This window comes from Thalassophryne amazonica, chromosome 11 (assembly GCF_902500255.1).
Source record: "Thalassophryne amazonica chromosome 11, fThaAma1.1, whole genome shotgun sequence".
NCBI lineage: Eukaryota > Metazoa > Chordata > Actinopteri > Batrachoidiformes > Batrachoididae > Thalassophryne > Thalassophryne amazonica.
The window spans coordinates 96,875,452-97,019,630 of record NC_047113.1 but is presented as its reverse complement, the minus strand read 5'-3'; positions in this window follow the sequence as shown (position 1 = coordinate 97,019,630).

Here is a 144,179-nt window from a genome sequence, read left to right as displayed (position 1 = left end):
ATCAGGTCTGATCAAATCAGCGGACCTGATCGGAGCAACTGGAGCTTTAAAAGTTTAAAGAGTCACTGCGCTTCATTCATCGCAGCCTTTACCACAGCCAGACTCAGCAGCATCTGTACACAATGAAAATGATCCACCAAGACAAAAAATAGAAAAAAAACTAGAGACATTCATCACGAAATGCCCCGCGCGCAGTATTATTTTCCATGCAAAGTGCAGTAATATGTACTTGTATGGGGTGGGTATTTGGTTGAAGCCTTATGTGTTTGATGTAAACCGGGATATACAATGAAAAGATTGGAGATTGGCATAATATTTATTTAGAGGATGTGACAAACATTGATCATAAAAAGTCATCACGGTCGCCAGCCTTTAAAATAAATGCAACCACTGGTGACCTTGAAACAGAGGTCAAGGTCACCAGCCTTTGAACCCATGTGAAATACTCCTCCAAGGCATTTACCCATCAAGTATGAAGTTTTTGCAAGCAATAGGTGCCAAGCTACGTTGCGGCAAATGAATTCCGGTTGGACAGACGGACGGACAGAAGGACAGATGGATGGGCGGACAGACAGACAGACGAACTGACGAAAGGACGGACGGACGGACAATCCAGATGCTATATGGCCCGCCTTATGGCACATAAAAATTAAATTAAATACTGTTAAATTGACCCACACCACACCATAGAGAATAGAGAACAGAGCGCACGTCCACAGAGGCAGAAAATAGCAGCTATGACTACATACGTGGCAGTAAGCAACTGTAAAAACCTCATAATACAGTCCACTGTTTTCCAAGTGCCACGACGTGTTCCACACAGCCAGCAGGAATGAACTGAAAAAGGGTTGAATTGGTTTTAAATAGCGGCAAGGGCTACACGGGACTGTGCGCACACATTAAAATGCAAGCACACGCAGCTGTAAGCAAATCTACGAACACGGAAAAAGGCTGAGTAGGTGCGCATTTTGGGCGTACTTAAATGAAACAACGCCGCAATACGCAGCTCTATGTTTGCACCAGTGTGAAAGGGGTTTAATTCAGAGAACAAAAGGTTCTGTGCAACGCATCCTAAGGGCTGACTTGTTCAGTCTCAGAGTGAACCAACTCGCCAGCAAACGCCAAGGAGACTTGAATTTGCTTTGTGGTTTTTCTGGAAAACTGGAGACGGGTGATTTGTTTCTTCGGAAACTTCAGACGAGGAGGTTACATTGATCATGTGGTGTAAAAGATAAAGGGTTAAAACATCAAAAGGGAAAGACTGAACTAAAAACTGTGCATTGGGGAGAAAAATGACATGCTTCAGCCACATGGTCATGCAGAAAATGTCTGAGAAAACTGACTGTTTTTTCTGTGCTGCCAAAATACTTTTGGGTACATTTTTTTAAGACACCCTATAGATCTATTTAATTATGATGGAAAAGTTATTTAATTTCTCAGTGCCTCAGGTTGATCAGCTACTAACAGCATGTGCAAAGTGCCCAGAGGAATGTCAGCATTTTCAAAGAGCAATTTCATGCACAGTGGAGATATTTAACCCAATAAACAGCACCAGACCCATCTGTGTTCCATTACTGTTGCCTGAGTAACAGTGCAACAGAGGAAATGTGTAGACACCACTGTAGTCAGTGCTGACTACAACACATCAAGCCTATTTTTTTCAGGAATGTTGTCACTAATTCTAAGTATTTAAAGGTGTTCAGTTATTCAGAAAAGTCTTCTTATCACTGACTACATTTACATGCCGTTAATATTCGGGTTAAGGTCAATATTCCAGTTTCTGAATCATTAGGAATGACCTGTTTGGGAACTGAGGAAACTAATTGTGAGTGTCATGATTGGGTATAAAAGGAGCATCCCCAAAAGGCTCAGCCGTTCACAAGCAAAGATGGGGCAAGGATTACCACTTTGTAAACAACTGTGTGAAAAAAAATAGTCCAACAGTTTAAGAACAATGTTTCTCAATGTTCAATTGCAAGGAATTTAGGAATTCCATCATCTACAGTCCATAATATAAGAAAATTCAGAGAATCTTGAGAACTTTCTACACATAAGCGGCAAGGCTGAAAACCAACATTGAATGCCCGTGACCTTTGATCCCTCAGGTGGCACTGCATTAAAAATCAACATCATTATGTTAAGGATCTTATCGCATGGACTCAGGAACATTTCAGAAAACCATTGTCAGTTAACACAGTTCGTCGCTACATCTACAAGTGCAAGTTAAAACTCTACCATGCAAAGCGAAAGCCATACATCAACAACATCCAGAAATGCCGCTGCCTTCTCTTGGCCCGAACTCATTTGAAATTGACAGAAGCAAAGTGGAAAAGTGTGCTGTGGTCTGATGAGTCCACATTTCAAATTGTTTTTGGAAATCATGGAGGAAAAAGATCATCCAGATTGTTACCAGTGCAAAGTTCAAAAGCCAGCATCTCTGATGGTATCGGGGTGTGTTAGTGCCCACGGCATGGCATGGGCAACTTATACATCTGTGATGGCACCATCAATGCTGAAAGGTACACAGCAACACATGCTGCCATCCAAGCAACGTCTTTTTCGGGGCCATCCCTGCTTATTGCAGTAAGAGAATGCCAAGCCACATTCTGCACATGTTACAACAGCGTGGCTTCGTAGTAGACTGGCCTGCCTGCAGTCCAGACCTGTTGCCCATTGAAAATGTGTGGCGCATTATGAAACAACAGAGACCCCGGACTGTTGAACAAATGAAGTCGTACATCAAGCAAGAATGGGAAAGAATTCCACCTACAAAGCTTCAACAATTAGTGGCCTCAGTTCCCAAACACTTATTGAGTGTTGTTTGAAGGAAAGGTGATATAACACAGTGGTAAACATACCACTGTCCCAGATTTTTGGAAATATGTTGCAGGCATCCACTTCAAAATGAGCAAATATTTGTGCAAAAACAATAAGGTTTATCAGTTTGAACATTAAATATCTTGTCTCTGTGGTGTATTCAACTGAATATAAGTTGAAGAGGATTTGCAAATCGTATTCTGTTTTTATTTACATTTTACACAGCGTCCCAACTTCATTGGAATTGGGGCTGTATATATTTCATTACCCATACATCTGGTGCATTTGCATGCAAAATTCAAAACTTGCACTATGCATAATTTCTCCAGTCACATTAGGCTGTAACTTGTTCAGGGTTGCCTGGGTGTGTTGGTGGCTTTCCTCACTCGTCTCCTTCTTGTACACTCAGTTTTTGAAAACTGTCTGCTCCACACAGATTTACCATAGGGTACCATACCGTTTGCATTTCTACATATTATAGGGATGAGCAGGTACACCACTGTCTGTATCTGTATCTGTTCAACCATCTAAAGTGTCTGTTAACGTATCTGTACTTGTAGTGGGTGTGGCCTGAACAGGAAGTGAGTGTGGTTTAACCTGAAATGGCTAGGGCATAAATCAGTACATTATTTTAAGTCTGAAATTGATATGGATTGATCAGAAGTTGCTATATTTATTGTTTATTTGAAAATTATTTACAGAACAGCCTTAAAATTGAGATTCACATCAATGTTTTTGATCACAAAAGTAAGAGAAGTATTTACAGAACAAGTTTTTATGAACTCAGAACATGAATATTTTTACGTCTATGAATGAATATTTACAGAACAGCCTCAGAATTGAGACTGAATGTTTTTGATCACAATAGTAAAGGAACCATTTATAGAACAAGTTTTTTTTTTTTTAATAAACACAGAACATGAATATGTTTTTGATCACAATAGTAAAGGAACTATTTTACAGAACAAGTTTTTTTTGTTTTATAAACTCAGAACATGAAAGTTTTTGATCACAAGAGTAAAGGAACTATTTTATAGTTTTTTAAATAAACTCAGAATATGAATATTCTTCAGTGTATGAATGAATAACAGAACAGCCTCAGAATTGACATTCATTGTAGTAGGAAATTATGAACTACTAAGTATGCATGAAGAAGAGTTGTCATACACACAACTTCCTTTTTTTTTAATTTTATGATCAAACTGTGATTTTTTTCAATTATTATTTATTTTTACTACCTAACGTTCTTGGCATTTTTTTCCACACAAAGTTAAACAATATTGATTAAGGTGTGTCTGTGTCTGTGTGTGCATGTGTGTGTGACTGAGTGACTGTGTGAGGGGGAGAGAGAGAGGTTGTTCAACTGACCAATTTATTTTTATGAACTGCAGTGAGAAAGTGTCAGATACTGCATGCAGCCATATATAATAAAAATATGAATATAGGCTACTTGTGTGTTCAGCTATATGTGTATGTGTTTCAGTGGTCTGTAAGACAGTTTATTTTTAATGATCTGTGTGAACTTGGTGACTCATGCAAACATCCAGTGATGGCAAACAGGGAAATAATATGTCTGTTGTGTGGGCCGCCAAAAGAGGAGGTACTGCTGGCCCACCACCAGAGGTCGCCCTGTCTGGAGTGCGGGCTCCAGGCACCAGAGGGCGCTGCCGCCTCACAGGAGCAGCCAGGGTGACAGCTGTCACGCATCACCTGCAACAGCTGTTACCAATCATCGGATCGGCAGGAGTATATCAGCAGGACGACGTCTCCACCTCTTTGCCGAGATATCGTTTCTACCTGAAAGGTAACGTATCACAGCTGACGGAGTGTATCCTTTTGGATTTTGTGCGTGGTTTTGTGGATTACTTTTCCAACGAGAGGTGGAGGTAACTTTCCTGCCGTTCGGATTCCTGGGTGCAAACGCGCCCCCATTTAATTGTTCTTTGTTCCTCGCCAGCAGTACCAGGTCCGACACGCGGAGGCAGTGGCCACCTGGGAGTTCGGGACTTGGCGGCTCCAGTATTCCCGGGGTCCTGTGGCGGAGGAAACCGTGTGGTTCCGGTTCTACTTTGGAGAGGCGTCTCCTATCTTCGAGCCTGCCCACACGACACCTTTGTGAATTGACTTTTGTCCATTTCTGTAATCTGTTGTATTTGTTGTGCACATTCACAACAGTAAAGTGTTGTTATTTGACCTATTCCATTGTCCGTTCATTTGCGCCCCCTGTTGTGGGTCCGTGTACTGACACTTTCCCAACAGGATATCTCGGCCAACGTCATGGATCCCGAGGGGCGTCAACCGGCTGTTGAACGGCCAATGGAAGAACAGGGCGCACAGGCGCCCGCAGGAGGAATGATCGGTGAGTTGCAGCGGATCCTCACCGTTTTCTCGGCTCGGTTGGATTTAATGACCGAGCAGAACGTCCTCCTTAACCGCAGGGTGGAGGCTCTCGCCGCGCAGGTAGAGGCGCTGCTGCGGCTCTCCCTCCTGTCGACCCTGTGCGTAACAGTGACGTTCCACTGGTCGTTCAACGACCCCTCCCACCTTCCCCGGAAGCATACATAAGCCCTCCAGAGCCGTACGGAGGTTGTGTGGAGACGTGCGCGGACTTCCTTATGCAGTGTTCGCTCGTCTTCGCACAACGTCCTGTCATGTACGCGACTGATTCTAGCAAGATAGCTTATGTAATAAACCTGCTTCACGGTGAGGCACGCGCTTGGGCTACAGCACTCTGGGAGCAGAATTCACGGCTCCTTCAGACATACGATGGGTTTGTGAGGGAGTTCAGAACAGTGTTCGATCACCCAAATAGAGGAGAGACCGCTTCAGCCGTGCTGCTGTCAATGAGACAGGGGCGCCGGAGCGCAGCTGCCTATGCAGTCGACTTCCGCATCGCGGCTGCGAGGTCCGGCTGGAATAGCACCGCCCTCCGCGCCGCCTTTGTAAACGGACTGTCATTGGTCCTAAAGGAGCACCTGGTGGCTAAGGACGAACCGCGGGATTTAGACGGGCTTATTGATCTCGTTATACGATTAGACAATCGGTTAGAAGAACGCCGTCGGGAACGAGACGAAGGGCGTGGCCGGGGCACGGGCCGTCCCTCTCCCTTCCGGTTCTGACCTAGCTCCGCCCTCCCCACGCTCCACGGCCCCTACGCTCCGTGTGGTTACAGCTCCCCCTGCTGACGAAGCTATGGACACGAGCAGGGCCACATTTAGGGTACCAGATAGACAGAGGAGGCTGGCCCGCGGAGCATGTTTTGTTTGTGGCTCGATAGAGCATCAGGTAAGAGACTGCCCCGAGCGGTTAAACACCAATGCCCGCCCCTAGAAACTGGGCTAGGGGTGGGCCGAGACATTCACGTGGGACACACCCATATTGCCACACGACTCCCAGTTACAATCCTTTATGAGGATTTAACCCTGAAGGCCCCAGCACTGGTGGACACGGGCTCTGAAGGGAATCTGTTAGACAGCAGATGGGCCAGGGAGATAGGGCTCCCTCTGGTGGCGCTTACCTTGCCTGTGCAGGTGCGAGCACTAGATGGCTCCCTACTCCCTCCAATCACACATAAAACACCACCAGTAACTCTGGTGGTGTCAGGAAATCACCGGGAGGAGATCGAGTTTTTTGTGACACCTGCTACCTCCCGTGTGATCTTAGGGTTCCCCTGGATGTTGAAACACAATCCCCGGATCGATTGGCCGTCCGGGGTAGTGGTTCAGTGGAGCGAGACCTGCCATCGGGTATGTTTAGGTTCCTCGGTTCCTCCCGGTTCCCAGGCTAAGGAGGAGGTCAGAGTCCCGCCCAATCTAGGGACGGTGCCGGTGGAGTACCACGACCTTGTAGATGTGTTCAGTAAGGATCTGGCGCTCACCCTTCCCCCCCCCACCGTCCGTACGATTGTGCCATTGATTTGGTTCCAGGCGGTGAGTACCCGTCCAGTAGGCTGTACAACCTCTCCCGTCCTGAGCGCGAATCAATGTAGACCTACATCCGGGACTCTTTAGCCGCCGGGTTGATCCGGAATTCCACCTCACCGATGGGTGCAGGTTTCTTTTTTGTGGGTAAAAAAGACGGCGGACTTCGTCCATGCATTGATTACAGGGGACTGAACAAAATCACGGTTCGCAATCGATACCCGTTACCCCTGTTGGATTCAGTGTTCACGCCCCTGCATGGAGCCCGAATATTCACTAAGTTGGATCTTAGAAATGCGTATCACCTGGTTCGGATCCGGAAGGGAGACGAGTGAAAGACGGCATTTAACACCCCCTTAGGTCACTTTGAGTACCTGGTCATGCCGTTCGGCCTCACAAACGCCCCCGCGACGTTCCAAGCTTTGGTTAATGATGTCTTGCGGGATTTCCTGCACCGATTCGTCTTCGTATATCTAGATGATATACTCATCTTTTCTCCGGATCCTGAGACTCATGTCCGGCATGTACGTCAGGTCCTGCAGCGGTTGTTGGAGAACCGGCTGTTTGTGAAGGGCGAGAAGTGTGAGTTCCACCGCACCTCTTTGTCCTTCCTGGGGTTTATCATCTCCCCCAACTCCGTCGCTCCTGATCCGGCCAAGGTTGCGGCGGTGAGAGACTGGCCCCAACCCACTAGCCGTAGGAAGCTGCAACAGTTCCTCGGCTTTGCTAATTTCTACAGGAGGTTCATTAAGGGCTACAGTCAGGTAGTTAGCCCCCTGACAGCCCTGACCTCACCAAAAGTCCCCTTCACCTGGTCGGATCGTTGCGATGCCGCATTCAAGGAGTTGAAACGGCGCTTCTCGTCTGGACCCGTTCTGGTGCAGCCCGATCCTAGTCGCCAGTTGGTGGTTGAAGTGGATGCCTCGGACTCAGGGACAGGAGCTGTGCTTTCCCAGAGCGGGAGGACCGATACGGTCCTTCACCCGTGTGCCTATTTTTCCCGCAGGTTGACCCCGGCCGAACGGAATTATGACGTCGGCAATCGAGAACTCCTTGCGGTGAAAGAGGCTCTTGAAGAGTGGAGACATCTGTTGGAGGGAACGTCCGTGCCATTCACGGTTTTCACTGACCACCGGAACCTGGAGTATATCAGGACCGCCAAGCGGCTGAATCCCAGGCAAGCCCGCTGGTCACTGTTCTTCGGCCGTTTTGACTTCCGGATCACCTACCGTCCCGGGACCAAGAACCAGAGATCGGATGCCTTGTCCCAGGTACATGAAGATGAAGTCAAAACGGAGTTGTCGGATCCACCGGAACCCATCATCCCGGAGTCCACTATCGTGGCCACCCTCACCTGGGATGTAGAGAGAACCGTCCGGGAGGCCCTGGCACGAAGCCCGGACCCCGGAACTGGGCCGAAGAACCGACTTTACGTCCCACCAGAAGCTAGGGCTGCAGTCCTGGACTTCTGTCACGGCTCTAAGCTCTCCTGTCATCCAGGGGTGCGAAGAACCATGGCAGTTGTCCGGCAGCGCTTCTGGTGGGCATCCCTAGAGGCCGACGTCCGGGATTATATCCAGGCCTGCACCACCTGCGCCAGGGGCAAGGCTGACCATCGTAGGGCTTCGGGTCTGCTCCAGCCGCTGCCCGTGCCCCATCGCCCCTGGTCCCACATCGGCCTGGATTTTGTCACGGGTCTCCCGCCGTCCCAGGGCAACACCACCATCCTCACGATAGTGGACCGATTCTCCATGTCGGCCCACTTCGTGGCCCTCCTGAAGCTCCCGACGGCCCAGGAGACAGCGAACCTCCTGGTTCACCACGTCGTCCGGCTGCATGGGATCCCAACAGACATCGTCTCCGATCGCGGTCCCCAGTTCTCCTCGCATGTCTGGAGGAGCTTCTGCCGGGAACTGGGGGCCACGGTGAGTCTCTCATCCGGGTACCATCCCCAGACCAACGGGCAAGCAGAACGGGCCAATCAGGAGATGGAGCAGGCCCTGCGTTGCATGACAGCCGCGCACCCGGCGGCCTGGAGTACCCATCTGGCCTGGATCGAGTATGCCCATAACAGCCAGGTGTCGTCAGCCACCGGCCTCTCCCCTTTCGAGGTATGTCTGGGGTACCAACCGCCTTTGTTTCCAGTGGTTGAGGGAGAGGTCGGTGTGCCCTCGGTCCAGGTCCACCTACGGAAGTGCCGTCGGGTGTGGCGTGCCGCCCGTTCTGCCTTGCTGAGGGCCCGGATGAGGTCAAAGGCCCATGCAGACCGTCGGCGGACCCCGGCCCCTGCGTATCGGCCAGGGCAGGAGGTGTGGTTGTCGACAAAGGACATCCCCCTCAAAGTGGACTCCCCCAAGTTACAGGACCGTTACATCGGCCCCTTCAAAATCCAGAAGGTCATCAGTCCAGCCGCAGTGAGGCCGGCAGCTGAAGCCTCACTGCGGATCCATCCCGTATTTCACGTGTCCCGAATCAAACCACATCACACCTCACCCCTCTGTACTCCGGGTCCGGCACCGCCTCCTGCCCTGATCATCGATGGCGAGCCGGCTTGGACTGTGCGCCGGCTTTTGGATGTCCGTAGGATGGTCCGGGGCTTCCAGTATTTGGTGGACTGGGAGGGGTACGGACCTGAAGAACGCTCCTGGGTGAAGAGGAGCTTCATCCTGGACCCGGCCCTCCTGGCTGAATTCTACCGCCGCCACCCGGACAAGCCTGGTCGGGCGCCAGGAGGCGCCTGTTGAGGGGGGGGTCCTGTTGTGTGGGCCGCCAGAAGAGGAGGTACTGCTGGCCCACCACCAGAGGTCGCCCTGTCTGGAGTGCGGGCTCCAGGCACCAGAGGGCGCTGCCGCCTCACAGGAGCAGCCAGGGTGACAGCTGTCACGCATCACCTGCAACAGCTGTTACCAATCATCGGATCGGCAGGAGTATATCAGCAGGACGACGTCTCCACCTCTTTGCCGAGATATCGTTTCTACCTGAAAGGTAACGTATCACAGCTGACGGAGTGTATCCTTTTGGATTTTGTGCGTGGTTTTGTGGATTACTTTTCCAACGAGAGGTGGAGGTAACTTTCCTGCCGTTCGGATTCCTGGGTGCAAACGCGCCCCCATTTAATTGTTCTTTGTTCCTCGCCAGCAGTACCAGGTCCGACACGCGGAGGCAGTGGCCACCTGGGAGTTCGGGACTTGGCGGCTCCAGTATTCCCGGGGTCCTGTGGCGGAGGAAACCGTGTGGTTCCGGTTCTACTTTGGAGAGGCGTCTCCTATCTTCGAGCCTGCCCACACGACACCTTTGTGAATTGACTTTTGTCCATTTCTGTAATCTGTTGTATTTGTTGTGCACATTCACAACAGTAAAGTGTTGTTATTTGACCTATTCCATTGTCCGTTCATTTGCGCCCCCTGTTGTGGGTCCGTGTACTGATACTTTCCCAACAATGTCAGCCTTGTTCACTGTATTCTTCTCAAAAGCACCGCATTCAGTACAAGCAAAGTTTTTCAACTTACTTTATATCACCAACAAAATGAAGAGCAATCAGAGGGCTAAAAAATAAAAAAATAAATAACCCGACCGGAGTGGAGGCAGTGACTGATGCGACACGAGCCATTTTCAGCTCTGTCTTGTCAAAAGCACTTCATAAGATACAAAAGTTCACCCAGTAACTTTAAATATCAGACAAACCGAAAAAGAGGGGAGTTGAAGAAAACTTAGAGTACTGACAGAGCAACGTGAGGCAGAATCAAGCTAAGCACAGAGAGGGATCCTGTCTGTGTACGTGTGAGAAGCTGTGTAGGGAGGGGTGGGCGCTGTGTGTGACTGGCCAATCACAGAGCGTGAAGACATTCAGTTAGCCAATGAGACGTTTCCTTCAGCACGAGCACAGATATTGGTGAGTTTTATTCGGATCATGCTCATGCTCATCAAAAACGCTTTATCTGTACCGGATACTCATCTGAAACGAGTATCCGGCTCAACACTACTACACAATTGATGTAAATAAAGACCAAGACATAATCAGTGTCTTGTAAATGTTCATGTATCCATCCTCTGACCTCTGTGAAGAAGACTGGATGTAAAAGTAATGGTTTGCATGTGTTATACTAAAGGGTGCACTTACTTATTCACACCATCATCAGATTTTTTCTTTTAATTCATGATGTAAAGATTACATTTCAATGTGAGTTTAAAGGGCAGAATTTTAGAAATTTTAATATAAAAAGCCTGGATTTTTGTTTTGTTTTTTGGTGTCCTAAAAAATTTAAAACATGTAAAAGCTCAAGGGTGCAATAACTTTTTCACAGCACTGTATTTCATGCAGTGACAGGTTACTATTAACTATTTTCATCTTATCACTTAATAGGTACTGACAATGTTACTTCACACAACATAATCATATGTGCATTGCTCATATATTTTTTCAGCACATCGCCTGCCTTATTGAAAATTTATACTACAAATGTTGTATCTGGTACGCCTCTGACCGGCCAATCAGGTTATACTTTCCACACATACTTTTTTCCCCCCTGTCTGCATATATAGTAATGGTAAATGCCACACTGACAGAACCATTTATGAACATTAATACCCATATATACAATTTATTCTTGCAAGACAGAAGATATGTAGTGCATGAGTGAATGTGGTGTGTGTGTGACCCCCATCCGCCCTTCCCGATCAGCCTACAACATCCTAGTCAAAGCCAACCGACAACTTCTATCAGGAAGGGCCGACCACCAAAACAACACAAAGACAGACAAGAACGATAATAACTGTGACGTGAGACACCGAGGGGACGGGCCCCAACCATACGACATACCATGACAAACAACCACACATGAACAAACAGTGACAGCAACAGTCTGTTGTCTAATTAGTGACCATCCATACCCTAATCTAGAACACTGTAGTGTTAATCCTCTTAAGAGCACCCAAAAACTGAATTGTGGTGACGGCCACAAACACGCGACCATCCACACACAGAGACCCAGATCAAAGCTAAATATCCGGTCACTACTGTGGCTGGTGTGTTGGGCCCAGACAAGAGTACAGAACCTTACCATATGACATGGACCACTCCGGCAAGTCAGAAGCCACGCAGCCGACCGCGAGCACTGATGAAAGTGGGTCCAGGATGCAGGGCCCCGGGGGAACCAGGAGAAAAGGGGCAGTGGAAGGGCACGGGGGCCAGGAAAGGCAGCCCCCAGAGCCACCAGGCAGCACAGCAAACCAACAGGGGAGCGGCCCAACAGCGCCGGAACCCCCCCCCCCACAGAGGCACGGGGAGCCACCGCAAACCCAAGGGAAGCACATAGAGCAACGGCATAGGCCCACCAACAGGGGGAGCCCCAGAACCACGCCACCAGGGCCCGCAGGCCCAGAGGACCACATCAGAACCGGTGAGGCAGACCCCCTACACCAGAGCACCAGACATCCACAGCCACCCGGGGCCAACTCCACGTGCCACACTCACCCTACCTACCAACCCCACCATAGTTGTTACAATTAATCTCCCTTGCTGTGTATGACCTCCTAAGTGTGCAAAGATAAAGTGTTGCATTAAAAGCAGGGCAAGCGATGGCAGGTGGCAGACTGCTGTGGGTTGCCACACCACACCGCTGTGCCACAGCCTGCCCTGCAAACCCACCACTGCCTAGTGACCCCGACTCTAAATTGGTGAAGGTGTTTACTAAATGTGTAGAAGTAAGGTGTGTGCATTAAAATTGCAAGGCAGGAGTGGCGGATGGAGATCGCAGTGGAAGGCTGCAGCGCACAGCTGCACCACAGACTGCCCTGCAAACCCATCCCCAACATCCTACCGCAAATCATGTGAACCCTACAATGTGCTATTTACAACCCAATATGATGTGCGTTCAGGTGCTAACCTGGTGAAGTGCATTAAAAGGGTGTGACATGTGAGGCCCAATCCCAAGCAGCAGGTGGAAGGAAGGAAGTATCATCGATTTTGACCAGTATCATCGATTTTGACCAGTTAATAGAGTAATCTGATAGTTGTGAGAAAGTAGTGATCAGTTTAAATACTTCTTGTAGTGATTTTGAGGGTTCTTGGAGATATAGTATGATATCATCAGCATATAAATTGATTTTGTGGTCAGACATTGAAGAGTTGATACCTTTGATGTTGACGTTCTGACGTATTGCAGCTGCAAGTGGTTCTATAAATATTGCAAATAATAGCGGTGAGAGTGGGCAGCCTTGTCTAGTCCCTCTTTGAAAAGTGAAACTTTGAGAGGTAATCTTATTAGTTGTGACTGTGGCCTTTGGTGAGTTATATAGAGTTGTGATCCAGTGAATAAATGATTAGCCAAAGCCAAACTTCTGAAGTACTCTAATAAGAAAACTCCAACTGACTCTATCAAAGGCTATTTCTGCATCCAATGACACCACTATTGCCTTTGTATTGCTACGCTGTGATTTGTCAATGAGATTGAGAAGCCTTCTGACATTATTGGTAGAATGTCGACCCTTAATAAACCCAGTTTGGTCCTTATGTATTATCAATCAATCAATCAATCAATTTTATTTATATAGCGCCAAATCACAACAAACAGTTGCCCCAAGGCGCTTTATATTGTAAGGCAAGGCCATACAATAATTAGGTAAAAACCCCAACGGTCAAAACGACCCCCTGTGAGCAAGCACTTGGCTACAGTGGGAAGGAAAAACTCCCTTTTAACAGGAAGAAACCTCCAGCAGAACCAGGCTCAGGGAGGGGCAGTCTTCTGCTGGGACTGGTTGGGGCTGAGGGAGAGAACAAGGAAAAAGACATGCTGTGGAGGGGAGCAGAGATCAATCACTAATTATTAAATGCAGAGTGGTGCATACAGAGCAAAAAGAGAAAGAAACACTCAGTGCATCATGGGAACCCCCAGCAGTCTAAGTGTATAGCAGCATAACTAAGGGATGGTTCAGGGTCACCTGATCCAGCCCTAACTATAAGCTTTAGCAAAAAGGAAAGTTTTAAGCCTAATGATAAAAGTAGAGAGGGTGTCTGTCTCCCTGATCTGAATTGGGAGCTGGTTCCACAGGAGAGGAGCCTGAAAGCTGAAGGCTCTGCCTCCCATTCTACTCTTACAAACCCTAGGAACTACAAGTAAGCCTGCAGTCTGAGAGCGAAGCGCTCTATTGGGGTGATATGGTACTATGAGGTCCCTAAGATAAGATGGGACCTGATTATTCAAAACCTTATAAGTAAGAAGAAGAATTTTAAATTCTATTCTAGAATTAACAGGAAGCCAATGAAGAGAGGCCAATATGGGTGAGATATGCTCTCTCCTTCTAGTCCCCGTTAGTACTCTAGCTGCAGCATTTTGAATTAACTGAAGGCTTTTCAGGGAACGTTTAGGACAACCTGATAATAATGAATTACAATAGTCCAGCCTAGAGGAAATAAATGCATGAATTAGTTTTTCTGCATCACTCTGAGACAAGACCTTTCTAATTTTAGAGATATTGCGTAAATGCAAAAAAAGCAGTCCTACATATTTGTTTAATATGCGCTTTGAATGACATATCCTGATCAAAAATGACTCCGAGATTTCTCACAGTATTACTAGAGGTCAGGGTAATGCCATCCAGAGTAAGGATCTGGTTAGACACCATGTTTCTAAGATTTGTGGGGCCAAGTACAATAACTTCAGTTTTATCTGAGTTTAAAAGCAGGAAATTAGAGGTCATCCATGTCTTTATGTCTGTAAGACAATCCTGCAGTTTAGCTAATTGGTGTGTGTCCTCTGGCTTCATGGATAGATAAAGCTGGGTATCATCTGCGTAACAATGAAAATTTAAGCAATGCCGTCTAATAATACTGCCTAAGGGAAGCATGTATAAAGTGAATAAAATTGGTCCTAGCACAGAACCTTGTGGAACTCCATAATTAACCTTAGTCTGTGAAGAAGATTCCCCATTTACATGAACAAATTGTAATCTATTAGATAAATATGATTCAAACCACCGCAGCGCAGTGCCTTTAATACCTATGGCATGCTCTAATCTCTGTAATAAAATTTTATGATCAACAGTATCAAAAGCAGCACTGAGGTCTAACAGAACAAGCACAGAGATGAGTCCACTGTCTGAGGCCATAAGAAGATCATTTGTAACCTTCACTAATGCTGTTTCTGTACTATGATGAATTCTAAAACCTGACTGAAACTCTTCAAATAGACCATCCCTCTGCAGATGATCAGTTAGCTGTTTTACAACTACCCTTTCAAGAACTTTTGAGAGAAAAGGAAGGTTGGAGATTGGCCTATAATTAGCTAAGATAGCTGGGTCAAGTGATGGCTTTTTAAGTAATGGTTTGATTACTGCCACCTTAAAAGCCTGTGGTACATAGCCAACTAATAAAGATAGATTGATCATATTTAAGATTGAAGCATTAAATAATGGTAGGGCTTCCTTGAGCAGCCTGGTAGGAATGGGGTCTAATAGACATGTTGATGGTTTGGATGAAGTAACTAATGAAAATAACTCAGACAGAACAATCTGAGAGAAAGAGTCTAACCAAATACCGGCATTACTGAAAGCAGCCAAAGATAACGATACGTCTTTGGGATGGTTATGAGTAATTTTTTCTCTAATAGTTAAAATTTTATTAGCAAAGAAAGTCACGAAGTCATTACTAGTTAAAGTTAAAGGAATACTCGGCTCAATAGAGCTCTGACTCTTTGTCAGCCTGGCTACAGTGCTGAAAAGAAACCTGGGGTTGTTCTTATTTTCTTCAATTAGTGATGCGTAGTAAGATGTCCTAGCTTTACGGAGGGCTTTTTTATAGAGCAACAGACTCTTTTTCCAGGCTAAGTGAAGATCTTCTAAATTAGTGAGACGCCATTTCCTCTCCAACTAAGGGTTATCTGCTTTAAGCTGCGAGTTTGTGAGTTATACCACGGAGTCAGGCACTTCTGATTTAAGGCTCTCTTTTTCAGAGGAGCTACAGCATCCAAAGTTGTCTTCAATGAGGATGTAAAACTATTGACGAGATACTCTATCTCACTCACAGAGTTTAGGTAGCTACTCTGCACTGTGTTGGTATATGGCATTGGAGAACATAAAGAAGGAATCATATCCTTAAACCTAGTTACAGCGCTTTCTGAAAGACTTCTAGTGTAATGAAACTTATTCCCCACTGCTGGGTAGTCCATCAGAGTAAATGTAAATGTTATTAAGAAATGATCAGACAGAAGGGAGTTTTCAGGGAATACTGTTAAGTCTTCAATTTCCATACCATAAGTCAGAACAAGATCTAAGATATGATTAAAGTGGTGGGTGGACTCATTTACATTTTGAGCAAAGCCAATTGAGTCTAATAATAGATTAAATGCAGTGCTGAGGCTGTCATTCTCATCTTATCGATGGCAATATTTTTTCTAAGCGAGATGCCAATGCCTTAACAATGATTTTTACATTGGTATTTATTAATGATAGCGGACGGTAATTAGAGGTCAGAGTAGGGTCTTTTTCTGGTTTCAATATAAGTTTTATTGCTGCAGTATTCATATGAGTGGGAATTTTACCTTTAATCCAAATTTCTGAAACAGTCCTAAAGAATTGTGGAGCCAGTATCTCCCAAAAATGTTTCAGGAATTCAGGAGGAAAGCCATCTGGACCCGGAGCCCTGCCATTAGGCATTTTATTCAAAGCTGCATGTAGTTCTATGATAGTTCAAAGGATTCAAGGATTCAAAGGATTCAAAAAAAATTTATTGTCATATGCACAAAGGAACATGTTCCCTGCACAATGAAATGTGTTTACTGCATTTAACCCATCCTAATTGCCAGTTAGGAGCAGAAGTCGCCTTTAGGTGCCCGGGGACCAGCTCCAGATGTATATCCTGCCTTAAGTCAACAGCAGGGCTGAGCAAACCATAACCGGCCTCATGATGACAGACGACACACACAAACAACACACATAAGTTGGCCCGGTACATGAACACATATAAAAAGTACACACAAGGTAAAACTTGGGAAAGAAAATCTTCATTGCTGCTGCACTGAATCATGCAGCAGCAATGCAGGAAAAAACCCATCAGCACAATAAACAATGATCATACACAACAACAGGACGAGAGACGACAACCGAGATTTGTAAGAGTCCAGTTATCAGACATAACACCCAGAGGCTGCCTTTAGGCGCCATCAACGGCCTTGTTCGTCCATTCTGGAGGGAGGAGGGGCCCAGCCCTGAACAGTCCACTGTCCACAGTCAACGTCAGAGCTGGAGAAGCTGAGGGCGGGGGAAGACCAGGGGGAGTGAGGCATGAGCGTTGTTCTTCTCCAGGAGGTTTTTATCACAGCGGCCTTGAAGTGCAGCTGTGTTTTGGGAAGCCGAATGAAAATCCAGATTAGCAGACGCCTGAACGATTCCACAGTCTGAGACAGAGGGGCTTTCAATACATCTGAATTAGGAGAGGAGATGTGGTCATTACTGACGATCAATGAGGTTTTCCAATGCAGCCATCCTTCCAGAGATGGTTTCCAATGCGCGGTTAACACCCGCCGACTGAGCTGACACTGCTCTTCCAATCGAATCAATCATGTGGGGCAGCCTGGACGGGCCAATTATTGCCGCTTGCACTTTCTTAATTTTCAGGTAAACCAGCGCTATGCCCGCTCCACACAGCAGGAACCCGGTCACCACCATGCCAAATATATACACATCTTCGACGTGCTCCACAGACAGTGTGTAACGGCATATGACCTGCCATTTCCTCCAACTGTCCATCACGTAACCCATCACATGTATCCTGGCAGGACAGGTCGGGTCCTCCGCTCCCGAGTGTCTTGTAGAAAAAATAGTGTCAATTGCATTCAGAGACCACTTTAACAGATCCATTTTTGCTGTTCCAGAAGAGCAAAAGCTGGCAGCCTCACAGACAACATGCCACAGAAGCAGGAAAGATAAGGAGGGAGGGAGAAGAGAAAAATGCGACCGTCTCAGCCGAGTGCAGGGAGGCAAAAAAAAGAAACAGTTACAGGAGTGTCTAATGATTCAGTGTGCTCTTTAGAAAGTTGAGGCAAGTTCAGATTATGACTGGATATCTAGTGGATTAGATGCATTCTCTGATGAATACAGATTACTATAATAGTTCTTAAATATCTGATTAATTTCCTGTGGAGACTGTGTGAGGTGGGCTTCATAGATAATTGGCAAAGCTTCTGGGGAAAACCTGGTCTTGTTAGGAGAGACGGCATCCATCCCACTTTGGATGGAGCAGCTCTTATTTCTAGAAATCTGGCCAATTTTATTAAACCCTCCAAACCGTGACTATCCAGGGTTGGGACCAGGAAGCAGAGTTGTAGTCTTACACACCTCTCTGCAGCTTCTCTCCCCCTGCCATCCCCTCATTACCCCATCCCCGTAGAGACGGTGCCTGCTCCCAGACCACCAATAACCAGTAAAAATCTATTTAAGCATAAAAATTCAAAAAGAAAAAATATAGCACCTTCAACTGCACCACAGACTAAAACAGTTAAATGTGGTTTATTAAACATTAGGTCTCTCTCTTCTAAGTCCCTGTTAGTAAATGATATAATAATTGATCAACATATTGATTTAGTCTGCCTTACAGAAACCTGGTTACAGCAGGATGAATATGTTAGTTTAAATGAGTCAACACCCCCGAGTCACACTAACTGTCAGAATGCTCGTAGCACGGGCCGAGGGGGAGGATTAGCAGCAATCTTCCACTCCAGCTTATTAATTAATCAAAAACCCAGACAGAGCTTTAATTCATTTGAAAACTTGACTCTTAGTCTTGTCCATCCAAATTGGAAGTCCCAAAAAACAGTTTTATTTGTTGTTATCTATCGTCCACCTGATCATTACTGTGCGTTTCTCTGTGAATTTTCAGACCTTTTGTCTGACTTAGTGCTTAGCTCAGATAAGATAATTATAGTGGGCAATTTTAACATCCACATAGATGCTGAGAATGACAGCCTCAACACTGCATTTAATCTATTATTAGACTCAACTGGCGTTGTTCAAAATGTAAATGAGTCCACCCACCACTTTAATCATACTTTAGATCTTGTTTTGACTTATGGTATGGAAATTGAAGTCTTAACAGTATTCCCTGAAAACCCTCTTCTGTCTGATCATTTCTTAATAACATTTACATTTACTTTAATGGACTATCCAGCAGTGGGGAATTAGTTTCATTACAGTAGAAGTCTTTCGGAAAGCGCTTTAACTAGGTTTAAGGATATGATTCCTTCTTTGTTATGTTCTCTAATGCCATATACCAACACAGTGCAGAGTAGCTACCTAAACTCTGTGAGTGAGATAGATTATCTCGTCAATAGTTTTACATCCTCATTGAGCACAACTTTGGATGCTGTAGCTCCTCTGAAAAAGAAAGCCTTAAATCAGAAGTGCCTGACTCCGTTGTATAACTCACAAACTCGCAGCTTAAAGCAGATAACCCGTAAGTTGGAGAGGAAATGGCGTCTCACTAATTTAGAAGATCTTCACTTAGCCTGGAAAAAGAGTCTGCTGCTCTATAAAAAAGCCCACCGTAAAGCTAGGACATCTTACTACTCATCACTAATTGAAGAAAATAAGAACAACCCCAGGTTTCTTTTCAGCACTGTAGCCAGGCTGACAAAGAGTCAGAGCTCTATTGAGCCGAGTATTCCTTTAACTTTAACTAGTAATGACTTCATGATTTTCTTTGCTAATACAATTTTAACTATTAGAGAAAAAATTACTCATAACCATCCCAAAGACATATCGTTATCTTTGGCGGCTTTCAGTAATGCTGGTATTTGGTTAGACTCTTTCTCTCCGATTGTTCTGTCTGAGTTATTTTCATTAGTCACTTCCTCCAAACCATCAACATGTCTACTAGACCCCATTCCTACCAGGCTGCTCAAGGAAGCCCTACCATTAATTAGTGCTTCGATCTTAAATATGATCAACCTATCTTTATTAGTTGGCTGTGTACCACAGGCATTTAAGGTGGCAGTAATTAAACCATTACTTAAAAAGCCATCAATTGATCCAGCTATCTTAGCTAATTATAGGCCAATCTCCAACCTTCCTTTTCTCTCAAAAATTCTTGAAAGGGTAGTTGTAAAACAGCTAACTGATCATCTGCAGAGGAATGGTCTATTTGAAGAGTTTCAGTCAGGTTTCAGAATTCATCATAGTACAGAAACAGCATTAGTGAAGTTTACAAATGATCTTCTTATGACCTCAGACAGTGGACTCATCTCTGTGCTTGTCCTGTTAGACCTCAGTGCTGCTTTTGATACTGTTGACCATAAAAATTTATTACAGAGATTAGAGCATGCTATAGGTATTAAAGGCACTGCGCTGCGGTGGTTTGAATCATATTTATCTAACAGATTACATTTTGTTCATGTAAATGGGGAGACTTCTTCACAGACTAAGGTTAATTATAGAGTTCCACAAGGTTCTGTGCTAGGACCAATTTTATTCACTTTATACATGCTTCCCTTAGGCAGTATTATTAGAATGCATTGCTTAAATTTTCATTGTTACGCAGATGATACCCAGCTTTATCTATCCATGAAGCCAGAGTACATGCACCAATTAGTTAAACTGCAGGAATGTCTTACAGACATAAAGACATGGATGACCTCTAATTTCCTGCTTTTAAATTCAGATAAAACTGAAGTTATTGTACTTGGCCCCACAAATCTTAGAAACATGGTGGCTAACCAGATCCTTACTCTGGATGGCATTACCCTGACCTCTAGTAATACTGTGAGAAATCTTGGAGTCATTTTTGATCAGGATATGTCCTTCAATGTGCATACAACCCCTGGTAATAATTATGGAATCACCGGCCTCGGAGGATGTTCATTCAGTTGTTTAATTTTGTATAAAAAAAGCAGATCACAGTCATGACACAAAACTAAAGTCATTAACTTTCTGGCTTTAAGAAACACTAAAAGAAATCAGGAAAAAAAATTGTGGCAGTCAGTAACGGTTAATTTTTTAGACCAAGCAGAGGGAAAAAAATATGGACTCACTCAATTCTGAGGAAAAAATTATGGAATCACCCTGTAAATTTTCATCCCCAAAACTAACACCTGCATCAAATCAGATCTACTCGTTAGTCTGCATCTAAAAAGGAGTGATCACACCTTGGAGAGCTGTTGCACCAAGTGGACTGACATGAATCATAGCTCCAACACAAGAGATGTCAATTGAAACAAAGGAGAGGATTATCAAACTTTTAAAAGAGGGTAAATCATCACGCAATGTTGCAAAAGATGTTGGTTGTTCACAGTCAGCTGTGTCTAAACTCTGGACAAATACAAACAACATGGGAAGGTTGTTAAAGGCAAACATACTGGTAGACCAAGGAAGACATCAAAGCGTCAAGACAGAAAACTTAAAGCAATATGTCTCAAAAATCGAAAATGCACAACAAAACAAATGAGGAACGAATGGGAGGAAACTGGAGTCAACGTCTGTGACTAAACTGTAAGAAACCGCCTAAAGGAAATGGGATTTACACACAGAAAAGCTAAATGAAAGCCATCATTAACACCTAAACAGAAAAAAACAAGGTTACAATGGGCTAAGGAAAAGCAATCGTGGACTGTGGATGACTGGATGAAAGTCATATTCAGTGATGAATCTCGAATCTGCATTGGGCAAGGTGATGATGCTGGATCTTTTGTTTGGTGCTGTTCCAATGAGATTCATAAAGATGACTGCCTGAAGAGAACATGTAAATTTCCACAGTCATTGATGATATGGGGCTACATGTCAGGTAAAGGCACTGGGGAGATGGCTGTCATTACATCATCAATAAATGCACAAGTTTACGTTGATATTTTGGACACTTTTCTTATCCCATGAATTGAAAAGATGCTTGGGGATGATGAAATCATTTTTCAAGATGATAATGCATCTTGCCATAGAGCAAAAACTGTGAAAACATTCCTTGCAAAAAGACACATAGGGTCAATGTCATGGCCTGCAAATAGTCCGGATCTTAATCCAATTGAAAATCTTTGGTGGAAGTTGAAGAAAATGGTCCATGACAAGGCTCCAACCTGCAAAGCTGATCTGGCAACAGCAATCAGAGAAAGTTGGAGCCAGATTGATGAAGAGTACTGTTTGTCACTCATTAAGTCCATGCCTCAGAGACTGCAAGCTGTTATAAAAGCCAGAGGTGGTGCAACAAAATACTAGTGATGTGTTCGAGCGTTCTTTTGTTTTTCATGATTCCATAATTTTTTCCTCAGAATTGAGTGAGTCCATATTTTTTCCCTCTGCTTGGTCTAAAAAAGTAACCGTTACTGACTGCCACAATTTTTTTCCTGATTTCTCATAGTGTTTCTTAAAGCCAGAAAGTTGCCATTTGAAATGACTTTAGTTTTGTGTCATGTCTGTGATTTGCTTTTTTCCTACAAAATTAAACAACTGAATGAACATCCTCCGAGGCCGGTGATTCCATAAATTTTGCCAGGGGTTGTATTAAACAAATATGTAGGACTGCTTTTTTACATTTGCGCAATATCTCTAAAATTAGAAAGGTCTTGTCTCAGAGTGATGCTGAAAAACTAATTCATGCATTTATTTTCTCTAGGCTGACTATTGTAATTCATTATTATCAGGTTGTCCTAAAAGTTCCCTGAAAAGCCTTCAGTTAATTCAAAATGCTGCAGCTAGAGTACTGACGGGGACTAGAAGGAGAGAGCATATCTCACCCATATTGGCCTCTCTTCATTGGCTTCCTGTTAATTCTAGAATTTAAAATTCTTCTTCTTACTTATAAGGTTTTAAATAATCAGGTCCCATCTTATCTTAGGGACCTCTTAGTACCATATCACCCCAATAGAGCGCTTCGCTCTCAGACTGCAGGCTTACTTGTAGTTCCTAGGGTTTGTAAGAGTAGAATGGGGAGGCAGAGCCTTCAGCTTTCAGGCTCCTCTCCTGTGGAACCAGCTCCCAATTCGGATCAGGGAGACAGACACCCTCTCTACTTTTAAGATTAGGCTTAAAACTTTCCTTTTGCTAAAGCTTATAGTTAGGGCTGGATCAGGTGACCCTGAACCATCCCTTAGTTATGCTGCTATAGACTTAGACTGCTGGGGGGGTTCCCATGATGCACTGAGTGTTTCTTTCTCTTTTTGCTCTGTATGCACCACTCTGCATTTAATCATTAGTGATTGATCTCTGCTCTCTTCCACAGCATGTCTTTTTCCTGGTTCTCTCCCCTCAGCCCCAACCAGTCCCAGCAGAAGACTGCCCCTCCCTGAGCCTGGTTCTGCTGGAGGTTTCTTCCTGTTAAAAAGGAGTTTTTCCTTCCCACTGTTGCCAAGTGCTTGCTCATAGGGGGTCGTTTTGACCTTTGGAGTTTTTCTGTAATTATTGTTTGGCTTTTGCCTTACAATATAAAGCGCCTTGGGGCAACTGTTGTTGTGATTTGGCGCTATATAAATAAAATTGATTTGATTTGATTTAGTTTCCAGCTTGATCCCGGATAGATGTTATCCTTGATTTTTCCTTATTGCGTTGTAGTTGATTTGCCAGATATTTACCTGATTTATTATTATGTTCGAAATTATTATATCTAAGTCGTTGGATGAGGAACTCTGTTTTTTTTTTATATAATATTGTCACGTTGGAACTTTGCCTTATTTAATTCAGACAGAGTTTGATCACTTGCATCTGCCACATATTTGTTAAATGTTGTGGTCACACATTCAGACTCATGATGTGGTGTCTGTTTGTTGGACATGGAGGATGAAACACGATAATTACAATTAAAACAGACACAAAAGAAATGCATTTAGCCTTGTACAATGCTTACCCATAACCTACTAAACAAGACCCGTTTACTTTGCTAATACATTTTCTTTGCAAAAGGCTGTGGGTCAATTCCCATTCACAGTATTTTCCTTTAGATAACTATTTTGATAATCAATAAACCATTTTGAGTCATTTTTTATATTTTAAACATCTAAATTGTATGATTTCAGCGTCTTAAATGTTTGTTTATTTTAACAGCTACTTAACGCCAATCAGACACTGCGTCCTTGATTAAAAATCTTCATCAGACCAGAGTAAATGCCCTTGGGCAAGGTCCTTAATTCTCAAATTGCTCCTGGTGTGTAGTGAGTGCCTTGTGTGACAGCACCCTGACATGAGTGTGTGTGGATGAATGTGAGGCATCAATGCAAAGCTCTTTAGCAATAAAAGCACTATATAAATGCAATCCATTCACATTTACTACAAACTGAGTTTCTGTGAGTTGTAGACAAAACAAGGCATTTGAAGGCATCATCTTTGGCTGCCCATCTCCGAGCTTGACATGGACCAAGCTGTCTAAGCCAGTGACGGTGTCACTAGGGTATCTGCTGCCCAGTATCCTGACACCAGCACGGAGGTGCTGGCCATCTGTCCAGCACCACCTCTGAGGATGTCTGTGGGGGTCCGTCTGTTCCCACAGCCAAAGACATCAGTGTGGACCCAGATACCTCCACTACTGGCAGTATCACCTGCAGGTTGTCTGCTCCTTCCACGAGAATCATCATAGTTGATGTCCTTACCCCTGAAGAAGCTCCCTGTTTCGGACACGGTGGAGAACACCGGGGGGCTGTGTGGTCACCCTTCTGCCTCCACCGTAGACACCACTTATCTACTGGACCGACCTGCTGCCTCATCTTTGGAGTCCACCCAGTGTACAGAGCACATACCTGCTTCGTGTCTGGACTTCAGCTGCCCAACAGGCCAATCTCTCCCTTCTTCATTGAACTCCAGCCAGCCTACGGGCTGCATTCCTGCTGCTTCGTCTGACTTTGGCCGGTCAACAGTCAGGTCCCCTGTCGCATCGGCGTTTTGCAGCTGGCTGCATGGGCGAACTCATGGACTCAGCTTCTGCCAGCCGCCTGCCTCCACTTTCGGTGGGGGTCACCCTTTATGGTAATTTCCTATTGTTCCATCTATGTTTGACATTTCAGGTCTCTGGGTCATGTGTCTTGGTTGGTTTGGGGGCGTGCCCACCTGTCCAGCCCCCACCTCCCACCTGATGAGTGTTCATGGTGGTCACGGGTTCTTTTTTTTCTTCTTTGGTGTTCCCATGTGTGTCCCATGTCTGTTGCTTTTTTTTGTGTGTGTTGATCTGGTTGGTTTTGGGGGTGGGGGGGTGTTTTTGGGCAGATGGGGGCCAGCCGTGGGGGAGGACTACTGTTGGGGTTTTGGTTCGTGCTCTGCTCTTTATGTTATCTCTGGGCTTTTTTTATGTGAGTTTTATCAACTGTTGTTCTGCTGTCAGTCGTGTGTGTGTGTGTGTGTGTGTGTGTGTGGCATGCCTTCTGTGTTCAGCGTGGGGGTGAATGTGAGTGCGTGGATCTGCTGTTCCTCCATTTCTCCTCCTCCTCTGTGTGTGCTTGTGCGTGGGGATGTGTGTGCGCGCTTGCAGGAGAGGTTTCTCCCTTTGTCTCTCCCTCCTGTGCTCCAGCCGTGCACAGTCTTCTTTACACTTGACGGCTGCACATGACTTCTGTCACTCCATGTGGCAGGGTTCCACCCCTCAGGCTCAGGTAGCGTTTCTCTGGTAGTCTTTGTCATTTATTGTCATCCTGTATCTGTTATATTTCAGTTCATTCCAGCAGTTCTCCACTGTGTCACTTTCTCTGTATGTACAAGTTATGATAAGCTTTATTTAAAGACTATCTAAGTTTTCTAATGAAAACATTTTTTAACCTCAAGATGGAAAAAGTAAATACATTTACCACATTGCATTTCCTCTGAAGGTTCTTGCTTTTTTAAACTATGCTCCTTTATAGTCTTGTTTGAAATGTCTTTCATATATATACAGTGAGGAAAATAAGTATTTGAACACCCTGCGATTTTGCAAGTTCTCCCACTTAGAAATCATGGAGGGGTCTGAAATTTTCATCTTAGGTGCATGTCCACTGTGAGAGACATAATCTAAAAAAAAAACCTCCGGAAATCACAATGTATGATTTTTTTTAAATAATTGAATTGCATGTTACTGCTGCATATAAGTATTTCAACACCTGCCAATCAGCAAAAATTTTGGCCCTCAAAGACCTGTCATTCCGCCTCTAAAAAGTCCACCTCCACTCCACTTATTATTCCAAATTAGAAGCACCTATTTGAGGTCGTTAGCTGCATAAAGACACCTATTCACCCCACACAATCAGTAAGACTCCAACTACTAACATGGCTAAGACCAAAGAGCTGTCTAAAGACACCAGAGACAAAATTGTAGACCTCCACAAGGCTGGAAAGGGCTACGGGGCAATTGCCAAGCAGCTTGGTGAAAAAAGATCAACTGCTGGAGCAATTATTAGAAAATGGAAGAAGCTAAACATGACTGTCAATCTCCCTCAGACTGGGGCTCCATGCAAGATCCCACCTTGTGGCGTATCAATGATCCTAAGAAAGGTGAGGAATCAGCCCAGAACTGCACGGGAGGAGCTGGTCAATGACCTGAAGAGAGCTGGCACCACTGTTTCCAAGGTTACTGTGGGTAATACACTAAGACGTCCTGAGTTAAAATCATGCATGGCATGGAAGGTTCCCCTGCTTAAATCAGCACACGTCCAGGCCTGTCTTAAGTTTGCCCATGACCATTTGGATGATCCAGAGGAAACATAGGAGAAAGTTATGTGATCAGATGAGACCAAAATAGAACTTTTTGGTCTTAATTCCACTCGCTGTGTTTGGAGGAAGAAGAATGCTGAGTACCATCCCAAAAACACCGTCCCTACTGTGAAGCATGTGGTGGAAGCATCATGCTTTGGGGGTGTTTTTCTGCACATGGGACAGGACGACTGCACTGTATTAAGGAGAGGATGACCGGGGTCATGTATTGCGAGATTTTGGGGAACAACCTCCTTCCCTCAGTTAGAGCATTGAAGATGGGTCATGGATGGATCTTCCAACATGACAATGACCCGAAGCACACAGCCAGGACAACCAAGGAGTGGCTCCATAAGAAGCATATCCAGGTTCTGGAGTGGCCTGGTCAGTCGCCAGACCTAAACCCAATAGAAAATCTTTGGAGGGAGCTCAACCTCTGTGTTTCTCAGAACCAGCCCAGTAACCTGGCTGATCGAGAGAAGATCTGTGTGGAGGAATGGGCCAAAATCCCTGCTGCAGTGTGTGCAAACCTGGTGAAAAACTACAGGAAACGTTTGACCTCTGTAATTGCAAACAAAGTCTACTGTACCAAATATTAACATTGATTTTCACAGATGTTCAAATACTTATTTGCAGCAGTAACATACAAATAAATAATTAAAAAATCATACATTGTGATTTCTGAATTTTTTTAGATTATGTCTCTCACAGTGGACATGCACCTAAGATGAAAATTTCAGACACCTCCATGATTTCTAAGTGGGAGACTTGCAAAATCACAGGGTGTTCAAATACTTACCGTATTTTTCGGACTGTAAGTCACACTTTTTTACATGTTTTGGCTGGGGGTGTGACCTATACTCCAGAGCTACTTATAAATGAAAATATATCGGTAGATTCTCAATTAATTTACCATAATAAAACAATTTTACGTGACAGAGTCGCTCTATGTTTTAAAATGGCCACTGGAAACGGAAATGCAATGCATCATGGGCACTGTAGTATGGCGGCCACCCTATAGGTCACGCTGGTCGCGATAACCAATCAGAGAACAGAACATTGGACGTGTATTCCTCACCTCACCCAGACAATGATTGTGAAACAGCGTGTGAAGCAGATGAACACAGTGTTTGCTGTTATTCCGAGAGGGCTAACAAAGCAGCTTCAACCCTTGGATATCAGTGTGAGCAGAGTGTTTAAGTTGACACTGAGAGCTGCGTGGGAGCACTGGGTGAGCGACGGTGGAGGATTAGCGTCTGCACTTGGAAGGAGCTGGCGTCGACACCACGGGGAGGTCATGCGCTGCGCAGGTAGGTGCTGCACGAACATTGGCAGCTGACACCTGGTGTGTACTATGGTCCAAAGTGGGTAATATGTTAGAAAAGTACCGTTCAGCGATGGTGCGGGTTATGGTTCGGCTCGCAATGTGGTCCGCAAAATACAAACATATCTGTAGGTAAAATGTAGCTCACAAGAGGGCACTCAAGGCTTGTGTGACTGTTCCTGTGACTTCTGACTACCATAAAAAATAACAATTTCAACATTACTGATAACTTAACAAGACAACGGAGAAGGCCCGGAAAAATGCCACCAAAAAGAAAATCATACTCTGCAGATTACAAGTTGCGACTGGTGAAATATGCATCTGAAAACGGTAGCCGTCACAATATTATCATCTGAACTTTTCATGTTAAGTTAACATACCTGTATGTCCATGCGACTTATAGTCTAGTGCAACTTATTTATGGTTTATTTTTCTTTATAATGGATAAAGTGGCTGGTGCGACTTATACTCCGGTGCGACTTATACAACCCCTGGCAAAAATTATGGAATCACCGGCCTCGGAGGATGTTCATTCAGTTGTTTAATTTTGTAGAAAAAAAGCAGATCACAGACATGACACAAAACTAAAGTAATTTCAAATGGCAACTTTCTGGCTTTAAGAAACACTATAAGAAATCAAGAAAAAAAGATTGTGGCAGTCAGTAACGGTTACTTTTTTAGACCAAGCAGAGGAAAAAAATATGGACTCACTCAATTCTGAGGAATAAATTATGGAATCACCCTGTAAATTTCCATTCCCAAAACTAACACCTGCATCAAATCACATCTGCTTGTTAGTCTGCATCTAAAAAGGAGTGATCACACCTTGGAGAACTGTTGCACCAAGTGGACTGACATGAATCATGGCTCCAACACGAGAGATGTCAATTGAAACAAAGGAGAGGATTGTCAAACTCTTAAAAGAGGGTAAATCATCACGCAATGTTGCAAAAGATGTTGGTTGTTCACAGTCAGCTGTGTCTAAACTCTGGACCAAATACAAACAACATGGGAAGGTTGTTAAAGGCAAACATACTGGTAGACCAAGGAAGACATCAAAGCGTCAAGACAGAAAACGTAAAGCAATATGTCTCAAAAATCAAAAATGCACAACAAAACAAATGAGGAACGAATGGGAGGAAACTGGAGTCAATGTCTGTGACCGAACTGTAAGAAACCGCCTAAAGGAAATGGGATTTACATACAGAAAAGCTAAACGAAAGCCATCATTAACACCTAAACAGAAAAAAACAAGGTTACAATGGGCAAAATAAAAGCAATCGTGGACTGTGGATGACTGGATGAAAGTCATATTCAGTGATGAATCTCGAATCTGCATTGGGCAAGGTGATGATGCTGGAACTTTTGTTTGGTGCCGTTCCAATGAGATTTATAAAGATGACTGCCTGAAGAGAACATGTAAATTTCCACAGTCATTGATGATATGGGGCTGCATATCAGGTAAAGGCACTGGGGAGATGGCTGTCATTACATCATCAATAAATGCACAAGTTTACGTTGATATTTTGGACACTTTTCTGATGTTTGAGGATGATGAAATCATTTTTCAAGAAGATAATGCATCTTGCCATAGAGCAAAAACTGTGAAAACATTCCTTGCAAAAAGACACATAGGGTCAATTTCATGACATAGGGTCAATGTCAACGAGCAGATGTGATTTGATGCAGGTGTTAGTTTTGGGGATGGAAATTTACAGGGTGATTCCATAATTTATTCCTCAGAATTGAGTGAGTCCATATTTTTTTCCTCTGCTTGGTCTAAAAAAGTAACCGTTACTGACTGCCACAATCTTTTTTTCTTGATTTCTTATAGTGTTTCTTAAAGCCAGAAAGTTACCATTTGAAATGACTTTAGTTTTGTGTCATGTCTGTGATCTGCTTTTTTTCTACAAAATTAAACAACAGAATGAACATCCTCCGACGCCGGTGATTCCATCATTTTTGCCAGGGGTTGTAGTCCGGAAAATACGGTATTTTCCTCATAATATATATATATATATATATATATATATATATATATATATATATATATATATATATATATATATATATATATATATATATATATATATACACACACACACACACACACACACACACACACACACACACACACTAGCAAAGTACTCGTCCTTCAGACGGTGAGGAAAGAGTGCACTAATTGTGAGTCACTGACCTGGGAAAGTGTGCAGCAGTATACTGAGACAATGTATTAGCATCCAAAAGAAAGCTTTCGAAGCATTTTGAAGCAGCAGCAACAGACACATTGACCCTTATTTAAGAAGGTTAAACTTCATCTTTTTTAAGTCCTAATAATTATGAAATAACTGACTTTGCAGTGTAATGAAAATGGATGTATCTTTGAATTTTTTCTGATTATGTTATGAAGTTGTCAGTAAAATTTATCTATCCATCACAACACCAGGCGGCAGTAAAAGACATTTGCAGCAGTAACAGCGTCACCTAGTGTATACTGAAGTATAATGGAAACGACAGATTATAATAAATTATGAGAATGCTCAAAATTCAAGGCAAGACTGGAAAAAAAAAGTGTAATAAAAACATGCTGACATTTATTTGCAGTAATTAAGAAGCAATACTTTCACAAAACTATACTGTTTTTATGCATTTTTGGGAGGGCCTGTCCGAGTGCTATTTTCAGAATCAAAACAGGGACCGTAGCACCTGAACCATAATAGCTGGTGCAAATGTGATGGCAGATTTGGACTCTGTGGATGTTTTTACCCTAGAAAACATCTTCAGATAATTTTCAATGACCAACCTAGACCTACCTCACGAAAAAAAGTAGTGCTCAGTGACAATGCATTGAATGTCATACATAGAAGCTGGACGGATTCATACTCGCTAGGCAAAAACACCATCTGGCGGAAACTGGTGGTATATCATAGATCGGCGGTTCTGCTTAACTGCAAAATGTGGGCATTTAAGGGGATTCGTGAAAGAGACATGAAGTGCGTCCGAATACTACAGAGGATATGATTGAGAGCGTAGAGATGATGTGTGAGGTGAACAAATCCAGAGAACATTGAGGACATAAAATGGGACCTCCACGCTTAGTATGTGGACTTGAAATCTTTGATCTTGTTGTTTAGTTTTTTCCTCTGGATGTTCTTTATTATTTAGTTTTCAACATTGTTCAACCTTTGCCTGCTGCCTGATTTGTTTATAAATGTTGAATTAAGTCTATTTTTTAAGAGTTTCAGGAAGGTTCTTGGTCTCTGCGCCACATCCTTTCTTACTCTGATTGGTTGTATGACTCATCTGATGGTACTGCCCTCTGCAAATCAAATGTGAATGGAGAGGTAATGGACAAATGATTCTGTTTCTGCCAGGCAGAAAGAAAAAATGGCAACACAACAATATGCTGCACGGACACACATTTAGTGTGTTTTATGAAGACGCACATAAGATGGATGTGACTACTCAGGACTGTGCGCATTGTATTTGAGAGGGAGGAAAGTGATTTTAGTTTTTGTCATTAGAGGTGCACTGAGGTCAGAGAGAAAATATGTTTTGCAAACAACATGTAAGGCTGGTTTTTACTTCTGAGCTGCTGTACACCTGCATCATCTCTTCCTCCTTAGAGTTCAACATTGCCACAGCCCAGATCGGAAACAAGTTTTACCAAAAAACACTAAGATACAATCCACAGGCACCTGTGTATAGAACAGGCCTTTTGCTTTTTAAGGGGTGTTCTCACCCTCTGTGGAATTTTTTTAAATGTAGGTTTTGGCATCTTTTTAAATTTCATCTGTTTCTAATCTGATTCTGCTTGCTGATTTCAGTTCTTTTAAAAAGCAAACATCCATTCATTTTTTATAGGTACCGTCGGACATCCGGGTCCCTAATGTGTGCACACATAGCATCGCCCATAGTAACCAGCGAGCCGCTAAAAACAAACCGCTGTCGCGCTCATTTCCTGCTTGACGTCCATCACGCTTGCATCATTCTGCCACATTTTTTTCTATTTAATATACACCAGTTTTCACAGAGGATGCCACGATCATGTGTTACAGTTGGTTGTACCAACCACAATAAGTTAACAGATTCAAAAGTGCATTTTTCCGAGCTCCCAATGTGCCACAAAAGTCCAGACAGAAGGGAAAAATGGCTGGCTGCTATGAGCTGAGTAAACAAGGATGGTCATGGGAATAACGCCGCTGGATCGCTAGTTGGCATTCTTTGAGGTCTGAACTACGATGGTATCTGATCGTCTTCGAACCTCCAACTTTCATTCTTGATTAATGAAAACATTCTTGGCAAATGCGTTCACTTTCGTCCGTCTTGCACCGGTCCAAAAATTTCACCTCTAGTGGCACAATACGAATACCCCCGGCCGTCCCTCTTAATCATGGCCCCAGTTCAGAGAAAGAAAACCCACAAAACAGAACCAGAGTCCTGTTCCATTATTCCTAGCTGGGGTATTCAGGCAACCGGGCCTGCTTTGAACACTCTTAATTTTTTTCAAAGTAAATGCGTCAGACTCCATGGGACACCCAGCTAAGAGCATCAAGGGGGCGCCGAGAGGCAGGGGCTGAGACAGACAGCAGCCCGCCTTATGGCGGACCATCAGCTTGATCCTGAGATCCAGCTACGAGCTTTTTAACTGCAGCAACGTTAACTTTAACTGTAGCAAGGTTTGCACACCTATCAACGCTCTCCACATACTCATATGCCATTTGGCATAACCAAAGCAGCAGGCCTTTGTGAATAAACAGTGGCGATCCGAAATAGTGCCCGTAACTAAGTGGAAGTGATGTGTGTGTGTGTGGGGGGGGTATGTCATCTCCTGATGACTAGCTGTGATTATGTCAGAGATCATACAGATTTGTTTCTTCATTTTGATAACAGAAAGAATAAATTTTACCTCCACTAAGGGTGTTATGATTTCATGTTTTCATGAAAAAAGATATAGATAGATAGATAGATAGATAGATAGATAGATAGATAGATAGATAGATAGATAGATAGATAGATAGATAGATAGATAGATAGATAGATAGATAGATAGATAGATAGATAGACAGACAGACAGACAGACAGACAGACAGAAGCACTCAGAGAGTGCAAACCTCCACCAAGGCCATAGGGTCACTGACCCTAAAGAGATTCCCTCCTTGGCACAGTGATCTATTCAACAATTCAGTGTTAAAACCAAAACTATGATACATACACTTTTCTTTCCTTTATATTTGACATCCCTGACCATGAAAACATACCACTAGAACTTGGAATCACTTTTATATCTTTATTAGTTCAAAAGTTATTGTATAAAATCGTTAATGGCAGTTTTCTTCTGGATCTAGCTCCATAACATTTGAAGCTACATCAAATCTGATGACACCTTACTGAATCAGTACAGATTCAGCTACAATTTGGTGTTAGTTGTGCATCTCTAGCTTCATTTGTCACCTCACAATGACACATTTTCTATTTTCCCTATATTTTTGCATATTCTGGATCACCAGATCCGGAATCTGGATCCAATCATCACCAAACTTTGTTGTTTGATAGAACATTTGACTATGTTACACTCAAACCTTTCTGCCTTGTTTATGTGGAGTTAGAAACTAGAATGTCAAAATTCCCCCTATCCTGCAATGGTGAAGAATCCTTTAAAAATTTTTTGGATCCGGATCATGATCCAGATCACCACTAAAATTTAATCACTTGTTCCTCTTGTCATTTCCAACCACTCCACAAAATTTCATCAAAATCTGTTCAAAACTTTTTGAGTTATCCTGCTGACAAACAGACAGACAGACAAACAAACAAACGCGACCGAAAACATAACCTCCTTGGTGGAGGTAATAAATGCATACAACCATTTCATATATGCAGGTGCAGCTGTCTTCACCGCAGCTGCCACGCATTGTCCAAAAATTTACCCAAAGCTACTTTCGCTGTGCTGTGAAAGGTGCAGGAAAATGCCTGATATCAGGAAGGACATGGATGTATTTAAAAAAAACCACACACACCATATAAAAACATTGCATGTTATTGAATCTCTCTTATCAAGAGTACAATACAAATATGATCCTTCTGTTCTTCTGTAGATGACCCATGGTCAAGGATGTACAGTCATGAAATGACATGAATAATGAAGCAGTGTGCTCTTATGTCCATATCTACTTGTCAGCTGAGTCCAGCTGCCCCGTGCGCATGTCTTGTGGACGGCACACAGCTGGACTGACATCGCGTCATGTAGAACACAGCTCACGTGGGTGATGGGACAGTCAGATCACCCGCTGCGTGTTATGATCTGATGGTCCGTTTCAACCTGGGGTAGCCTGTCAATGTGCATGCTGTGCACGCGCTTGCTCGCTGCAGCCCATTGCCACAGCGATATATGCTTTTATTTATGTCCATGTGATGACAACAAGCAGACATGTGCGTCTCAGTGGGCAGTTGATAGTCCATGTCCGTCCAAACACAGTACATGTTGTCCAGCTGGGATACCCAGAATGACAGATCTACACAGCCGCTTCTGTTGATGGCCACACCTCCTGTCAGTTCAGCACACACACCAATGTGTCACTGTGTCTGTTTGCAAAGCCAAACTCATGGGGCATTTAGACAAATTTCACGGCCAGCTCGACAGTGATTGTCTGCTGACTGTTCTCATGTTAATAGTGCGAATGGCCACACATTTTCTAAGTGCCATGCAAGCGGTGTTAGATGTTCATGTGTGTCAGATGGAATTTGGCCTACACCTGCCACAAGATATAGTTGGAGCAAAAGGTGTATGAGGCGTTAGAAGCAGCTATGATTTTACATGTTTTGCATACGATTCCTGCTTCATGCACACTGTATGTACAAATTGACCAAATTCGCACTTATCCACGAATGGTTGTGCATTCTGCTCCAATTAAAAAGCTTTCTGGTGAGTCTGTCCTCTGGCAGTTGAGTTAGGTGGTTCCACAATCTAACCCCTTCACAGCTCTGCTTTGTTAAGCAGCTGTCCCATCCCATATCCCCTTCAATAGCTAAGTTGGTAGTGTCCTGTGCACCCTAAGGAAGCACCTCATGGCCCGAGTCTGAATGGCCTTACATTCCTTGGCCTCCTCAAAGCTCCATAGTCCTGCTACATACAACAAAACTGATTCAACCATAAAGTTATGCAAAGCGAAGATCTGGGCATGACTTGGTTTTACTCAACACAGCTCCCAGTGCTCTACCTGCAGAGTCTGATAATGCTCTCCGTCCTTCAGAAAACTAAAAAAAAAAAAAAAAAAATCAACTAGAGACATTTGTCACGAAATGCCCCGTGTGCAGTACTGTTTTCCATGTAAAGTGCAGTAATATGCACATGTGTGGGGTAGGTATTTGGTTGAACCATTATGTGTTTGATGTAAACTGGGATACACAGTGGAAAAATTGGATATTGACATTTATTTAGAGGATATGGCCAACAGCGACAATAAAACGTCGGTAGCCTTCAATCAATTGGTAATTTTTTTAAAAGTAGGTCAAGGTCACTGCACTTTGAACCCATGTGAAGTACTCCTGCAAGGCATGTACCCACTTTATATATAGTCTCTGCGAGCAATAGGTCCCAAGCTACGTTGCGGCGGAGGATTGGACAGTTGTGACCATTGGTGACCTTGAAACGTAGGTCAAGGTCGCCGGCCATTGAACCCATGTGAAGTACTCCTCTAAGGCATGTACCCACCAAATATGAAGTTTTTGTGAGTAATAGGTGCCGAGGTACATTGCGTCGAACAATTTTCAGGTGAAGGATTTGACAGTTGTGACCATTCTTGACCTTGAAAAGTCAGTCAAGGTTCCCGGCCTTTGAACCCATGCGAAGTACTCCTCGAAGGCAAATACCCACCAAATATGAAGTTTCTGTGAGCAAAAGGTGCCGAGCTATGTTGAGGAAAAGGATATGAGAGTTGTGACCATTCATGACCTGCAAAAGTAGGTCAAGGTCACTGGCCTTTGAACCCATGCGAAGTACTCCTCCAAGGCATGTACCCACAAATATGAAGTTTTTGCGAGCAATAGGTCCCAAGCTACGTTGCAGCGAACGAATTGCGGCCGGCGAGATGGCCGGCCGGACAGACAGACAGACAGATGGACAACCCAGATGCTATATGCCCCACCTCGCGGGGCAAGCACCGTGTGGGGCATAAAAATAAAACCCAAGTACTTGTAATAAGTATTATTCAAGGAAATAAAACCAAAAATACAGGCATGATTACTCTACTGTTCCCACTTCCTTATATAATTAGTTTTTTCTTGGTTGATGGCCAACCTCCATTTATTGCACCATATAAAAGAATACTTAAATATCTTCAATCAGAATACCTAAATTAGCTTTTTTAATTTCTAATGCCAAATCATTTACATACAAAGCAAGTAAGATGGGGGAAGCACATCACCTTGCTTTAACTCTGAAGGGGGTGGGAAACCATTCAGTTCTAAAATTATTTAACTGCAGCCAGGCAACTGGGGCATTATAAAGTGCTTTGATGGCATTGTAAAATGTACCTTCAATTCCAGCCTTGAGTAATTTAAAACCCAGAAGATCTCCATTTATCCAATCAAAGGCCTTTTTAAAGTCAACAAAACAAATGTATATTTATCCTCCTCTAATCTAGCCTCTAATCTATCCTCCTCTAATCTAATCTTAATGTCATTTTATGTTCAAGCACAAAATGTGACTGAGAAAAAAAAAAGAAAAAAAAAAAAGAAAATGAACTCTAGTCAGAATAAAAATAAGCTGCTGATTTTTGTTATTTTTCAAAATTAGTCTGCAGCTCTGTTTCATTTACTTCAAAGCAAGTTACCTCTTATTTTCAAAAATGAGAGTCAAATCAGTCTGCATTGTTGTTTTTCCCTGCACGTGTTTGTGTATTTTTCCTTCTTTGTAAGAGTTTGATGTTTGTTCTACAAACTTTAAAAAAAAAAAACAATCAAATGTTCACACTTTTCTTTATAGCAGGTCTGTTGTAATTTTGGAAATGCAACAGAAATAACCACATCAGAAAAAAAGTTGGGACTGTATGTAAAATGAAGATAAAAAATAAAAATGTTGCACTATTCCCAGTTTCTCCACTCACACCCACAGAAGCCAAAGGTTCTTCCAGAGTTGTCTTGGTGGCTTCCCTCACTTGTCCCCTTCCTGCATGGACATTTAGTTTTTGAGAACTGCCTAACTGACAGAGTTATAAAATACCACACTGTATTTCTGAATGATCGATATAAATGAACTCTAAGAAATATTCAGTCACTTGGAAATGTTCATGTTTTCATCCTGTGACATTTGTCAAGAAAACTGGCTGTAAAAATTCTTAATTAATTCTTACATTTAGAATAAACTGCCCTGTCCCAACCTTTTTTTTTTCTTGGAAAATGCTGTAACTCTAGTAATGGATATACAGTGTATTAACAAAAAATAAAGCTGAGCACAAAAAACACCAAACATGAAATATGTTGGTTTCATACAGTCTGCAGTTACAGAAATAGAAATGAATGTCAGGATCATTACGTGTCCAACACCACCACATTTTGAAAAACTGCAAGACCACAGACCATGCATTATGTGTCTTTTAGTGAAGCTGAATTAAGGCAATAAGTGCCTCTCTGTATTACCACAGATAAACTCTTCCTGTTGTCATAGCTTCTGAAATAAAACTGCAGAACACTCACTCATCTTCAACCGCTTTTCCGGGTTCGGGTCATGGGGGCAACAGCTCCAGCAGGGGATGCCAGACTTCCCTTTCCCAGGCCACATTGACCACCTCTAAAAGAAGGGAAAAAAAAAATGGGAGTACAGGAGAGGGAGTCATTCTGAATGGGAGCGGGATGAGACTGGGAGTCATTTTACCAGGAGTGGGACAGAATTTTTTTTACTCTGGCCCAGGATTGGAATTTTTCTGTGTGAATGGGACGGGAGTGAAAATGTATGAAAAAAAAAAAAAAATATATATATATATGTATATATATATATATATATATATATATATATATATATATATATATATATATATATCTGGGACCGTGTTAGACCCAAGAGCAGGAGCAGTAAGGCAGACACAGGAGGAGTTAACCAAACGTTTATTGAACCAAACAAGGGACTGCGCAGTGGAAGAACAAAGGAGGATGGACCACGAGGACTGGATGGACGAGACAGACAGGAACCAGGGAAGTGAGCCTGTGGCGCTGCTGGGACTGTGGGGGGAAAGTGACAGGGCAGGTGAGATTATGAGTGCATATGGGCACACATCTGGAAATGAAAATAAATCCAAACTAAGTAGTTCAGGTCATTCATGTGGTTAGTTCAGAAACCAGTCTCAGTTCATTCCAGGTTGGAGTTAGATCAAAAGTGCAGTTCATTCAGGAGTCCAGTTCTTATCACAGTCTTTGTTCATTCAGGATCTTAGTTTGACATGACACACCCTAAAGGTGGGCATATGTGGCAGACTGACAGTCAGATGACAGCTCAGAGTTCCGGGCTTAAATGTATGCAGCAATTTGGCAGCTCACATTCTCTGGGAAACTGCACTCAGAACCACAGTTACATTAAAGTAGACCTGCATTGAAATAAATGTGGTCAGATCTCAGAAAGAAATAGCTGATATGTACTTATAAGACCCTTATGAATGCAGTAAAGTAAATCTGCAAGCCCAAATTTGTAATTCAACGGAGAAATCTTCATTTAAAAGTGACAAATTTGCAGCTAAAATTTGGCCCTCAGCGAAAACTGTTTGTACATCCGGGTCATTGCAGTGACGTCCAGCAGAAGACGGAGCACTCCCGCCTTCAGTCCGATCCCGCATTGAAATTGATTTTATCTGTTAGTAATGTTACTGTTATACACATCCTGGTTTCAGCAGCCAAAAGTAAGCTGCAATGAATGAGATACAGCTCTGCATGCTCAGATCAGCATGCTCTCTGCCTCCGCTGCACTTACTGAGTCTGCGTACTCGATAAACGCCGAAGTGGGCCACTCACATCGCCCCCGTGTCTGCTGTGCAGCTGGCACCACGTCCCTGTCTACTGAATGGAGGTGCAGCCAACTTGGCAAAAGTCCAGAGACTACGCTTGCTGTTTTGATGCGGAGCGGCCGGTCACACCTGTTGCTGCAAGGACAGACTTTCCGCAGCACCGCACGTCTTGGTAATCGGAGCCGCAGAGCTCCGTGGCCACTGAGAGAGGTTTATATCTTTTTAAAGACTTGGATTCTTTGCGGGTTCCACCTCCGTACCCCGCGGCAGTAACACCGGAGGCGAAAGACAGATTTTCAATGCGACACCACTCAAACGGGTGTATGAAAAAGTCCCAAAATAATTTTCAAGCACAAATAAATGTGTACTCAAACGTGCCGCAAGACAATATGAAGTTTTTTTAAAAAAGTAGATCCTTTCGTATAAGACAAGAAAAAGGTGCAGATGCAAACTGATGTAAAGCCACAAATTATAGTTGGCGCGCGCAGTGCATGCTGGGATAGGGTCTTTTCCCTGACGTCTCGGCAGCGTCCCGGATGTGCTGACAGTTTTGCGGAGGGCTAAATTTTAGCTGTAAATTTGTCATTTTTAAATGACGATTTCTCCGTTGAATGACAGATCTGGGCTTGCAGATTTACTTTACTACATTCAGAAGGATCTTATGTGTAAATAAGAGTCATTTTTTGGTCCAAAGATCTGACTGCATTTACACTCAAAAATATAAAAGCAACACTTTTGGTTTTGCTCCCATTTTGCATGAGATGAACTCAAAGATCTAAAACTTTTTCCACATACACAATATCACCATTTCCCTCAAATATTGTTCACAAACCAGTCTAAATCTGTGATAGTGAGCACTTCTCCTTTCCTGAGATAATCCATCCCACCTCACAGGTGTGCCATATCAAGATGCTGATTAGACACCATGATTAGTGCACAGGTGTGCCTTAGACTGCCCACAATAAAAGGCCACTCTGAAAGGTGCAGTTTTATCACACAGCACAATGCCACAGATGTCGCAAGATTTGAGGGAGCGTGCAATTGGCATGCTGACAGCAGGAATGTCAACCAGAGCTGTTGCTCGTGTATTGAATGTTCATTTCTCTACCATAAGCCGTCTCCAAAGGCGTTTCAGAGAATTTGGCAGTACATCCAACCAGCCTCACAACTGCAGACCACATGTAACCACACCAGCCCAGGACCTCCACATCCAGCATGTTCACCTCCAAGATCGTCTGAGACCAGCCACTCGGACAGCTGCTGGAACAATCGGTTTGCATAACCAAAGAATTTCTGCACAAACTGTCAGAAACCATCTCAGGGAAGCTCATCTGCATGCTCGTCATCCTCATCGGGGTCTCGACCTGACTCCAGTTCGTCGTCGTAACCGACTTGAGTGGGCAAATGCTCACATTCGCTGATGTTTGGCTGCCTTAGGAGAACCAAGGCCATCACAGGAGGCCCCTCACACGCTGCCTGCGCCCTGTTTGACCTGTTGCCCTCCAGGAGACACTCCAGGTCAACAAAGTCCCACACCAGCAGGCTGACAAACAGCTTTTTCCCTGGGCCATATGTACTGCAATCATCCGTGAGCACACACACACACACACACACACACACACACACACACACACACACACACACACACACACACACACACACACACACACACACACACACACACACACACACACACACACACACACACACAGACCTAATCCCAGGAACACCCCCACCCAGAACAAACAACCCAATCTACCTCCTAGAGTACCTTAATGGAGAGAGTGGCGTCAACTCAGAACATGGCCCCATTTTGATTCCAACTGCGCTGAACTACTGAATGAATGAACCTTTTATGTTTTATGTGTGTGATTTACAGTGTTGCCACAGTTACTTTGAAAAAGTAATCCAATTACTGATTACTGATTACTCCTTGAAAAAGTAACTTAGTTACTTTACTGATTACTCAATTGTAAAAGTAACTAAGTTAGATTACTAGTTACTTTTTTAGTTACTTTTCCCAGCTGCTGACAACAACCCTCTGCCACCTCAACATGACAATGATACCTGTTTCGCCAAAACTTACTTTATAGTCACCCTTTCTTGACTTCAATGAAAATAAATACTTGTTTTATAAAAAGTAAAATAAAGACCTCTTTCTTGACCTCATATTTAACTCTTGACAGCACTGTAACAGTAAAACTTGCAATTTCAAACCTACATTGTTTATAAATGTAACTATTAAATTCTAACATTTTTCTAACATTTAAATTCTCTCTAAACATTTTACTTGTCGAAATTATTATTATTTTAAGCAATATTAGTAGTTGTAGTAAAAAAAACGGCTTCAAAACTGGACCTTTAATCTAGGGGTGTTGTGAGGGGGGCACATCCCTGCCCCATGCCCCCATTCCATTTGGATTCGCCCCTGCTTTGGCGTTTGAGCACAAAGAATGGATAACATTTATTTATGCAGAAAACAGGACCAGATTTACAGGTAAGAAAGTTTTATTGCGTTTTCACATCATGTGGTCCTCAGAAAGAGAGTTTAGGTGCATTTGAGTGGAAAACAGTGTTAGTTGTTGACGCGTCGCGGAGGATCACCGCGCTTTAAGAGGTGAGGACGAGTCGAGCAGCTGCAAAAAAACGCGGATGAAAAGCTCACAGCTCACTTAAAGTGGGCAGTTCAGTCGAACCCCGACCCCCTGCCCACAGACCAAGTTTAATGCTGCTGTCGACCCACAATGAAAAATAATAGTAACGCACAGTGACATGGAGAAGTAACTTTAATCTAATTACTGATTTGGAAAGATTAACGCGTTAGATTACTCGTTACTAAAAAAAGTGGTCAGATTAGAGTAACGCGGCATCACTGCTGATTTAACAGGTGCACATACAGACTGTGGGTCCAAGTCTGAGTACGGTGTGAAAAAAAATCAACAGTCAGGCGTTAAATCACAGATATCACAGCAGGGGCAGACAAAGACCAACTGGCCCGGCCCTTTTATGTTTTAATGTCAGGACCCTTGTGGAGTAAGGAGCCGGGCCAAGCCTCCTTATGAAGTCTATGTGTGTGTGAATGTTTTGGTAACATAAAGTGACACACAGTTGCATTGTCAGTGTCAAGTTATACAGTGGTTAAATTATTCAGCTTTTGCCCAAACTTGAAAATGACCTGGCAAGACAACGAAGAATGAGACACACCAACTCTTTCTCTTCTTAATTTTTAATTTGGAGGATTGTTAGGTGTGAAAATTGTCCCTTTGTTTTGCCTCGCGGAATTTCCACACTGGTGCCCCTGACATCTGTCTTTTCAATGTTGTTGAAGGACACTCTGATGCGACCATGATGGCCAATGCACTGTCGTTGAAGTGCCATAGGTTTTGGGAGTCATCCGTTGCAGCCTGGTTTGCCCAAACCGAGGCTCAGTTTGTACTGGGGGAGATCACTGCGGATGACACAAAGTATTATTACATCATGTCAAACCTTAGGGACCAGAACCACCAGGGGGTGTGAGCACCAATGACATCAGTCACTGCTACTGTTTTAAGCCTGGCCAGACCCTCAAAGAACATCTTTGAGGCCATGTTTATTTTATTTATTTTTTTCCTGTGTTTCAGAGACCAGGAACATGAATGGGTCTTCTTGGGTCTTTTAATTTTAAGTAAACACAAGAAAAAAATGGTAATAATAAGAAAATGTTAACACAAATAGTACTATATCCTATGGAAGAGCATTGCATTCACTGGATTAAAAACAAACAAACAAACAAAAAATCCTGTACTCATAATTATGAGAGCTGGAAGTCTGGAGGGGAGCAAGAAGTGGGCTAAGGTTAGCCGATGATAGCACACTGTGATCGGACACAGTGTGGATTTTCCCATAAGGTGTTCCTCTATAAATCCTCTATGAATCAAGTTCCTCCAGGGAGGGGCAAGGAACTGGTGAGACATTTGTGGATCTGGTTACACACAATTTTTTTTTTACACATTCGCTGCCCTCTTAGCATCTGCCCTCCCCTTCAGTCTGAAGTTGTCAAGACAACTCCAGACATTATGCACACACTGACAGAAACTGATACAAATTCATCTGACTGATACGAACTCATCTCATCTGCACACGATGCACACACCCCCCGCCTCCACCCTGCGCGGGACACTGCTGCGGCTCCCCCACACTCACATTTCCTCAATTCGGCTGACGGAGTGTCTTAAAGTTTAGCGTACATAAACAATCAGTGTATATGTATGGTTGTTCTAATTCTGATGTGCGCCATTATTATGTTCAACTTGTAATAATTGTGGATTAATTGTATTTTTGTCTGAGGTGATTGGGTGTGAAGAAATTGTAATGACAGTAAATCTATCTATCTATCTATCTATCTATCTATCTATCTATCTATCTATCTATCTATCTATCTATCTATCTATCTATCTATCTATCTATCTATCTATCTATCTATCTATCTATCTATCTATCTATCTATCTATCTATCTATCTATCTATCTATCTACACATTTGTGGATCTGGTTATACATTTGTGGATCAAAATACTTTTGCTACAGTTATGGCCCCATAGAGTCCCACCTTTTGAAACAGTTCCTTGTACACCCATTTGTAAAAAGGGAGCAGTACTCAATACTCACTACAAAGATGGTGGACAGCAACTATGTTCCAGAAATGTCTACAAAAATCTCTTATAGGCTAGAAATGCCTCTGAACCACAATGTATTCAAACTGCAATTCAGAGATGTCTGGTTTTCCCCAGAGAGAACTGTTAGACATTTTACAATACTTGAAATGCCGTAGTGGTGATTTGTGTGTGTTTGTGTGTGTGTGTGTGTGTGTGTTTGTGTTGGGGGGTAGTTATTGGGTTATTATTATTTTGATTCTGAAAATACTGTAGAAGTACATCTATATTTACAAATGTACATCGAGTGGCAGAAAACAGTTACTTCTGTCACCCGATGCCACACTCATCACTCATCTTCAAGCACTTATCCGGAATTGGGTCGTGTGGGCAACAGCTCCAGCAGGGGACCACAGACTACCCTTTCACAGTTCACATTGAACACCTCTGACCGGGTGATCCTGAGGGGTTCCCTGGAGGTATAATTTCTGGTTCCGTTGTTTACAATGCTTGATGCCAGCATTTTATTTTTACATGTGTAGTTGAGAAAGCTGTGGAAGTTTCTCTGATTCTTCAAGAGTGTGATCATCAAGGCTTGGCAGGAAGCATCGTTGTGGGACTTTGAAGCAGTTAGTACTCATAGCTTTTAGCAAAGACTGATTCTGTGTTTTGTCCCCAACCCCTGGGACAACCAAAAAGTCCATCAATGACAACATGGCTGTATAAATCACAGCCCAACGGTTGGAAGAAATCAAAGTACCTAATCCCAGGCTAGTCTTGGTGCCAGCCACAGCCAAAAGCTGAAGCCAGAAGCTGACTGGGCAGAAGTCTGAGTTCCCTAGTGAGGTCTGGCGGGCTACCATGCGGCCACCAGAGGGTCTGGGCAAAGTTTGATGGATGCCCAGGTGGCTGGCAGGAGACCACGGCAGATGCAGGAGTTTGGACAGCTGGCCCACAGGAGTTCTCAGCGGATGCAGGAGATTGGCTGGCCAGCCCACAGAAGTTCACAGCAGACAGGGGCAATTGGCCGGATGGCCCACAGGAGTTCACTAGCTGACTCAGGCATGCAGCCACCCGGGCCACAGGAGCTCACAGCAGGACCATTAGGACAATCGCCAGGCCCACGGGTGTCCACAGACTAGACCAGTGGGCACCCACACGGCCCCCAGGAACACCATTGTCCTCTGCTGCTGATTCTGGTGGTCCCTCTGAAACCAGTGGCGGGAGGGTGGCCTGGGTTACTTGTGGTGATTGGGGGGGTGTGGCTTGCCAGCTGCAGTGGAGACAAAAGGAATCCAAGTTGCTGTGAAGGTGAGTGGGAAGCTGTATCTGTGCCAGTGGTGCACAGGCGAGGACTAATGTTTTCTAGATAAGGGATGATTGACTGCAGACAGGTGACTGTGTGCTAAAGGGCTGTTAGGACGGTCTGGACTGGGGTCAGGTGTGCCGCTATGTGTGAGATTGTGGGATGTGGTGTTGTGTTGAGGGCTGTGATGTGCATGGTGTGCGTGTTATGTCCGTTTGTGGTAGCATGTGGTGTGTATGGTGTGCGCGGGTGTTTTTGTCCATCTATGTGTCGTCAGAAGGAGGAAAAAGGTAAGATGGGAAAACTAGGGTGGGTGGACTTTAGTAAAATGTGGAAGTCACAATATGGGAGTCCTGGCGGTGGTCACTAAGGGGGTTTTAATGAAAGAGTCATTGGAGTCCTGGGGATCAGGTGAATTTGAAAAGTCCATTGGGTCATCTATGTATGGAGGAATATGTTGTTGGATAAAGAGTGTCCTAATGAGGGAGTCACACGGTGAGGGACTGGGGAATGGCTGTGCTGTAGAAGAGCTCTCAACCCCTGTCAACATTACTTTAAAAAACTAACTTTGGATCATGTCCTACGAACATTTTATTTTACACTGGAAAACATGTTCACTCTAATTGGAAGATTTGAAGCAAGACTGGGGCCAAAATATGACGACCAGCCAGAAAAAACAAAGCGTGCAGACTCGGCTGCCAACTGTGGCCATCGGGGAAGCTAACTCAGCTACCCCGGCTAGCCAAGAAGAAGGACAAAAAACTGATATAAATGGCTTGTTCGCTGAGATTGCCAAAGTGGGGGCAACACTGAATGTGGTTACAAGTGACGTGACGCTAATCTAGTCAGACACAACGGAAGTGAAGAACGCCATGAGTGCTATTAAAATAGGGCTAACAGAGGCCGAAAGTCACATTTCCGATGTGGAGGACAAGGTAGCTGTCATGGCTAATGACAGTGGAAAACTTGCTAAAGTAGTGGCGCAACTTTCTGCTCGAGTTGATGACCAGGAAAACAGGGCACGTCGTAAAGTATCAGACTGGTGGGACTAAAGGAGGGAAAGGAGGCTGGGACAACGCTGTCTGACTACGTGCAGAGAATACTTTCAGATGGTCTTGGTCTGTCTGGAAGCGAGTTTGAAATTGAACACTGTCATAGAAGCCTGGGGCCTCGGCCGAACCCTGACCAACCTCCGTGTATCATATTGGTGAGATTTGTCAGATACATCGCTCGAGAAAAAGTGCTAACGGCTGCCAAAAAGAAGAGGGGGGCACCGTGGGAGGACTGTAACCTGTCATTTTTTTGAGGATTTGACCAAGGAACGTTCTGCACAACGCAAATTGTTTTCCCCGGTGATGAAAGTATTATGGCAGCATCAGGTGAAGCACACGCTGGCTCATCCAGTGATGCTTCAATTCACATGGAGGGGAAAGCGCCTAAATTTTACTGATGCAAGAGAGGCAGAAAGTTTTGTTCAAGAGAATATTGAAAGCACCGATGATTGAGGAAAATCATGAAGATGGACTAGAACGTGGAGGACAATGCGGGAGCATTTTGTTCATTTGTACAAGTAGGAGAGCGAGAAATTCACTATAACTGATGGGGGAGGGGAGAACACTGTGGCGCAGACAGGACCAAGACAACGGGAGCAGGAGAGGGATCGTCTTCGGAACCCATGCGGACCAGATAAGACTTGATTTTACAGCCAGAAAGGCTTTACACTGCAATGTTCTTTTTTTGTGCAGTGTTTATTTTTTTGTTATTGTTCTATTGTTTTGTAGACAGTGAGGTGACAATTAGCGTTGAGTGTGCACCAAAATGCAGTTACATACAGTGTGGCAGACTTAAAAATTTCAGGCCAGCAATTTGGGTATTGGACAATAATGGATAAATCAGGTTGTATTATATTGCAACGTGGAATATTAATGGTTGTGGCACGTCAGTTAAAAGAAAAAAGTCCTCAGCTATCTTAAATCTCATAACACAGATATAGCACTTATACAAGAAACACATTTTGAAAATGGAACTGAAGCCTTAAAAATGAAAAGAGAGTGGGTTGGGAAAGTGTTCTACAATTCTGTATCCTGCAAAAGTCGTGGTGTAATTATTCTTATTAATAAGAGACTTAATTTTGTGTTATTACAAGAGTTCAAAGACACTAAGGGAAGGATAATATGCGTCCAAGCACTTGTAAATGGTGTAAAAGTTGTACTCTGCAATATATATGCCCCAAATAGGGAAGAACCAAACTTTGTTTCCAATGTTCTTAATATATTGTGTAATTTTGAAGGCCAGATTGTGCTAGGAGGAGATTTTAATCAAGTTCCCGATGATTACACAGATAGGAGTGTAATAAGTGTCAATTCCAATACAAGAAACAAATCTGCATCAGTTTTTTTAAAGAGGAAATTGGGTTGGTGGACATTTGGAGACTAATACATCCTGTGGAACGAGAGTACACATTTTATTCCCACTCCCACAAAAGCTATTCCCGAATTGATTATTTTCTAATCTCTGGTGTAAGTATTGACCAGGTGGTGGCCTGTGAAATAGGTGTAATTGCTCTGACAGACCATGCTCCAGTGGAGTTACATATAGGTTTACATAGTGAAAAGAACAGTCATGGAGATTAAACTCCAGCATTTTGCAGGATGAACAATTTGTGGCAACTTTAAGGGATGATATCCTCTTTTTTTAGAAGTAAATATTGTAACTACGGACAGATTGGCAACAGTGTGGGATGCTCTTAAGGCCTTTATCAGGGGTAAATGTTTAGACTATAGCTCTAAGAAAGTAAAAGAAGGTAAAGAAAAAATGAAAAACACTGGAAAAACAGATAATGGATTTAGAAAAACAATTGTCAGATAAATACAACGAGAATGGGTTTAGAAGAATATGCCAACTAAAATTCAAACTTAATGAAATTTACAATAAAAAGGCAGAGTATGCATTGTTTAGGCTCAAAACAAATTTTTATGAGAACGGTGAAAAAACAGGACAGCTACTGTCAAGACAACTTAAATGTTTAGAAAATCAAAGCGTGATTTCGGCAGTTAAAAAAGATGGCAAGTTGATATCATTGCGGGGTATCAATACTGTTTTCAAAAACTTTTATGAAAATCTTTATACTTCAGAGAATACAGCCAGTACAGAAGAATTAGAGTCCTTTTTTGACAAGATATTACTGCCTAAAGTTTCTCAGGAAGGGAAAGAGAGATTGGGGGTGCCTATAATGGAGGCTGAAGTTAAAAAAGCTATTTCTGGAATGAAGAGGGGGAAGTCACCCGGTATAGATGGATTCACAGCAGAATATTACCATATATTTGCAGATATATTTGCTCCAATTCTAACTGACTTATATCAAGAAGCTTTTGAATATGGCACACTCCCTGAAAGTTTTAATCAGGCTATAATGACACTTTTGCCAAAAGGTGACAAAGATTTAACAGATCCAGCGAACTACAGACCTATAGGTTTGATGAATGTCGATTGTAAAATTTTGTCAAAAAGTTTAGCAATGAGATTGGAAACGGTGTTGCCACGGATTGTTCATAAAGACTAGGTGGGGTTTATTAAGCATTGGTCATCAGCTGACAATATGCGGAGATTACTACATCTATTATGGGCAAATAAGCATAACCCAAACTCTGTGGTTGCATTATCACTTGATGCCCAAAAAGCTTTTGACAGGGTCGAGTGGAGTTTTTTGTTCACTACTTTATCAAAATTTGGAATGGGTGACAATTTTGTAGGTGGGTTAGTACATTGTATTCTGGTCCAAAGGCAGCTGTTTTCACAAATGGTATACTGTCCTAATTTTTTTGTATCTCAAGGTCGACCCGTCAGGGCTGTAGCCTCAGCCTGCTGTTGTTCACAATTTTTCTGGAACCTCTAGCTATTAAAATTAGGGAAGATTCTAGAATCAGGGGAGTGAGTGGAGGGGGGAGGGAGCACAAATTATTTTTGCATGCAGATGATATTTTGGTGCTTTGTCAGGACCCCTTTGACTCAGTTACAACATTATTAGAAGTTATTGATGACTTCTCTAAACTGTCAGGTTAGAAAATTAATTGGCACAAGTCAGATGCAATGCCAGTTTCACAAAATTGCAAGGCTAATGTATTATCTTCCTTCAAATTTAAATGGTTACAAAAGGAGATGAAATATTTAGGAATAGCGCTTAATCCAGATGTTAATGATATTACGGCTTATAATATGGAAAAAGTGCTCATTAAAGTGAAAAACAATTTGGATAATTGGAACAAGTTACATTTGACACTATGGGGTAAGGTAAATACAATAAAGATGGCCGTGGCCCCTTTGATCAATTATTATACTGGAATGATACCAATGTGTATTCCAGGTCAAATTCTTTCAAGATATAATAATATGATTAAACACTTTCTTTGGGATGGTGGCAAACCTAGGATTAATATTGGTAAGATGTGTCAATCAAAAAAAGAAGGTGGTCTGGCCTTACCTAGCATAGAACATTATAGCATTTCATTTGAAATGTCTAAGCTGTGTAAACACTGGACAAAAACTCAACCAGATCTGGATTGGGTTTTGATTGAACAGGAAATCACCTCTCCGTTCACTCCTATTGAGTTTTTAACTCAACAGGAAAACAATAAAGGGAAAGAGCTAAAAACTAGTGTGGCTGGAGGTTCACAAAAAATGTATTATCTCTCCTTATCTCCAAAGGTATGCATCCCTGTGGCACAATCCAAAAATGAGAATTAATAGAAAGAGAATTTATTGGTCACAATGGTTAAAGAAAGGCATATGTGTAATTGGTGACCTATGAAAAAGACAATTTTAGGTCTTTTAATGACCTAAAGGGAAAGTTTAAATTGGAAGGGCATGGCCACTTTTGGAAATATTTACAACTTAGACATTGTTTGAAAGATCAAATAAATTTCCCCCAGAGAAAAACCCCATAGAGAGTTTCTTATCACTGCCACCTTTACATTGTAAAGAATCAAAATGGTTTAATGTGTGCCCTTGGGATAAGAACAGTACAGGTAAAAGTCTTAAAATAATATGGGAAAAAGATTTAGGTTGCAACTTTGAGGAGGAAACATGGGATTCTATCATCTCTGAGAATGGGCGTTATATTAGGGAAGCTAAAGGTAAATTTATACAATACAAAATATTAAAGAGGTATTATTTTACCCAATCTCGATTTTATAAGATGGGCATTAGTAAAGATGACTTGTGCTGGAAATGCCAAAAAGAGAAAGGTACTTTGTTGCATGCTTTATGTCCTCTGGTTTTTCCAATATGGAATAGAGTTGTAAAGCACATGGAGGGTTGGTTACAGCGCGAATTACCTTTGTCGCCAAATCTGTCTGTTGGGAGACAGAAGTGTGGTACCGCAGGTTAATGAGTCAGTTTTTAGAGTGCTGTCTACAGGATTTGTCACTTGTGCTCGTCTTATTTTGATGGTATGGAAAGCACCCCAGACTCCAACTCTCAAGACATGGAGAGAAAGAATGGCTGAAAACACAGCATGTGAAAAAAATGCTGGGAAGGTTAAAAGGCAAAAATGAGGCTATATTAGAACAGTGGGACAGTTTTTGCTCCTATGCCTCTACTACCTGTTGCAGTTGATGTTTAGATTAAAATATTGTGATATGTGCTGTGGTTTATTTTTAACTTCTTATTTGTGCACCTTACTTTTTGTTTGTTTTTTGTTTTGTTAGTGTTTATATGTTTGTTTTGCTTGTTGACTAAATATAAAATGAATAAAAACTTGAATTATAAAAAAAAAAGAGTGTCCTAATGTGATGGAGGTCCACGTAAACAGTCATGTCATGAGATCAGGTTCTGTGTGTGATGTTTTCTACTGTGTCCAAAATTGAGTTCGGTTCCTGCAGGCCTTTACTGTCCACAAAATCAAATCAAATCAAATCAGTTTTAATTATATAGCACCAAATCACAACAAACAGTCGCCCCAAGGCGCTTTATATTGTAAGGCAAAAGCCATACAATAATTACAGAAAAACCCCAATGGTCAAAATGACCCCCTATGAGCAAGCACTTGGAGACAGGAAGAAACCTCCAGCAGAACCAGGCTCAGGGAGGGGCAGTCTTTTGCTGGGACTGGTTGGGGCTGAGGGGAGAGAATCAGGAAAAAGACATGCTGTGGAGGGGAGCAGATATCAGTCACTAATGATTAAATGCAGAGTGGTGCATACAGAGCAAAAAGAGGTGAATAAAAAGAAACACTGGGTGCATCATGGGAACCCCCCCAGCAGTCTAAGTCTATAGCAGCATAACTAAGGGATGGTTCAGGGTCACCTGATCCAGCCCTAACTATAAGCTTTTTCAAAAAGGAAAGTTTTAAGCCTAATCTTAAAAGTAGAGAGGGTGTCTGTCTCCCTGATCAGAATTGGGAGCTGGTTCCACAGGAGAGGAGCCTGAAAGCTGAAGGCTCTGCCTCCCATTCTACTCTTACAAACCCCAGGAACTACAAGTAAGCCTGCAGTCTGACAGCGAAGCGCTCTATTGGGGTGATATGGTACTATGAGGTCCCTAAGATAAGATGGGACCTGATTATTCAAAACCTTATTACTAAGAAGAAGAATTTTAAATTCTATTCTGGAATTAACAGGGAGCCAATGAAGAGAAGCCAATATGGGTGAAATATGTTCTCTCCTTCTAGTCCCCGTCAGTACTCTAGCTGCAGCATTTTGAATTAACTGAAGGCTTTTCAGGGAAGTTTTAGGACAACCTGATAATAATCAGTGGTGAGCACAGTTCCCATAATCCGATGACAGATAATTATCGAAGATAACGTTTTCTTTATCGTATTATCTTTTAAGATAACTTTAAAGACCATCATCAGACTAATTATCTTCCGATGAATTTTTGTCTGATAACTTTTAAACATATAAACAAAATAAAGCTGAACAGTAACAAGCATTTTTAAAATTAGTTCTACAGCCATCTGTTAAAAGTTTTATACCAGCCACACAGTTATAACCTTTGCAAACAGAAGAGAAGTGCTTGTATAAAAAGCCTCTCAATTCACTGCAGACAAAGGAAAAACATGCCCCGCAGTGCATTATGGGTAGGATGATGTAATCTCTACATCATGGCAGGACAAATGCATTTCAGATACTCTGTTCAGGCTCCAAGGACAACAGCATTAAACTCTAGTGCCTAAAACTCTCTTATATATATTCTCTGCGTTTACAGACGTTGATTTTTTAATTGCATTTGTTAAATTCCACGCATTTTAAATGTAAACAGACAGGGATTATCTAGAATTTGTTTTGAAAGCCTCTACTGCCATCTAGCATCTACTGGCCAGTAGTGTTCATGGCAGTGTCTGGAGACCAGTAGATGGCAGTGTTCTATTTATTTTGACCCTGGTTATGTCAGATATAAAACTTCTTGTTCTCTTTGCTCCTTTTCATTCTGGTGATTGTGATGCTTTGTTTCTGTTTTTTTCTTTTTTTTCTTTTAAATCAATTAAATAAATATTAAAGAAAGAAAGAAAGAAAGATGATTGTCAAATCAAATTTTTGCTTTGCAAATGGCTTTTTTTTTGTTTTTTACAAATGAAGTTTAAAAACAAAACAACTGCATAATAATAATAATAATAATAATATAATATTACAAGACAGCTCTGCAGTGTTTGCACAGGTACAGTGCGAACGGTTGGATGCTGCTTGTAGCTTTCAGCAGCAGGATAACCTCACGACGGCCGACCACAATAATATATCAAACAGGTTTGATTCTCATTCGACCATACAATCAGCGATCAGGAGGTGGTCGTCAGATGTTGACCACAGCTTGATACTCCATGAACACTGCACGATGCAGGACGCACGATTAACCTGAAACTTGGTCCAAAGAATTCCTGCATGAAAAATCATCTCGCACAGTGTAAAGTATGTTTTACAACATCAAATGAATGTTGTAAAGAGAGAATACAAAAAAATGAAAAAAAAGAATGCAAAAAAAAAAACATGCAAAAAAATTTGCAATGACACTTCCAGAGCTCCGTAAAAATGCCTGTTTTTACAAATAAAAAAATGGAATATTTTACAAAAGCACATTTAAACACGAACACACAACAGACGTCACATTAACGTGTTGGTTTACATAATGAATGACTGAACCAATCAGTGTTTATCAGGCACCTTTACCCAGAATCCTTTGCAATCTGTCTCTTTGTTACAAAACCCCAGAATTAGTGCATTATTCAACATTAAAAGGTATATGTTATATTTTAACTTTGTACAAATGACAGAATTGACATTAATGGAGTTTATTCTATCGGTATTAATGTTATTTATAAATCAAAACCATACGTCAGTATGACTTTATTTTTCAAGACCTCCGCATGACCGGATCTTTATAATTGATACAGGGTTGGTTTTACAGCTGCTCTCAGAGTGCTTCTGTGTTGGGAGGGCTGTAATAAACAAGAGTTTCTAGCAGGGGCCGAATGTTGAAAGAAAAAAGTGTGGTCTCATTGTTTGGGTCTCGAGGTGCCTCTCTCTGTGCTTGGAGCGCTGTAGAGCTTCCAGCAGGGGCAGACTGTTGAAAGAAAAAGTATGGTCTTATTGTTTGGGTCTGTTGTTATTTTTAATATTATTAGAAGCTATTAAATTTGTTTTACTAGTAGTTGTAAATGTGCCAGAGATAATATTAGAATTTATGTTATCGGTTATCTGTAACTTCCGATAAATTTTTGGGTGGTTTATTGTTTTATCTTTATCGAAGATAACTTTTCAGTTATCTAATTATCTGTTATCAAAGTTAATTTTTTGATTATCTGTGCCCACCACTGGTAATAATGAATTACAATAGTCCAGCCTAGAAGAAATAAATGCATGAATTAGCTTTTCAGCATCACTCTGAGACAAGACCTTTCTGATTTTAGAGATATTGTGCAAACGCAAAAAAGCAGTCCCACATATTTGCTTAATATGCGCATTGAAGGACATATCCTAATCAAAAATGATTCCAAGATTTCTCACAGTATTACTGGAGGTCAGGGTAATGACATCCAGAGTAAGGATCTGGTTAGACACCATGTTTCTAAGATTTGTGGGGCCAAGTACAATAACTTCAGTTTTATCTGAATTTAAAAGCAGGAAATTAGAGGTCATTCATGTCTTTATGTCTGAAAGACATTCCTGCAGTTTAACTAATTGGTGTGTGTCCTCTGGCTTCATGGATATATAAAGCTGGGTATCATCTGCGTAACAATGAAAATTTAAGCAATGCTTTCTAATAATACTGCCTAAGGGAAGCATGTATAAAGTGAATAAAATCAGTCCTAGCACAGAACCTTGTGGAACTCCATAATTAACCTTAGTCTGTGAAGAAGACTCCCCATTTACATGAACAAATTGTAATCTATTAGATAAATATGGTTCAAACCACTGCAGCGCAGTGCCTTTAATACCTATGGCATGCTCTAATCTCTGTAATACAATTTTATGGTCAACAGTATCAAAAGCTGCACTGAGGTCTAACAGGACGAGCACAGAGATGAGTCCACTGTCTGAGGCCATAAGAAGATCATTTGTAACCTTCACTAATGCTGTTTCTGTACTATGGTGAATTCTGAAACATGACTGAAACTCTTCAAATAGAACATTCCTCTGCAGATGATCAGTTAGCTGTTTTACAACTACCCTTTCAAGAATTTTTGAGAGAAAAGGAAGGTTGGAGATTGGCCTATAATTAGCTAAGATAGCTGGGTCAAGTGATGGCTTTTTAAGTAATGGTTTAATTACTGCCACCTTAAAAGCCTGTGGTACATAGCCAACTAATAAAGATAGATTGATCATATTTAAGATCGAAGCATTAATTAACGGTAGGGCTTCCGCCTGTGGTACATAGCCAACTAATAAAGATAGATTGATCATATTTAAGATCGAAGCATTAATTAACGGTAGGGCTTCCTTGAGCAGCCTGGTAGGAATGGGGTCTAATAGGCATGTTGATGGTTTGGAGGAAGTGACTAATGAAAGTAACTCAGACAGAACAATCAGAGAGAAAGAGTCTAACCAAATACCAGCATTACTGAAAGAAGTCGAACATAAAGATATGTCTTTGGGATGGTTATGAATAATTTTTTTCTCTAATAGTTAAAATGTTATTTGCAAAGAAAGTCATGAAGTCATTACTAGTTAAAGTTAAAGGAATATTTGGCTCAATAGAGCTCTGACTCTTTGTCAGCCTGGCTACAGTGCTGAAAAGAAACCTGGGGTTGTTCTTATTTTCTTCAATTAGTGATGGATAGTAAGATGTCCTAGCTTTACGAAGGGCTTTTTTTATAGAGCAACAGACTCTTTTTCCAGGCTAAATGAAGATCTTCTAAATTAGTGAAACGCCATTTCCTCTCCAGCTTACGGGTTATCTGCTTTAAGCTTTAATCAAGATAGAGGTCAATTAATTGAAAAAATACCTCTGTCGTGTTGCTGAGGTCCACAGCTTCAGACTCCGATTCCCACACCCAGTCCGGGAGCCTACCTGCCTCAAACAAGTTTTCCACATTATACAACTCTGGGAAGAGATCAAACACCCAGTTCTCCTCAATAAGGTCCCATGCCTTGTTCAGAAATCTGTACTCTATTCTGGAGAGTAACTGCTATAGTCGTTAGATCCACCAAATCTGGGGTGCTGTCTGCTGGGTTCTGTTTTGGCCGGTTCATTTTATTAAGGATTTGGTTGAGGTGGAACCCAATATGCAGACAGTGAGAAGATGAGGGATGACTTACAATCCAGGTGATTTATTGTAGTTAAACAGTTTACAACAGGTGTGCAAAAGACGAGGAGGCAGACCCAAAAGATGCACATGAAAATGAACAGACCACAGGGAGCCAAAAACAGAACAGACAATAACTGGTGCTCGAATAATATGGACAACAAAATGTGAGAAATAAAGAAAATACAGTAATCAACCAAAACTGCATTAGACAAGAAATAAAACACGGAAATAAAAGACAACGATGGAGGTGACAAAATGCAAACCATAAGAAACTCAAAATGGCAAATCATGGTGATTAGACAAAATGGACAATCAGAACCAAACTATAATCGAAACCATAACCCAGAATATATCAGAACAAGGACGTGGAACAAAGAACAAACGATGCACACAGGAAGCAGATGGATGACAGATAGGGGACTGACACATAAACCAAAACAGATGATCAACCTACGCCGGGGACAGAAACACATACCAGACACAGAGGACAGACGGACACAATGTGCATGACACACACAGGATGCTGAAAGACAGGTGCAGGGAGCAGGGAGACACACCCACACACATACACAGGCACAGATCGGGAGCAGGAAGAAAGCACACACAATGGACCAGGGGAGACACACAGACATGCGCACACACATGCAGGGTGCAGGGGAGAGACACACACACACACACACACACACACACACACACACACACACACACACACACACACACACACACACACACACACACACACACACACACACACACACACACACACACACACAGAGGAGGGCCGAGACAAAAACAGAACATAACTACAGGACAGGAATCACAGGCGAACAGACAGGCGACAACCCAAAAATATGTAAAGAACCAAAACCACGGCCAAACAGGTCACGGGGCAGAACCACCACAGTTACGAAGCCCTGTGAAGCAAGAAGCAGCGTTGGACAACAGGATGATATTCTCCGTGACTGCAGCGTGCTGCTTCAGGTGAAGTAAAACCAGTGGGAATGCAGTTGTGTTACAAGGTATGGATTTATTAATTGTAGTTTGTCCAGTCTGGCTTACACATACTGGATGTATTTTTAATGCTGGCTGTAACAGTTACAGTACAACTGGAAGAGCAGCTAATGGTAAATAATAATAATAATGTACCCCTATGATTACCTGGACCTCGTAGTACCATATCACCCCAATAGAGCGCTTCGCTCTCAGACTGCAGGCTTACTTGTAGTTCCTAGGGTTTGTAAGAGTAGAATGGGAGGCAGAGCCTTCAGCTTTCAGGCTCCTCTCCTGTGGAACCAGCTCCCAATTCAGATCAGGGAGACAGACACCCTCTCTACTTTTAAGATTAGGCTTAAAACTTTCCTTTTTGCTAAAGCTTATAGTTAGGGCTGGATCAGGTGACCCTGAACCATCCCTTAGTTATGCTGCTATAGACGTAGACTGCTGGGGGGTTCCCATGATGCACTGTTTCTTTCTCTTTTTGCTCTGTATGCACCACTCTGCATTTAATCATTAGTGATCGATCTCTGCTCCCCTCCACAGCATGTCTTTTTCCTGGTTCTCTCCCTCAGCCCCAACCAGTCCCAGCAGAAGACTGCCCCTCCCTGAGCCTGGTTCTGCTGGAGGTTTCTTCCTGTTAAAAGGGAGTTTTTCCTTCCCACTGTAGCCAAGTGCTTGCTCACAGGGGGTCGTTTTGACCGTTGGGGTTTTACATAATTATTGTATGGCCTTGCCTTACAATATAAAGCGCCTTGGGGCAACTGTTTGTTGTGATTTGGCGCTATATAAAAAAATTGATTGATTGATTGATTGACTATATGGGAGGTGATGGTTTCGTGGTTAAGCATTGGGCTTGAGACCAGAGGATCCTCGGTTCAAATCCCAGCCTCACCAGAAAAAACACTAAGGACCCTTGGGAAAGGTCCTTAATCCCCTAGTTGCTCCCGGTGTGTAGTGGGTGCCTTGCATGGCAGGAGCCTAATATCGGGGTGAATGTGAGGCATTATTGTAAAGCACTTTGAGCAACTGATGCAGATGGAAAAGCTCTATATCAGGGGTGGGCAACTTGTTCCAGAAAGGGCCAAGAGGGTGCAGGTTTTCTTTGCAGCCACTGACTCCACCTGGTGATTTCACAGATTAATATCACTTTGAGCAGATGGAATCAGTTAATCAGTGAAATCACCTGGTGGAGTCAGTGGCTGCAAAGAAAACCTGCACCCTCTTGGCCCTTTCTGGAACAAGTTGCCCATCCCTGCTCTATATAAATCCAGTCTATTTACCATTTATATGTGGTTGGGAGAATTATCAAATTATTCATTTTGGGTTTGTTACTGTAGCAATGACTAAAATGAGTTTTCATTAATTTATGTTATCAGTTGCCAGTATCAATATTCCACATTTAAACAATTAGATGCATATTGTCTCTTACAGAAAGAATGCAGAAGCAGCAGTCAGTTATGTGACACAATAGGAAACTACATAATGCTCTCAAATATGAAAGAAATTTGATCTTTTTTGACAGAGGTATGAATTTTTGAAAATTCTTTCAATGCTAAAGGTTTTTCTAACTTTTACAAGATTTTTTCCTGACTTTGACCTTTGACCTTGAAAACTGAATCACTTCTTGCCTATCAGGGTATGAATCTTTGGTAAAAATTACATCATGAAAAACTGTGGGCTCCAGGCTGTTCAGAAACAAACAGATGAACAAACAAACAGGGGTGATAACCTCCTCCAACTTCTTCGTTGGTGCCCCCAACAAAGCCTGCTGATGAAGTACAGTCGGCTCTGACCTTTCGACGTAATGTGAGAAGATCTAGAAGCTCTAGGTGCTTTGTTTTTCAGTAAGTGTTTAAAAGTCATCGTACATTAATTAACTTCCCGGTTCACAACACAACATCAAATTATTCTTGATTACAACCCCTGGCAAAAATTATGGAATCACCGGCCTCGGAGGATGTTCATTCAGTTGTCTAATTTTGTAGAAAAAAAGCAGATCACAGACATGACACAAAACTAAAGTCATTTCAATTGGCAACTTTTTGGCTTTAAGAAACACTATAAGAAATCAGGAAAAAAAAACTATGGCAAAAATTACTATAACTATACAACTAACTAACTAATAACTATAGAAAAAATTATGGCATCATGAAAACCAAAAGAATGCTCCAACACATCACTAGTATTTTGTTGCACCACCTCTGGCTTTTATAACAGCTTGCAGTCTCTGAGGCATGGACTTAATGAGTGACAAACAGTACTCTTCATCAATCTGGCTCCAACTTTCTCTGATTGCTGTTGCCAGATCAGCTTTGCAGGTTGGAGCCTTGTCATGGATCATTTTCTTCAACTTCCACCAAAGATTTTCAATTGGATTAAGATCCAGACTATTTGCAGTCCATGACATTGACCCTATGTGTCTTTTTGCAAGGAATGTTTTCACAGTTTTTGCTCTATGGCAAGATGCATTATCATCTTGAAAAATGATTTCATCATCCCCAAACATCCTTTCAATTGATTGGGATAAGAAAAGTGTCCAAAATATCAACGTAAACTTGTGCATTTATTGATGATGTAATGACAACCATCTCCCCAGTGCCTTTACCTGACATGCAGCCCCATATCATCAATGACTGTGGAAATGTACATGTTCTCTTCAGGCAGTCATCTTTATAAATCTCACTGGAACGGCACCAAACAAAAGTTCCAGCATCATCACCTTGCCCAATGCAGATTCAAGATTCATCACTGAATATGACTTTCATCCAGTCATCCACAGTCCACAATTGCTTTTCCTTAGCCCATTGTAACCTTGTTTTTTTCTGTTTAGGTGTTAATGATGGCTTTCGTTTAGCTTTTCTGTATGTAAATCCCATTACCTTTAGGCGGTTTCTTACAGTTCGGTCACAGACGTTGACTCCAGTTTCCTCGCATTCGTTCCTCATTTGTTTTGTTAGTGCATTTCCGATTTTTGAGACATATTGCTTTAAGTCTTCTGTCTTGATGCTTTGATGTCTTCCTTGGTCTACCAGTATGTTTGCCTTTAACAACCTTCCCATGTTGTTTGTATTTGGTCCAGAGTTTAGACACAGCTGACTGTGAACAACCAACATCTTTTGCAACATTGCATGATGATTTACTCTCTTTTAAGAGTTTGATAATCCTCTCCTTTGTTTCAATTGTCATCTCTCGTGTTGGAGCCATGATTCATGTCAGTCCACTTGGTGCAACAGCTCTCCAAGGTGTGATCACTCCTTTTTAGATGCAGACTAACGAGCAGATCTGATTTGATGCAGGTGTTAGCTTTGGGGATGAAAATTTACAGGGTGATTCCATAATTTATTCCTCAGAATTGAGTGAGTCCATATTTTTTTCCCTCTGCTTGGTCTAAACAAGTAACCGTTACTGACTGCCACAATTATTTTTCCTGATTTCTTATAGTGTTTCTTAAAGCCAGAAAGTTGCCATTTGAAATGACTTTAGTTTTGTGTCATGTCTGTGATCTGCTTTTTTTCTACAAAATTAAACAACTGAATGAACATCCTCCGAGGCTGGTGATTCCATAATTATTGCCAGGGGTTGTATAAGTCTATCCAGGCATATGTGTGGTAATAATTAGCAGTTGCTGATGTATTTTATTCATGAAAATTAGTGACGGAGTATGTGTGTGAGGAGCTCGGAATCGAGCCGCTGCTCCTCCACGTCGAAAGGAGCCAGTTGAGGTGACTCGGGCATCTTTTCAGGATGCCCCCTGGACGCCTCGCTGGAGAGGTGTTCCGGGCGCATCCCATCGGGAGAAGGGTGCCCCCGTGACCCGACTCCAGATAAAGTGGAAGAAAATGGATGGATGGATGGATGGATGGAAACTGAAACGTTTTGAACCACTGAATCAATATGAAGCAATGGTTCAGTGTTTTGAAGTTTTTGATACAATTAGATATGGTGACATCTGCTGGCCAATCTTTAAAATAACATTTGCATGGAACAATGTCATGAAACAGTCAGGCTCTGTCTGTTTAATAATATAAGTTCTATGTGTTTCTTGAAATGTTTGATATTTTTGTTTAAAAACATTAATAGTATGCTTGTAAAAGTAAGTCCCTTCAGCTGCTCCCTTGTTTTCACTCTGGGTTACCACAGCAGATCCAAGGTGGACCTGCATGTTGATTCTGTCACAAGTTTTATACCAGATGCCCTTCCTGATGCAGCTCCACATTACATGGAGAAATGTGGCAGGGGTGGGGTTTGAACCGGGAACCTTCCACACTGAAACCAAGAGCACTAACCACTTGGTAATTGTGCCATCATAAAATACTGTATGTAATAGAGATAGAAATTGTGAAATGCTCATGCAACTAGGGACTGTTATGACCATTTTACATATTTGAATTTACATATAAATAAATTGACAAATTTTATGATGTAAGATGACAATGAGCGTCCCCTCTTTGACATACCAGCAGCTGCCACTGGTTCAAACATTTTGAAGCTGTGTAACAGTTCATTTAATTTTGCTGTTTCATATGATGACATTAAATTATTTTCACAATTCCACATTTCTTAATACACCCCAGGTTATATAATAGGTTGATTTGTTTTCTGTCCATTCATAACTAGGAGAGTAGAGCATATTTGTTTTTTTTTTCTCTCTTTCCCTTTTTGTGACAACCAATCACAGCCAACCAATCACAGTTCTTGGAATACTGTGTCATACCTAGCAAAGGAGCCAGACACTTCCTGGATTACTTTTAGGCCAAGATTCCTTGCTAGGAATCATTGGGAGTTGGGAGCTCTCTGAGAGGACTCTGAGATGTTTGTGAATACAGGCCCTGATCTACAACCACATAAATAACAAACCCACATGATAAATAAATAAATTCTCACTTACTTGAGACAACAGTCAGGGCCCCTTCACACATAGTGTGAATACATACAACTCAGGGTGATTCACGCTGGTAGAGCTCGTATAAGTGCACCATGAAACATTGCACTGACGGGCAGGCATGCACAATGCCGGTGCGACGGTTTGTGCATGCAGCGGTGTCTTTCAAGCAGGAACACAGTACAAGCTGCTGCAGCTGCTCGCACTGTGTCCCATGGGAAGAAGTGCACCACATCACGCCACTGCTGTGGAATAAATAAAAAAGAAAAACCAGCTGGTACCTGTGTAACCACATCGCGCTGCTGTTGTGGGGAAGAAGAAAAAAACAAAACAACAACAACAACAAAAAAATACATGCCACTCACGGGACTCGTACCTGCACTTTACTGATTGCCAGCCCAAAACTTTACCACTGAGCTACCGTCACAGGCCTGTAAACAGTGCAGGAAAATGCCTGAAATCAACAAAGAGATGGACGTATTTAAAAAACAAATAAAACCACACACCATAAAAACACAGCATTTCACTGAATCCCTCTTATCAAGTATGAACCGTCTGCAGCAGCTCATGCAGTGGAACACACAAGATTCACACGCATGGCACAAGTGTGTGAGCTGACACTTTGGCACCTCACGTGTTGCTGTTTTGCAAAGCCACACTCATGGTGCACTTAGACAAATTTCCCATCCAGAGTTAGGGTTGACAATGATCGTCTGCTGACTGTTGTTGTGTTAACAGTACGAATGGCCACACATTTTCTAAGTGCCATGCGAGTGGTATTAGATGTACATGCCTGTCAGCTGGAATTTGGCTGACACCTGCCGTGAGAGGGTTTGATGGGCTCGCACAGCGCACACTCTGTCTTTCAGCCACTGGTGTGCACAAATAGTTGTAGCAACAGGTGTACGAGGCGTTGGAAGCATCTACAAAATTACATGTTTTGCATACACTTCCTGCTTCATACGCACTTTCTACACAAATTGACCAAATTTGCACTATGTGTGAAGGGGCCCTCATTGTGGTTTCTGAGGCACTGTCATGGTTTCTAAAATGTAGTGTAAACACTACATGTAATGGAAATACAAATACATGTAATGGAACACTGTCCAGCAGTAAAATCATGGGCTTTTTGAATGATGGGGAGTTTTTCTTGTATCATTGCTTGAAGAAAGTATATTTGAAACACTGCCAGAAGGTTCGGGAGTTGATTTTAAGTCCATCTTCAACCCGCAAATATCCAACTGGCTCTTTGTTAATAATAGCAGCCAGTAGCCCTCCTTCACCTTGCTGGCATCTGACTCAAAGTGATGCCGTGTGTTCCTTTATGATCCAGTGCCCCATCCATCTGATCCATTGACCTTGTCCAGAAAGAGTCACTCTCTCATTTCATTGGTCCATAAAACCTTTGAAAAATCTGTCTTCAGATATTTCTTGGCCCAGTCTTGTTGTTTCGACTTGTGTGTCTTGTTCAGTGAAGCTTGGATTTCAGCCTTCATTTCCTTGGCCATGTCTCTGACCATTGAATACTTTGTACTTCTGGACACTCCTGGTAGGAGGCATTTCTGGAATATGGTGGCACTGGAGGATAATGGATTCCTGGTAGCATTGTCAAGTATTTTGTAGTTAATTTGTGTCTTTTTTTCTCCACACATTTCTTGCCACCGTTAGCAGTTAGCAGTTTGGTGATCGCACCTCACGTGTTGCATCCCTCCGAAAGGCATTTTGCAATTTTTGACTTCTCAGCGTCTATAAAATCTCTTTTTCCGCCCTTTATTTGGCCCATTTTGCCAGAGATAAAGAAACTGAGTAATGATTATGCACACCATAATATAGGGAGTTAATCACTTTAGGCCACACCCTCCCTCATTACACAAATGTCAGTTGAGAATGCTTAAATCCAATAAACATAAAATTTGATATAGGTTGGAGTTGGAAAATAAAACTGATAAGGTCAGAGTACTAGGTGCATACACTGTCGTCATGATCGTTTTTTTACGAATTAGTGTTTGATTATCACACAATGTGGCCAAAACAACAAGGGCCACTCAATAGATAGAGACTGATGAACAATTTAATCTGTGGAGAGTACAAGTACTTTACATTCAACACCCGAGTGAATGTCCGAATAGTTTCCTACAAAGGTCACATGACAAACTGAGACATAATGTTATCCGCTGGTTGTGGGCTTGTGCCAATACTATTTTTTTGATTATTCTGTACTGCTGTCCCACCTGTGCTTTGTCTTTACTGTGGAAAATAGAACTTTTTCAACGTCATCAGGATGAGGTCAGTATGTAGTTCATAACTGCTAAAAATGTTCTTTCATGTGCAACACCAGAGCTGAGAGTTATTATACAAGTTTTTCCATTGGACTCAACACTTAGTCAGCCATCAGTCCCTATTTCCTTTCTGTACTTCTGTTTTACTGCAGAGCACTTATTAAACATGACTTTGTGAAGTTGGGATCAATGAGATGTGAACTCATGACTGACTGAATTCGTCCCAGCTCTCCCTGCCTTCCACTCCTTTTCTTATGCTCTATTTATGAAGCTTTATTTGATAAGCTGTTTCTGTCCCATACTTTAGACAATTTAAATATCTAATTGACTGATATATAACAATAAGCATAATAGCAATAAACTTTATTTAACCAGGTAGAATTCCATTGAGATCAAAACCTCTTTTGTAAGGATGACCTGGCCAAGAAAGGCAGCAGCACACATCATAATGGACAAACATCAACATGAGAACGTTAGTGAGAAATAAAATCCAATCCTCTTGGTACTAATAACATTACACATGGTGTAAAGTCTCAGACAGATTTAGATTTAAAAATATAGGTATTGCGCAAAAGAATCCCATTCGCAGTCTCGTAAAATATGCCTGAAGGTGTTCAAGGAAGTCAGTCTGGGCAGTTTCAGTTCAGATTGGAGAACGCTCCAATCACAGGGAGCTGAAATACTGAAGCAATTCTTTCCTGCTTCAGTGAGGACACAAGGTACATGAAAACACAACATGCCATTCAAGTGCAGAGCATAACAGCTTTCAGATCAACTATAATGGCAGACAATCAGGAAAGATGGACTCCACTCCAATTTAATTTATTTCATTTATATAGTGCAAAATCAAAACAAAATTGCCTCAAGGCGCTTCACAAAAGTAAGGTCTAACCTTACCAACCCCAAGAGCAAGCACACAGGTGACAGTGGTAAGGAAAATCTCCCTCTGATGATTTGAGGAAGAAAGCAGCACACCAGACTCAAAGGGGCGACCGTCTGCTTGGCCCATGTTACCGACACAATTGACAATACAAATATACAGGAAATTTTGGGAGTCGATGCTGGTGCACAGGACAGGAGGCCTGCAGAAGAACACACCCACTCCCATATCTGGATGGAGCTGCACCTCAAACAGAGAGAGAGAGAGAAAAAAAAAAAAAAAACAGGATCAGGCACCAGAAAGATAAAAATACAGTTCCTTGTTGTGGCAACAAGGAGGCAACCTTGTTATGATTTGGCTCTATATAAATGAAAATAAAATTAAATGAAATACAGTAGAATTTGTCAGCAATAAGCAACAAGAAAAACACAAGATATACTAAGGTGATCACCAGCCACGAGCCCTAAGCTTCACTGAAAGATCCAGACTTTAGATAAAGTTGAGGCTGTGGCCCACTCTGTTTACTAAGAAAATGAATTTAAAAGGGTAGAAAGCATAGTAACACACTATTCCAGAATGCTAGCCATATGAAAAGGAAAATAAATGCATCTTAAATCTGGATTTGAAAGTCTCTACAGAATCTGACTGTTTTATTGATGCAGGGAGATCATTCCACAAAGCAGGTGCATGATAAGTGAAAGCTCTGTGACTTTTTATTCACCACACAAAATAGTCCTGCACCCTGAGAACGCAGAGTCCGTGCTGGTACGTAGGGTTTAATTCAGCTCAGGAGGGAGGTGCCAGTCCGTGAATAATTTTATAGTTTAATAGCAGAAAATTGAAATCTGATCTCACAGGGACAGGAAGCCAGTGAAGCGATATCAAAATGGTTGTAATATGGTCAAACTTTCTGCTTCCTGTCAAAAGTCTGGCAGCAGCATTTTGAACCAGTTGGAGACCCCTAATGCTGGACTGCGATAAACCAGAAAATAGAACATTGCAGTAGTCCAATCTAGAAGAGACAAATGCATGAATCAGGGTCTCAGCATCAGCCATAGACAGGATGGGATGAATCTTCACTATATTTCGCAGGTGGAAGAAAGCAGTCCTCATAATATCTCTAATGTGAAGGTCAAAGGACAACATGGGATCAAAAACTACCCCAAGTTTTATCACTTTGTCAGTGTGATGTATGACATGTGAGCCTAGGTTAAGCATTAGCTGGTCAAATTGATGCGGATGTTTCACTGGACCAAGTACCATCATTTCAGTCTTAATCAGAGTTTAAAAGTAGGAAATTTCCTACTTACAACTTTCCTCTGTGAGACGCATGTCTCTGCCTGCTGTCCTCAAGTGGAAATACATAAAACATCTTTTGCCTTTTGTGCTGGGCTGCAGCGGTCACACACAGCGCACCTCAGCAGGCTGCGGGCCGGCCCAACACACATGTCCATACATCATCTAATTTCTCTTTTTTGAAAACATACGTTTATCTCCTCATTGATTTTAAGCATATCACGCTCCTGTTATAAGACAGCAATTGTAGCGCAGTGGTAAAGTTTCCGTTTATTTTTTTTATTTAACCAGTTATTTAACTACAGGGTTCTGTATTGGGTCCCCTTTTATTTATTTTTATGTCAACTAAATGGTAAATGGACTGCATTTATATAACGCTTTTCCATCTGCATCACACAAGCGTCAGATGCTGAAAGTGCTTTACAAATATGCCTCGTCTTCACTCCGATGTGAGGGTGCTCACTACACGCTGGGAGCAACTAGTGGATTAAGGACCTTGCCAAGGGCCCTTAGTGATTTTCCCGTCAGGCTGGGATTTGAACCAAGAATCCTCTGGTTTCAAGCCCAACGCTTTAACCGATAGACCACTAGACCACCAAGCCAGTGATTTTCACTAATTATACACCAATATCTATCAGTGTATGGTGATTGTATTAATTATTTATATACCCGGCTGGACATAATAAGACATAATGAGAGCGCACTGCTTCATTCATGTGATTTCATGACTGTATGTCTGTGACCATGGGTCATCTACAGAGGAACAGATAGTTCATACTTGTATTGTCCGCTCAGTAAGAGGGATTCAATAAAATGCAGTGTTTTTTATAGTGTGTGGTTTTTATTTTTTTTCTCCACTTTTTCTCCTCTTGTTGTGATGTAGTGCAACACATTCCAGGTATTTTTTTTTTCTGCCACAACAGCGGCACAATGTGGTGCAACGCATTCCAGCTGCTCGCATTCTGTTCGTGCACACGTGTGCAGGAAGCTGTCGCCGGTGTGTCGTGCACGCCTGTGCAACCATGCGTTTCTGACCATGCGTTGAGTTTCCCTTATATTATTATTTTTATTGCTAAACAAGGACTTAAAAAAAAAAAATTAAGGTTAGGGTCATCAAGAATTTTTGGTGCGTTATGCACGCGCAGTCTCACTCAAGCCAACATCCCAAAGTTGGCAACCCTGCAACAGGAGAAATTTAGTTAAATAAGATTCTCAATAGATGCACTTAAAAAGTAAAAGAAGGGCATCAGTCCAGCACACGGTCCAATGCAGGGCTGGATCCAGAGTGAAAATCTGACAGATGCATTTTTGCCCAATGATAAAATAAAAATCATATGTTATTCAATAATCTTCATTCTTGTGCAACATACACTGTCACACTTCTTTTAATATATTTATTATACTTCATGGACCATAGTGAACACTTCTTATTTGTATAAATATGATGTCCTAAAAAAAACACTATAACAAAAATTGACTGTAAACAGGATCAAATTATACCTGAATCTATATGATTTTTTTTCAATTGATAAAATCAATAAAAATATGATTGCATATATTCTTAATAATAATATATTGATATACAGACAGTTCACAGAAGACATTTTCCATTGATACCAATCAAAAATAGAAACAGTCCAGCAGGTAACAATATTCATCATGTCCATGACTAAATATACTAAAACAAATACATCACAATTGTGATATGTGTACAATTGTGATGTATTTGTTTTAGTATACTTAGATTTTGTTGTGATTTGGCACTTTATAAGCCAATTAAATTGAAACTGAACATTTTATTGAGTCTTAAAGTAAATAAATATGAAATTGGTCACTGGATCCTTAAACTTTGGACATAATAAACTCTACATGGTGGATCCTTGATCTCTGGACATAAACAGGAATAAACAAAATCTGTAGTTTTTCTCAAAAGCATTTGCCTTTCAGACATTATTGGCATGAATGTCTTTCCATACATCTGAGCTGAGCTCTGACAGCTGCTGTGCTTCACTTCAGGATGTAATTTGTAAAGAAATACAGCACGTTTCATTTTGGGAGGAAAAAAACATTTTAGTCAATTGTACGTTCTTGTCTGTATCATGTTTGTAAGAGGTGTCATTTTATTTAAAGTGGCAATTCGTTTTGAGGTTATTAATTCTGACCGGACTCTGTCTCGGCAGAGAGCCGCACAGCGTTTTTAGCTGTGTGAACGGAACGGAGGACGATTCTTGTTTCTTGACAGCAACAAGACAAGAGTCCCAGTTAGTGACTTTAATCCACACAAAAGTGACTCATGATATTTTAATGGCTTTGAGAGGGGTTAAGAAACGGATTTACCGCTTCTGAAGAGCAGCGAATCAAAGAGCCATGAGCCATTGAATCGAAGCATTGCTTCAATGGTTCATGGCTTCAAAGTGGAGTCGCACTGCAGAAACGGTTGATTACAGAGCCGTCGCAGACCAAACCCTGAATATCCAACTTTATTTGTATGTCCGTATGACTGAAACTCGGAAAAATCTGTATAATTTACAGACTATAGGTTGACATGAAAACCAAAGCTGTATTCCCCGCGGGGACACGTTCGGCACTATTCGGGATTATTCAAGATGTTTTGTTTTTTTTTACAGATGACAGACGATGCATAAAAATATTTGACCGATGCAACTGCATCAGTCCAAACCGGTCTGGATCTGGGCCTGCAATGGAAGCAAGTTGCCAGATCTGGAAGCCAGCATCAGTGTCATATTATTACATGTGAATATTTTCTGGTTTATCTTGTACGTTTCTTTACGTCTATGTGGCAGCAAACTGAATATCTCTCTGTTGTGAACAAAATATATTTGAAGGCATCATATTGAGGTCTGGAAAACAATGATAATTGTTATCGATTTTCTGGCATTTTATGGACTTTATGAACTCAACAATTAGTCTGTTACTTTTTTAAAATAGATTATAAAAATAATTGTTTGTTGCAGTCCTACTATGATGGACTGCAACAACATGTAAGGCCAAACAACACCTATAAAATCACTTGCATTAACTGACATAACATTACAGCTCAAGCCCATAGTATCTGTAAAATACCATGAAAGCACTTTTTTATGTCAATGTGAACTTTGCTGTTACAAAGAGGATGGCAGATAATTCTGTCTCCATGACAATAATCAAAATCAGGCCACAGTTAACAAAAGAGCTAATATTCATTCATTTTCTATACCCACTTTCTCCAATTAAGGGTCGGGGGGGGGGGGGGGGGGGGAGGGGGGAGCTGGAGCATATCCCAGCAGTCATAGTGTGAGAGGCGGGGTACACCCTGGACAGGAAGTGAGTCTATTGCAGGGTAAATATTTATCACACGGTCCAAAAAAGATTCATTCAGCTGCATTACATCCTGAGTCCGTAATTATCCAAGAATGTCAAAGTGTGTCTCCGTCAATATGTGACTGCACCGGGGCTTAAAATGCTGACTGTAACTGTTGGAGGGTGCTGGGACTAATTTGGCTTAATCCATTAATTTGTTTGTTTGTGTGAAACTCTGAGTATGGATAGTACGTAAAGTGCCATCTTATTCAGGTGAGGAGAAGAAATTAATACCTGGGGAAAATCCTGTTAGCTGCAGATGACAAATAGACAAAAGATGGCAAATTGCAGCTGCTGTGCTGAGCTGATGGAGCTTTTGGCAAGATTTGAGTTACAATATAAACTGGTGAAATGTGACAAAGTCACAGAGAAAACTCTGGAAACATCTTGAGAACAACTTAATGAGAAAAAAAAATCCACCACTTGGGGCGGTCCGTGTCAAAATATTCACATGATGGACAAAACCACCAAACATTTTGTGCAATTAGAGTAGGTCACCATGATCAGTTTTAGACGGCATTCCCATAACTATCAGTTCTCGGTGGCTGCCATGTTGCACCCCTCCCGCCAAATGGCAGCCATCACTCGTCTCTTTGCATGGTCACCCAGTTTTTGAGAACTGCCCACTCCAGAACAGATTTGCTACATCATTCTTAATGATTGCTGAAAATGAAGTCCCAGACATATTCAGTGATGCATAAATGTTCATGTGTCCATCTCCTGGCTTGTCTGAAGAAAACTGACTGTAAAAGTGATGATTTACTGTTGTTATAATAAAGGGTGTAATTACTTACGCAACCCTTCATTATGACTTTGGCATATTTATTTAATTTATATCAAGTTGTAGAGATTTTGTTGTGGTTGTGTTCGGTCGCTGTGTCTGCGTATTTATTTGTCTCTGTGCCATTTCTCTGTGTGTTCCCCCCTGCTTCGTGTCTGAGTCCGGGTAGTTGTGTCTGTACCCTTGGTTCCTGTCTGAGCCTTATGTCTGTGAGTTATGTACGTCCTCCTCATCTGTCAGTCATGTGCGTGTGTGTGTGTTTGTGTGTGTGTGTGTGTCTGCACCTGTGGTTCTTGTCTGGTATGTGCGTGTGCGCGCCCCTGGGCCGTGTCTGAGTCTAGTATGTGTGTCACTGTCGTGTCTATGCCATGTATGTGTGTGTGTGCAGGTTGGTATCCGTGGTGTCTCTGCCCTGTGTGTGTGTGTGTGTGTGTGTGTGTGTGTGTGTGTGTGTGTGTGTGTGTGTGTGTGTGTGTGTGTGTGTGTGTGTGTGTGTGTGTGTGTTGGTGCGCCGTTGTTGTCACTCCCCTATGTCCATGTGATCTGTCCGCAGTCTGTCATCTGTGTGTGTCTGTGTTTATTGTCTGTCCTCGGTGGTCATTACGTTTATGTGATTTTCATGTCTCTCTGAGTTCCAGGTTTTAATCTTGTGGTTGTTATTGTCATGTTGGTTTCCTCTGTGGAGCTTATTATCTGTTCGAGTTTTAATTGTCTCACTGTTTGTTTATTCAGTTGTGGATTGTGGTTTGTTTTTGCATTTTGTGTACTTTATGTTTTGGTTTTATATTTATTGATCAGGTTTTATTTCCACTTACCTCATTATATCTGTTTTATCTGTTATTGCTTTGTGTTCCCTTATTCCCTCTCATGTCTCGGATTTTCCGTTTTCACTGATTCATCACTTGTTAATCTGTTCACCTGCTTATAAGTCACACCTGTCTGCTTCCCTGTTTGGAGGTTGTCGTAGATATGCACATTTGTTTGTCTCCTCTGTGATCACCGTTCGTAAGTACTTTGTCCGCCGCTGTGTTTTCTGCATTCATTTGTTTCATCCTTACCCTGCTCCGCCCTTGAGGTCTCCGCTCCATCTTTGTGTTTAAACTCTTCTTTTATGCTCGCCCTGTCACTTCTGTTTAGATTATTTGTCAACATGGATCGCCCCATCACTTCTGTTGTGTCGATCACTGTGGATAATAAAACCACCCTGGTTTTTGCCTTTCACTCCTGTGTCTTGTCTGCCTGCTTTTGGGGTTCTGTTTGACTCTGCCTTAGCCAAAACCAGAACAGATTTGTTTTCAACTTGAATTAAAAAAAGATAATTTTACAATTTTAATAAGGAGAAAACTGAATTTGTTTTTATTTAAATGGTGTCAAGAAATTAAAATGTGGAAAAGCCCAACATCTGTATACTTTCTATACCACCTGTTAATTTATGAGACCTTAAATGACCCCAGTTATAAGATTTCAACACAAGTGACTGTCAGCAAAATTGCACTTCTGTGAGAAACACAGTTTGACACAGTCTGTGATCAGGTTTGAGGCAGTTAGTATTTGGATGTGAATATGTCAGAATGTTCTGAACTCAACCAGGACCACATGATATGTTAACAGAATGAATGACTCCAGTTAGTGGCAATCAGGAATACTTTCTTGAGCATATCCCCCGTTTGGTGTCACTAGTCATGTAAGGTCACACTTTCCTATAAAAAAAAAACAAAAAAAAAACCCACCAACAACAACAACAAAAAACAGCTCAGGCTAACAATCAAGGTCTTCATTTAGTTCTTCTGGGAGTGCTCATGACTCTGTCGAATAAACTGAAGGACCTGTCTGATTGCTCATGACCTGAGTGTCTCCTGACCTGTTATTTAACCACAACATTAGAAATGTCCACTATGCACAATACACAGCCAAAGGAATGAAGCAGTCAACACCGAACTTGCTATGGTGATGGGGGCACCAAGGCGGAGGTCACTGGTGCCCTTAGGCTGAAAGTGTACGTGCATAAATAAACACACACACACACACACACACACACACACACACACACACACACACACACACACACACGGTCAGCCTTATAAATTAGATCACGACGCACTCACTGGAGCCCTAATATTCGCAGTTCACGTTATTTAGGTCAGGTAGCATGCATCATACTTTTCTTACTATACGAGGTCTGTCCAAAAAGTATCAGACCTTTTTATTTTTTTCAAAAACCTTATGGATTTGAATCACGTGTGCTTGCATGAGCCAACCTTGAACCTTCGTGTGCATGCGTGAGTTTTTTCACGCCTGTCAGTTGCGTCATTCGCCTGTGAGTAGGCTTTGAGTGAGCACTGATCCTCCCCCCTCGTTGGATTTTCATTTCAAGGAAAATGTCTGAACGATTGGAGCAGCGCTGAATCAAATTTTTCCAGAAACTGTGAGAGACAGCCAGGTGGAAACCATTCGGAAGATTCAAACGGCTTTCAGTGGCTTTTCAGTCGAGTGAGTATCCGAGGAATTGTGTAAGAGCTGGACATGTCACAACATGTCCTGTGAGACTTCCAACTTCCGCACATCTTTCATTACAAAATCTCCTGTAACAGTGGAATGTGCCGAAAAAGTGCTGATGTCCACCTCTTCTGCAATTTCTCTGGTAGTCAGACGACGTCCCGGATCAACACAGCATTCACTTGGGAAATGATCTTGTCGTTTCAGCCTGTCGATGGCCGCTCGGAGCACAGCGCGCCCTCCGCCATTGTGTGCCGTCTTTAAACCGGTTGTAACACTCCTTAATCTGTGTGATGCCCATAGGATCGTCACCGAAAGCCGTCTGAATCTTCCGAATGGTTTCCACCTGGCTGTCTCTCACAGTTTCTGGAAAAATTTGATGCAGCAAAGCTCCAAATCGTTCCACCTCGCAATGAAAATCCAACGAGAGGGGAGGACCAGTGCTCACACAAAGCCTGCTCACAGACGAATGATGCAACCGACGAGCATGAAAAAAATCACACATGCGCATGAAGGTTCAAGGTTGGCTCATGCAAGCACACATGATTCAAATCCATATGGTTTTTGAAAAAAATAAAAAGGTCTGATACTTTTTGGACAGACCTCGTATAGTAGCGGCTGTCTAGGGTGCACTTTAATTACAGTCTGAACAGGCCAGCATGCCGTATGCAAATTAAGGCGCACATTTTTTTCAAATACAATGTACCTGCTGTGTACGGCATACCAGAGCATTGCAGCGATATGACATGCTATCACCTTTTATCATCATTCAATTGAGTCTCATGAACATCACAAATTGCTATATGAAAATGAATGATGACAACATACACACAATGCAATGCAACTTACTACACTTTAACTAAAGTGATATGGCACATGAGATGAGATGAGAGATGAGATATACTTTATTGATCTCACAGTGGAGAAATTATGTTTACACTCCAGTTACCTCAGACAGCAATTAGTCCACAATTATTACTTGTTTACTGTAATAATGGCACACATCAGAATTAAAGACAGCACATACACATTTGACATTGTTTATGTGGACTAAATTTGAAGAAGTCCGTTATCCAAATTGAAGCAAGTGGGTGAAGGTCACACAGCAAACCTGAGTTGCGCCACTGTCAGCTTGGGGGGGGCAGCAGTGACGTGAGGGAGTGACGTGAGCAGAAGCCGGAGTGGGGTGTGTGTGATGGGGGGTAGGAGGGGGGTGGCGAGAGGGAATGGAGCATGCTTCAGTCTTATGAAAAACAGTTTATTGTCTTTGTGGGTTGAGATAAGAAAGGAGCCAAATAATCACCAAGGCCTGAAGACTGGAGGAAAACAGTCGGGCAATTTGTCCTTCAGGCTTGATAAGCCTGCCGTGTTGTGGTTTGAGCAGTGTTGTGGTATTACAGTTCCACTTGAACAACCAAATCCCAATTATGAATTAAGAATGTTCCCAATTATGAATTAAGAATATTCCCCGGCCTCCGAAATCTTCAACTTCATCTGCAAGGCACACATCTGCTACAAGATGTCATCCAATTTGCATCTGAGTTCAAGAGTCATCGCAGTCTGAGAATGCAATGCCTTGCCCACCTTGTTAATCATGACGGACAAGCAAGGGGCCGTGGTTCTTGATGCCACCGTCTTGCCAATTTTCCGATAGATCAGGGCAGCACATAAGCCAGAAAGTACCAGCCCTGCTACCATAAGGCCAAATATGAATAAATCCTTGACATCATCAACGGAGAAAGGCGCCAAGCATGCATTTCGCCAAGACCCCTAGGAATCGAGAATATAGCCCGCAGGATACGTTCCATCTGGGCAGGTAGGATCCCCCGGTCTTGACCTTCTTGTAGAAAAGATGGTGTCAATAGCGTTCAGAGACCAGCTGATCAATTCCATGGTTAATTCAATAGTAGTCCAATAGAACCAGTATCCAATATAATTTGAGGAATTCACAGTCTGGTGAAGTACGGACTTGAAGGTTAAAGCAGAGAGCAGAGACAAGGGAGAGTGGAGGAGATGCGACTGCCCCCGTCGGAGTCCCAAGCTGGAAAAGCATACAATGACATGACTAAAATTCTTCTCCACCACCCGTGTATAGAATGGGTAACTCAGCTAGTATATATATATATATATATATATATATATATACGAGGTCTGTTAGAAAAGTATCCAACCTTTTTATTTTTTACAAAAACCTGATGGATTTGAATCACGTGTGCTTGCATGAGCCAACCTTGAACCTTCATGCACATGCGTGAGTTTTTCATGCCTGTTGATTAAAGGAATTATGTGCGCCAGGGAGTTTGAAATGGCCACTCACCCTCCCTTCGCGCACACACTAGAAAAGAGGGGGCAGATCCATGCTTCGATAGAGTCTGCTGCGGGTTTACGTACGAACGCCCAGCCGGTTGACAAGCGCACTCTGCCGAAGGTGTTGGCTCTCCACCTTAAAGGCGTCACGGTAAGAGAGAAAGAGATGTTTCATGCGCTGCAACCACTTGTGCTTAATGTAACTGCTTTTGTGGGGAATAAATATGCGCCTGTTTGTTCTAGCAAAATGCAGTCTGTGTGATCATTTCTGTGTGCCGATCTGACCGAACCTTGTTTCAAAACATTTTTGGCGTTGTCGGCAGGATACGGTTGCGCTCAGACTACACACAGAAATGTCTTGTTTTAGTAGAAAGGGAAAGAAGGATGCCGAGGAGGCATCTCAACAGGAAGAAGTGGTCCCGGGGTGGGATGGGATCACTTTTAAGGAAATAGGCCAGCTTCTACGGCGACGCGGGGGACGCCCTGGGCCGTGGACTGGAGCGATTCCCACCGCGACTCCGCCAGTTTTATGTGAAATGTTAAAACGGGTGGAGGTTAAAGAGAAAGCTCCATTGGGAGGTGTTTTAGAGATGATGTGGATTTGTGCGGAAGCTTGGAAGGAGCGAGTCTTAACTTTAGACACGGTCCGTTCGTCAGAATGTGCTCATTTGTGATAAGATTGTAAGTTAATGCTGAAGATCCTTTTTATGACATTGCTATAAAAAAAAATACTGGAAAAACAGGGTCCAACCCAGTACTCGCAAGGTGTACCTAATAAAGTGGCTTATGCCAAGACACTAGTTAAAATCATTTTCTTGTAGGTATAAACAAACTGAATGTGCAGACTTCTTACTCTGCAGACTTGTTTACCTTTTAAACACTGAAAAGCTTTTAAGGTTTCCATCCAGATTTTTACTTTGAAGGAGCAGATTATATAAAGTCCAGGTTAAATGTCTGCTCCAAAACTAAAAAAAAATAAATAAATAAAAGGGGGTTACAGTCCAAAACTACTAACCCTGTGATGTACAATCCCCGTTCAAAATGTAACACTCATAGAGTGGTGGCGGAGCATTTGGAACAGTTCCAGGTTCCAATGAAAATGATGATCTCACATTACATTGATGACATTATGCTTCAAGGAGATACAGAAGCAGAAGTAGTGGAATATCTACCGAAATTAGTGACTCATATGAAATCATTTGGCTGGGAAATTAATCCAGCAAAGATTCAGGGACCAGCTCAAACAGTGAAATTCTTAGGAATAGTTTGGAATAAAGGAGAGAGGGAAATCACACAAAAAGCTAAAGAGAAAATAGCTAACTTTCCAGTGCCTCACAATAAAACAGATGCACAACGATATATTGGTTTATTTGGATTTTGGAGACATCATATTCCACATTTGGGACAGATTTTACAGCCTTTATATCGATGCACTAGAAAGAAAGAGGAGTTTGTATGGGGAAAGGAACAACAATGCTCATTTGATATGGCAAAGGAAGCCATACAACAAGCTGTGTCTTTAGGGAAAATGCAATCAGGACCAGTAGAACTTCAAGTGTCTGCTTTAAATGACTATGCTAATTGGAGTTTATGGCAGAAACAAAATAAGATACGCAAACCTTTAGGATTCTGGTCGAGGAAACTCCCAGATGCGGGTACGCGTTATACACCTTTTGAAAAACAGCTTTTAGCATGTTATTGGGCGTTGATTGAAACTGAATCACAAACGGTGGGACATGAAGTAATGATGAGGACACACATACCTATTCTCTCATGGGTAATGAGTAATCCTACCACACACCGAATAGGAACAGCTCAGGAAGCTAGTGTAATAAAATGGAAATGGTATGTGTCAGAACGAGTGAAACCAGGTGAAAAGGGAGTTTCATTATTGCATGAACAGGTAGCGGATGCTCCTGAGGAAGATGAGGTGCCTTTTGAGGTCCAACCATTGGAGGAATCTCCTGTTAAAGCAGGAAAAAGGTGGGATGATTTGTCAGATGATGAGAAAAGTCGAGCATGGTTCACTGATGGTTCCTGTCAATATCAAGCAGGAAAAAGGCGATGGAAAGCAGGACCTTTTAATCCACAATTAGGTCAGTCTCTGGAAGAATTAGGAGAAGGAAAAAGCAGTCAGTGGGCAGAGTTGAAGGCCGTGCATATGGTGGTCATGCAGGGAGGACCACAGGGCCTCCATATTTATACAGACTCATGGTCAGTGACCCAGGGACTACTTACCTGGATGCCTACATGGCATGCCACTAATTGGAAAATACATTCTAAGGAAGTTTGGGGAAGAGAATTGTGGGAAGACATTTGGGAAAAGGCTAAAACAATTCCTATTACTGTGATGCATGTAGATGCACACACTAATGGACAAGACTCAGAAGCTTTATATAATAAAGCTGCAGATCAATTAGTAAGAGTAATGATTGAATTAAGACAATCCAGCCCAGGATTGGCTAGATGGGCTCATGTCAAAGCAGGACATTGGGGAATTCAAGGTACCCTAAAATGGGCCAGAGATCGAGGTATTGATCTAAGATTGGATGATGTGAAAACAGCAATCACTGAGTGTGAACAATGTCAACACCACCGGAAAGGTGTGCCTCAACATTTGCATGGGCAGTTAAATCGTGGAAAAAGTCCTGGTCAAATTTGGCAGTTAGACTTTATTGGACCATTGCCCATGTCCAAAGGATGCAGACATGCATGTACTGCTGTAGATACATTTTCTGGGGTCTTGGTAGTGCATCCATGTAAATTTGCAAATCAAATGGCCACACTTAAGTGTTTGAAAATAATACAGCAGTATTATGGTTTGCCAGTACAGGTTCAAACTGATAATGGTACTCATTTTACGGGGAATAAAGTAAAAGAGTGGGCCAAAGAACATCATGTTGAATGGATTTATCATATTCCCTATTACCCGCAGGCGGCGGGGTTAATAGAGCGAATGAACGGGCTTCTTAAAGAGATCCTACGGAAGCTGTCAAAAGATCGCACAATGCGACAATGGAAACAGGACTTGACTACTGCCGTGGACCAGTTGAACAATCGACCTATAGGGTCCGGATCCACACCATTGATAAGGATGATTTCAGGAGAAATGATAGAGCATACTACTGACAGCATCAAAATGTGGAAAATTGATCCACAAGCAGAATTACCTGTCAGAGCAACTCCAGGCTCAGCAGGACTGGATTTGAGGACATTGACAACCGTCACATTGGTACCTGATCAAATTCAAGTGGTAAAAACAGGGCTAGGCCTACAGTGTCCGAAGGGCACATATGGGCACGTCCTGCCACGCAGTGGTCTATCACTCAAAGGGCTGACTATTCAGGAGATACCAAAACCCGTAGTAATAACTACACGAGGAACACAAGGTTTTGGTTCCTCAGATCAAGCAGGTGCCAAAGTTTGGGTGAAACAACCTAACGGACCGCCTAAGGCGGCAGAAATTATAGCTCAAGGGAATGATGCAACTGTTAGTATACTCTATCAGGGTGAAGAAAAATGGGTAAATGTGCCTATATCAAAGTGTTATGTAAGAGAGGACTAATCATTGTTATTCTATGAATAGTCTTTCTTCTGTTGATCAGACTCAATGTCCTGGTGGGAGTTGCTGATCGGGCGATCGAGGACCACAGGAGGTGTACGTCGCCATGGCAACCAGTGGAAGCCCCGGGATTGGAGGTGTCGGCTGCTGGGTCATACTCCTCCTTGTAGGTGGTGCCATGGTCCCCTGTTGCTGGGGAATGACAGAAGGACATCAACTGGTGGTTGCTGATCAAGTGGTGACGCTTTCATGGAAAAACAGCACCCAAAGCAGGACCCAAGACAATTTTACTTGTGCAGCTAATGAACGATGTTCATTTGGAAATTTGACTAGTGATTGTATTGTCTACAAATGTAGACAATGTTATAAAAATTACAATATACCTGTGATAGGTAAAGGGTGTCAATTGATTATATCATCTTTAGTACATGTATTATACTAAATGAAACTATGGAATGAAACCTATGATTCACTGAAAAACTTATCACATATAAGTAATTGGACAGCATGTGCAATGCAAACAATCCATGCAGAAGCTCAAAAAGAACGATTCCAGCGTATAGTTACTGCAGGGAACTACTATGATTGGAGACGGATTTGGAACATAACTAATGCTTTATGGCTAAAGTTACATCCAGAATTTACACAATGTAATGAAACAGTGTGTACTGGACACTGGACTCAGTACAATGTGACACAACCAAAGGTTGTTTGTAAATATCAAGTGTTACCGGTAATTACGACTAATGGCTATTGGTTCTTGCATATGGATGGAGAGTGGTTAGAACCAAAAACTAATACGACTTTTGATACCAAAATGTATGATACCACCGATAAAGGTATGGCCTGTGTGCTGCAAATGGAATATGCCAATCCATGTCTAACCGACTCAGAGGTTGTACTTTGTGACTGGACTAGGGAAACACCAAGAGAAATGTTGTGGCAAATTGGCCCACATACTCTGTGTGTTGCAACAATGACAGAAAATTCACAGGTGCCTTCGGTTCCGTACACTGGCTGTTTAAATAATGTACACTTATGGCATTGGGGAAACCGGACTTATCGTTTGACTAATTATTCTGTATCAAGTCGGCTGACTTCGGTACAATGGGATGTATTACATTCCCCATGGAGTCTTTCCCTAGAGCGTTTCAAATGCACATTGGAACAATCTACGGAAATACAGCAATTAATAGAGTCACATAAGTCCAACGTCTCCAGTCTCATGGTGTCTACATTAATAACCAGTGACCGGGTAAAACATGTAGCAAAATTAGTACAGCAAGCATCAGCACACCACTGGTGGGACATCTTTTCAGGAATGTCTATTACTGCCAGAAACACCTTAGTGCCCCCTTTGATAGTGTTAGTAATAACAATATGTGTTATGACTTTTTGTAATATTTTTACATGCATATATGTTATACGGTTAAGACGGGAAGTGGAATGGGTAATATTTCAACGAATGCGATGAAATTGACACTGTTAATTCATGATCCTTTTGGAGTAAACCAATATAATGTTACATTAGACCCCACAACATCGGGTTTTGTATATGAGTATATTGTTTGGAACAGGTATAATCAAGACTATATTATTAAAATTTTGTTTGTGAATCACTAGAAGAAATGTGGGAAATGCTATGGCAGGACATAATCGTTGGAATAGGCTGGAGCCCAGCATTACCTGAATCTGTTAGTGGTTACATAAATTGACTGGTGCAAAACACCAAGAGTGGAATGTATAATAAAAATGTTATTGTGCTGTTTTGCACCTGTCTTAAAGTAACCCTGAGAATGTACTTGTTATTCAACTTTGTTTTAGCATGCTGGGGTCAGTCTGAACTGGGAGTGAAGAGCTGGATGTACTTGTTATTATTACACAACTTTGTTTTTGTAGCCACTAACGACTGGGAGTGAAGAGATGTTTTTGCAAGAGGAAAAGAACTTTCAGATGCCTGTTGATTAAAGGAATTATGTGCGCCAGGGAGTTTGAAATGGCCACTCACCCTCCCTTTGCGCACACACTAGAAAAGAGGGGGCAGAGCCATGCTTCGATAGAGTCTGCTGCAGGTTTACGTACGAACGCCCAGCCGGTTGACAAGCGCACTCTGCCGAAGGTGTTGGCTCTCCACCTTAAAGGCGTCACGGTAAGAGAGAAAGAGATGTTTCATGCGCTGCAACCACTTGTGCTTAATGTAACTGCTTTTGTGGGGAATAAATATGCGCCTGTTTGTTCTAGCAAAATGCAGTCTGTGTGATCATTTCTGTGTGCCGATCTGACCGAACCTTGTTTCAAAACATCTTGACAGGCCTGCCTCAGCTTTCATTCAGTCTCCAAACCCGCTTATTCCAATTCAGGGTCACAGGGGAACTTGAATCTCTCCCAGCAGTCACTGGGTGAGAGGCAAGGAACATCCTGGACAGGCCACCTGTCTATCGCAGAAAAAACATATTCACAACAGTCGGGTAAAAGTTTGCTGTTCACCAAACATGCATGACTTTGGAAGTGGGAAGAAGCTGGAGCACCTGGAGGGAACCCACAAAAACTTCACAAATAAAGGAACAGGTGGGAAGTGATCTCAGGATCTTCATGCTGTAAGGGAACAGTACTAACCACCAAGCCACCGTGTTACATAAGTCTCAGCTTCATTCTTTAAAATTTTTAAAAACACAATGTGGTATCTGTGGATATGTAGAGAAGCCATAGGTACAGGACTATATCAAAGCATGAAGGTACCTCTTCATTTTTTAAGCTCTTCAGTACAGCAAAAGGTTCATCAATTATCCTTGAATTACTGAATGCCAGTTCATCATTCAGAAGCTTTTACAAGGATTTCTGTAAGTTTCTGGAACCTTCCAAGCTGTTTAAAGATGACATTCAATGTATGTAGGCTGGTAACCCACTGAAAACCTGACAGCCAGGAAAAAACTGAAATAAATCAAGTTTGGAACTTTGGAATTAACTTTGTATCAAGACTGGAAAATGGGTGTGACAGGATGCAAATGCTGGACTCGAACTCAAGGCTTGGTAGGCAAAAACAGTTTACTTGGGCAAAAAGCAGGGTCTGGTACACGGGCAGGCAATCCAACAAAGCGAACAAGAGCAAATACATCAGGCAGGTGCGTGGTCGAAAATACAAGCAAGAGGTTAAAGCACACGGGAAGCAAGCAGGTCGAGAACAAGAGAAAGAAGGCTGGAGAGAAGGCATAGAGCGCATCAATCTGGTGAGGTAACAGAACAAAAAGAGGATCTTAAATACACCCAAGTGATGAAGCGTAGATTGGGAGCAAGTGTGCGTGGATCTCACCAGAATGTGGGTGTGGCCAGGGAGAGGGAAACACCCACCACCAAGAGACAGGAGATACAACCAAGAGAGACAGGGACAGTAAAACCCAAGCAAGGAAAAACCCAGACAAGAGAATAAGACTACAGCGAGGCAAACATAGCAAAAGCATGAAAATACAACCAGGCAGAACCTCATATCCTGACAGTACCCCCCCCCCCCCCCCCCCCCCCCCACAAAGGCCGGCCCCAGACGGCCCCGGAGCAGCAGGATGGGCAACATGAAAATCCCGGATGAGACCGGGGTCCAGGATAAAACGGGAAGGGATCTACGACTGCTCCTCGGGACCATACCCCTCCCAATTAACCAGATACTGAAAACCCCGACCCCGGCGACGCGAAGTCAGAAGCCGCCGCACAGAAAACACAGGCCCCCTGCCCACAAACCAGGTGGAAGCAGGGGAACGGCCGGAGGGCATAGAGGGCTAGACTTCACCGGCTTGACGTGACTAACATGAAACGTGGGATGAACACGCATAGACGGAGGCAACCGAAGACAGACAGAAACAGGATTTATGATCCTTGAAATGGGAAAGGGACCAACGAACCTGGGAGCCAGCTTGCGCGTGACCACACAGAGTGGCAAGTGACGTGTGGACAACCAAACCTTCTGTCCCACCGAGTAGGTCGGGGCAACCGACCATTTACAGTCAGCAGCCACCTTATAAAGGGCCGAAGAGCGACCCAGGGCCCGACGAGCCCGCTCCCAGGTCCGTCGGCACCTGACAATTAGACTAAGGGCAGATGGAACAGAGGAATGAAGGATAGCAGAAGAGAAGAGAGAAGGTTGATGACCGTAAACCACATGAAAAGGAGAAAACCCGGAAGACGCCGACAGTAAACTGTTGTGGGCGAGTTCTATCCAAGAAATCTGTGAGGACCAGGTAGACGGATGCTGAGAACACAGAATTCTGAGACCCTTTTCCAACTCTTGATTAAACTGTTCAGACTGACCGTTTGCCTGGGGATGGTACCCGGACGTAAGGCTGGAGGCGGCCCCGAGGAGATGGCAGAACTCCCTCCAAAATCCAGAAATAAACTGCGGACCCCGGTCAGAGACAATATCCTGCGGAAAGCCATGGAGACGAAAGACGTGTAAGCATTATTTCGGCAAGTTCTTTAGCTGTGGGCAGTTTCAACAAAGGCACAAAATGACACATCTTCGAGAGGTGGTCTACAACAGTTAAAATCACAGTATGACCCTTTGAGGGCGGAAGACCGGTGGCAAAATCAAGCGAGATATGAGTCCAGGGTTGCCGAGGAATAGACAGTGGATATAATGAACCAGTGGGAGGATGAGTGGAGGTCTTATTCATGGCACATACATGACAGGCGTTAACAAACTTGGTAATATCTGCAACCATCTGTGGCCACGAAAATCGCTGTTGTACTACATACAAGGTCTTCTTTATACCAGGGTGGCAGGAAAACCGGCTACTGTGACCCCATTTAATAACTTCCCCTCTTACCGCGACCGGAACGAAAAGCTTCCCTGGCAGACAACCCGCCGGAGTAACATCATTACCATGAGAATTTCTAACCCGTGACTCAATGTCCCATGTGAGGGCTGAAACAAAACAAGAAGCCGGGAGGATACAACCAGGTTCTGCAGGAAGGTCAGGGCCATCGAACTGTCTGGATAATGCATCCGGTTTGCCGTTCTTAGTCCCGGGTCGATAAGTAAGGACGAAATTGAACCTACTAAAGAAAATTGCCCACCAAGCTTGACGAGTGTTCAGGCATTTTGCCGTGCATAAATAGGCCAGGTTCTTGTGGTCAGTATACACGAGAAATGGTACTTGTGCCCCCTCGAGCCAATGTCGCCACTCCTCCAAGGCCACTTTGACCGCCAGCAATTCGCGGTCGCCAGAGACAACTTACGGGACAGATAGGCGCACGGATGCAGCCGACTGTCTGTGGGACTCATTTGTGACAAGATGGCACCCACACCAATATCAGAAGCATCGACCTCCACCACAAACTGCCACGCGGGGTCAGGAAGGAGTAATATAGGGGCGGCTGTGAACCGCTGCTTTAGAACCCTGAAGGCCTCATCGCACTCCGGGGTCCATTTAAATGCCCGGAGAAAGGAGGTCACATTGTAAAGGGGTGCGGCAAACGAGCTAAAGTTACGAATGAATTTACGGTAGAAGTTCGCAAATCCTAAAAACCTCTGAACCTCTTTCCGGCTGCTGGGCACCGCCCAATCCCACACTGCTGCCACCTTGTCGGGGTCCATCTGGATCCTTCCCTCGGAAATAACAAAGCCAAGGAAGGAAATTGTTGATTTATGAAATTCGCATTTCTCTGCCTTGACATAAAGATAATTTTGTAGGAGGGTCTGTAATACGGTTCGCACGTGTCGTGTGGGTTTCAAGGTCTGGCGAGAAAATCAGAATATCGTCCAAATAAACAAAAACAAACCTGTTAAGGTATTCACGCAATACATTATTAACAAGGGTCTGGAACACTGCTGGTGCATTTGTAAGCCCAAAAGGCATCACGAGATACTCATAGTGGCCGGTGGGGGTATTGAAGGCAGTCTTCCACTCATCCCCTTGTTTAATCCTGACTAAATGGTAGGCGTTTCATAAATCTAGCTTGGTAAAAATTTTTGACCCCTCTAACGATTCAAAGGCGGATGACATCAGTGGCAGTGGGTAGCGGTTCTTAACTGTTATTTCATTCAAACCCTGATAATCGATACACGGACGTAGGGTCGTGTCCTTCTTTTCAACAAAGAAGAATCCTGCCCCAGCTGGTGAGGAAGACGGTCGTATCAGGCCGGCGTTGAGTGATTCCTGGATATACTCCCGCATGGCGGCGCGTTCTGGGATGGACAGTGAATACAATTTACCATGAGGTGGACTGGTTCTGGGCAATAAGTCTATAGCACAATCATAAGGATGTGAGGCGGGAGAGATTTAGCTCTAGCTTTGCTAAACACGGGCGCTAGATCATGATAGCAGAGAGGAACCTGCTGGAGGACCGAAAAAACAGGTTGTGGCTGGGATTCACATTTAATTAAACATTTCTCAGAACAGGTGGAACCCCATTCCTTAATCCTGCCCTCAGACCAGTCAAAATTGGGGCTGTGTTGTTGCAGCCAGGGATGCCCTAAGATCACTGAGTGAGTCATTTGATCAAACACATGGAAGCTAATGGTTTCAACATGGTTGCTGTTTATTGTGAGTCGGACAGGCTGGGTTTTACGGGTAATGTGTCCTAATTCGTGGCCGTCCACTGCCCTGACCACCAGAGGGCGACCGACATGAAACAACTTAAGGTGCAGGGACCTGGCAAGAGAGGATAGCATTAAATTGGCGTCTGAGCCAGAATCCACAAAGACATGCACAACCTCGGAACAATGATCAGATTCCAATGTAGCAGTAATAACATTCTGAGAAAATGAGGAAGAAACTGAACTGTGACTCACCCGTACTGATGCCTGAGATCTCATTGCGGCACCCCTGACTGGACAACTAGTAACCACATGCCGCGATTGTCCATAATAAAAACAAAGTCCTTCGTCCCGTCTGCGGCACCGTTCCTCCAGCAACAGCCGTGTTCAGCCCAGCTGCATGGGTTCATCGGGGCCCTGACAAGTCGGCTCGTCGTCTGCGCGGTGGGTGCTTTACGTAGGCGTTACGGAGCGTCGAGGAGCATAACAAGGCTCGCGGTGCGAGCGCTCGGATAAGTGTCGGTCAATCCGGATGGTGAGGGCGATCAGATCATCCAATTCCTGGGGCAGATCGACGGAAATAAGCTGATCCTGGACGTCGGGAGCCAGCCCCTGGTAGAAGGTGTCGAGAAGGGCGGCAGGATTCCACTCACTCTTGGTAGCGAGGACCCGGAAGTTGACAGCATAGTCTGCCACTCGGCGAGTGCCCTGCTTCAGCCGCAGAAGGGAGCGCGCCGCCTCGCGTCCTGGAGACGTGTGCTGGAAGACCTGCTTCAAGGCTGTAGTGAATGCTTGGAGGGAGGAGCAAGATGGCGCCTGACGGCTCCACTCTGCTGTAGCCCACGCTGCAGCCCAGCCAGATAAATGTGAGATCATGTAGGCTATCTTGGACCTGTCTGACGAGAACATGGTGGACATTAGTTCAGAATGCAGCTCACATTGGGTTATGAACGGCATAACATCTCCGGTCTCCCCGGAGAATCGCTCCAGACGGGAGAGCTGGGTGCAAAGAGCAGACTCAGCTATGGAAGCCTGTAGGGCGGCTGGTGGTTCAGGTAGCGGCTGGCTGGATCTTGCCGGGGCAGGGCTGGCCTGATGGTCGAGCTTAGATATGAGAAGTTCCATTTGGGAACTTACGGATGTCATGAAGGTCTCTTGTCTCTGTGCAAGCTCACTAAAACTGGCACTGAGAGCAATGAGCCGGTCTTCTTGCTCAGCAAGTTGCCTACTGTGGTGGCGTACGGAATTTTGGAATGGAGCCGAGTCCGCTGCATCCATCGTTGGCCAGATTGATCTATCAAGACTGGAAAACGGGTGTGACAGGATGCAAATGCTGGACTCGAACTCAAGGCTTGGTAGGCAAAAACACTTTACTTGGGCAAAAAGCAGGGTCTGGTACACGGGCAGGCAATCCAACAAAGCGAACAAGAGCAAATACATCAGGCAGGTGCGTGGTCGAAAATACAAGCAAGAGGTCAAAGCACACGGGAAGCAAGAAGGTCGAGAACAAGACAAAGAAGGCATAGAGTGCATCAATCTGACGAGGTAACAGAACAAAAAGAGGATCTTAAATACACCCAAGTGATGAAGTGTAGATTGGGAGCAAGTGTGCGTGGAACTCACCAGAATGCGGGTGTGGCCAGGAAGAGGGAAACAATCAATCAATCAATCAATCAATTTTATTTATATAGCGCCAAATCACAACAAACAGTAGCCCCAAGGCGCTTTATATTGTAAGGCAAGGCCATACAATAATTACGTAAAAACCCCAACGGTCAAAACGACCCCCTGTGAGCAAGCACTTGGTGACAGTGGGAAGGAAAAACTCCCTTTTAACAGGAAGAAACCTCCAGCAGAACCAGGCTCAGGGAGGGGCAGTCTTCTGCTGGGACTGGTTGGGGCTGAGGGAGAGAACCAGGAAAAAGACATGCTGTGGAGGGGAGCAGAGATCAAACACCCACCACCAAGAGACAGGAGATACAACCAAGAGAGACAGGCACAGTAAAACCCAAGCAAGGAAAAACCCAGACAAGAGAATAAGACTACAGCGAGGCAAACATAGCAAAAGCATGAAAACACAACCAGGCAGAACCTCACATCCTGACACTTTGTATGCACAAAAAGTCAACATTTGATTTTCATGGAATTTATACAATAGGTGAAAATTGAGTTTGCATGTTTTTTTAGCCAGGGCATATGTAAACCTGTGCCAACAATGCCACATGGACCTCTGGTAGATGTTCATGAAGTGTCACAATTTTCATATGTGGGGAACGTTTCCATGAAAGCTGAAACAACAAACTGGTAAGAAGTGCTGTGGCTGGAGTGTTTCCACTGTGCACGAGGAACAGTCAGTATGAGTTTGACATCTGTAATCTGCCTCATTCTCTTCCTCACCCTCCTCTCCTTCCCTCACCACCAGCACAGGTTAATTATAATGTGTTAAAGCTCAAAGCCTTAAAGTCACCACCACCCTGACGTGCACTGGCTGTCCCCTGATCATTAGCTCAAACAGTTATGATTCACTGAAGCTGGCAGTTTAGATTAAAAGCAGTGCATTAGCAGTCTGTGCTAACATAATTAGCTCGTGTTTGAATTCAGATGTAATCAGAGAGCAGGAACCCCCGGGCGAAGCTGCCAACACGCAGGGTTAGTACGACTGAAGTGATTAAAAATCTGTCATGTATGAACAAGAAAGGAGAATTCCATGGGACTCTGTGGTTAAGTGGCTTCTGATATGGGCAATGATGAAAGCAAAAAGCTTCAAGTAAGCTTTAACAACAAGATGTAAAAGTGCTCACTGTATGACTATTTCCTAAGATCAGAGAATTCCAAAGCAGTGGCAGAGCAAACCCCTCTGGGGCCTAAGGAATGTTTAGCTCAGGGGCCTCACTCATGAGACATGTGAACCAGGGGTGCCCACACTGTTTCAGCTTGTGAGCCACTTTTAAAATGACAAAGTCAAAATAATCTCACATTGGCTCATCAACTAAACAGTGAAGAACTTAGTGGACCTTTAATCTCAGGGTGTTATGGGGAGTGCATCTCCCACAACACAACACCCCCTTTCCTTCTGGATTCACCCGTAGTTGGCCACCTGAGCAGGAAGAATGGATAACGTGTGTATTTATGCAGAAAGCACGACCTGAATGCATTGTAAAAAGGTTTTATCAGCACGTTTTATATCATGCTGTACTCAGAAAGAGACTTTAGACGCCTTTTTGTGTGTGTGTGTGTGTGTGTGGGGGGGGGGGGTTGGTTGGCATTAGTATTTGTTGTTAGCGTGTCACAGGTCTTTAGCTGTTTTCAGTTTAGACACAGCGAGGACACATAGAGTGCCACAGAGTCTGAAAGAAAAGTGTAAAATTGTCTTTGTAAGGTCACTGCAGGTGTGATGTCGTCACCACACAGTGAGACATGGAGACGATGACAACTGTTTTTTCAACTTGAGCTGCTGCACAAAACAGCAGATGAACAGCGCACAACATCAAACGCTAAAACTGGGTGAAATGCACAGTTAGGCCAAACTGCCTACCTCCCCCAGGTTACGGGCCAGTTTTAGTGCCATGTGATCTACCGCACTATCTTTGCGTTCAACTGGTCAGTCACAATCGATGTATTGCGAACCCATGATGTAAACCATTTGCGTGATCTAAGCTATACACAGTCTCTCTCACACACACACACACACACACACACACACACACACACACACACACACACACACACACACACACACACACACACACACACACACACACACACACACACAGAGGCCACTTGGCTCTTATAATATAGATATATTAAGTAGTAAAATTACCAGCATGGACAGTAAACATAATAATGAACAGTAAATATAACAATAAACAATCAATATAATAAGTGGCATGTGAATGAGGTATGTTCAAACATTTTGAAGCTGTGTAACAATTCATTTAATTTTACTGAGTTTCATCATCATGACAAAAGCAGTCTTCAGCCCGTCTGCCAGAGCGGCCATAAACTCAGCATGAGAAAGGGGTAAGTCCGAACACAGCAGTTGAGATGGCACTAACACATCCACAGGAACACAAGCTTCCTGTTTGTGGGTTAGAAAGTACGGAGTGTAGCTGGTCCAGGCATGAACAGATGTGTTATAAGCAAAGGCCACCTGTTTCAGATAATCGTCCCACTTACTACCACAGGCGAGCAGTGATTTGGCCAGGTGGTCAATAAGGGTGCAATTAAAGTGAGTAAGCTCCAAGGGCATGACCACCTGACACAGAGCATGTCCAGTGAGGGAGAGTTCACCAGCCTGCAAAGTAGCCCATCCACAACAGAGAGGCAGGGATATTCAACCCATAATTTTTGAAGCCACCAGAAACTACCTCTCATCCACCCCTTAGTAGGCAGAGCACGTTGTAGCTCCCTCGTTTCTGTTTCATCATGTGATAGTGCACGCATGAAAGACACGTCCTGTGCCTCACTATCCATTTCCACATGCTGCTCCCCTGTAGCGGAATCAGAAACAGCTGGGAGTCTGTTAAGGAACACTTGGCTCCCTGTCCAAATCAAGGGCATTCACTTGTGTGGTTGCCTCGTGAATGGTACCAAAAGATAGAATGATCTGCACCACCGCAGGGCTCCCAAAAAAAAAAAGCTTTACTAGTAAAGACATGACATTTTGGGCAAACTGCCCTTCCTCAGATGCATGGGAGTGCAGTGGTTGTGCAGATCATTCTATCTTTTGGTACAATTTTTCTTGATTCAGCACAACTTTTATGCTTTTTCGATGTGCGTGTCTTCTCTGCATGCCTCGTGAATGGTGACATTTACAATACTGGACTCAGGCTCTTGTGGACGCCATGAGAATGTGTCAGCATTAGTGTGTCGTTGCCCGTCCTCGTGCTGTATAATCCAGTTGTAAGGGTCCAGTTTCAACATTCATCTCTGTGTTGCTGTGTCCCGTTGGATCCTTTTCAATAGATATGCCTTGCAGGCCCCAACAGAGGCTTGTGATCAGTTATGATGGTAAAGGCAGCTGCTCCAATGTAATGTGTATATTGGTATATGGCCCACCCTATAGCCCACAGTTGTCTGTCAAACGTGGACCAACGCAGTTGGGGGAGCTGAGTTATATACCACCACTCCCTCTAGCTCGTGCCTGTACTGAGCCAACACAGTCCCAACTGCTTCCATGGATGCATCGGTGTACACTTTAAAGGGGATGTTAAATTCAGGCATGGTGATAACTGAGTTGGATGAGAGCACCCCTTTCAGGTACTCAAAGGCTGCGTTTCTGTCAGCTTGCACAGAGGCGTGGCTCAAAAGAAGTAGGACATAAATGCAAACTCACAAAAACTGATGATTGAGTAAGAAAATGTTTTATATTGAAAACAGGCCGAGGTTGGGTACACAGTTTGTCAAGCAGCCAGACGGAGGTAAGAGGTAGTCGTTTGGCATGGTCCAACAAACAAGCAGAGTTCAAATACACGGTGTGGTGGAGTTCTGTTGGGAAAGTGTAGTGACACGGACCCACAACAGGGGGCGTAAATGAACGGACAATGGAAGAAGTCAAATTATAACACTTTACTGGTGTGAATGTCACAACCAAACACAGCAGAATCAGAATGCAACAGTCAATTAATAAAGGTGTCGTGTGGGCAGGCTCGACGATAGGAGACGCCCGTCAGGAAACGAACCGGAACCACACGATTTCCACCACCACCTGAACCCGAGGAATACTGGAGCCGCCAAGTCCCGGAGTCCCCAGGTGGCCACCTCTCCGGCGTGTCGGATCTGGTACTGCTGGCAGAAAGCAAAACACAGTCAAAGGGTGGGTGTGTGAACACCCAGTAACAATGGTGGGAATGCCACCTCCACCTCTCACTCAACACGTTGCAGTGGTCTCAGAGGAAAAGGAGCGCCGTCATGCACAGCCTCCACCAAAACGACCGGTTCTCCTGCAAACACTCACAATCACAGATTTATAAATCTCAAAAAAAGGCTGAGAGTAGTACCTCCAAATGAAGATGATATCTCAGCAGTTTGGTGGAGGTGTCTTCCTGCTTTTATACCAGATGTATGGATTAGTGACAGCTGTCACAGATGATGGGTGACAGCTGTCACCACAGCTTGTTCCTGAGGCGGCAGCGCCCTCTCGTGCCTGAAGCCCGCACTTCAGGCAGGGCGCCTTCTGGTGGTGGGCCAGCAGTACCTCCTCTTCTGGCGGCCCACACAACAGAGTTCAGTGACAGAGACAAAATCAATGTTAAAAACAAGGCAGGGTCAAAATATGGGCAGGCAATAGATCAAGGCAAACTGAGACTGTGGAAAAGGCTGGGAGGCGAACGTAAAATTCAACAAACTGGCAAAGAACATTGGACAAGCCGGGTTTAAATACACTGGCGGTAATAAGGGAAAATTAGACACAGGTGTGGAGAACATTTGGGAATTTGTCGTGGTCAGATGAATCAAAGATGAGGGAAGACATGAGGCAAGATAGTGCAGTAAGACAAAGCAGACAGAATTACAATGAAGGTGAGGGAAGCTGGTGCAAGATAGTGCAGTAAGACAAACACAAAGACAGAATCCCAATAATAGTACAAAGTAAGTGCAAAACCCACTCATGAAAGGAACAAAGAATCAAACTAGGAACTAAATGTAAAAACTAAAAAGAGATCAACAAGAAGACGGAAGGCTAAGACTAAATAGGATGAAACTAACAATGTGGCAAAAGTATAACACACAGATAATACAACCAGTGACTAAAATATAATAACAGGAAATCAAAGACAGAGGATCAAAGATGGACAAAGCACAACACAGGCCCGGGCAGGAGCAAACCATGGCAGCAAACCATTCAGGGTTCCATTCTAAAGATACTTTGTCAGATATTTTAATGAAATTACATAAATATTGGCTTTTAATGTGACTAAATAATTGTTATATGGTCCACACACCGATCCATTAATGAAACCACATATGTGGGTGGGTTCTAAGTGAGTATGCACATGTGGGTCGCACATACATTGCTATCTCAGATATAAACAATCCCTAATGCATCATTAGGCCATTTTCCTCTGCAATCTCTTAAAACTACTGACCTGAGGATTTAGTTGAAAAAAGACAACACTGAATCAATCTTACATTTGACCACGCACAGCACGTACTAATTTGTAGAGCAATATACTGTGTTTTGCGATAGGTAGCTAGGTGAGTAAAATAAGCACTTTTCAGAAAGTTGCACTTGCTCTTCACATTCAGAGACATAAACTGTGAATAAATACATCGCAAATGTGACAGTCGCCTGGCAATCACTTGACAGCGTGGCTGGGCGAGGTTACCACCAGCGCTCACAGGGCAGTGCCTCTGCTAAATTAGTGCCACCCGCAGCAGCACCACGTGGATTGAACCATTTGCCCAAGAAGGGGAGATGATCAAATTACTGTGTTCTTGTAATACATACTCATATTTTGGCATAATGCTTGAAATAGGTTGTTTATAAAATTAGTAGTATAGAAGCATATATATATATACAGGGTTCTAGCTAGGATAAATTTTAGCGTAGTGGTAATGTCGAGGGAGCAAAGTGACCGGGGGGGTTGATGGTGCAGAAGGGGGGAAGCTAAATTCAAGGTAAAAATTGGCCATTCTAGGGGTACCCAAAGGGGAAAAGCCAGGTACGACAGCCCACGTCCCTTCATCATGTCCAGAAGGCTGGGGAAGTTTGTTGAGTGGGCAATCTCATTCTGGGTTAGCCAGTACATGGCCCTCAGTCAGGTAGTCGGAGTCCGTGCACATTTTTAAGTCAAGACTTAAAACCTATTTTTATTCTCTTTCTTATGAGTAGTTTTTATTTTATGTTTTATTCTTTTACGTCTGTTTTTAATTAGGTATTTGAATTTTTTTATTTTTATTTATTTATTTTAATTTTTTTATGTTGAACTGTTCTGTGTGAGGCACCTTGAGATGGCTTTTGTTGTAATTTGGCGCTTTATAAGCTGATTAAGTTGAAATTGAACAACATTTTACTGAGTCTTAAAGTAAATAAATATGAAACTGGTTACTGGATCCTTAAACTCTGGACATAATAAACTCTACATGGTGGATCCTTGATCTCTGGACATAAACAGAAATAAAATCTGTTAGTTTTTGTCAAAAGCATTTCCTTTCAGACATTATTATTGGCATGAATGTCTTTCCATACTTATGAGCTGAGCTCTTGCAGATGTGCTGCAGGTCAGGTTTATAAAGAATGCAAGACGTCTCATTTTGGGAAGAAAAAAACGTTTTAGTCGACTGTAGTTTATTGAATGTATTGCAATGTTTGTAAAAGGTGTTATTTTATTTAAAGCTGCGATGCATTTTGAAGTTATTAAATCTGAGCAGACTCTGTCTCGGTAGAGAGCTGCGCATCGTTTAAAGCTGTGACAACGGAACGGAGGATGATTCTCATTTCTCAACTGCAAGACAAGAGTCCCAGTTAGTGACTTTAATCCACACAAAAGTGACTCATGATATTTGAATGGCTTTCAGAGGGGTTAAGAAACGGACTTACCGCTTCTGAAGAGCAGCGAATCAAAGAGCCACGAGCCATTGAATCGAAGCATTGCTTCGATTCACACTTCAAAGTGGAGTCGCGCTGCAGAAACAGTTGATTACAGACGCGTATTGAAAAATCGTAACGGTCCAAAATTTATAGGAGGGCCGGTAACGCAAGTTTGCGTAGCTAGAACCATGATATATTATATATTTTTAGGGGTGCTTACAATATTTAGGGGTGCTTGAGCACCCTAAAAATAGGCTAAACTCCGCCCCCAGCTGGTTGCAGTGATGAAAATATGATTGTAGTTGTGTTACGGGGAGGGCAAGTTTCTTGAAATGAACAGAAGGACAGTTTAGGCTCACTAGGTACTGGTTTCAGAATGGCTTTCCCCAAAGCCCCAGTACTGAACTATAGCCATTATTCCTGGGCCGTAAAGGCCAAAACATGGACATAGTCATTTCTGGAACCACCCAGTTCTGTTTCAATATAAACGCAACACTTTTGGTTTTGCTCCCATTTGTATGAGATGTACTCAAAGATCTAAAACTTTTTCCACATACACAATATCACCATTTCCCTCAAATATTGTTCACAAACCAGTCGAAATCTGTGATAGTGAGCACTTCTCCTTTGCTGAGATAATCCATCCCACCTCACAGGTGTGCCATACCAAGATGCTGATTAGACACCATGATTAATGCACAGGTGTGCCTTAGACTGCCCACAATAAAAGGCCACTCTGAAAGGTGCAGTTTTGTTTTATTGGGGGGGAGATATCAGTGACCACCATTTGCCTCATGCAGTGCAACACATCTCCTTCGCATCATCCGTGAAGAGAACACCTCGCCAACGTGCCAAACGGCAGCGAATGTGAGCATTTGCCCACTCAAGTCGGTTACGACGACGAACTGGAGTCAGGTCGAGACCCCGATGAGGACGACGGGCATGCAGATGAGCTTCCCTGAGACGGTTTCTGACAGTTTGTGCAGAAATTCTTTGGTTATGCAAACCGATTGTTCCAGCAGCTGTCCGAGTGGCTGGTCTCAGACGATCTTGGAGGTGAACATGCTGGATGTGGAGGTCCTGGGCTGGTGTGGTTACACGTGGTCTGCGGTTGTGAGGCTGGTTGGATGTACTGCCAAATTCTCTGAAACGCCTTTGGAGACGGCTTATGGTAGAGAAATGAACATTCAATACACGAGCAACAGCTCTGGATGACATTCCTGCTGTCAGCATGCCAATTGCATGCTCCCTCAAATCTTGCGACATCTGTGGCATTGTGCTGTGTGATAAAACTGCACCTTTCAGAGTGGCCTTTTATTGTGGACAGTCTAAGGCACACCTGTGCACTAATCATGGTGTCTAATCAGCATCTTGATATGGCACACCTGTGAGGTGGGATGGATTATCTCAGCAAAGGAGAAGTGCTCACTATCACAGATTTAGACTGGTTTGTGAACAATATTTGAGAGAAATGGTGATATTGTATATGTGGAAAAAGTTTTAGATCTTTGAGTTCATCTCATACAAAATGGGAGCAAAACCAAAAGTGTTGCGTTTATATTTTTGTTGAGTATATATATGCACATATGTGTTGTGTGGGCCGCCAGAAGAGGAGGTACTGCTGGCCCACCACCAGAGGGCGCCCTGCCTGAAGTGCGGGCTTTAGGCACGAGAGGGCGCTGCCGCCACGGACACAGCCGGGGGTGACAGCTGTCACTCATTATCTCATGACAGCTGTCACCCATCTACGCTTCATCATACTACTCCATAAAACCCGGACGTCATCTCCACCTCATTGCCGAGATATCATCTACCTGTGAAGGTAATTCTCTGCTAAACTGAAAACACTGACTAATAGTCTGAACTTCTTTGCAGCTGTTTTCCTGTAAGTGTTTCCTTATCTGTGGGATTGGCGTTTGGTGTGATCAGCGACGGCTTCGCTTCACACTCCAACCAGATAAGTGGTTAACAGGAGCTGCACGAGTGTGTGATTAGAGGTGGAGGTGACTTTCCACCTTCTGACTGTTTTTGTTACTGGGTGTGCACACACCCACATCTCACTGTTTGTGCTCCTCACCAGCAGTACCAGATCCGACAGTCGGGGACGGTGATCACCTGGGAATTCGGGACTTGGCGGCTCCAGTATTCACCAGGTTCGGTGGCGGCGGAAATTGTGTGGTTCCGGCTCTTCTCAGGACAGACGCCGGTTCTCGTCTGCACCAGTTCTGGTGCAGCCCAACCCTAGCCGCCAGTTTGTGGTTGAAGTGGACGCCTCTGACTCAGGGATAGGAGCCGTGCTATCCCAGAGCGGGGAGACCGATAAGGTTCGTCACCCATGTGCCTACTTTTCTCGCAGGTTGACCCCCGCTGAATGGAACTATGACGTCGGCAATCGAGAACTCCTTGCAGTGAAAGAGGCTCTTGAGGAGTGGAGACACCTGTTGGAGGGAGCGTCTGTGCCGTTCACGGTTTTCACTGACCATCGGAACCTGGAGTATATCAGGACCGCCAAGCGGCTGAACCCTAGGCAAGCCCGCTGGTCACTGTTCTTCGGACGTTTTGACTTCCGGATCACCTATCGCCCCGGGACCAAGAACCAGAGATCGGATGCCTTGTCCCGGGTACACGAAGACGAAGTCAAAACTGTGCTGTCGGATCCACCGGACACCATCATTCCGGAGTCCACTATCGTGGCCACCCTCACCTGGGACATGGAGAAGACCGTCCGGGAGGCCCTGGCACGGAGCCCGGACCCCGGAACTGGTCCGAAGAATCGTATGTACGTCCCACCAGAAGCCAGAGCTGCAGTCTTGGATTTCTGTCATGGTTCCAAGCTCTCCTGTCATCCAGGGGTGCGAAGGACTGTGGCAGTTGTCCGGCAGCGCTTCCGGTGGGCGTCTATGGAGGCCGACGTCCGGGAGTATATCCAGGCCTGCACCACCTGTGCCAGGGGCAAGGCAGACCACAAAGGTCCCAAGGACTTCTCCAGCCGCTTCCTGTGCCTCATCGCCCCTGGTCCCATATCAGCCTGGATTTCGTCATGGGCCTCCCGCCGTCCCAGGGCAACACCACCATCCTCACGATAGTGGACCGATTCTCCAAGGCGGCCCACTTCGTGGCCCTCCCGAAGCTCCCAACGGCCCAGGAGACAGCAGACCTCCTGGTCCACCACGTCGTCCGTCTGCATGGGATACCAACTGACGTAGTCTCGGATCGTGGTCCCCAGTTTTCCTCTCAAGTCTGGAGGAGTTTCTGCAGAGAACTGGGGGCCACCATGAGCCTCTCGTCCGGGTACCACCCACAAACGAACGGACAGGCAGAACGGGCCAACCAAGAGTTGGAACAGACCATCCGCTGTGTGACATCCGCGCACCCGACGGCCTGGAGTAACCATCTGGCCTGGATCGAGTATGCACATAACAGCCAGGTGTCTTCTGCCACCGGCCTCTCCCCATTTGAGGTGTGTCTGGGGTACCAGCCCCCATTGTTTCCCGTGGTGGAAGAGAGGTCGGTGTGCCCTCGGTCCAGGCCCACCTGTGGAGGTGCCGTCGGGTGTGGCGCACCGCCCGTTCTGCCTTGTTAAAGGCCTGGACGAGGGCCAAGGCCCATGCAGACCGCCGGCGGTCCCCGGCCCCTGCATACCAGCCCGGGCAGGAGGTGTGGTTATCAACCAAGGACATTCCCCTGCAGGTGGACTCCCCCAAACTGATGGACAGGTTCATTGGACCATTCAAGATCGTCAAAATCCTCAGTCCTGCTGCAGTGAAGCTCCAGCTCCTGGCTTCACTGCGGATCCACCCTGTTTTTCATGTCTCCCGGATTAAACCACACCTCACCTCATCCCTCTGTGCTCCCGGTCCGGCGCCGCCTCTTGCCCGGATCATTGACGGGGAGCCGGCTTGGACAGTGCGCCGGCTCCTGGACGTCCGTCGAATGGGCCGGGGGTTCCAGTATTTGGTGGACTGGGAGGGGTATGGACCCGAAGAACACTCCTGGGTGAAGAGGAGCTTCATCCTGGACCCGGCCCTCCTGGCTGATTTCCTCCGCCGACACCCGGATAAACCTGGTTGGGCGCCAGGAGGCGCCCGTTGAGGGGGGGGTCCTGTTGTGTGGGCCGCCAGAAGAGGAGGTACTGCTGGCCCACCACCAGAGGGCGCCCTGCCTGAAGTGCGGGCTTTAGGCACGAGAGGGCGCTGCCGCCACGGACACAGCCGGGGGTGACAGCTGTCACTCATTATCTCATGACAGCTGTCACCCACCTACGCTTCATCATACTACTCCATAAAACCCGGACGTCATCTCCACCTCATTGCCGAGATATCATCTACCTGTGAAGGTAATTCTCTGCTAAACTGAAAACACTGACTAATAGTCTGAACTTCTTTGCAGCTGTTTTCCTGTAAGTGTTTCCTTATCTGTGGGATTGGCGTTTGGTGTGATCAGCGATGGCTTCGCTTCACACTCCAACCAGATAAGTGGTTAACAGGAGCTGCACGAGTGTGTGATTAGAGGTGGAGGTGACTTTCCACCTTCTGACTGTTTTTGTTACTGGGTGTGCACACACCCACATCTCACTGTTTGTGCTCCTCACCAGCAGTACCAGATCCAACAGTCGGGGACGGTGATCACCTGGGAATTCGGGACTTGGCGGCTCCAGTATTCACCAGGTTCGGTGGCGGCGGAAATCGTGTGGTTCCGGCTCTTCTCAGGACAGACGTCTTCTATCCTCGAGCCTGCCCACACGTCACCTTTGTGTATTGACTGCTATCATATTCTGAGATTGTCTGTATAGTCGTTGTGCACATTCACAACATTAAATTGTTACCTTTTGGCTCATCTGTTGACCGTTCATTTGCGCCCCCTGTTGTGGGTCCGTGTCACTACACTTTCCCCAACACATATGCATACATAAACATGATTGGAATTGGTAAAGATATGAGCATTTTAGTGGAATTTAGATGTGATAAGGTGACATTAGTGCTGGGATTTGTAAACGAGGTGTTATTGGATATGATTTGTGGACATATTAATATTGCACCTGATCTGTGGACATATTATTGCATGTGGGTATTCTGTTAGAGAGATTATCTAGTTTATATTGTTCAGGAAAATATTTTTGATTGATTGGTATAGGTTATGTCATGACAAAGTCACAAGGAAGTCAAAAAGGGAGTAAAATTTGTTCAAGAATGTGTCATGATCTGGCCCTTTAGGGTCAGTTGTTATAGTTCTGGAGCTTTCTGTGTTTTATTCATGTCAAGTCTTCTTGGTCATGCTCAGTTTATTATTGGCTTTGTTTCATTTATCTTTTGTGTATCTCATTTTGCCATTTGTGCAGTCCTGCCATAGTTTCTGTAGTTGTTTATTGAAATCTTTCACTCTTGGTCCCTTAAGTTACTTTAGTCTTAGTTTAGTTCTGTTTATACATTTATTGTATTAAGCTTTAGACACAGGTTTTGGTTGCTACTTATCTTCAGTGTTTCTTATCTGATTATGTTGCATTTGTTATTTATTGCATTCTCTGTTTATCAGTTATTTTGTAATTCTGCTGTCTCTAGTTTTGTCATAATGTTCATTTATTTTCGGTGTAGTTGTAGTTTATGTTGTCATCTCATTATTGGTTATTGCATTTACTTTTTTACTTTAATCAGCATCGGTTCTGTTCTAGTTTTGATTATAATCATCAATCTTCTTGTTTCCCACTTTTTAGATTAGTCATGTTGTTTCCTAGTTTTTCCCTTTTTGTTTTGTTCATGTTAATTATTGTCGAGCACATCACGTTGAGCACCACTGGCTCTGTCACTTATTTATCTTGCCCCAGTTTGCTTTGCTTTTGTCTCACTGCACTCTCTTGCGCGTACCTTTGTTTTCCCTGATCACACCCCCTTCCAGAGCCTTCCACACACCTGCACATCATTACCCCTTGATTAACCTGCTCCCTATTTAAGCCCTCACAGTCCCACAGTTCAGTGCCAGATTATTGATTTTGTGTCATTTTCTAGCCTTGATACCTTGCTCCTTTTGCCTGCCTGTATTCTGACTTTGCCTTGTTTTAAACCTCAAGTTTGCCTTTGCCTCTGATAGCCCATACACCATGTTGTTTGACCTGTGCCTGTTTATTGAACTATGTCTCTTTCTGCTACCTTTACCAGCTGCTGGATTACCTGTGTACCGACCCCCTGCCTGTTGCACTTATTAAACCTTTCTGAACTCTATCAGTTGTGTGAGCTTGCACTTGTGTCCACCCGTTTTGTGCCATGCCTGATAGAATGCATTTCATTTTTAAATCACTTTACATGGAAATAAAGCAGACATTACAAGTGAGATAACACATGTACATGTATTGTTTATTAATATGATGTGTTGACATGATGTGTTGGGTTAAATTAAATTCAGCTTGACCTTGCAAGAGTATTTAAATGTATGCCCCCGGCTTTAATAAATGCAGCTTTATCTTAGTCAATATATTGATATGCACGCATTTCATCAAATTTACACCTGCACTGTTCCACTAAAGAACCTGAGGTGCTGACAGTTTAAAATTATGATGATGTATCACTCTTATTTCAATCCATGTTCGAGCTGTGTACCTTCACAGAAATGGAACTGTCCAAAACAGCCAATATATAATGGAGTGCTACTTTAATGTGAATTTTACCTTTAAGAGCAATCAAATCAATTACTGGACGAGGCAGTGACACTGAACCGGCAGTTGTTTGTTTTCAATATGTCAGAACTGGAATCACATGAGCCAACAAACTTTCTTCATTTCTTGGTTTATTTTTTCCTCCTGCAAATGCAGATGGGACAAGCTGCTGATCACAGCCACTTCATCAGTCAGGCGTCGCTCTCATCAACAACACTCAGTGTTAAATGACAGATAAAAGTGCAGGCGAAACATTGCCATCCACAGCAGGTGCTGACACGCACACACTCCATATTAGAAGCATAATAATGCGAAAATGACTTCAGCGGCAAATCTAGCGGATGTGGAGATGGTCGGCTGTGCTTGTCTCATCAGAGTCAGCAGACATCTGCTGAATGGCAGCTGGGGAGGCTGAATGTGTGAACGGGGAGCAATTGGTGGACAGCGAAATGGATTACCAACCATAGCCGCAAACATCACATCTGGACTGATGCCACGGAGTGCATGTGGGTGCACACACACAAACCTTTTACATTGAGAGAAGTACATTATTTCTCTTCACGTATTACAGAAAAAATGTCACAACTTGGGTTTATGTACTTGTACCTGCATTCTATAACAAATGCTGAGACGTATAGTGGGATAACAGTTAATCAGATCATCAAATTCTTGTATTTTTAAAAGTATATTGCCAGTGTTTTTTTTATTTAGGAAAACAGTAACACTGTGGAATAACAGTATAACAGTGCAATAACAGTAAAGCTGTAGAATTACAGTAACACTGTGCAATAACAGTAACACTGTAGAATAAGTGACGCTGTGGAATAACAGTAACACAGTGCAATAACGGTAAAGCTGTAGAATAACAGTAACACTGTGCAATAACAGTAAGGCTGTGCAATAACAGTAAAGCTGTAGAATAACAGTGACGCTGTGGAATAACAGTAACACAGTGCAATAACAGTAAAGCTGTAGAATAACAGTAACACTGTGCAATAACAGTAAGGCTGTGCAATAACAGTAAAGCTGTAGAATTACAGTAACACTGTGCAATAACAGTAACACTGTAGAATAACAGTATAACAGTGCAATAACAGTAAAGCTGTAGAATAACAGTGACACTGTGGAATAACAGTAACACAGTGCAATAACAGTAAAGCTGTAGAATAACAGTAACACTGTGCAATAACAGTAACACTGTAGAATAACAGTATAACAGTGCAATAACAGTAAAGCTGTAGAATAACAGTGACACTGTGGAATAACAGTAACACAGTGCAATAACAGTAAAGCTGTAGAATAACAGTGACACTGTGCAATAACAGTAAGACTGTGGAATATAACAGTATAACAGTGCAATAACAGTAAAGCTGTAGAATAACAGTGACACTGTGGAATAACAGTAACACAGTGCAATAACAGTAAAGCTGTAGAATTACAGTAACACTGTGCAATAACAGTAAAGCTGTAGAATAACAGTGACACTGTGGAATAACAGTAACACAGTGCAATAACAGTAAAGCTGTAGAATAACAGTGACACTGTGCAATAACAGTAAGACTGTGGAATATAACAGTATAACAGTGCAATAACAGTAAAGCTGTAGAATAACAGTGACACTGTGGAATAACAGTAACACAGTGCAATAACAGTAAAGCTGTAGAATTACAGTAACACTGTGCAATAACAGTAAAGCTGTAGAATAACAGTAACACTGTGCAATAACAGTAAGGCTGTGCAATAACAGTAAAGCTGTAGAATTACAGTAACACTGTGCAATAACAGTAACACTGTAGAATAACAGTATAACAGTGCAATAACAGTAAAGCTGTAGAATAACAGTGACACTGTGGAATAACAGTAACACAGTGCAATAACAGTAAAGCTGTAGAATAACAGTGACACTGTGCAATAACAGTAAGACTGTGGAATATAACAGTATAACAGTGCAATAACAGTAAAGCTGTAGAATAACAGTGACACTGTGGAATAACAGTAACACAGTGCAATAACAGTAAAGCTGTAGAATTACAGTAACACTGTGCAATAACAGTAAAGCTGTAGAATAACAGTGACACTGTGGAATAACAGTAACACAGTGCAATAACAGTAAAGCTGTAGAATTACAGTAACACAATGCAATAACAGTAAAGCTGTAGAATAACAGTGACGCTGTGGAATAACAGTAACAGTGCAATAACAGTAAAGCTGTAGAATAACAGTAACACTGTGCAATAACAGTAAGGCTGTGCAATAACAGTAAAGCTGTAGAATTACAGTAACACTGTGCAATAACAGTAACACTGTAGAATAACAGTATAACAGTGCAATAACAGTAAAGCTGTAGAATAACAGTGACACTGTGGAATAACAGTAACACAGTGCAATAACAGTAAAGCTGTAGAATAACAGTGACACTGTGCAATAACAGTAAGACTGTGGAATAACAGTATAACAGTGCAATAACAGTAAAGCTGTAGAATAACAGTGACACTGTGCAATAACAGTAACACAGTGCAATAACAGTAAAGCTGTAGAATAACAGTGACACTGTGCAATAACAGTAACACTGTAGAATAACAATATAACAGTGCAATAACAGTAAAGCTGTAGAATAACAGTGACACTGTGGAATAACAGTAACACAGTGCAATAACAGTAAAGCTGTAGAATTACAGTAACACTGTGCAATAACAGTAACACTGTAGAATAACAGTATAACAGTGCAATAACAGTAAAGCTGTAGAATAACAGTGACACTGTGGAATAACAGTAACACAGTGCAATAACAGTAAAGCTGTAGAATAACAGTGACACTGTGCAATAACAGTAAGACTGTGGAATATAACAGTATAACAGTGCAATAACAGTAAAGCTGTAGAATAACAGTGACACTGTGGAATAACAGTAACACAGTGCAATAACAGTAAAGCTGTAGAATTACAGTAACACTGTGCAATAACAGTAAAGCTGTAGAATAACAGTGACACTGTGGAATAACAGTAACACAGTGCAATAACAGTAAAGCTGTAGAATTACAGTAACACAATGCAATAACAGTAAAGCTGTAGAATAACAGTGACGCTGTGGAATAACAGTAACAGTGCAATAACAGTAAAGCTGTAGAATAACAGTAACACTGTGCAATAACAGTAAGGCTGTGCAATAACAGTAAAGCTGTAGAATTACAGTAACACTGTAGAATAACAGTATAACAGTGCAATAACAGTAAAGCTGTAGAATAACAGTGACACTGTGGAATAACAGTAACACAGTGCAATAACAGTAAAGCTGTAGAATAACAGTGACACTGTGCAATAACAGTAAGACTGTGGAATAACAGTATAACAGTGCAATAACAGTAAAGCTGTAGAATAACACTGACACTGTGCAATAACAGTAACACAGTGCAATAACAGTAAAGCTGTAGAATAACAGTGACACTGTGCAATAACAGTAAGACTGTGGAATAACAGTATAACAGTGCAATAACAGTAAAGCTGTAGAATAACAGTGACACTGTGCAATAACAGTAACACAGTGCAATAACAGTAAAGCTGTAGAATAACAGTGACACTGTGGAATAACAGTAACACAGTGCAATAACAGTAAAGCTGTAGAATTACAGTAACACTGTGCAATAACAGTAGCACTGTAGAATAACAGTATAACAGTGCAATACAGTAAAGCTGTAGAATAACAGTGACACTGTGGAATATCAGTAACACAGTGCAATAACAGTAAAGCTGTAGAATAACAGTGACACTGTGCAATAACAGTAAGACTGTGGAATAACAGTATAACAGTGCAATAACAGTAAAGCTGTAGAATAACAGTGACACTGTGGAATAACAGTAACACTGTGCAATAACAGTAAAGCTGTTGAATAACAGTGACACTGTGCAATAACAGTAAGACTGTGGAATAACAGTATAACAGTGCAATAACAGTAAAGCTGTAGAATAACAGTGACACTGAGGAATAACAGTAACACAGTGCAATAACAGTACAGCTGTAGAATAACAGTGACTGTGCAATAACAGTAACACTGTAGAATAACACTATAACAGTGCAATAACAGTAAAGCTGTCGAATAACAGTGACACTGTGCAATAACAGTAACACTGTAGAATAGCAGTATAACAGTGTAATAACAGTAAAGCTGTAGAATAAAAGTGACACTGTGGAATAACAGTAACACAGTGCAATAACAGTAAAGCTGTAGAATAACAGTGACACTGTGCAATAACAGTAACACTGTTGAATAACAGTATAACAGTGCAATAACAGTAAAGCTGTAGAATAACAGTGACACTGTAGAATAACAGTAACACAGTGCAATAACAGTAAAGCTGTAGAATAACAGTGACACTGTGCAATAACAGTAAGACTGTGGAATAACAGTAACACTGTGCAATACCATTAAGGCTGTGCAATAACAGTAAAGCTGTAGAATTACAGTAACACTGTGCAATAACAGTAACACTGTAGAATAACAGTAGCACTGCAGAATAACAGTAAGGCTGTAGAATAACAGTGACACTGTGGAATAACAGTAACACAGTGCAATAACAGTAAAGCTGTAGAATAACAGTGACACTGTGCAATAACAGTAAGACTGTGGAATAACAGTAACACTGCAATAACAGTAAGGCTGTGCAATAACAGTAAAGCTGTAGAATTACAGTAACACTGTAGAATAACAGTAGCACTGCAGAATAACAGTAAGGCTGTAGAATAACAGTAACACTGTAGAATAACAGTTAGGCTGTAGAATAACAGTAACACTGTGCAATAACAGTAACACTGTAGAATAACAGTAAGGCTGTAGAATAACAGTCAGTAACACTGTGCAATGACAGTAACACTGTAGAATAACAGTAGCACTGTAGAATAACAGTAAAGCTGCAGAATAACAGCAATACTGTGCAATAACAGTAACCCTGTACAATAACAGTGAGGCTGTAGAATAAGAGTAACACTGTAGAATAACAGTAAAGGTGTATAATAACAGCAAAGCTGTAGAATAACAGTAACACTGTGGAATAACAGTAATACTGAGGAGTAACAGTAACGCTGTAGAATAATAGTAATGCTGTAGAGTAACAGTAACTCCGTGCAATAACAGTAACATTGTAGAACAGTGGTAGGCAACTTGTTCCACAAAGGGCCAAGAGGGTGCAGTTTTTCTTTGCAGCCAGTGACTCCACCGGGTGATTTCACTGATTAATATCACTTTGAGCTGATGGAATCAGTTAATCAGTGTGGAATAACATTAAGGTTGTAGAATAACAGTAACACTGCAGAATAACAGTAATAATGTGAAATAACAGTAAAGCTATAGAATAACAGTAACACAGCAGAATAACAATAAGGCTGTAGAATACAGTAACACTGTAGAATTACAGTAAAGCTGCAGAATAACAGTAATACTCTGAAATAATAATAAGGTCGTAGAATAACAGTAAAGCTGTAGATTGTAGAATAACAGTAACAGTGCAGAATAACAGTAAGGCTGCAGAATACAGTAACACTGTAGAATTACAGTAATGCTGTGGAATAACAGTAAAGCTGTAGAATAACAGTAGCACTGTGCAATAACAGTAAGACTGTGGAATATAACAGTATAACAGTGCAATAACAGTAAAGCTGTAGAATAACAGTGACACTGTGGAATAACAGTAACACAGTGCAATAACAGTAAAGCTGTAGAATTACAGTAACACTGTGCAATAACAGTAAAGCTGTAGAATAACAGTGACACTGTGGAATAACAGTAACACAGTGCAATAACAGTAAAGCTGTAGAATTACAGTAACACAATGCAATAACAGTAAAGCTGTAGAATAACAGTGATGCTGTGGAATAACAGTAACAGTGCAATAACAGTAAAGCTGTAGAATAACAGTAACACTGTGCAATAACAGTAAGGCTGTGCAATAACAGTAAAGCTGTAGAATTACAGTAACACTGTGCAATAACAGTAACACTGTAGAATAACAGTATAACAGTGCAATAACAGTAAAGCTGTAGAATAACAGTGACACTGTGGAATAACAGTAACAGTGCAATAACAGTAAAGCTGTAGAATAACAGTGACACTGTGCAATAACAGTAAGACTGTGGAACAACAGTATAACAGTGCAATAACAGTAAAGCTGTAGAATAACAGTGACACTGTGCAATAACAGTAACACAGTGCAATAACAGTAAAGCTGTAGAATAACAGTGACACTGTGCAATAACAGTAACACAGTACAATAACAGTAAAGCTGTAGAATTACAGTAACACTGTGCAATAACAGTAGCACTGTAGAATAACAGTATAACAGTGGAATAACAGTAAAGCTGTAGAATAACAGTGACACTGTGGAATATCAGTAACACAGTGCAATAACAGTAAAGCTGTAGAATAACAGTGACACTGTGCAATAACAGTAAGACTGTGGAATAACAGTATAACAGTGCAATAACAGTAAAGCTGTAGAATAACAGTGACACTGTGGAATAACAGTAACACAGTGCAATAACAGTAAAGCTGTAGAATAACAGTGACTGTGCAATAACAGTAACACTGTGGAATAACAGTATAACAGTGCAATAACAGTAAAGCTGTAGAATAACAGTGACACTGTGGAATAACAGTAACACAGTGCAATAACAGTAAAGCTGTAGAATAACAGTGACACTGTGCAATAACAGTAACACTGTAGAATAACAGTATAACAGTGCAATAACAGTAAAGCTGTCGAATAACAGTGACACTGTGGAATAACAGCAACACAGTGCAATAACAGTAAAGCTGTAGAATAACAGTGACACTGTGCAATAACAGTAACACTGTAGAATAGCAGTATAACAGTGCAATAACAGTAAAGCTGTAGAATAAAAGTGACACTGTGGAATAACAGCAACACAGTGCAATAACAGTAAAGCTGTAGAATAACAGTGACACTGTGCAATAACAGTAACACTGTAGAATAGCAGTATAACAGTGCAATAACAGTAAAGCTGTAGAATAAAAGTGACACTGTGGAATAACAGCAACACAGTGCAATAACAGTAAAGCTGTAGAATAACAGTGACACTGTGCAATAACAGTAACACTGTTGAATAACAGTATAACAGTGCAATAACAGTAAAGCTGTAGAATAACAGTGACACTGTAGAATAACAGTAACACAGTGCAATAACAGTAAAGCTGTAGAATAACAGTGACACTGTGCAATAACAGTAAGACTGTGGAATAACAGTAACACTGTGCAATACCATTAAGGCTGTGCAATAACAGTAAAGCTGTAGAATTACAGTAACACTGTGCAATAACAGTAACACTGTAGAATAACAGTAGCACTGCAGAATAACAGTAAGGCTGTAGAATAACAGTGACACTGTGGAATAACAGTAACACAGTGCAATAACAGTAAAGCTGTAGAATAACAGTGACACTGTGCAATAACAGTAAGACTGTGGAATAACAGTAACACTGCAATAACAGTAAGGCTGTGCAATAACAGTAAAGCTGTAGAATTACAGTAACACTGTAGAATAACAGTAGCACTGCAGAATAACAGTAAGGCTGTAGAATAACAGTAACACTGTAGAATAACAGTTAGGCTGTAGAATAACAGTAACACTGGGCAATAACAGTAACACTGTAGAATAACAGTAAGGCTGTAGAATAACAGTCAGTAACACTGTGCAATGACAGTAACACTGTAGAATAACAGTAGCACTGTAGAATAACAGTAAAGCTGCAGAATAACAGTAATACTGTGCAATAACAGTAACCCTGTACAATAACAGTGAGGCTGTAGAATAAGAGTAACACTGTAGAATAACAGTAAAGGTGTATAATAACAGCAAAGCTGTAGAATAACAGTAACACTGTGGAATAACAGTAATACTGAGGAGTAACAGTAACGCTGTAGAATAATAGTAATGCTGTAGAGTAACAGTAACTCCGTGCAATAACAGTAACATTGTAGAACAGTGGTAGGCAACTTGTTCCACAAAGGGCCAAGAGGGTGCAGTTTTTCTTTGCAGCCACTGACTCCACTCGGTGATTTTACTGATTAATATCACTTTGAGCTGATGGAATCAGTTAATCAGTGTGGAATAACATTAAGGTTGTAGAATAACAGTAACACTGCAGAATAACAGTAATAATGTGAAATAACAGTAAAGCTATAGAATAACAGTAACACAGCAGAATAACAATAAGGCTGTAGAATACAGTAACACTGTAGAATTACAGTAAAGCTGCAGAATAACAGTAATACTCTGAAATAATAATAAGGTTGTAGAATAACAGTAAAGCTGTAGATTGTAGAATAACAGTAACAGTGCAGAATAACAGTAAGGCTGCAGAATACAGTAACACTGTAGAATTACAGTAATGCTGTGGAATAACAGTAAAGCTGTAGAATAACAGTAGCACTGGAATAATCGCACAGTAACACTGTAGATATCAGTAACACTGCAGAATAACAGTATAAATCAGGAAACACTGGCTGCCAATAAATGAACTGGTAATATTTTTTTACAGTGAACTGACACTCAAGAGCACATTTCAACACAGAATCTTTAGTTTTTTACTGAATTGTTCTTGACCTGATCATCATTCTAATCATGCTGTCTCTGCACTTTGGGCCAGGTACAACCTTTGCCCGTATTTGTTCTGGTTGATCAATCTACTGTCAGCTGAATCAAGCATGATCTTCTCTGCTGAACTTGACCCAGAACTAATTTTGTACCTTCTTCTCCCTGTGTGGTGTTGCCTCTGTTTAAATGTGCTGGCATTATCTTGACTCCTAACCTTTCACCTTGCTTTCTATCTAAACTCGGTCTCCTCCAGTGATCGATGTTGACTCTATTCTATCCCATCTATTCAGTCCCAACAACTCGTCAATGTTCCATAAATCCTCCTCATCTTATGCTTATTTTTAGTGCTGCCATGGCCTCAGAAAGCATCCAAGGTCTTTTATTGAGCAGTCTGCAGCTTCCTCTTTTTCTCCAAATTGAAAAGAAAACTTAATCCAGCATCAGTTGTCCTTTTCACCTCTGTTTCACGCCGTCTGTCTTTTGTTTCCTCACTCTATTTCTCTTTGTTGACACATAAGGTTGGTGCCACAACATTCCCTGTTCTCTATTTTCATCTCAAGGGCCTGAAACCTCTCACTGAGAGAGGAAATTACTTTATGTTCAATTAGCATAATACTACAATTAGTACGTTACCCCTTGCCCCATTATCGCTGAAGTCTAATCAACAAAGGCTAATTAGAAATTATTCTGCTTTTTCCCCCTTTTTTAATTCAAACGACCTTTGAACACTAATGTAGGATAAGGCAAAGTTTTTGTTTGGGAAAATTAATCATTAGTTGTTTCACACAGGAGAGAGTGCAATCACCCAACCAAAACAGACAACACAAAGCTCAAATTAATCTAAAATGGCAGAGCAGCAATCTATCTATCTATCTATCTATCTATCTATCTATCTATCTATCTATCTATCTATCTATCTATCTATCTATCTATCTATCTATCTATCTATCTATCTATCTATCTATCTATCTATCTATCTATCTATCTATATATATATATATAATATATATATATATATATAGATATATAGTGTAGAATTTCCATGATTCTCCTTTATAAATCATTGGTTGTTTGGATCAGCACTTCTAGTTAAATATATCATATAGCAGACAAACACACTGATATTTGAGAAGTGAAATGAAGTTTGTAGTATTTACAGAAAGTGTGCAATAATTATTTACAAAATTAGGCAGGTGCACTCTTTTCATTTTATTAATTTGAATACATTTAGCACTAATTATTGGAACACAAAATGGTTTGGTAAGCTCATTGACCATTGACCTCCTTACAAAGGTGAATCCAATCATGAGAAAGGGTATTTAAGGTGGACATTTGCAAATGTTTCTCCTCTCTGCATCTCTTATAATGAGTAGCAACATGGGAGCCTCTAAACAACTCTCAAATTGACCTGAAAACAAACAACATCTTGGTTTAGGGGAAGGATACAAAAAGCTATCAGAAATTTCAGCTGTCAGTTTCCACTGTGAGGAACATAGTGAGAAAATGGAAGACCGTAGGCACAGTACTAGTTAAGTCTCTTTCACATTGGCGTATTCGTAGAGCTGCTCATTGTGGTGTATCATCTTCACTGAGTTGAGCAGCTCTCCGCCCACTTTTAGCAGCTCTACGTCGAGTTTTTGCTCCCTACTCAACTCAGAAATCCAGAAACAGCAGGCTGGTTGATCTCTCTCTCTGTCTCTATCTCTCTCTCTCTCTGTGTCTGATCAAACAACATGCGCTGTGACTTTAAAATAAAAGCTTTATCGCTGCATGTCGGTGCGCTCATCAAACCCCCTGATTGATCAGGTCTGTCCAAACCTGAATACGCGCTGTGACTCTTTAACATAAAAGCCTTGTCACTGCATGTCGGTGTGCTCATCAGACTCCCTGATCAATCAGGGCTGATCAAATCACCAGACTTGATCGGAGCAACGGGAGCTTTAAAAGTTTAACAAGTCACAGCGCTTCATTCACAACAGCCTTTACCACAGCCAGACTCAGCAGCATCTGTACACAATGAAAATGATCCACCAAGACAAAAAATAATAAAAAATAATAATAACATTAAATGACTGTTTCGGTATTCGTCACTGTATCTCTGTGCATTCAAAATGTCATCAATAAAATGCACCTGTGTTCTTCGTCCATAAAAGACGCCTGCCCATACCATAACCCCACCGCCACCATGGGCCACTTGATCCACAACACTGACATCAGAAAACCGCTCACCCACACAATGCCACACATGCTCTCTGCCATCTGCCCTGAACAGTGTGAACCGGGATTCATCCGTGAAGAGAACACCTCTCCAACATGCCAAACGCCAGCGAATGTGAGCATTTGCCCACTCAAGTCGGTTACGACGACGAACTGGAGCCAGGTCGAGACCCCGATGAGGACAACGAGCATGCAGATGAGCTTCCCTGAGACGGTTTCTGACAGTTTGTGCAGAAATTCTTTGGTTATGCAAACCGATTGTTTCAGCAGCTGTCCAAGTGGCTGGTCTCAGACGATCTTGGAGGTGAACATGCTGGATGTGGAGGTCCTGGGCTGGTGTGGTTACACGTGGTCTGCGGTTGTGAGGCTGGTTGGATGTACTGCCAAATTCTCTGAAACGCCTTTGGAGACGGCTTATGGTAGAGAAATGAACATTCAATACACGAGCAACAGCTCTGGTTGACATTCCTGCTGTCAGCATGCCAATTGCACGCTCCCTCAAATCTTGCGACATCTGTGGCATTGTGCTGTGTGATAAAACTGCACCTTTCAGAGTGGCCTTTTATTGTGGACAGTCTAAGGCACACCTGTGCATGAATCATGGTGTCTAATCAGCATCTTGGTATGGAACACCTGTGAGGTGGGATGGATTATCTCAGCAAAGGAGAAATGCTCACTATCACAGATTTAGACTGGTTTGTGAACAATATTTGAGGGAAATGGTGATATTGTGTATGTGGAAAAAGTTTTAGATCTTTGAGTTCATCTCATACAAAATGGGAGCAAAACCAAAAGTGTTGCGTTTATATTTTTGTTGAGTGTATGTAAGTGCAGCCATTAGATTGGAATGTGCCAGTACCAGAGTGATCGGCAGTTTGAGCTGTCTGCTCAAATGCATGCATGCAAATGCTGTTATGCATGCGTACAAATACAAAAAAAAAAAAAAAAAAAATTACCAAAAAACTGAACAAATTTAAAACTTAAAAAACAAAACTAAGCTTCATGAATTAAATGTAAAGGCAGTTTTCTTTTAAAAGTTTGCAATGACGATGAGCTCTCTGTTACATTTCTTTTATCATGTTTGTACGACACAATATCTGATGGAAAACAGACCATGTTTAGTTTAATAGAAAGGAAGGTGAAGATGACTATTCTGTTTGGTGTTATATGAATGAATCTGTGAATTTGATATGAACAAATTTCTAAATGCTGATGGTAAACATAAAGGTGAGAACATGGTTTTGTAAATAAACACAGACATCTGGAGGTGGTTCCATCATGCTGTGGGGCTGTGTGGACAGTGCAGGTACTGGGAGTCTTGTTAAAGTTGAGGGTCACATGGATTCCAGTCAATATCAGCAGGTTCTTGAGAACAATGTTCGACAATCAGTGGGAAAGCTGAAGTTGCGCCAGGGCTGGCTTGTTCAACAAGACACCAACTAGGGATGAGACACAAAGTCAGCCTTGTTCACTGTATTCTTCTCAAAATCACCACATTCCGTACGAGTTTTCCAACTGACTTTATATCATCATCCAAAAGAGCAAACAAACGGTAAAAAAAAAAAAAAAAAACAGACCAGAGTGAAGGCAGTGAATGACACAACATGAGCTGTTTTCAGCTCTGTCTTGTCAAATGCACCATGTACGTTCAATTTCAATTTCAATTTCAATTTATTTTCATTTATATAGTGACAACAATGCTTCACACAAGTAAGGTCTAACCTTACTAACCCCCAGAGCAAGAGTGGTAAGGAAAAACTCCCTCTGAGGAAGAAACCTCAAGCAGACCAGACTCAAAGGGGTGACCCTCTGCTTGGGCCATGCTACAGACATAAATTACAACACAATTCACAAAATGAATATACAGGAAATGCTGTTGGTGCACAGGACAGGAGGGTCACTAGCACAAATACAACTCCCATCTCTGGATGGAGCTGCACCTTAAACAGAGACAAAAACAGAATCAGGCATCAGAAAGACAAGAAATACTGTATAATTTGCCAGCATTAATCAACAAGAAAAACAGAAGAAATACTGAGGTGATTGCCGGCCACTAGCCCTAAGCTTCACTAAAAGACCCATAATTTAGGTAAAGTTGAGGCCGCGGCCTGCTCCATTTACTAATAAAATGAATTAAAAGAGTAAAAAGTGTAAGACAAAACTATATCAGTATGCTAGCCATACAAAAGGGAAAATACGAGGTCTGTTAGAAAAGTATCTGACCTTTTTATTTTTTTCAAAAAAATATTTAACACGCAGAATTCCTCCACACGTCTGTCTCAATGTGCCGAAAAAGTGCTGATGTGTCCACGTCTTCTGCAATTCCTGTGCTAGTCAGACGACGTCCCGGATAAAACACAGTGCCGCATGGTGCAAAGCAACGCCATGATGAAGCCTCACAGGACATGTTCTGGCATGTCCAGGCTCATCCACAATTTCTCGGATAGTCACACGACTGAAAAGCCACCGGAAGCCTTCTGAAAGCCATCTCAAAGCCATCCTGTGAGACCAACACGGAGGTGGTTTTGTGCCGCGCCATGAATGACTCCGTGGCGCATCCCTCCGCTTCTCTTTCCATGAAAAAAACTCCTGTAACAGTGGAATGTGCCGAAAAAGTACTAATGTCCACGTCTCCTGCCATTTTTGTGTAAGTCAGACGACGTCCCGGATCAACAAAGCCTTCACGTTGGAAATGATCTGGTTGATTCAGCCTGATCGGCTCTCGAAGCGCAGCGCGCTCTCAGACGCTGTGGGCAGTCTTTAAACCGGCTGGAGCACTCCTTAATCTGTGTAATCCTCATAAAATCGTCCCTGAAAGCCATTTGAATTTTCTGAATGGTATCCACCTGGAGGTCTCTCACAGTTTCTGGAAAAAAAAATTGATGCAGCAAAGCTCCAAATCATTCAGACATTTTATTCGTAATAAAAATCCGACGAGAGGGGTGGACCACTGCTCACACAAAGCCTACTCACAGGCGAATGACGCAACTGACAGGCATGAAAAAACTCACGCATGTGCACAAAGGTTTAAGCTTGGCTGATGCAATCACACGTGATTCAAATCCATATGGTTTTTGAAAAAAATAAAAAGGTCGGATACTTTTCTAACAGACCTCGTAAGTGCATCTTAAGTCTGGACTTGAAAGTCTCCACAGAATCTGACTTTTATTGACGCAGGGAGATCATTCCACCCCTGTGCCCCTGTTCCACAGAACAGGAGCACAATAAGAGAAAGCTCTATGACCTGCAGACTTCTTATTCACCCTAGGGACACAAAGTAGAACACAAAGCCCGGGCCGGTACGTAAAGTTTAATTAGGTCAGCTAAGTAGGGGAGGTGCCAGTCCATGAACAATTTTATAGACTAGTAGCAGAACCTTAAAATGTGATCTCACTGGGACAGGAAGCCAGTGAATCTATCTAGAAGAGATAAACACATGGATCAGGGTCTCAGCATCAGCCAAAGACAGGATGGTTCAAATCTTCCCTATATTTCGCAGGCGGAAGAAAGCAGTCTTCATAATATTTCTAATGTGGAGGTCAAAGGACAATGTAGGATGAAAAATGACCCCAAATGTCAGTGTGATGTATGACACACGAGCCAAGGCTGAGCGTTAACTGGTCAAATTGATGCCGATGTCTCACTGGACCAAGAACCATCATTTCAGTCTTATCAGAGTTTAAAAGTAGGAAGTTTCTAGACATCCAACTTCTCACTGATGCAAGGCAATCTTCTAAGGATTTTATGTGAACAAGATTATCATCAGCATAGCAGTGAGAGGTAATCCAAAAATGCCGTAATATGTGCCTAAGGGGTGTTATATAAAGGGAGAAAAGCAGGGGGCCTAAGATGGACCCCTGTGGAACCCCAAATTTCATGTCACTAAGGTTAGAGGTAGTGTTACTGTACAAAACACAGTGAGAACGACTGGTCAAGTATGACATCAGCCATCCAAGGACACTCCCCGTAATCCCAAAATAATTTTCCAGCCTGTCAAGTAGAATATGATGATCCATGGTATCAAATGCAGCACTGAGATCTAACAGCACCAGAACCGTAGTGGTTTCCGAATCCATTGTAAGCAGAAGATCATTCACCACTTTAGTGAGAGCCGTCTCTGTGGAATGATATTTTCTAAAAGTAGACTGCAGTGGCTCAAGGAGATTATTCTCAGTAAGATAGTCCATGAGCTGCCATGACACCACTTTTTCCAGAATTTTAGAGCAAAATGATAGATTTGATATTAGCCAATAGTTTTTCAATACACTAGGGTCAAGATTAGGTTTCTTAAGGAATGGTTTAATCACTGCAGATTTGAAACATTTAGGAACAGATCCAGAAGTTAAAGAAAGATTAATCATTTCCAGCACAGTCGGCCCAAGAGTGGGCCACAGGTTACGAAACAAGTTCACCAAGTAACTTTAAATACCATACAAACCAAAACAGAGGTGAATTGAAGAAAACCTAAGGAATACTGAGAGAGCAACGTAAGGTGGTATCAAGCCAACACAGAGAGAGATCAGTTCCTGTCTGGGTGTAGAGAGACATGTCTGTTTAGGGAGGGGCAGACGCTGTGAGTGACTGGCCAATCATAAATTATGAAGACAGTCAGTTAGCCAAGCAGGATTTTCCTTCAGCACAAGCACAGATATTGATGAGTTTTACCTGTGTCATGCTCGTGCCCGTCAAAAATGCTTTATCCATACTGGATACTCATCTGAAACGAGTATCCGGCTCAACCCTAACAACAACCCTAAACATTGCTCAGAATCTGCTAAGGCATTCATGCGGAGGAACAAGTACAGGGGTGGCCAAGTTCGATCCTCGAGAGCCACCTTCCTGACACTCTTAGTTGTCTCCCTGCTCCAACACACCTGAATCCAATGAAAGACTCGTTAGCAGACTTTTATTGAGCCTTTCATTGCATTCAGGTGTGTTGGAACAGGGAGACAACTAAGAGTGTCAGGAAGGTGGCTCTCGAGGACCGAACTTGGCCACCCCTGAACCAGTACAATGTTCTGGAATGGCCATCTCAGTCCCCAGACCTGAATATTATTGAAAATCTCTGGTGTGATTTTAAATGGGCTGTCCATTCTCGGAAACCAACAAACCTGACTGAACTGGAGATGTTTTGAAAAGAAGAATGGTAAAAATACCTTCAAACAGAATCCAGACTATATATAGCAGGGTGGGCAACTTGTTCCAGAAAGGGCCAAGAGGGTGCAGGTTTTCTTTGCAGCCATTGACTCCACCAGGTGAGTTCACTGATTAATATCACTTTGAGCAGATGGAATCAGTTAATCAGTGAAATCACCTGATGGAGTCAATGGCTGCAAAGAAAACCTGCACCCTCTTGGCCCTTTCTGGAACAAGTTGCCCACCCCTGCTATATAGGAAGTGTTTAAGAGGCTGTTATTTCTGCAAAAGAAGGAAGGATCTACTAAATATTGATTTTTTTTTTTTTTTTTTTTTTTTTCTGTTGGGGTGCCCAAATTTATGCACATGCCTATTTTTTTTAATAACTAATGCACACTTTCTGTAAATACTAGAAACTTCATTTCACTTCTCAAATATCAGTGTGTTCATCTGCTATATGATATATTTAACTGAAATTGCTGATCCAAAAATCCAATGATTTATAAAGGAAAATCATGGAAATCATCAGGGGTGCCCAAACTTTTACATATCACTGTACTATATATATATATACGTCTCAAAGCCACACTTCATTGATAGCGCTGGGTTGGGGTTTGGGGTCTGGTCCCAGCAGTCATCACCACAACCTCACCACCACTAAATTGATATTTGCAATTTGAAATCCCACCACCACCATTCTCTGGCTGATCTGGTCCAATAACAAATAATGTTTGTGCTCTGCACTACACATTTTTTTTCTTGAATTATAATTCTTATTCTATTTGCTGTAATATACTAGCACTAAGGTCAGCTGAAAGGCTCTGCCACCAGTTTTATTATTTCAATAGCAAGCAAGTGTGACGATTTTTTTTTCACACAGTCAAATTGAACCCAAAAAATGCAGGTAACGAAAGGCAGATGATATGTGCAAATGACAAGGTGCTTTATTCATCCACAATTAGCCCTATTTTACAAAAAATCCAAACACTGATAACACAGGGCCAAGGGAACAGAGTCTAAAAACAGAGTAATGGAAAGAAAACCAACAACTAGAAAAACCCGGAGAACGGGTAAGAACTGGCAATCACAAAATACTCTCTGACATAGAACAGCAGGATCCACAGTGAATCTACAGGCAACTCAAACAGGGATAGGTGAGGTCTTTCATACAAAAATGAAATAATTAGCAACAGGCGTAACAACTCGGGGGAAGGAGGAAGAATAACTACACGAGAACTAAATGAACATAAGGTGATTGAAAGCTAAAACCAAACTCAAGGGTAAATAGAAAATAAAGCATAACAGAATACAACAATAACAAAATACAACAGAGGAAATAACAAAACCAAAATATAAATCCAAGTGTAAAATACAAAAACCTGAGGCAAAACTAACACGAACCAACACTGGCAAAGAGACACTCAAGTAACAGTACTACAGACAGAACTGAACAATCACTGAAAACTAAAGCTGGAACATAAGAACAAAATCAACAGAGAACATAGTGAACACGGTGTTAACTGGGGCACATGATTAATACTGCAACACAATGCTGGAACTCATGGGGACAGGAACACTAAGACATGGAGAACTCGCGACAGGGGCACATACAGATCAAACAGACACCTGGAGGACACACACAGATGAAAGATAGTGACAGGGGAGAGTACTAACAGAAGCGACACAGGCAACATGTGATGACATGAGACAACCGATAAAACCATCAAGATAGACAGGGGATAGGACACAAACCACAAGACACAAACATAAACACAGGACAGGGAGCATGTACACAGACATGCACACGCACACACACACACACACACACACACACACACACACACACACACACACACACACACACACACACACACACACACACACACACACACACACACACACACTGCAAGATAATGAAGTGAAGCTGGTATGTGAATAATCCTTTACTTATTGACTTTCTGTGTTATTGTCTGTGCATGCATTTTATTTCAGGCATGCACAGAAATGCCTCTGATGTCACACATGCAGACTGGTGTCAGTTAAACATGGTGATGTACATCAACGTGCATTTGAAACAACTTGCTCTTATGGAATTCCTCACGGTAGAGGGATATGCACCTGTCAACATGCACTGAAGAATGAGTCTTTCTGTGTGGATGTCAGTACATTCTGGAGTTGGGTGAGGACCTTGAAGGGTGAAATCTACCCACTATGAACCTGCATGACCAGGCCTGTAGCAGGTGCCCCATAACAGCCACAGATGCACAGCATCAAGTGCAGGTATGATGACACAGTCCTCACAGAAGTTTTAGAACAATGTCATCTCTGACCGATAGGTGGACACTTTACAAAAGCTGCCTGCATGCATGAGGCGGGCTTGTCCTGGGAAAGACCCAGTTCCTCACACAAACCGTGCAGTCCAGATTTTGCAGCCTGCAAAATTTTCCTTTTTCCCAAGCTAAAGTAGTGAAGGGTCACCGCTCATCTGTTGAAAAGGTGCAAGATTTAGTAGAGACTTCTAAGTAAAAAGGAAAAAGCTATTAAGAAACACTGGCATATTCTAACCACAGATCCAGCCCTGTCTGAACTTTTTCAGGACCCTCCTCTCTTTGTTCACAAAAGAGGACCAAACCTCCGTAATAAATTGATTAGAGGTAACATCTTACCCCCTCCAAAACAAACATTGTTAACTCCTATCAAAGAAGGGAATTATCCCTGTGGAAATTGTGCTCATTGTCATAACTCAGTGAAAACAAATACCTTTAAGCACCCTAGAACCGGTAAAAGTTTTGGAATCAGGGGAATAATCACATGTAATATGAAAAATGTTATCTATATGTTAACATGCCCATGTGACAAAATTTACATTGGTAAAACCACCCACCCTCTGAAACAAAGAATAATTGAACATAAGAGCTCCATTAGGAGAAAAGATGAAAACTATCCTGTTGCCTGTCATTTTAATGATCTGTCACACCCTCTTTCTTCCCTTAGATTTCGGGGTATAGAACAAGTAACCCTACACAGAGTGGGTGATGTTGACAGGAAATTATGCCAACGAGAACTCTTTTGGATATATACATTAGATGCACTACAACCATCAGGTCTAAACGAGGATTTTGACACGAGTGTGTTTATATAATTCTGAAGTATTGATTTAATTCTGAACTGTTTGTGCTTTGTTTTATGATGGCTGATGCCTGATGTGTACACAGCATGGACTTGTTCTTTTTTTTCTGTTTGTATGTTTCATGTCTGTCTTTCACTACATTTCCCATGATGCTCTACTGACTCAGAGTGCTTCACCACTGATTACAGGTGCCACTAATCAAGTATATTAACTCCAAGCACTGTTTGTAACATGCACTCTGCCTGATGAAGGTCTCACAGACTGAAAGCTTCAGTAAAGCTATTTTGCACAGACCTGAAGTGTGCAGATTTTTTTCCTTTTTACTTTTTCCCAAGCTGAAAGAACACCTGAAGGGGCATGCTGCACTGCTGACACAGAGGTGCAAGAAGCTGTGTGTTGCTGTTGCCGAGAGGAGACAGACAATGTCTTCACTGAACGGATACAAAAACCTGTCGGGCAGAAACTCAGTCACAGAAATGTGACTTGTGTGTCTTGCTAGCAGTGTTGCCACAGTTACTTTGAAAAAGTAATTCAGTTACTGATTACTGATTACTCCTTGAAAAAGGAATGTAGTTACTTTGCGGATTACTCAATTTTAAAAGTAACTAAGTTAGATTACTAGTTACATTATTAGTTACTTTCAGCAGCTGCTGAGAACAACCCCCCCCCCCCCCACCTCAACATGACAATGACAACCCATTTTGTCAATACTCAATTTATAGTCACCATTTCTTTACTTCAATAAAAATAAATACTTGTTTTATAAAAAATAAAATAAAGGCCTCTTCCTGGCCTCATATTTAACTGGTGACAGCACTGTAACAGTAAAACCTGTGATTTCTAAACTACATTGTTTATAAATGTAACTATTAAATTCATTAAACATTTTTCTAACATTTTAATTCTCTCTAAACATTTTAGTTGTTGGAATTATTATTATTATTATTATTATTATTATTATTATTATTATTAGTATTAGTAAATAAAAGGCTTCAAAAGTGGACCTTTAATCTAGAGGTGTTGTGGGGGGCCGTGCCCCCCCGCCCCCTTTTCGTCTGGATTTGCCCCTGCTTTGGCATTTGAGCAGGAAGCGTGGATAACTTTTATTTTTGCAGAAAACACAACCAGATTGACAGGTATGAAAGTTTTATCAACTTTTTTTTTTTTTTTTTTTTTTTTATGTCATGCCCTCAGAAAGAGTGTTTAGACACATTTGGGTGGAAAAAAGTGTTAGTTGTTCAGACATCGCAGATCAGCTGTTTTTAGTGAGGACACACAGATCGGCTCAGAGTTTTCAATAAAGAGGAAAAAAAATGTCTATGTATGCTCAGTCCAGGTGTGCTGTCATCACTGTGCTTTGAGTTGACTTTTTTCAATTTAGAGCTGCTACAGAAAACCACGGATGAAAAGCTCACAGCTCGCTGGAAGTGGGCAAAGTGGGTAGTTCAGTCGAACCCTGAGTGCCTGCCCACGGGCCAGTTTAATGTTGCAATCGACCCACAAAAATAATAATAATGCACAGTGATTTAGAGAAGTAACTTTAATCCGATTACTGATTTGGAAAGATTAATTTTTTATTTATTTTTAAATAAAAAAAACATTTTATTTTTTAAATAAATTAATTTTTTTTTGTTGTTTTTGTTTTTTTCATGGCCCACTTTCATCACTCAGTTAGAGACAGGGGTGGTGGTGGTGGTGGTTAATGCGCTTGGTTTCAGTGCAGAAGGTTCCGGGTTCAAATCCCACCCCTGCCACATTTCTCCATGTAATGTGGAGTTGCGTCAGGAAGGGCATCCGGTATAAAACCTGTGCCAATTCAACATGCAGATCCTCCTTGGATTTGCTGTGGCGACCCCGAGTGCAAACAAGGGAGCAGCCAAAGGGACTTACTATCTTTAGTGTCATCACAATTGTCGGGGCATCCTTAAGATTGTCTGAAAAGGAAGATCGGGTCCAATATTGGCCTAATTATCCTGCTGTGTGAACCAGGCCTTAGTTGCTCCGTGAGGTGTCATAACAACAGATGTGTTAAGCCTGGTTCACACGGCAAGATAATTACCGCGATATCAGACCTGATCTTCCCCTTCCAACAGTCTTGAGGATGCCCCGCCAATCGTGATGAAGCTAAAGATAATCTTATCAGATATTCCTGCCATCTGTGATGTGTTAAGAGCACTCTGGTCTGCTCGGAAAGACGTGAGGAGCTGAATGTGACGTGCAGCCAAACAGAAAGCAAGGTGAAGGACACACAGAGCAAAATCTAAAATCAAAGCGCCGTACCAGAAAGTCGGGTGGTCATGCTGTCTCCACTCCTTTAAAGAATGCCTCTTCTTTTTGTATCATTTTTTTCCCTCTGTTGAAAATAGTCCACAAAGCATCTCTGTTTGTTTACACAGATGTCACTTTTAATGTTGAGAGATTTTGCTAGATTTACTATCTGACCTGGGAATGTTCGTGTGTGAAATCTGTTCATGTGTGGTGTGTGTGATGTTTTTACCATGTGGCTGCACACCACACACTGTACGACCAAGCCTGTCAGATCTATGATTTTTTTATCTCAACATGTGTGGTTTCTCAGGTTTTGGAAACCTCCAGATAATTTTAAAATCCTACGGTTGACAACACTGTGATATAACGGGTTGCCAGTAGATGGCAGTGTGCTATGCATTTTGATGCCGGTTATATCACACGGCCTGAATCACAATTTAACAGACTTTTCAGCTTTGCAAAAGCATTTTTTTACACAAATGAAAAAAATGACATATTTTACAAAATCACAGTTACATTGATTCACTTGTGTTGGTTTTACATAGAATGAATTTGTCAACCAATCAGTATGAGCGGAGGCTAAGTTTAGCCATAATCCCTTTGGGGATATGTGTGTTAATGTTTAAATCTTCAGAATTAGTGCATTATTTTAAAATGAACAGATATGTGTTAGATGTCCACTTTGTACATTTTAAGAGTTTACATTAATGTAGTTATTCTATCTGGAATAATTTGATTTATAAATCAAAACACTAAGTCAAAACTGCTTCCCATTTCAAGACCTCTACCTGTATTGTGTTAAGGAAAAATAACTTTTCTTTTTTCTCAGGAGGTAGTCTGGTAGCTAGGTTCTTTCTGCTGGGGGGCAGTTGAACTCAGCTCCTATTAGCTATCTCACTACCTCATTGCTGCAAAACACATAGCAGACAGGAGCAAAAAGGATTATAAATGTTTCAATGTTACTAGCTATGTAAAAAAAAAAAAGATTAGTAAACTAAACATTACTGGGGCTAATCTGCTAACAAAAGCATTATCTTTGATAATTATTGGTTATTGCATTAGCTGGACAGTGCCCACCACTGACCCTTTGGTAAGGTCCTTAATTCTGTAGTTGCTCCCGGTGTGTAGCAGGCGCCTTGCATTGCAGCAGCCTGACAACAGGGTGAATGTGAGGCACTGATGTGTAAAGCGCTTTGAGCGTCTGATGCAAATGGAAAAACGCTATATAAATGCAGTCATTTTACCATTTACTGAAGTTGATTTCACACTATTAAGAGTGTGTCCATGTGTATTTACTGTAGAGCCAGTTTTACTCTGCTAAATCAGGTTATAGTGAACTTTGATGTCTGAAATATTCATACTTATTAATCAGTTGAATTTACATTTGTCAATGGTAAATTACTCACATCCACATGCTGATGTTACAGTCACATCTTGTTTTTTGAAAAAAACAAAAAACAAAAACAAAAAACAAAACAACAACAAATAAATAAATAAATCTGTGCAGCAGCTGTACTGACCAGGATTAATAAGTTGCTTTTTACAGCATTGGTTGCGTCATGAAGCAGTTGTTTATTTTGCAGCTGACAGGGGAAGAAATTGGTTTTGTTGACCTCTCTGTGTAATTATATGCTAATTACAGAATGGCACATTTAAAAGGTTGTGTATGAAGAGGTGCTGACACAGATTAGTGTGATTGTTATTGTTCACTGTGAGCGCTTCAGCGGAAACCGAGTCAAAGGGCTAATACTTCCAGTAGTTAATTTCATCACATTAACAGTTATAAATCAACAATTTAAAGAGTTACAAAAACACAAGGCTGAGATCTAAAATAAAACATTCTGGAGGCACTTAACTTATGGTTATTGTGTAGCTACGACCCATTTGATATTAAATTCACTGACTCTGACCAGCTCACATGTTTGGACCCCCTGTTGGTTAGAAGATGTACTTTTTTATTTTTGACATTTTTAGACATATTCCACAGTCTGTAGGTTTTTCATCCATCTGGCATCTGGTCATCCCTGGTGGTGATTTTACTGATGAATTCCTCCTGTTTATTCCAAGCAGATCAGTCAAATTGCCCATTGAGGTTGGACCGTCATGGCGCATGTTGCCCTGCTCGGTGTGCGCTGTACATCAGACAGGCAGCACAGCATGGTACAGACGAAGCTCAATGTGTCTTTCTACAAAACCGCCTGTTCAGCTACTCTGGTTCTATCTTGGCAGCTGTTCAGTAACCCCAAAAGACAAGTTAACACCCCCCTTCATCTTTTTTTTACCTGATGACCTCTCTTTCTCCTCTCTAACCATCTCTAAAATATCTCGATGCTGTGTTTTCTGCTTGTACTGCCCTCGCTTCAATCCAAAAATCACTTTAGTGGACCGCTTCCTGCCATCTTTCCCTTTTTGATCTCATCTTTTCTTTCCCAAAAGGTTTTCTTCTTCAGACTGACATTTTTTTCTGTTTCACTCACTCTGTTAATAACTTTCACCGTGCTTTGTGTGGAACCTGCCTGACTGATGTTCAGGGCTTGTCACAGACAACGTCCAGCCAACCATTCATTTCCTGCTGCCTGCTCATGTTGAGATGAACGTGATCTTGAGCTGTCTGTCTCTCTGCACGTCTGTCTAATCCGTCAACCTGTATCTCCATCCAATGTAGTTTTCAGGCATTCATCCGTATGTACATCCACACATTTTCCACCACATCTCCATGGCACTTTGGCCCAAAGTAAACAAACTTTTCACCCAGATAGTTCCAGTGGGAGGAAAGATCACCACAGTAACAGTGGCTTATTTCCTTAGTCACATTACTTGACCCAGCTATCTTAGCCAATTATAGGCCAATCTCCAACCTTCCTTTTCTCTCAAAAATTCTTGAAAGGGTAGTTGTAAAACAGCTAACTGATCATCTGCAGAGGAATGGTCTATTTGAAGAGTTTCAGTCAGGGTTTAGAATTCATCATAGTACGGAAACAGCATTAGTGAAGGTTACAAATGATCTTCTTATGGCCTCAGACAGTGGACTCATCTCTGTGCTTGTTCTGTTAGACCTCAGTGCTGCTTTTGATACTGTTGACCATAAAATTTTATTACAGAGATTAGAGCATGCCATAGGTATTAAAGGCACTGCGGTGCGGTGGTTTGAATTATATTTATCTAATAGATTACAATTTGTTCATGTAAATGGGGAATCTTCTTCACAGACTAAGGTTAATTATGGAGTTCCACAAGGTTCTGTGCTAGGACCAATTTTATTCACTTTATACATGCTTCCCTTAGGCAGTATTATTAGACAGCATTGCTTAAATTTTCATTGTTACGCAGATGATACCCAGCTTTATCTATCCATGAAGCCAGAGGACACACACCAATTAGCTAAACTGCAGGATTGTCTTACAGACATAAAGACATGGATGACCTCTAATTTCCTGCTTTTAAACTCAGATAAAACTGAAGTTATTGTACTTGGCCCCACAAATCTTAGAAACATGGTGTCTAACCAGATTCTTACTCTGGATGGCATTACCCTGACCTCTAGTAATACTGTGAGAAATCTTGGAGTCATTTTTGATCAGGATATGTCATTCAATGCGCATATTAAACAAATATGTAGGACTGCTTTTATGCATTTGCGCAATATCTCTAAAATTAGAAAGGTTTTGTCTCAGAGTGATGCTGAAAAACTAATTCATGCATTTATTTCCTCTAGGCTGGACTATTGTAATTCATTATTATCAGGTTGTCCTAAAAGTTCCCTGAAAAGCCTTCAGTTAATTCAAAATGCTGCAGCTAGAGTACTGACGGGGACTAGAAGGAGAGAGCATATTTCACCCATGCTGGCCTCTCTTCATTGGCTTCCTGTTAATTCTAGAATATAATTTAAAATTCTTCTTCTTACTTATAAGGTTTTGAATAATCAGGTCCCATCTTATCTTAGGGACCTCATAGTACCATATCACCCCAATAGAGCGCTTCGCTCTCAGACTGCAGGCTTACTTGTAGTTCCTAGGGTTTTTAAGAGTAGAATGGGAGGCAGAGCCTTCAGCTTTCAGGCTCCTCTCCTCTGGAACCAGCTCCCAATTCGGATCAGGGAGACAGACACCCTCTCTACTTTTAAGATTAGGCTTAAAACTTTCCTTTTTGCTAAAGCTTATAGTTAGGGCTGGATCAGGTGACCCTGAACCATCCCTTAGTTATGCTGCTATAGACTTAGACTGCTGGGGGGTTCCCATGGTGCACTGAGTGTTTCTTTCTCTTTTTGCTCTGTATGCACCACTCTGCATTTAATCATTAGTGATTGATCTCTGCTCCCCTCCACAGCATGTCTTTTTCCTGGTTCTCTCCCTCAGCCCCAACCAGTCCCAGCAGAAGACTGCCCCTCCCTGAGCCTGGTTCTGCTGGAAGTTCCTTCCTGTTAAAAGGGAGTTTTTCCTTCCCACTGTCGCCAAGTGCTTGCTCACAGGGGGTCGTTTTGACCGTTGGGGTTTTTCCGTAATTATTGTATGTCTTTGCCTTACAATATAAAGTGCCTTGGGGCAACTGTTTGTTGTGATTTGGGGCTATATAAATAAAATTGATTTGTTTTGATTTTGATTTAGTAATAGGACAGTGCAGTCTCATTTGGGGGCTGGCGCTAAAGGGGTCAAATACAACACACATGATGTAATTTTTCTACTTCCGGGTACAAACCACAACATTTTCAATGGGTTTGCGGCAAATTTCCTGAAAACAAAGTGAAAATGCAAAGAAAAAAGTGACGATGTGGTGGGAAAGTGGGTGTGTTGTGGTTTGTTTATGATCCGGAGCACAAACATGTCGAGGCAGTTTTGCAGGCAAGAGAACGGAGCTACTCTGGTTACCTGTGTGGGTTAACACTTACCGACACGATGTCTCCTACATCCTCACCTTTTTTTCCTCCACAGCGAACCAAAAAAAAAAAAAAACTGTTTGCAACTACTTCGGTGATTGCAGCGGAAAACAAAACCATATACAATTTATGCGTGTGAAGTTATGTTGTGTATATATTAAATGGAGGTTCCCGTAAGTGGTCAAATCCTGCAATATCACAGAGGGTTCAAACGAGACTACGGTCTCCTACTAGGTCACAGGATCAATGAGTGCAAAATCACATTTTGACTCATACAGTAGTGTTCAGAATAATAGTAGACCTATGTAACTAAAAAAGATGAATCCAGGTTTTGAGTATATTTCTTATTGTTACATGGGAAACAAGGTACCAATAGATTCTCACAAATCCAACAAGACCAAGCATTCATGATATGCACACTCTTAAGGCTATGAAATTGGGCTATTAGTAAAAAAAAAGTAGAAAAGGGGGTGTTCGCAATAACAGTAGCATCTGCTGTTGATGCTACAAACTCAAAACTATTATGTGCAAACTGCTTTTTTAGCAATCTTGTGAATCACTAAACTGTTTCTGTGTAGGCTCTCAGTTGTCCAGGTGGTTTCCATAGTAGAGAAGCTTGAATATTCGACTGGACTGGGTTGCTTGACGCAAGGACGTTTCGCTTCAAATCGCAGAAGCTTCCTCAGATAAAATTCTTGCTCTGGTGGTCTGACTTCTGTCTTGACAATCTTCTGTCAAGACAGAAGATTCAAGCTTCTCTACAATCACTAAACTAGTATTTAGTTGTGTAACCACAGTTTTTCATGATTTCTTCACATCTGCGAGGCATTCATTTTGTTGGTTTGGAACCAAGATTTTGCTCCTTTACTAGTGTGCTTGGAGTCATTGTCTTGTTGAAACACCCATTTCAAGGGCATGTCCTCTTCAGCATAAGGCAACATGACCTCTTCAAGTATTTTGACATATCCAAACTGATCCATGATACCTGGTATGCGATATATAGGCCCAACAGCATAGTAGGAGAAACATGCCCATATCATGATGCTTGCACCACCATGCTTCACTGTCTTCACTGTGAAGTGTGGCTTGAATTCAGAGTTTGGGGGTCGTCTCACAAACTGTCTGTGGCCCTTGGGCCCAAAAAGAACAATTTTACTCTCATCAGTCCACAAAATATACCACCATTTCTCTTTAGGTCAGTTGATGTGTCCTTTGGCAAATTGTAACCTCTTCTGCACATGTCTTTTATTTAACAGAGGAACTTTGTGGGGGATTCTTGCAAATAAATTAGCTTCACACAGGCATCTTCTAACTGTCACAGCACTTATAAGTAACTCCAGACTGTCTTTCATCCTGGAGCTGATCAATGGGTGAGCCTTTGCCAATCTGGTTATAATTCTATCCATTTTGATGGTTGTTTTCCATTTTCTTCTACGTGTCTCTGTTTTTTGTTCATTTTAAAGCATTGGAGATCATTGAAGATGAGCAGCCTATAATTTTTTGCACCTGCGTATAAGTTTTCCCCTCTCCAATCAACTTTTTAATCAAACTACGCTGTTCTTCTGAGCAGTGTCTTGAACGTCCCATATTCCTCAGGCTTTCAAAGAGAAAAGCATGTTCAACAGGTGCTGGCTTCATCCTTAAATAGGGGACACCTGATTCACACCTGTTTGTTCCACAAAATTGATGAACTCCCTGACTGAATGCCACACTACTATTATTGTGAACACCCCCTTTTCTACTTTTTTTTTTTTTACTAATAGCCCAATTTCATAGCCTTAAGAGTGTGCATATCATGAATGCTTGGTCTTGTTGGATTTGTGAGTATCTACTGAATCTACTGGTACCTTGTTTCCCAAGTAACAATAAGAAATATACTCAAAACCTGGATTAATCTTTTTAGTCACATAGCACTACTATTATTCTGAACACTACTGTATGTGTACAAAATTTGAACACAACGTACATACAAGTAATTAACTCCAATGGGAGGTGTCAGATGAGTTTTACTTTGGTTTTGACTGTTAAGGTTGTTAGGATCTGAAATTATATGACTAAATATGTTGACAGTGCTGAAGCACTTTTGCCCAGATTAAGTCCTGTCTGAAGTCAGTAACAGTTTGGATATTATTTAGATCAGTCTGCTCAAAGGTTCAACATTTCTATGGAATCCACAGGACTTTGGACATTGTCAATCACCATTTCTGGTGGTCCACCATCCAGGCAGATGTGAGGAACTTTGATCAAGCCTGCACCACCTGTGCCATTACACCAGCCTCCGTCCAGCCTCTTCCAGCCCTTGCCCACACCAAGTCGCCCCTGGTTTCACATCTGTCTGGACTTCATAATCAGACTTTGTCCTTCCCATGGACACACTACCATCCTCACCACTGATTGTGAACCGCTTCACCAAGGCAGCACACTTTGTGGCCCTGCCTAAACTGCCATCCACCCAGGAGACTGCCGACCTCCTAGTCCACCATGTGTGCTGACTGCATGGCATTCCGTTCAACTTCGTGTCAGACCCAGGACCCCAGTTCACCTCCCAGGTGTGGAAGATATTCTGCTCAGCACTCTGGGCCTTGGTTAGTCTCTCGTCAGGGTTCCATCGTTAGACCAAGGGCCAGGCGGAACGAGTGAACCAAGCACTTGAGTCCACCTTCCAGTGTGTCTCGTCTTCACATCTGACTTTGTGGACTACTCAGCTGCCATGGGTGGAGTATGCCCATAACACTCAAGTGAGCTCTGCCAATGGACTATCTCCTTTTGAGTGCTCCCGGGGATACCAGGCTCCCTTATTCCTGGCCCAGGAAGAGGACTTAGCAGTGCCATTTGTGCTGGCCCATCTATGGCACAATGCACTGTTGACCCAGCCCAGCACCATACAGATCAGCATTGCACCATGGCCCTCCCAGTACTGACCAGGCCAGGAGGTGTGGTTATTGGCCAAAGACATTCTACTCAAGTTGGAGGCACAAAAACTGGCACTCCGTTTCATCAGTCCATTTGTGGTGGATCAGGTACTCATCCCTGCAGCAGTCTGCCACTGCGGATTCATCTCAAATTCCACGTCTCTCAAACCAAACCTGTGCATGCCAGTCCATTGTGCCCTCCAGCCAATCGCCCTCCCTCTGCCCAGCTTGTGCATGGTCATCCTGCCTGGACTGTGCTGCAGATTATGTGCATTGTCGGAGCTGGGGATATCAGTATCTGATGGACTGGAAGGGCTATGGACCTGTGGAGCACCCCTGGGTCTTGCAGGGCATCATCTTGGACCCCTCCCTTCTGCATGACTTCTATCAGGCCCACCTGAGCAGGCCTGATACACCAAGAAAAGGCTGCCAGTCTATCACAGGGTCAACACATATAGACAGACACAATCACGCCTACAGTCAGTTAATGTCACCAATTCATATAACCTCCATGTCTTTTGTAGTAGGGGGAAGTCAGCACACTCGGAGGGAACCCACGCAAACACAGGGAGAATATGCAAACTCCACACAGAAAGTTTGAAGTTGGAGTAAATTAATTTTTTTGCATCAGAATTCTACTCACAACACCCCATAATAAGTTAAGAGTTTTTTTATTGTGATGTGCACAGTAAAAACAGGCAGTTATATCACACAATGAAATTCTTACTCTGTTCATTCTCCTTAGAAAATTTGCATGTAGAAAGTTCACATCAGATGATTTTAGAAAAAGAAAATGCACATTATTAGACTGAAGAATGCATTATATACACTATTTGTACAGTTTTTGAGGATGTGTGGATGTGCAGTTCATGCAGAATTGGCAGGTTTGTGCATGCATGAATAGTGAAAAGAGCTATTATAATAAATACTTAGAGGATGATAGTAATAATGATGAGGAGAAGAATAACAGTGAAATAACAGTCACTCAGGTGGTGTAAGGGTCAGTGTGTCAGAGAGTTATTGAGAAGCCGAATGGCCTGTGGGTAGAAGCTGTTCCCCAGCCTAGTAGTCCTGGACTTCAGACTCTTCTAGTGTCTGCCTGATGGTAGGAATGTGAAGACTGTGTGTTGGGGTGTGTACTGTCCCTGATGAGGTTGTGTGCCCTACGTTGGACTCTGGTTTAGTAAATGTCCTGCAGTGAGGGGAAGGCTACCCCAGAGATGTACCATGAGGTCTTAATCACACACTGGAGAGCCTTCCTGTGTTGAACTGTGCAATTTCCATACGGGACTGTGAAGGCAGTGGTGAGAGCACCCTCAATCATACATCTGTAGGAGTTGCTGCGAATTTTGACAACCGTACTCAATTTTTGCAGTTTTCTAAGAAAGTACAGTAGTCATACTTTTTCCTCAAAATTCTACTCACAACACCCAATAATGACAACATGAAAAAAGTTTATTTATTTATTTATTTATTTATTTTTGTCAATTTATTAAAAATTAAAAACTAAGAAGTCACATGAACTTACAGTAAGTGTTCACAGCCTTTGCTCAATACTTTGTTGATGCACCTTTGGCAGCAATTACAGCCTCAAGTCTTTTTGAATATGATGCCACAAGCTTGGTGCACCTATCTTTGGGCAGTTTTGCCCATTCCTCTTTGCAGCACTTCTCAAGCTCCAGTAGGTTGGATGGGGAGCAATGGTGCACAGACATTTTTGGATCTCTCCAGAGATGTTCAGTTGGACTGAGGTCTGGGCTGTGGCTGGTCCTCTCAAGGACATTCACAGAGTTGTTCTGAAGCCACTCCTTTGTCATTGTACTGGTGAAAGATAAACAATCACCCCAGTCTGAGGTCAAGAGCACTCTGGAGCAGGTTTTCATCCAGGATGTCTCTGTACATTGCTGCATTCATCTTTCCCTCAATCCTGACTAGTGTCCCACTTTCTGCCACTGAAAAACAATTTCACAGCATAATGCTGCCACCAACATGCTTCACTGTAGGGATGGCGCCTGGTTTTCTCCAAACATGATGCCTGGCATTCATGACAGAGTTCAATCTTTGTCTCATCAGACCAGAAAATTTTGTTTCTCATTGTCCGACGGTCCTTCAGGTGCCTTTGGGCAAACTCCAGATGGGCTGCCATGAGCCTTTTACTAAGGAGTGGCGTCAGTCTGGTCACTCTGTCATATAGGCCTGATTGGTGGATTGCTGCAGAGATGGCTGGCCTTCTGGAAGGTTCTCCTCTCTCTAATGAGGAATGCTGGAGCTCGAACAGAGTGACCATCAGGTTCTTGGTCACCTCCCTGACTAAGGCCCTTCTCCCTCGATCGCTCAGTCTAGACCGGCAACCAGCTCTAAGAAGAGTCCTGGTGGATCGGAACATCTTCCATTTATGGATGATTGAAGCCACTGTGCTCATTGGGACCTTGAAAGCAGCAAAAATGATTCCGTACCCTTCCCCAGGTTGGTGCCTAGAGACAATCCTGTCTTGGGGGTCTACAGACCATTCCTTTGACTTCATGCTTGGTTTGTGTGACATGCACTGTTAACTGTGGGACCTTATATGTAGACAGGTGTGTGCCTTTCCAAATCATGTCCAATCAACTGAATTTACCCCAGGTGGTTTCCAAAAAATATCTCAAGGATGATCAGTGGAAACAGGATGCACCTGATGCACCTGAGCTCAATTTTGAGCTTCATGGCAAAGGCTGTGAATACTTATGCACACGTGATTTGTTAGTTTGTTTGTTCTGTTTGTTTTATTTTTAAATAAATTTGCAAAAAAAAAAAACAACTTTTTTTCAGATTGTCATTATGGGGTATTGTGTGCAGGATTTTAAGTATAAAATGAATTTCATCCACTTTGGCATGAAGTTGCAACATAACAAAAAGAAGTGCTGTGAATACTTTCTGGATGCACTGTAAATTTAATTATAATGTCATTGCACTTCATATGCTAGAAATACATTTAGTTGAAGGACTTGCTAGCCAAAATAGACATTAGCTCCTACAACATAAGATTAAAATAATATCAACAGTGACTTGTGACTGCTAAACAATAAGCTAACAGTTAATGAAATGGGGGATTTTCAAGATCCCACTAGACAGCGCCTACGTGCAAGCGTGATGATGTCACAACTCCATCCAGTTAGGGAGATGTGGTTTCGTTCAATAACAAGAACTGTCAAGAATCTTTCTCATGTGGTTGGAGTTGTGTGGCAGTAGAAATAGAATGAATGCTAGAATAACGATGTCAGTCCCACAAAGAAATCAAATAATAGTGAAAGGATGTTCATTGCACCCAGAATGTTGGTACTGTGTTCATTGAACTTTCCTAGCAACAAAGCCACGGTCACACAGCACTAACACTGGACACTGAAGCCTAAATGAAACAATAAATCTGGACTTACGTTAAATTTGAGAGACATCATTTAACCGTCGTCCAGTGTCATTCCTGTACAAATCCCGATGACAACTTCAAGTCATTCGTAATCCGTTTTGCTTTCTGTCTTGATGGTTCCTCATCATTTGCGTAATTCCCGTACCGTCAGCGTTCCGTTTGACTGTCGTCCAACTTTGTCCAACCTCCCATGTCCGACGTCTTGCATGAACATTGTATATATACACACACACACACACACACACACACACACACACACACACACACACACACACACACACACACACACACACACACACACAAACGGCTGTTCACATGCCGTCTTTGGCTGGAGAGGCTGTGCGCACACAGCTGTCTGTGGGGCTCTCAACCTATCTAGCAAGTAGCTCTAGTGGTGCAGGGAGCAGCTGCAGCATCGTCTCCTGGCTAACCTAATGCCGATAAATCTGAAACAAAGCCTGATGTATGATCTAAAGCCAACATCGATGAGATGTACGAGGTCTATTAGATTATGGATTTGATTCATATGTTTTTACGTCAACCAAGCTTGAACCTTCGTGCGCATGCGTGAGTTTTTCCACGCCTGTCAGTGACGTCATTCGCCTGTGAGCACACCTTGTGGAAGGAGTGGTCCAGCGCCCTCATCGGAATTCCTTTGTCTGAGAAGTTGCTGAGAGACTGGCGCTGTGCTTCATCAAAATTTTTTCCAAAACTGTGAGGCACATCTGAGTGGATACCATTCGACAAATTAAGCTGGTTTTCGGTGAAAATTTTAACGCCTGATGAGAGATTTTGGATTGTTTCTATCGCTGTAAGGACTTCCCACGGAGCGGGATGTCGCGCAGCGCTCCGAGGTGACGTTGTCATCCTGTTTCAAGCTGAAAACCTCCAAATTTAAGCCTCTGTCTTCCCAGGATGTCGTGAGAGAACAGAGAACTTTCAGAAGAAGTCGGGATCAGCAGTTTATCCGGACATTCCACTGTTAAAGGAGATTTTTTTAATGAAAGATGTGCGGACGGATTGGTGCGTCAGCTCGCAGCTGGCGCAGCACGCCCACCACAGGAAAAACACCTCCGTGTTGATAACCATTTGTAAAATCCAGGCGGCTTTTGGTGGCTTTCAGTTGAGTGAGTATCTGAGAAATTGTTTAACAGCAGGGCATGTTCCAACTTGTCCTTAAGGCTTCCAACAGAGGTGTTTTTCCTGTGGCGGGCTCGCCGCGCCGGCTGCGAGCCGATGCGCTGATCCGTCCGCACGTCTTTCATTAAAAAATCTCCTTTAACAGTGGAATGTCCGGATAAACTGCTGATCCCAAATTCTTCTGAAAGTTCTCTGTTCTCTCACGATGTCCTGGGTCAACAGAGGCTTAAATTTGGAGGTTTTCAGCTTGGAACAGGATGACGACATCGCCTCGGAGCACTGCGCGACGTCCCGCTCCGTGGGAAGTCCTTACAGTGATAGAAACAATCCAAAATCTCTCATCAGTCGTTAAAATTTTCACCGAAAACCAGCTTAATTTGTCGAATGGTATCCATTCGGATGTGCCTCACAGTTTTGGAAAAAATTTTGATGAAGCACTGCGCCAGTCTCTCAGCAACTTCTCAGACAAAGGAATTCTGACAAGGGGGCTGGATCACTCCTCCCACAAGGCGTGCTCACAGGAGAATGACGTCACCGACAGGCGTGAAAAAACTCTCGCATGCCCACGAGGGTTCAAGCATGTCTGACGTAAAAACATATGAATGAAATCCATATGGTTTTTTTTTAAATAATAAGGTCGGATACTTTTCTAATAGACCTCATATATATTGTTTGGGATATAATAACATCAGCTCTTATCTAAACTTATGAAATTTGTCTCAGACAGGGGTGAAGGCATGGTCAAATTTTAGCATGGGACTGCAGTTGAATTTCAACCTGTAGTTCTGTGTGTACAAACCACATTATGAGAAAAATACTTTGAATCCAGCTATTACAGCTCAGGCAGTCACATCAAAAAAAAATTTGGTAAAAAGTGAACTGTCCGGAGCTGGGCAACAATTAAAAATTTTAATTGTGATTAATCGCATGATTTCCATGATTAATCGGGGTTAATTGCATTGTTATATGCAAAGTAGTGTATAGCACAACTTTACTTTAAATGATCTGCCATATGAACGAAAATGCCATAACGTTTGTTCTGCAAATACTTAACAACAGCATTTTGTTTATGCAGTTACACCAGTTGCTCACCAGGATTTTTTTGTAATAGGATGGAAAAATCACCTTAAAAAGCCAGGGGTTCGGGGATGCTTAATTCCCCCCCTGAGGCATTGCATTGTGGGCTTATAAAGGGCCTTCTTTCTTAGTCTAAATAAATACGAGGTCTGTGAGAAAAGTATCAGACCTTTTTATTTTTTTCAAAAACCATATGGCTTTGAATCACATGTGATTGCATCAGCCAAGCTTGAACCTTCGTGCGCATGCGTGAGTTTTTTCACGCCTGTCGGTTGCGTCATTCGCATGTGAGCAGGCTTTGTGTGAGCACTGGTCCACCCCTCTCATCGGATTTTTATTGCGAATAAATGTCTGAACGATTTGGAGCTTTGCTGCATCAATTTTTTTCCAGAAACTGTGAGAGACCTCCAGGTGGACACCGTTCGGAAAATTAATATGGCTTTCAGGGACAATTTTATGGGGATTATACAGATTAAGGAGTGTTACTGCCACTTTAAGGATGGCCCACAACTGCTGAGAGCGCGGCGCGCTCCCAGCACCGATCGACATGCTCAGACCCCGCTGAAACAACCAGATAATTTCCAACGTGAAGGCTTTCCCATTTCCAGAAAGGCTTTTGTGACACAAGCATTTTTTGTTCAGGGGGGGATTTGCAGGAGTTACTGAGGAGGATCAGTATGGAAATGGGAAAATTGAAAATATGGTTTGACAGAAATAAATTATCATTAAACTTAAGTAAAACAAAATACATGTTATTTGGCTATTGTAATACAGATATACAGGTTCAGTTACAAGTCGAGGGGGTAGATATTGAAAGGGTACATGAAAATAAGTTTCTGGGGGTGATAATAGATGATAAGATAAACTGGAAGACTCATATAAAACATATACAAAGTAAACTGTCAAGAAGCATTTCAGTTCTAAACAAAGCGAAACATATTCTGGACCACAACTCACTCCGCATTCTTTACTGCTCACTGGTTTTACCATATTTACAGTACTGTGCAGAGGTATGGGGTAATACTTATAAAGGTACAACACAATCACTGTCAGTAATGCAGAAAAGAGCTATAAGAATTATTCATAATACTGGCTATAGAGATCATACAAATCCACTATTTTTACAATCCAAATTCTTAAAATTCACAGACTTGGTTCATTTTCAAACAGTACAAATTGTGTATAAAGCAATAAACAATTTACTTCCAGCAAATATTAAAAATATGTTTTTTAACAGATCAGGGGATTACAGTCTGAGGGGGAAATTTAATTTAAAGCATCAGTGGGCACGAACAACATTAAAAGGTTTCTGTATTTCTGTCTGTGGGGTGAGGATGTGGAACAGATTGGGAGTGGGGCTCAAGCAATGTCCAAGCATGAACCAGTTCAAACAGCGGTACAAAAATATGTTTTTTTCTGGGTATAGGGAGGAGGAAGGGTAATGAGGGTTAGGGTGTTTTTGTTGTTTGCTTCGGCTTGTAAATATATAGTATTTTGTATGTAAGTAGGTATGTGTAGGTGTATATTTATGTTTGTGTATATATATGTGTATATATGTATATGTGTATATATGTGTATGTTGATGTGTATATGTATGTGTGTGTATATATATGTATATATATATATATTGATATCGGTTTAGGTGTGTAGGAATTTATGTGTATATGTGGCAAAGGGTATTACTGGTTGTGGGGAAGAAGGGGTAGGGATAAATAAGCTGATGCTTCACCCTACCCCTTTTCGGACATGTTGGGTACACAGTAGGAACTTTTTTGTTGTTGTCTTTACTGAGCTATCTTGTAATTGTTGTTGTATCAAATGTTCGAAATAAACAGTTTTCATTCATTCATTCATTCATTCATTCATTCATTCATTCATTCATTCTTTGTTGATCCGGGACCTCGTCTGACTTTCACAAAAAGGCAGAAGGCATGGACATCAGCACTTTTCCGGCACATTCCACTGTTACAGGAGTTTTTTTCATGGAAAGAAAAGCGGAGGAACGTGCCACAGAGCCGTTCATTATGCGGGACAAAACCACCTCGGTGTTGGTCTCACAGGATGGCTTTCAGGTGGATTTCAGATGGATTCCGGTTGCTTTTCAGTTGTGTGATTATCCGATTGTGATTGTGCATGAGCTGGACATGCCCCAACATGTCCTGGAAGGCTTCATCACGTCGTTGCTTTGCGCCATGCGGCTCCACCGCGACGCGCGGAACTCCTCCGCACATCTGTCTTAATGTGCTGAAAAAGTGCTGATGTCCACGTCTTTTCACAATTCCTGTGCTAGTCAGATGACATACCGGATCAAGACAGCGTCCAGTTTAGAAATTAACGGCACATTCCACTGTTACAGGAGTTTTTGTCATGGAAAGAGGAGCGGAGGAATTCTGCGCATCACGGCGGTGCCGCATGGCGCAAAGCAACGCTGTGATGAAGCCTCACAGGACATGTTCTGGCATGTCCAGGCTCATCCACAATTTCTCGGTTAGTCAAACGACTGAAAACCCACCAACAGCGGTCTGAAAGCCATCCCAAAGCCGTCCTGTGAGACCAACACGGAGGGGGTTTTGTGTCGCGCCATGAACAGCACGGTGGCGCATCTGTCCGCTTTTCTTTCCATGAAAAACACTCCTGTAACAGTGGAATGTGCCGAAAAAGTACTGATGTCCACGTCTCCTGCCATTTTTGTGTAAGTCAGATGAGGTCCCAGATCAACAAAGCCTTCACGTTGGAAATGATCTGGTTGATTCAGCCTGTCGATCGGCGCTCAGAGCTCGGCGCGCTTTCAGCAGCTGTGGGCAGTCTTTAAACCAGCTGGAGCACTCCTTAATCTGTGTAATCCCCATAAAATGGTCCCTGAAAGCCAACAGAATTTTCCGAATGGTGTCCACCTGGAGGTCTCTCACAGTTTCTGGAAAAAAATGATGCAGCAAAGCTCCAAATCATTCATACATTTATTCGCAATAAAAATCCGACGAGAGGGGTGGACCACTGCTCACACAAAGCTGGCTCTCAGGCGAATGACGCAACTGACAGGCGTGAAAAAACTCACGCATGCGCACGAAGGTTCAAGCTTGGCTGATGAAATCACACGTGATTCCAATCCATATGGTTTTTGAAAAAATAAAAAGGTCTGATACTTTTCTAACAGACCTCGTATATTCAGGTGATTGAATGTGTATGCTGTAATGATCTGACTGAGGCTGAGGCAAAAGGTGTCGGGGAACCTCAAGAGGATGGTGGCATCAAATGCCTTCTGCTGCACCCCTGGTTCCATGAGGCTGTTATTGTGGAGGATGTGTGTCATATGGCTTTGCTGGCCCAAAAGGAGTCACTGAAGGAACCCCTGACAGACCCATTTCCGATAAAGACATACCGGCTGCAAGCCTACTGTCAAGTCACATACTGGCTACATGGATCACTTGGGAAGGGCAAGCGATGAGTCATTCCATGTTGTGTCTTCTGGGCTATTAGGAAGAAGTATCCATCACCCATGGCTGATTACACAGGATACCTCAGTGTAGATGAGGTTGCAGTGTCAAATTATTAAGACATATTGAAACACTTTTTTATAAGAGCCCGTCTAATTGTTTTTTTTTTATGTATTAATGTATATTATATAAGTAAAATATCTATCTATCTATCTATCTATATATTGATGTGTATATATATATATATATATATATATATATATATATCAACATATGTATACATTCTATTTTATCTAGAATATATTATAAAAATATATAATTTTTTAAATGTCTTTATTTATTTTCCTTTATATAGTGCCAAATCACAACAGAGTTGCCTCAAGGCACTTCACACAGGTAAGGTCGAACCTTACCAACCCCTAGAGCAACAGTGGTAAGGAAAAACTCCCTCTGAGGAAGAAACCTCAAGCAGACCAGACTCAAAGGGGTGACCCTCTGCTTGGGCCATGCTACAAACATAAATTACAGAAACAATTCACAGAACAATTTGCGAACGAATATACAAGAATTGCTGTTGGTGCACAGGACAGGAGGGTCACCAACACGAATACAACTCCCATCTCTGGATGGAGCTGCACCTTAAACAGAGAAAAAAAAGAATCAGGCATCAGAAAGACAAAAAATACTGTATAATTTGCCAGCATTAATCAACAAGAAAAACAGAAGAAATACTAAGGTGATTGATGGCCGCTAGCCATAAGCTTCACTAAAAGACCCAGAATTTAGGTAAAGCTGAGGCCGCGGACAGCTCCAATTACTAATAACATGAATTAAAAGAGTAAAAAGCATAAAACAAAACTGTACCAGTATGCTACCCATATAAAAGGGAAAAAAGAAATGTGTCTTAAGTTTGGACTTGAAAGTCTCCACAGAATCTGATTGTTTTATTGATGCAGGGAAATCATTACACAGAACAGGGGCACGATAAGAGAAAGCTCTGTGACCCGCAGACTTCTTATTCACCCAAGGGACACAAAGTACTCCTGCACTTTGAGAACGTAAAGCGTAAATTAGGTCAGCTAGGTAAGGAGGTGCCAGTCCATTAATAATTTTATAGGTTAGTAGCAGAACCTTAAAATCTGATCTCACTGGGACAGGAAGCCAGTGAAGAGATGCCAAAATGAGTATAATGTGCTCAAACTTTCTGCTTCGTGTCAAAAGTCTGGCTGCAGCATTTTGAACCAACTGGAGAGCCCTAATGCTAGACTGCAGTAAATCAGAAAATAGAACATTGCAGTAGTCCAATCTTGAAGAGATGAACGCATGGATCAGGGTCCCAGCATTAGCCATAGAAAGGATGGGACGAATCTTAGACGAAGCTATATTTGCAGGTGGAAGAAAGCAGTCCGAGTAATGTTTCTATTATGGAGGCCAAAGGACAACGAAGGATCAAAAATTACCCCAAGGTTCCTCACTTTGTCAGTGTGATGTATAACACACGAGCCTAGGCTGAGTGTTAACTGGTCAAATTGATGCCGATGTCTCACTGGACCAAGAACCATCATTTCAGTCTTATCAGAGTTTAAAAGTAGCAAGTTTCTAGACATCCAACTTCTCACTGCTGCAAGGCAATCTTCTAAGGATTTTATGTGAACGAGATTACCAGCAGTTATCGGCATTTATAACTGAGTATCATCAGCATAGCAGTGAAAGGTAATCCCAAAATGCCACAATATGTGCCCAAGGGGTGCTATATAAAGGGAGAAAAGCAGGGGCCCTAAGACAGACCCCTGTGGAACCCCAAATTTCATGTCACTAAGGTTAGAGGTAGTGTTACTGTACAAAACACAGTGAGAACGACTGGTCAAGTATGACGTCAGCCATGCAAGGGCACTCCCAGTAATCCCAAAATGATTTTCCACCTTATCAAGTAGAATATGATGATCCACTGTATCAAATGCAGCACTGAGATCTAACAGCAACAGAACCGTAGTGGTGTCCAAATCCATTGTAAGCAGAAGATCATTCACCACTTTAGTGAGAGCCGTCTCTGTGGAATGATATTTTCTAAAAGCAGACTGCAGTGGCTCAAAGAGATTATTCTCAGTAAGATAGTCTACGAGCTGCCGTGACACCACTTTTTCCAGAATTTTAGAGCAAAATGATAGATTTGATATTGGCCGATAGTAAGATTAATAATGGTTTAATCACTGCAGATTTGAAACATTTAGGAAAAGATCCAGAAGTTAAAGAAAGATTAATAATTTCCAGCACAATCGGCCCAAGACTGGGCCACAGGTCCTGTCAGGAAAGATGACTTTAAGCTTGCTTTCAGCTTGTTTTCATCTTGGAATATAATACATGCCATGGAATTAATATACATGCTGTTGGATTAAACTGCACAGTGTTTGGTACCTTCCAGGAGTAAGTGAGGTCATACCGGACTTTTCCATTGCAAATGGGGAGGCCCACGGAATGAACTCGGTGGTGAAGACGAGGGAATATATCTAAAAATGATTCTAACATGACAAGTATGATCAAATGGAGTATTAATGTGTTGAAATTAAGAGTTGATTAGAAGATGTATTTTACGAATAAGTGAAATGAATGATTATATGAGTTGTTTTTCATAAAGAGTGCAGAGTCAGAGAAAAAGACGAAGTGAAGAAGATGTTGCAAGTGAGCAAGAAAAGCTGATGTTAAACAACTGATCAAATGATTAAGATGTTGGTAAAAATTAAATGAATAATAAGGAATGAAAATGTTTGTATATGATCATATGAATTGTTTTTATGTGAAAGAGAGTTGTAATGAAATGATTGAATATGATTGATGTGATTTTGAAGAAATGATGTAAAAGAATGAATTCTCAGAAAAGCTGAAGTGTTAACAGAAAAGAGGAACTTGAGAAATAAGTTACTGGTAGGGGCTGCGGGGATTTCCAGTAAAGCAGAAGGAGAAGGGAGGAGGTTTTGAGTCAACAGCATCCCCATGGTAACCAAGATCATCTGAGGATGACAGGAGTCAAGAACATATATAACCTGTTGAAATACCAGTAAACAGGGTTATTCTTCCAGGGAGAGGTGCTGTTGCCACTACTCCCCTGCTACGAGGAGATCACAAGACTTGACTATCTTGTGAGCAGCAATTGGAATCGTGGAGTGAGAGGACTGGAGCCATAAAAGATCATTTGAGAGAGATTTCAACTCCCACTCAGGCCGTCCAGTCACGGAGTAGCAGAACCATGGAGAATAACCAGTCTGAGTGGGGAATGTTCAACGATTCCTCACTCCTAGAAAAAATTGTTAAGAAGTCAATCCAGTCCCAGTCAAAGTAAGATCAGTCAGAATTATTGAATTAAAAACAAAAATCTCTGCCAATCATTATTCTAATTATACTTGAATTACTGTTGTGAAATTATCACCATATAATCTATGTTGATTATGTTATTGGCACTTGCAAAACCTGCAATAAATTTCCAAGCATGCAGTTAAAGTGTTAAGGCTCGGACATTGGATTATTGATGCTTCTTAAGGTGTAAAAGTTAGTTGTAAAAGTTTATTGGGTGTACAACATCAAAAGGCTCTAAAAGGTTAGTCTTTTAAGGTTAGTTTTTTAATGAAAATAACACATCCTGGGGACTCGCTGTACGAGTCACTAAATTTAAAATCTAGCAACATTCCAAGAGCCCTGATCCATAAGAGGAGAGCTGCCGTTAATGGGCGTGGCCGGTTCGTATCCTGGTTCCTGAGAAGGCTATTCGACCGGGGTGCGAGATCAGCTTCAGCGGGGTGGACGTCCGGATGGAGGCAGTGAGCAGCTAGACGAATCTCCTCGCCACCAGCTTGAACAGCCTTTGTGCAGCCCTGCCGGGTAATACCCATGGAGACACGAAGGTCGGACCCCAGAGACGGAGAGCTGGTTTTTACACAAACACACTCATCGGAGGGTGAGCGTGTGCCGTGTATCTAAAAAGCGGGATCTGACAGTCCTTAAACAGTTTTGTTGGTATAGGATCAAATAAACAGGTTGTGCTTTTTGTTGACGTTATGAGTTTCGTCAGCATGCCTCAGTAGTGGTGCCCACCTCAATAGCAGGGTGTAGTGGCTGGGTTAAGGCATGCTGGGATACGTTCAACCTAATGTCATCTATTTTCTTCTCAAAGTAATCTAGGAAATCTTGTGCTGCAAAAGGAGAGCGAGCTACAGGTGGTTGTCCATGAAATAGTGTGGCCACCGTATCGAACAAGAACTTTGAGTTATGCTTGTTTTTGTTGATAAAATCAGAGTAGCAGGTCCGCTTTGTAGCCAGTAATGCATGCTTATAGTCTATGATAGCATCACGTCACGCAAGGTGGAATACTTCTAATTTTGAACGATGCCATTTCCATTCTAGACCTCCTTTATGCTTGAGGTCACACAGGTAATCAGTGAACCAATATTATTAATATTATCAATAAAAAAAAAAAAATATATATATATATATATATATATATATATATATATATATATTATTTATTACAGTGCATTGTGTTTTCACTTATCTTTAGCAATATGAAGACGTAACAAGTACACAAGGAATTGCCACTCACTTGCTTTTCCAAAGTGTCCACTTGTAGCCAGTATGACCTTTAGATATGGTAATATGTTACAGTAAATATGAATGCAGACAAATTTGCAATAGAATACATGTTGACTGTGTCCTGAAGATAGAAAATTTACTAAAAGGAGCTGTACATAAGTACAATGAAAAATATCTACATTGAATGTGCATGTCAGACTTTGTTACATCTGCAGAAAAGTTGACATTTGACAAAAGGGAGCTGTACATAAAAGCAATAAAAACTAATGACCTTCAATCTGCATGTTAGCCTGTTACATCTGCAGAGAAGTTGTTTTTCTGTATGATTTTATGAATGATTTTAGGATTTTATCCATTCTTTTTTGAAAACGGGAACAATGTGTCTTCAAAAGCCCCAAAAGTCTCCAAAAGCCAGAAAATTAGAGGCAATCTTGGTGGACTGTTTGTTCACCCCACAAGGACACAGTATACTCCCCCTCCCTATGGAGATTAGAGGATAACAAGTTCTGTCTTGAATACAATAAAATTGACGATATCATGGATTGGTGCCACTAAAGTTCATGTTTATGACTTGGGACAAACCTGCAGAAAGGAAGCGTAGACAGGAACTGCAAAGTCACTTTTTTTTTCTGGGTGTCAACAAGCATCTTAGTTTGTGGTGTGCAACTATTTATAAAATACCTTTTTTTTAAATATCAAAATGTTTGACTGTGATGAAATGCTTCATACTAACAGTTAGCATCATCAGCACTTCTAAGTATATAATAATAATAATAATAATAATAGTATATATATATATATATATATATATATATATATATATATATATATATATATATATATATATATATACAGTGGTCCCTTGTTTATCGCGGGAGTTACGTTCTAAAAATAGCCTGCAATAAGCGAAATCCGCAAAGTGGTCAGCGTTATTTTTTACAATTATTTTAGACATTTTAAGGCTGTGAAACCCCTCACTACACACTTCATTCACTTTTCTGAAACAGGCATTAACATTTTCTCACTTTTCTCTCGTGTGTAAACACTCTCAAAGTTCAAGCCTTAGTAGAAAAATAAGACCAACCTGTTTTCAGGCCCAAACATTTTTTTGAGAAATAAAAATAGAACGTTTTCGTACAAACAATTATGATGGCTTTTAGAAGTAACAAATTTAATTTTAATGATCAACCTGCGAGGTTGGACACATAAGAAATTATTAATAGTGACTGACCAGTATTTCACAGTTCCTCTGATCGCACCTCTTCATCCTGGCATCGTGCCGCTGTCGTGCCGCTGTCGTACCGTTGTCGCGCCTTTTTCCACTGAGTCACACCTCGGTGCAGGTGTCTTTTTCTGAGTGAAGAACACAGTTGTGGGTAGTTGTTGGTGCTCTTTTTTCTTCTGGGTGAGAAGATTCTTATAAACAGACATGCAGAACACAATGCGCATACTCTCCCTTCGCGGTGCCGCGACCGGCCTGCTTGATGAGGATGCAGAACACAATGCGCTATAAAAAA